Source organism: Emydura macquarii, unplaced genomic scaffold (genome assembly GCF_026122565.2).
Source record: "Emydura macquarii macquarii isolate MOO-44397 ecotype Brisbane River unplaced genomic scaffold, CSIRO-AGI_Emac_v2 contig_587, whole genome shotgun sequence".
Lineage (NCBI taxonomy): Eukaryota > Metazoa > Chordata > Testudines > Chelidae > Emydura > Emydura macquarii.
Window position 1 is genome coordinate 5,260,572 of NW_027130724.1, and position 109,011 is coordinate 5,369,582.

The 109,011-nt window shown below is 40.3% G+C and overlaps 1 protein-coding gene across 2 annotated transcripts; it reads right to left on the reverse strand.

Moving 5' to 3' along the window:
- Positions 1-23,478: 23,478 nt before the first annotated feature.
- TOLLIP (toll interacting protein) lies at positions 23,479-84,148 on the reverse strand. Of its 2 annotated transcripts, XM_067540565.1 has the most exons (7): positions 83,994-84,148; positions 65,388-65,537; positions 53,610-53,792; positions 49,389-49,541; positions 47,541-47,631; positions 37,719-37,739; positions 23,479-27,307 (listed from the first exon to the last, which is right to left on the reverse strand). In XM_067540565.1, exons 1-7 carry the CDS (start codon positions 84,024-84,026, stop codon positions 27,093-27,095), a joined length of 846 nt encoding a protein of 281 aa, XP_067396666.1. In that variant the 5' UTR covers positions 84,027-84,148; the 3' UTR covers positions 23,479-27,092. The 2 variants fall into 2 exon arrangements, with proteins under 2 accessions (XP_067396666.1, XP_067396667.1); XM_067540566.1 differs by lacking the exon at positions 37,719-37,739.
- Positions 84,149-109,011: the final 24,863 nt, after the last annotated feature.

Here is a 109,011-nt window from a genome sequence, read left to right on the forward strand (position 1 = left end):
GACTTTGCTGTTTTCTCTTGCTGAAACCTAGCCCGACTGAGTGTCTGATCACTTTGGTGGCAATATGTCTAGCTGCACCACTCAGGAAGGTTCATGCCTCAGATGAGCACAAATCCCCTCCCTCGTTGCCCTGGGGGAAGGAAGCAAGTACTTTGCAAAAAGTACTTTTCAAGGGCAGCCTACTCCTTGCACATAGCCAGCCAGCTCTGCTGATTGGCATGTAGGATGGGCAGAGCTATAGTTCTGTTCACTCCCAGTCCACCAGTTCCTGAGGGGGAGCCTCAGCCCCTGTTTTCCATAGACCTGAAGCTGTGATAAAGAATGTGCTAATCCGGCCCTGCCGGGGTGGGGGAACCTAATTCCCTGCTACTCTCCTGCATTACCCTGTTAGACAACAGAACAATGTAGCTCCTGGGAATTAACTGCTGCTCCTTTTCATTGATACAATAATGACATCTTTACACGTACAAAGGATTTTTAAATATTTTTTCCTTGTTAAACAAAATGTTTATGAATGGTGAAGTGTGCAACATTGGTTTTTAAAGGTATACAAAATGTTAGTTAGGATCCCAAGTATATCGGTAACTTAAAATGTACAAACAGATCCATAGTTTACAACTAAATACTGCATTTGCAACTCATTTTCTTCCTTCACTTACCTGCCAAATCTTGACTTCCAAGGACTTGCACCAGGGAAGAATTTGGCTGCATTTCCCCCCAAGAGTTCTTAATATTTGTGCACACTGTTTTGGGTGTCTGTTGTATCAGCAGCTATTACAGCTTAAAGACAGAAGTCTGAATTGAGGATTTTGCAGGAAAATAAAGGAGGAACAGACTTTTTAAATAATCTTTTAGCGTATTCAGTTACAAATTTTAAACACATGCACAGAGGGCCAAATTTAGATTGTGAATAAGGTCAATAGCATTATACCTTTTGGCCCATATAGTATTAATGATATGGGCTCTTATGTTTGTTTTTTTCTTGAGGGGAGGAATGGAAACTCTTCAGTTTACTATCAAAATTTTATACTGACAAAAAGTTACTTGAGATAAATCAAGGTTACTTAACTGAAAAATTGTAAATACATAGGGACAGATAGCATCTCAAATGTGTCACTAAAGTTTAAACTCATAAGTGTGTGTCTGTAATGTAATCTGGAATAGTACTATAGCTCCATCTCTATAACTCCCCTCTCAAGATAGAGTGATATCTTGGCCCTACAATATTTAGCATTTAAAACCTGAAAGAAAACACAAAATCATCACTGATAAAGTTTGCAGATGACACAAAAATTGAGGAGTGGTAAATAACGAAGACGACAGGTCACTGATACACAGCAATCAGGAATGCTTGGTAAACTGGGTCCAAGAAAACATTATACCCTTTTATATGGCTAAATGTAAATGTAGACATCTAGAAACAGAGACCGATGGCCATACTTACAAGACAGGGGACTCTATCCTGGCAAGCAGAGACTCTGAAAAAGATTTGGGGATCATGGTTAATAATCTGCCAAACATGAGTTCCCAGTGCAACGCTGTGGCCAAAAGGGCTAATGCAATGCTTGGATGCATAAAGAAAGGACTCTTGAGTAGGAGTATAGAGGTTATTTTACCTCTGTATTTGGCAGTGGTGTGGCTGCTTCTGGAGTCCTGTGTCCAGTTCTGGTGCTCACAATTCAAGAAGGATATTGCTAAATTGGAGCGGGTTCAGAGAAGAGCCACAAAAATGATTAAAGGACTAAAAAACATGCCATATAATGATAGATTCAAGATGCTCTCTTTAGTTCAACAGAGCAGGTTGTGGGGTGACTTGAGCACAGTCTAAGTATTTGCATAGGAAACAACTGTTTAATAGTGGGCTCTTCAATCTAGCAGAGAAAAACACAGTCCAATAACTGGAAGTTGAAGTTTGACAAATTCAGACTGGAAGCAAGGCATACATTTGTAACACAGAGTAATTAAACTTTGGAACAATTTACTAGAGTGGATTCTCCATCACTGGCAATTTTTAAATCTAGATTGAATGTTTTTCTAAAGATATGCTCTAGCAATTATTTTGGGGAAGCTCTGTGGCCTGTGTTATACAGGAGGTTGACTAGAGGATTACAATGGATCCTTCTGGCCTCAGAATCTATGAATACATAAACCCCATTCTCCCACAAAGCATGAATTCTCACCTAATTTGCTGACCACTGTCACCCTTACTTCACCTTCAATATTACTGGTTCCTGGATTTCTTCTTTCAGTTGAATACGTATAGCTTTTCTATGTTTCTAATTTCCCTAGGTCCAGCTGTATGGTTTCTCTGACCTTAACAGTTACATACTGAGCTGCATAAACAACTCTGAAACAAATAATATTTATTACAAGGTGCCTTTACTATTTACAAGTTTGTTTAATAATAGAGAATTAAACAACAAATGAAATCCATTACATGAATTATCCACAGTACAATGCAACCATGATATAAACAAGGGACTTAATAATTAGGTTATCTAATAACTCCATAAGTGGTTCCAAACAATTACCCCACTGGTTGAATTTCCAGGTTATTTGTCTGGATCAGATAAGTACAGATTCATCCAAATTACCACGCCAGCCTCTATCACTACCCGTTCACCCCATCCATATATAAAATTAGGAAAATTTTGGATCCAAGGTTTCAATTCCACTTATCTTCACTTACAAGGATCCTTTGACCCAAACCAAGCCCCCTTAATGAGGTACCATAGATACTAGGCTCAAAACTCAGAAGTTGCTGTTCTACTAATTAATACTTTTAACAAACTCAAGTAACTTCCCCTATGCAAACCAACAAATAAGCTTTTACACTATCTCACTAATAACAGGATGAGTCTCCAGCCCAGAAGTGAAGTCAGTCCTCAAGGTAAGCTTAAAAATAGGGGTCCAAACAGAAGACACTACCTAACCAAAGATGTGTTTTAGCTCCCACACCAGAATAATCCTCTATTCCTTCCCCACAAGAAAATAAACAGTCATAAAAGATGCTAGCCTAAAGGGATCATCTATCTCATCCCATTTCTGTATCATTAATGTATGAAATAGGGTTAACCTGCATCTATCTCAATTAGGATTGATCTGCTATATCATACCCACGGGGTTGGTAGTATAAGTGGCTGCTTCTCCACAAAGGCTAAAAGAACATTACAAAGATCCATTCTCCTAAACTACAGAGATTATGGTAGAAATAAAGCAAAATGTATGAACAGATCTAGCAGTAGCTTGATTTTTTGTGGTGCTGAGTAATCTCAGCTCCCTTTGAAATCAATGGAATCTGCAGGGCCTCATCACCTTAAAAATCAGGCCATAAATTGGGTATTTTTGTGAGACTATTTGGTCCCCTAAATTCTGATTTTTTACTCGTGCTCACCAGTTACAAAGCCTGTCTAACAGGTTATCTGGTTTGTTGGCTTCACTGAGGTCAATTATTTTAGCCACTTCCCTAAAATATCCTGTTTAGCACTTTCACTTCAAAAGTTGCTTAGCTGCCCTCTAGTGGTGATTAGGTGTTTCAATCGACAGACCATCCAATACAAATTTTAGTACAGGTCAGACTATTATTTACTCACTAATCTCAGGATAGGATTTAAATCCTACAGTACATAAAATACAAAATTTAAATAGAGAAAGGGAGACTGGATGGCTGAAGAGATTGATAAGGAAATATAGATCTTTTCACCTTTGTCACTATTTGACAGTATAATCTATTATTTTACAGGCTCCAAAGTGTGGTGGGTGCTTATCCAATCTGGGTTAGTAATGACCAAAGCTAATTACTGTCAGTTGGCTGCTCAGTGGCATGAGAAATTAATTTGATTGCCTCAGTGAAGTCCCCAGTGGACATGTTCCCACATCATAAAAAACACAATTGGCAATGCCGTAGTGCCAGCTGTGGTGGGTTTTGTGTTGTAGACACCTGAACACTGGGGAATACATAGAGATCATCACATTTTACTGATTTAAATAGTAAATGGCAATATTTGTATGGCAAGTCCTCTATCTAATAATCTTGCTGGCAGCTTCAGCCAGGAGACCAAAGAGCACATGGACCAAATTAACTTCTTGAGTTATGGACCTTGGCTTCATACTTGTCTGTGAAGTGCCTAGTACATTTTTATATAATAACTTAAAAAAAAAAAAAGAAGAAGAACTGATGGAAAGATGGACACAGGCTCCTTTTCCCCAAAAATCTAACAAGTGTAAAAAAACTGTCCCTGAATTTCTTAATCAAGAAGTTTCCACACTCTTCCCTGGGTAAACTGAAAGTCCAGGATAGAGGGGAAAGCTGCTAGAGCTGGTCAGGAAATATTGATTCATCAAACCCAAAGTGTTTCACAGAAAGGTATCTTGTTTGAAAAACTTCCAAAGAACCACAGCAGGTTTCCATTGAAAAGTTGCCTGATTGGCTGCTGGGACCCCAGGGATTCCAGAGTCTGACGCTCCAGGGCAGCCCTGCCATGTGGACTTTCCAATGGCCAGGGAGCGCAAGGTTGCCAGACTTTCAGACCCACTGGCTCCCCAGGCTGCCTGACTCCCGCAGCCCCTAAAACAGCTGTCCAAAGAGCCTAGGTGTATGGAAGCTGTGGGATGCCTGGCCCTGGGACAATCTATATGTCAGGCCTGCCCTGAAGCCACAGAACTTGGAAGCTCTGGAGTCTCTGGCCACAGGACAGACCACATGGTGGGGTCTCCCCAGAGCTGTGGACCCTAGAAGCCATGTCAGTGTCAGTTGATGGATAGTATGAGATTGACAAGAATGTCAATTACAGTCAGGAGCTGCTGGGGTCATGGAGAACAAATTTTGTTTGGGAAACACAAGGCTTCCGAAATTTCACAGAATTTCCAGCTGGTGGGAAATGTAGAAATTTCCAACAAACTGGAAAATCTGAGATTACGGCAACTCTAAAAACAACAGTTTCTTAGAAAAAATTGCTACAGAACAATCACTACAAAAGATCAATAGCTAGGAATCGCTAAGAAAGAGTGAGAATCCGAGGCACAGATTTATCAACATCGGCATAAAAATAACATGAAGATGTAAATTTGTGGTTGACAAAGTGACCGTTGTTTTTGCTAAAACAACATATATATTCAGCTACTATGTCTCCTTTTAAAGTAGTTAAACAGAACAGGAAACATAGCGCTTGAAGTACAATTAAACAAATATGTATTTCTCAGTCTTGCAGCAAAATTCTTAAAAATGTTAATCATGTATTCATGCCAATAAATCAGTATAGTTACATATTAGTGAGGATATTGCATTTGAAAAATCAATAGTAGCATGTCAGATAAAATCAGCACCGGACAACTTTGCTAATAATTGTTACAATATACTAGGTTAGTTTAGAAACTGTGCAGTTTGACCTTCCAAAAAGATGAGCAGATGTCCTGATGTTTCATTAAAAACTGTCAATGAGTGGCAGAGAATGGGGTATCAGGATGTTTATTCAATCAAATTGCTAAATTCAGGTTCTTTTGGGTACTGTTATTAGGAATGGCCATGTAGTAAAATATGCACATATATGCTTCTATTACCCAGTTGGGTACAGTTAATTGGTCTCTCTGCACAAGGTTTGTTTTGCCTATTCCTTTACGTAAACAAATCTGTAAGCTGTTTCTTAATATAGTCTAAATTGTTTGTCTAAAACAGCTGCCCACTAGCGAATAGTTTACAGTTTTTATGAGTTCCTTATCAAAACAATTCATTGAAAATTTCAAGGTTAATTTTTCCCCCTTTGTGAAACTGTTTATTTGGTGAATTTTAGTGCTTATGAATGTGAGAGAAGCTGATACTATATAACAAGGCACTGTGTGGGGGATGTTTGCACAGTGTTTTGCCACAGCTCATCTCAACCTTGATGTGCTGCATTTTTCATTGTGCCTCAGCATCTCCTGAATAGGAGCTGCCAATCATACCATGCTGGTGGTTTGGGAAGTAATAGACTAACCAAGTAAGTTTCATTTTGAACAGGAGATTAAACCAATCCCGCAAAACACTGACAAAATATGGATTTGAATTTTGCAGGTTGGGCTCTCTCTCTTTTTTTAATTAATGTAATCTAGAAGTATTAGATGCCAAGGAAAATATATTGTCATCCTCCCCACCCTCCCACTCTTGCTCCCCTTTTTCTCTCTTTCCCCTTTACCATTCATTCTCATTTCCCTCGTGAGTTCGCCTATCAATACATTCAGGGTGTTGCTATCCTGCTCCTTTGGGATACTGAATTGTTACTACTTGAGACAGTTCCTTCTATCAGAAACCCGCTGTGACCCTGGTCACTGAATTCCACTCAGTACCACTTTCTTCACTGAGATGTGATGGCTGTTTCCCACGGTAAGAATTTTTTGCCCATATCTTTGAATGAAATACCATGATGACTAAGAATTCTACTTGATTCATCTGTTCACATCTTCTACCCTCCCCATCACTTCCTGTGCACAGACGGGTGGCATTTTTGTGATTTTTCATGGTGGAATTTCAATCTGATGACAGAGTTATATGGACAATTAAGGCCATGTTATGACACTAAGGGAGTTCACCTAGACCAGTAAAGGGTTCTGTCACCACTTACTCTGTAAGCCTGGATGCTTCTGTGCTGTGCAGCTTTAGCTCAGAGCCCTGATATCAGCAGCCTGCTCACTGCACAATGACTTCACCCTGGCTTACACTAGCCTGATTGCTCCTTTCGGGATGATACCAACAGCCTCTCCAGTCCCGTATCTCCCCAAAACCATCCCCCCTGCAGTGTCCAGTCATTCTCGCTGGATACTCACACAGAAGTTAAGTTCACTGTCTCCAAAGACAGAATACACCACCAGCCTGCTACTTTAGCTGAGGACTTCACCCTTTGGTTTAATACACAGCACTGAGTTGGTTTTGTAATAAAGCAAGAGTACGTTTATTAAGGAAGAATAGAGAGTCAAGTGATTTCAAAAAAGAATGAAAGATATGAAAGGGTTACAAACAAAACAAACATGCTTTCTAGTGTCTAAAATTTAATTCTAGAAAGATAGAACTTTGCCTAAACATAGTTTCTTACTCACATCAAGTTATCATTCTCCAGCATAACTGGCTTTTCTAGTCAGAATCCAACCAGCACAGAATCAAAGTTCTTTATTCCCTCAGGTGATGGATATCAAAATGGCTTTTTGCTTCTGCTTATATTTCCAAAAGCTCATTGTTTTGTTCCCCAGAGTCAGGATGACCTCTTGTTGTTCTTCCCTTCTTGTTGACTTTCCATCCCCCTGCTGATTCATATGTAAATGAGGCTTCTGTTGTTTTGATTCCATAATGCTTAATTTACACTGGAGTCAAGTAAATAGCTACCTTCCCTCTGTCTGGGAGAAAACCTGTTTCTCCCTTTGTTTGGTCACAGATTTTTAAGCATAATATCAATGAGCATCCATAATTCATCATATACGGTTAATACATACATTTCACAACGATATCAATAACTGGTATGTCACTGGCTTTAATAAAAGACCATACTCAATCCACTTTTAAAGTAGACTAGCATTGTATACAATCAACTATTCAATTGTTTATTCTTTGGGCTTTGGACATCCTGTTCCCTCCCAGAGATGTCTGGACCCTGATCATTGCACATATCTACTCAGGGGAAATTTATAAAAATAATTCCCACTGGTGTTAGCCCTGATGTAGGAGCCCTAATGTAGATGAGGCACTGGCAGATTTCAACATTTTTATCACTCAGTCAATTAAACCAGAGGGAAAGGAAGTTTGACGCTGTGGTAAAAATATATCTGGCCACAGATGCTTTGTCTTCAATAGAGCGCCTATCGGTATTAACCCCAGAGAACTGATGTTAGCAGTGGTGGGAATCTCTTTACAAATTTCAACTGCCCTGACAAAGCTTAAGTTTCAAATGAGAGACCAGCTTGAACCAAAATTTCAAATCTAAAAGTTGGTCAGGAAAGATTAGATTTACAGCTCCATTTAAAAACAAAATGAAACTCAGAACACATATATGGATTCAGAGTAATTTTTCTGCTTTTAGTATTTAGTTATCCTTTTTTTTAAAAGAACATTTTCTATTTTTCTAAGAGATTTTAAAAGGAGAAAACAAGACTGATAATCCAAACCAACTCATAATATATCTTCTTCTAACTGATTTCTATTCTTTTTCAATCAGATTGGCTACATAAAGCAGGGCATTGGCCTTTCATGTCTGGAAGATACTAATGGCAACTTTATTCTCACAGCTGTATTTTAGATTATTTTAAAACTTTTTAAAATATTATTTTGTGCCAGAGAGCAGGCTACACTCCCTTGTGAAAAGCCCCCTTGCCATTCTGCAAGGGAATTCCATCCTGAAGGCCCCAGAATGGACAATCCTTCAACTTTTCTGCAGTTCCATGTGAGACATTTCTCGCTAGTGAGAAATGTCACTGAGTCCCGGCCCCCGAGGCCCCAGTCAGCAAGATTAGTATTGGGGAGACACAAGCGTACCTCAGAAGCAAGTGGTGCACTGAGAAAAACAGGGGTGTTGGGGGAATAGAGGATGAGTGTACTGAAAGAGGCAGCAGCTCCTGGGAGAAAGTTGCTATGGAAGAGAGTCTAGAAGAGGGGCTGTTGGTGCCTGGAGGAATGAGAAGAGAATCAGACAAATCCTGGAATGGCGGAGGGGTGACGGGAGGGAGCCTGGGGCAGCCTGGGTAAAGATGTGGGGGGAGAGAGATAGGAGCCTGTGAGGGCTGTTTGGAGTAGAAGGGAACCTGGGCAGTAAAAGCAGCAAGGGGGCAAGAGGACAGAAGGGAACCTGGGCAAGAGGGGCAAATAGCTTTACTCAGATCACTACAGCATATCAGCATAATCACATGAGATAAAAGTAAAGCAGGGAATGGCCATCATGAGCAAAAAAATTACTGGTTTATGTTAGTACATTAGACCCTTAGTGTTATTTTCAGGTATTGTTTTAAAAATCAGTGGATAATTAATAGCTGGAAGTGGTCCCTTTCTGTGTGCATGACACACACAGTCAGATTTTTAACAGGATGGGCAATTCCATTAAGATACCTGAAGATTCCCCCTTTTAGGCACTTGGCCCAGCCTGTTAAATCAAACAAAAACAAAATATCTGTTTTGGGAGAAGGTGCAAAGGGATGCACAATCCCAAATTAACCAATCCATCAGTTTTTCATCCATTGACAAATACAATAATATAATTTGGAAAGGGAAAAGCAAGAGTCTTTAGAAGAAAGAAAGAAAATAAAAACTTTGGGTGCTAAATTCATGCCTGTGAGCCCATTAACATCAGTGAAATTACTCACCTGGGCTTAATGCTTGCCCTTTATAATAGCCACAAGAAGAGAGACAATTGATCATAAACTTTTGAATCAGATTATTTAGTGAGAAAAGGCTTCTAGGAGACAAAGGGTGTTGAATTCAATATGCTTCATATGGCCAGTTTATCTTTTCATTGCTGTGTGGAAGGAACAATTCACAGTGATTCCTAGTTGCAGAGCTCTGGAGCTGTGGTCATGTAAAAAAAACCAGCATGTGAGGGGCTTATTGCAACATATGGGAAACCCTGGGTCCCAACAGGAGAGACTCATTAAACCAGTCCCCAAAGGGAGGCAAGCACAGGCAGCTCTAACATTTTACCACAGCTCTGCTCAACTGGAGGCTTCTACCTCCCAAATGTGCCCCAAACAGAAGCCCACAAGAGGTTTCCTCACAAACTCTCTCTACCTGCAGGAGAGTGCATGCAGGGCAAGGAGGGGTTCTCAAGTCCCTCTGTCATGGTTCATGCAAAATCACACTGCATCCCACTCACCTGGGCTGGATCTGGTTCCATGACCCTCCTTGCTTTCCTGCCACCTGGAGGAGCTGAATCACAGCAATAAGACCAGCTACCAGCAACACTGACTGCCACCAGCCACCTCAAAGCATCAGCTCCCCCTACTCAGTGTCCCCCTTCTCCAGCCCCAGGCAGGCATGATCCTCAGCAGCAATCAGGCAAACCTAAGCAGTGCTGTGATTCCATGCACCAGCCACACTGACTAAGTACCTGGTATTTTTATGCAAGAGGTAACATTAATTTGGGAATCAGGAATTTTTGGGTGTAAATGGAAGTGTCCCTAACATACCAGTCAGTCTGGTCTCCAGTGCTATATACAGAGACAAAATCACCTCACTACTCCACGGTGTACACCCAAGGACCAAATTCACACTTTCTGCCACAGCATCGCACTTGGAGCTCATCATGCGTGGGATGTACTCCCCTACATTTTGTGTTCCCTAAAAAACAGAGCACTACCTATTACATTACAGGTACTGTATGTCATGTTCTCAGAGTAGCATGAAATTCCTCCGTTGCAACTCTCTCCTTAAGTGCTCCTTTAATGCTACCCTTTACACAACATGGACTCAAAGTATAGGAATTGTTTTTAAGCGTAACGTACCTAAGTTCAGCTCTCTCACATATGCACAGAAACTTCCTTTTCCACCCATAGAGGACAGGATAGTCCTGCACATTACATGCACATTATCTTCTCACAAAGGGGACCTTTTTATTTTAGACTCTTCCTTAGATATGTGACATGTAAATAGAGTAGTACCCTTTTAAATACTTTGGGAACCTTCTAGTAGCTTCACTGTCTATATTACAGAACTCAGCAGTATATGTAGGTAGCAAGGCCTTGCATGTCATATATGGGTAATACCTGTGTTTGATGAGGCCTATGTGGTTTCTTCATATTACATATGGTGTGTAAAAAGTAAAAGAATACCCAACATTGTCAAATTAGGTTGAGTCCATTCAGATGAGCAGCGACACTGGGGTTCAGAGAAACATGTGTGGGGGGGTTCTAATCTGCAGCTCACCTTTACCATTTGCAAAAATATTGGATTTGATGTGGGGGAAGAAATCTTATAGGGGAATCCATGGAATCAGTAACAAACTGTACTCATTTTCTCTTTAGCAGAGATTGCACAATCACATACTTCTCTTGAGTGATTTCTTCTCCTTAAATGCAGAGATTAGAGTTGGTTAGAATTATTCAACTGTTTTATTTTATGGAAAAATATAGCTTTGGCAAAATCAAAATGGTTCACAACAATTTTGACTATGACAATTTTCAATTTTCATGAAAGATAATTCAAAAGGAAAATGCTTTTTCACTTAAAATATTTGATGAAAAATCCAACTTGTCCCCCAAATTTTTCAAACTAATGATTTTTTCGGAAAATTTTCAAAGAAATTGGATTTTTTTAAAACCAGTTTGAGGAGAGAAAAACCAGAACTAAATCCACAAATCCAGTATCCTAGAAAATTTAAGATTTATATCTCAAAATCCATCCCCAGGTTAGCTTAGATCTGAAAACAACACTCTTCCTCCTAAATCAAATACAGGGAACACCCAAACTGAATTTTATGTCCAGCGGGAAAGGATTCAGAGTTTGCCCGTTATAAGCTTCATTTTTCCCTCTCTACACTAAATTAATTAAGTTCCCCTGATTTTCCCACCTGCTGTGGCTATTTTGTCTGCTGGATCGAGGTGATAGAAGTGCATCTTCAGTTTGAAAGCATGCCACTGGTGCTCACACTGAGCCGAGTTGTTTCTGATGTGCACTGAATATAACAGAGGCAGGAAAGAGAAAAAATGTAGTTTTTGTTTTAATTTCTGCAGGAGCATATGCATGCAGCAACCAGGCTCCCTCCTGACCTTACAGGGTACCTATGTCATATGGGTAAGCCCCGAGATCTGCCAGGAAGTACTTAGCTTTTTTGCTTCCATGCTGTGTCTATATCAAAGCCCTGAAAAGCAACATAAATCATCCTTCCTTTTTCTCTAAAGTAAAATGCGCCCCGCAGAGCAGTTAGCAGGGGACATGTTTAGCTGACTTTCTACAGTATGAGCTGTTTCAAACAATGAAGTAAAAATGACAAGTATTTAAAACTAAATTTAAGTTACCCCCCATAGGGTTTCGTTGTCATAAAGAAGATTTATCACCATTATTTTGGCACTAGTGTAGCGAATGTCTGAGATATGCGCCCACAGTTCTATCATTTGGAGATTGTCGAGTTAGGATGAATAAGAATAGCATCTGCAGTTACAGCAGCAAGAATAAAAATTACAAGGGCTATCAATCCTCATTATTTCAGGGCATTGGCAGATTCCTAAATTCAGCTGTCAGAACATCCTTCACCAGCATGAGGAAAACCACACAGGAGCATTCTGGGTTTTTTTCACCCACGTCAAAACCATCAGCCATAGACCACTGGCAGATAACAGACAAGACAGGCCTTTGGTTTGTTCCTATATGACAATTCTTTTCTTTCTATGTTAGTAAGATTCAAACCTGATGTTAAAATGCCTAATTAAATCCAGTGCCTGGACACATCCAGGCAACTTGACCAATCTGATAGCCAAAAGATACAGCTTGAAGAAGATGAATGGTAAGGGATCTGAAATTTTTTAAGTAATATCCACTAAATTCATACCATCTATTGTGCTCACCACTTGAACTGCAACATCCAATATAAAGCCTGACCTAAAGCCCATTGAAATCAATATAAAGATTCCTATTGACTTTGATGAGCTTTGGATCGGGCCTATAGCCCCTTTATCTGTTTTCCCATTGTGCTTCATTCTTTATTAAAAAAAAAAAAATAGCTCTAAACAGATATTTAAAAAATGTACCGTGGGTGAATGAACTGCATAGACAGAGATAGCATGAAAACTCTTTTTAAAAAAATAAATAAAACCTGATGGCAAGGTATTAACCTGATGGATACCGGCCATGTGTTTAGTTGGAGTGGTGGAATCCCCACTTAAATTAATTTCAGGTCTCTTCATTTTATAAAATATTTGTTGATTTGAAAGGTGTTAGGTCTACACTACCTTACTGGTCTTCATCAAGCCATAGGTGCCTCAGCAGCAAAATACTTAAAGCCTAGTTTAGAGCATTGCATAACAATTAAAAAAGCAGGCTTTATTTGGAGGGTGTGGGAAGATAGGGTTTGTTTGCTTTTAATTTGAAATTAATCAAAGGGTTCCAATATAACAACAAGGAAAAGGGGTAACTGGCTACTAAAAAGCAGCAGTGTTACTTTGAGTCTGCCGCACTCTACAGAGATTGCTAACTCCAGTGGCAGCTACTTCTCTCTGATGTTATTGGAAGCAAACAACTTAACTATTAAGACTTATTAGAGACCATTTAAAATCAATGAGTTTTCCTCTGCTTCATTTTTGCCTTAAGAAAAACAGGAATATTAATACTTGCCTACCACATAGTCTTGTGAAGTTTAAAGTTTCCATTTAGCCCAAAACTTAAATTTTGCAAAAATCACTGCTTTTATAAAGCCTAACACCAATTGAAATATTCCTACTAATTAAAGTTGTTTTAGAAAAATGATAATTTTCATCTGTTTGAAACCCAGGATATGTACACCCTACAGCTTATGTCGGTATAAATTATGTCATTGAGGTGGTGTGAATAAGCCACTCTGACCTAAGTATCAGCATGGACAGCACCAGGTTGGCAGAAGAAGCTCTTCCACTGACATTGCTACTGCTGCTCGCAGGGGCTAGAGTAATTAAGTCTGTGTGAGAGCTCTCTCTCGTCAGCTTAGAGCACCTGCACTAGCAGCTCTACAGCAGCTGTTAAGCTCTGTATTGTAGCCATAGCCTCAGACATTACAGGCCTAAGGATCTGGAAGCAAAACAGACACTATACAAAAGTGAAATAGATTTTGTTAATTTCATTGTTCAAACTGAGAAGAAAGAGAAAAAAAAAGATCATGAACAGTGACAATTAAACTATTTTAAAAGTCTCACTTTGAATCACCTACCATGTTAAGAAAATAGAAAGAGAAGGTTACTCACCCTGTGAAGTAACTGAGCTTCTTCGAGATGTGCCCCCCTGTTGGTGCTCCACTTGGCGCATCCTCGCATCTGGATCGGAGATTTCCGCAAGCAATGCCCACTCAGATCTCACAGCGCGGTTGGCACCTAGAGTCGCACATGTGTGACCCAAGCCCCCTCAGTTCCTTCTCCACCATGGAGTCATAATGATAAACTCCAAAGTAGAGGGAAGGAGGGGGAGTAGTGGAGCACCCACAGGGACACACATCTTGAAGAACCTCAGTTACTGCACAGGGTGAGTAACCTTCTCTTCTTCATCGAGTGGTGTCCCTGTGTGTGCTCCACTCTAGGTGCCTATGGAGCAGTGCCCCTCAATTGGAGGGGGGTTACTTCGGAGTTAGCGTGTTCAACAGATGACAGAATTGTCATCCCCAAGGCAGCATCAGATCTAGTGGCTTGGTTGACAGCATAATGTTTAGTAAAAGTGTGGATAGAGGTCCAGTAGCTGCTTTACATATATCTTGTATTGGAACATTTTTGAGGAAACCTGTGGTTGTGGCCATTCCTCTGGTGGAATGAGTCCTAACTCCTTGTGGAAGTGTTAAGTTATGTAATTTGGAAACCAGCTGAATACAGTCCTTTATCCATTTAGACAGCCTTTGGCTGGATACGGGAGCTCCCGTGGATCGTTCAGTTATTAACACAAATAGTCTTGATGTCTTTTTAAAAGGTTTAGTCCTGTCTAAATAGAATGCTCATGCACATCTCACATCTACTATGTGAAGTAAGGCGCTCTGTGCATCACTATGAGGTTTAGGTGAAAGGAAGGTAAATAGATTAATCAACCAATGTGGAAGGGCAAGTTGATTTTTGGTATGAACTTAGGGTGTGGGCGCAACATTACTTTGTTCCTATGGAAAATTGTATATGGTGGGTTAGCCATGAATGCCCCAATTTCACCCACTCATCTGGTGGATGTTATGGCCACTACGAAAGCATAGACAAATGGATCAGAGAGCAAGCTGCCAGTGCTTCGAATGGTTGTCTGTTGATAGTACACAGAACGAAGTTCAGGTCCCATGGTATTGCGGGCGGGTGGATATCTGGGTATACACTCTGCATACCGCTGATAAAACCCTTAATGATTGGGTAAATATTGTTTTGTCACCCATTTTCAGGTGGAAGGCAGCAATTGCCTGAAGATGGACCTTAAGAGAACTGAGCGAAAGGCCCGTCTGCTTTAATTGGAGGATATAGTCCAGAATGATAGGAATTGGTGCGGATACGGGTGGTATGTGTTTGACTTTGCACCATTCGGTAAATCTGTTCCACTTCTGCAGTAAGTTTTATGGGTTATGGGTTTCCTGCTGTTTAAAAGTATGTCCTTAACTTGTTCCAAATAGTATAGTTCTTCGCTTTGGAACCATGCAGAAACCAAGCCTTGAGGTGAAGTTTGTCTATGTGCGGGTGAAGAGTTCGGCCATTGTCCTGATGTAATAGATCTTTGCATTGCGGGAGCAGTATTGGAGTGCACACTGACATCTGAAGCAGGTGCAGGTACCATATTTGTTTTGGCCCTGTGGGTGCTATGAGAATTACTGTTGCTCTGTCTAATTATATTTTGTGTATGACCCTGAGAATCACAGGTTGGGGCGAAGCAGATGTCCATTCCAATTCAAATTCAGGAGAAAAGCATTCCTCATAGACTTGCTCCCTAACCCTGCTCTGGAGCAGAAGAGAGGGCATTTTCGATTCCTTCGAGTTGCAGATAGGTCAATGATTGGATGACCCCATTGTTGAAAGATGTATTGTACTACATGGTTGTTCAATTCCCATTCGTGTTTTAGTGTAAAATGCCTGTCAAGAGTATCCACAGTTGTATTCTGACAGCCCCGTACGTATGAGGCTGAAATGTTGATCCCATGTTGGATGCACCATTTCCATAATTTCATTGCGTCTCTGCACAATGACTGAAAGCGGACTCCTCCTTGCCTGTTTATGTAGAACATACATGCTATGTTGTCTGTCATGACTTTTATTGTTCTGTTCTTTATGATGGAGAGGAAATGTATGCATGTGTTGCGTAGGGCGCGGAGTTCTAGCAGGTTTATATGCAGGTGTGCTTCCGATGGTGACCATCTGCCCTGAGCGGTATGATGTAATAGGTGCGCTCCCCATCCCATTAGGGATGCATCTGTAGTGATGAAAACAGAAGGGAGGGTCCTGAGAAAAAGAGATTCCAGTAGTTATGTTTTCTGGATGTATTCACCATAGCAGTGATTGTTTGATTGTGTTGGGCATTGTCAGTACTTCGAAGAGGCTGTGTCTGCATGGTTTGTACACCATCGCGAGCCATGCTTGTAGGCAGCGCATATGTAAGCGTGCATGCTGTACCACTGATGTGGTGGCTGCCATATGTCCTAGGAGCTGTTGACGTGTGAACTATCAGTGTAGGACTGTATCTTATGGATGAAATTAGATTCACGATGGTGGTGAATCTTTTTTCCAGTACCGATGCTCATGCAGATATTGAATCCAGGTGGGCACCTATGAACTCTTAATTGTTGTACCGGAATCATTGTGGATTTTTGCTGATTTATCATTAGCCCTAGTTTCTGGAATAGAGTTATCGCTTGTTGTGTAGTTTGTACTGCCTGATCTCGATTGTTTGCTCTTATCAAGCAGTCATCCAGATATGGGAATATTATTATTCCATGTCTGTGCAGGTAAGTCATTACCACAGCCAACATTTTTTAAAAGACTCTTGGTGCCGTTGAGAGACCGAAAGGTAGTACTCTGTATTGACAGTGATGGTCTCCCATGACAAACCTGAAGAATCATCTGTGTGCTGGATGTATGGTGATGTGAACATAGGTGTCTTGTAGGTCGAGGGCTGAAAACCAGTCCCCCCCATTCAAGTGCTGGTATAATAGTCGATAGTGTGACCAACTTGAATCTTTGGGCTCTTACGAATTTGTTTAGTCTCCTAAGATCTAGTATTGATCTCCATCCCCCACTTTTCTTCAGAGTTAAAAAATATCAGGAGTAAAAACCCTTCCCTCTGTATTGTCGTGGCTCAAGTTCTACTGCACCTAGGAGTACTACATGGTCTACTCCTTGTTGCAGTAGGTGCACGAGATGGGTCTCTGAAGAGGGACGGCATTGGGGAGGTTGTGTAGAAGGGGTGGAAGTAAAGGGGATGGAGTATCCTACTTGAATGATCTCTAGCACCCATTTGTCTGATGTTATGGACTCCCAGATGTTTAGGAAGGGGTGAAGATGATGGCCAAATATGTTTGTGGTTGTTGGTAGCATTGGGTGGGGGAGGTTATTTAGACCCTCAACCAACGTTTCAAAATTGCCGCTTCATCATGATACGGTCAGGGACTTAGCAGAGAAGCAGGAAAAATTGTCCATCCTTTGCAAAGAGTCGTTAAGCACCAGTGAGATGCTCTGCATCTCTACCCTGAGCGGTTTATTATGAAAACACAATAGAGCCTGCGAAGTAGGACAGAATGTTGCCATCTCCAGCTCTTAAAGCCTTGATTATGCACAAGAACACCATCTGCATTTGTAAGTAAAAGTAACAGGGCTATTTTTCTTCGGACCATTAACATCCAAAGTGGACCTGGTTACGTAGAATTTAAAACATGTATTAATTGATCACCTGTTTACATCAAACTCTTCATATAAATCACTTAAGTGAAAGTATAAGAAAGAGGCAAAGACTTGTCTTGAGCTTTGATTTAAGTGACATGACTTGAGGAAACACAGTCCTAGCACACAAAGAAAATAGGCTAGAGATACCAGGCAATACAAATGAAGTTATGTGGAGCAGCACGTGTGGCCTAGACTAGTAAGGAGATAAAAAGACTCCAAAGATAGCAGACATCTTCACAGCACTAAGATAAAATAAAATAAAGTAAATTCACTATGATGAATCACAAGCATGTTCCTCTGCTTAGTTTCATGCTGACCACTGAACTATGACCAATATTGAGACTGGTCGAATATGGGCATGTCAGGATACTCAGTAAACTGCAAACTGTGTAATTGTTGAGCAATTTGTGCTTCCATCACAAAGTAGTGTTATACAGTGGTCCAGATTGGAGATGGGTGGGGGTGGGTGGGGTATGATACAAGCATTATCCCCTAATAAATGGCTTGGATAAGTGATACAGCCACATTTGCTACCATGAGACTTAGGAGAGCAGTGTTTGTGTTCTTCAGCACCTCTGGCATCAAATTTTTATGAATGTTCCAGCCCTGGGAAATACTGTCAATCTTCTTCACTGCAGCAGCTGGTATGCAGCTACTACTTATTAGAGAGATCGGGAGTTTAGCTAGTGTTGCTCAATATCAACCACTCACAGTGGCCAAATAATTTCAAAGACTTCACCATTTTGGGAATAGTGACAATGCCTTTGATTTGAACTCAGGTCAAGTGAATAAAAGGGGAAGGTAGGTAGTGCTTTGAGGCTTTCAAACTGCAAACTTTAGTTCAGCCTATAACATATCTGGATTCCACAAACAACTTTGTTGTTTGAAACAAGAGCCATTGCACATTAATACTTGAATATAATGGGAAAGAACAAAGTTAAATGACTGAAGTTCATTAAAATATCTAAAATACACACACAGCCATTGAGTATATCTTTGATGGGGTGTCTTCATTCACACTCCTAGTGATGATTAGACAAGTTACTTTGCAATTGAAGTATGTACAAACCAGATAATAAATTAAACCAAACCAATTTAGAATGCTTGATATATACTCACAAAGTTCCCAGGGACAGTGTTCTTATGATTTAAACAGTTCAGACTGTTTAGTTGATCAAAAATAAGATTGAGAAGTGATTTTGTTACACTATATTGTGCTTTCATGAAAAGAAAATCTCAGGTACTAAAAGGATCTTTAATTAGGCAGAGAAAGGCATAAGAACCACCAAGGGCGAGAAACTGAAGCCAGACAAATTCAAATTAGAAATCAGGCACAATTTTAAATTTTTTTTAAATAGTGTTACAATAGTTAATCACTCTCAAACTACCAAGGCAAATGGTAGATCCCCAATGTCTTTATGCCTTCAAATAAAGACTGGATGACTCTTCTGAAAGATCTACTTTTGCCAACACAAGTTATACTTTAGTGAAACTAGTTATTGAATTTAATACAGGGAGTGCCCATTTCCTCTTGGTATGCTACAACCATGAAATCCCTCTCCTTAAGTTAGGTTCCTAAGCCAGGTTAGTCCTTTCTCACCAAAAAATAAAGAGGTTATGGCATCCCCATCTTACCTACCTCACCTCGCCAATACCCACTGGTTAGAACACACACCTGGGATATCAGAGACTCAGGATCAAATCTCCACTCTGCCTGATTTTGATCAGGGACTTCAACCCAGGTCTCCAAGTTTCCAGTTGAGTGCTCTAACATCTGGGCTATAGGTAAGGGGCGGTACCACCACGTGTTTCGTGTGGGGTGCAAACCAGTTGGCCTCCTCTGAAAACACCTACAGATGGTGCCCTGCAGGTGAGATAGGCAGGGAACATCTAGATTGAGTATTCCTATAGGACTTAGGTGATAAGCAACTTGGCAGTGTCAAGACTTGGTAGGCATTTGCATAGCCATCTAGCAGAAATGTAAGCACATAGGGGCACTTTCCCAGAAGAAGTTTAATCACCTTCAGAGTTAGGTGACAGCTGAGCAGAGGTTTTGAAGATCTAAATTTTGGATTCAGCTGCTTAAAGTGGCAGTTAGGCATCTAAATCCCTTTGTGACTAGCCCTGACTTATTAATTGCAAGAAGTCCTTTCCTTGGGCTATTGGATGTAGTCAAGCTAGTACATTTTTATAAGAATTTTGCAGTGTGGACTTAACAATACCCCAGCATGCAAGAGACTGGCTGTTTCTGGGGCTGGTCTCTGACACCAAGAAAGTCTGCATGCATTACAGACTGAACAAAATGCTTACCTCACACACCAACAGCAGGCTCCTTTAGACTAATTCAGTTCTTACTGTGGGAAGCTGCACAACAAAGTTTCAAATTTGAGGGCATATGTTAAGTAAGGAAATATACTGATTCTCACAGCTCTGAAACAGGAGTTTCCTGCTTGGGTTTGTGGGGTGAGACTGCAGAAAAATAGTAAGGAAACAAGGTGAAGGCTTCTTAAACAGGCATGGTCAAGTGGCCTGAGCACACAAGGTGGAGCATTGAACACCTCTGCACTAATACTGGCTCGGATAGCAGGTTTGGCTTTGGAAAAGTGAACTCTAACTTTCTGCCTCTAAAGAGGGTAACTTCACAAGTACCTACTTTACAAGGATGTGGAAGTTTTTAGTTTTTCTGTAAAGCATTAAGGTGGGGTGCTATTAAAAGCCAACAATGAAGAACAAAGTGTAAGACTGCAAACTGTAACAACAACAAAAACTGAAGAACCAAAAGCCTTGTTAAATTCACACCATATTAACTGTTTATTTTCTCTAAGGAGAGGATGAATTTCACCTTATCAAGGGACTCTAAGTTCTGCACACCTCCTGTGTAGTGTTGGCTTTCAGTGTACCCACTGTTCTGTATTTCTATCTGGAGTTTCATTGTAAAACAATTTGAAAACAAAAAAAGATTTGGCAGCAAATGTCCTTCACCTTAAGCAAATGATTTGTGCATGTATCCTGGAGAGGTGATGCACTTCAGTTCTGCCATGTAAATTCTGCTCCTGATTCCCAATCCATAAAGCTGTATCAGCACCAATGCTCTCAGAGAATGAGCAGACACTATTCCTAGTAACTCAATAATCCATTGTGCACTCCCAGTAACTAAATAAGAAATTAGTATTGTAAATCTGGTATTGCACATTTTATATCTAATCTGCCTTGTACTTCAAATGTTCATAACAAATTCATTTCCAAATATACATTCCATAATAAGGCTATGCATTTAGCCAGCGACAATACTTTTCACCTTCCTTTCCAACTCCATCACCACCAATATACAGAGGCAGTTAATGATTGACTTTGAAATAGGGAAAATCACTTTCCCATTTTATAGTAAAAGAAATTTATTACTTTCAGTTTTTAAATTACTGCAAACTTAATAGATGTGGAATGTAATTTTAGCCTAATGGCACTCTTATAAACCAGTAAAGAAAACACACTTTCAGGTTATACAAATGGCACTCTGAAAATAGGTATACGTGGATTCTGAGCAACTTGACTGAAGATCAAGGAGGCACAAATTAAACAACCTTCAGGAGGCTACTGATCCAATTTTCCAGCATAAAAATCTCTCAATACATTTTCCCTTACTCTGACTGAAAGGAAATGCATAGTGTATTTTCATTATTTCTCTCAGAGGAACAATTTTTATTAGTACATTTTAATGCTTTAACAGTTAAACAACTCTTCCTCACACCCCACACCACTGTTGCTTTATCAACATTGAAATGAAGATTCTAATACGTCCTAAAATTAAAATGCTAAATAGATGCTTCAGCAATCACTAGAATGCTACCACTTCCCTGAGTAAATTCATCTTCATATTTTCCTCTTATCTACTACAGCGCACTGAAAAAATACAAGGACCCCAATGAGAAGCTTTAGCACTTCAGTGGGGATGGAAACTAGCATTCAACAACTAAATAGAACTAGGTGAATAATGGATTTTTCAGTTTGTTGGCAGTTCCAAAACAAAATGGTTTTAAAGTTTTGCTTTGGGTCAAACTGAATGAAATTTGGCAAATCAAAAAAAGGTTGCAAGTTTTTTGGGTTGGATCGAACACAAAATATTTTAATTCTGGGCACTTAAGAAAAGTTAAAGGACTAGATTCACAAAATGGGGGAAGGTGGAGAGAAGGAATTGATGATATTGGTGTTGGTGATGCTCTAACACTTTTCAGCCCAGTGGTTAGGGCACTAACCTGGGATGAGAGAGCAATGGGACGATTTCCCCTTCTGCCTGATGTAGAAAAGGGACTTGAACTGGGCTAGGGGGCTTTCTCAATCTCTCCTGCTGAAGCTCTCCCACTTTTTATAGTTATTGGAGCAGATACTAGAACTTGGGCCTCCCACATCCTTAGTGAGTCCCCCAACATCATTCATAATGTGAACGAATAACCATTTGGCCTGGGAAAGTGTGTGAATGAGTCTATAGCCTGGGGGTTAGGTTACTCACCTAGTATATGGACGGTTTGAATCTCTGCTCTAGTAACTATTCATTTATAAAAAGTGGAACAGCTTCAACAGGAAAGATTGAGAAAGCCCCACATGAGACTATCCCACAACCCAGTGGGTAGAGCACGCTCTTGAAATGTGGGAGACAAATTGAAATCCCTTCTCCACATCAGGCAGCAGGGAAACTGAACCTGGGTCACCCATCTGAGAGCCCTAAGCACTGGCACTTAAAGTTATAAAGAGGACACACCCCGCCACACAGAGTTTTGTTAATATACTCCTTTGCTCTCGTTAAAAGTGCCCAAAATCTAAACCAAAAATTTTGAGTGGGGTCAAAATGAAACATTGTTTTAGCCTTTCCAAGAGGAAGATCAGAATGGACACAGAATTGCTACACAGGCCATGATATGGTAAGGAGGAACTGGAGGGATGTTGGTCCGCATCTCTCTTTATGCTCTTGATTCAGAGCATGAGAAGAGCAGCACAGACCAATAGCACTACTTGCTGCAAATCTCTGGTCTCAGATGCATGGAGGGCACACGTAACCCACATGTGGAATACATAGCGACCAGAATTCAAAGAACATTATTTTGATTTTTTGAGTCGAAATGGAACTGCATTTTTTTGCTGAATAAACTATTCACCAAAAAAATTTCACCCAGATCTACATATAAATAAGCCAGTTACTAGTTTACAGAACCTTTAAATAGAATTATTGATTTTAGTGACTGAAAACTGTCAGCTACATTGGGACACAATTCTTATTTATAGCTAAAAATAAGTTAATTAATACCCTTTTGTCCACTTATTCATTAGCAGGAGACCACCGTTCTGTAACCAGATTTCATTCCATTGAGACAATGGAGCCCATTCTTCTCCCTACATGAGTAATTCATTCACAGAAATAGCTGATTTTTGTTTCATATACCTTTCAATTATGCAGACTCTGCTCCCTCATGCTAAGCAAAATTTCCTTTGGTGTTACATTACTAGAAGATAACTATGAAGATAATATCCTTGGAATAGAATAGTATGTAAGTAGAACAAAAACACACCTATTAATAGATTTGCATTAATCCTTTTCGCCTTGCCTTGTACTGGAAGCTTGTGTTCAGCTGATTTTCCACCATGACTCCCAAACCTCTCTCAGAGTCATTGCTTCCCAGGATAAAGTGCTCCACCCTGTAAATCTGTCCTACTTTCTTTGTTTTAGATGTACACATTTATGTTTATGAATGGTACATGCAGCCACCTTAGGACATTTTTAAACACTTACTGTACTAACACAGCAGGTGGATTGCATCTCTACAAGAATTCAAGTGCAATCTGTAATCAAATAACTGTGGTATTAGAATACAAAATGACTCATCAAGGGGAAGAGTGATGTGCATAAAAACACAGCATTGTAATCAAATATTTTACAAATATCTGAAGTGAAACAGATTTCTTACAACATCCTAGGTTTGTCTTCATTTTTATTTTGACCGTTGATCACAGAAATTGAAAGCTGGATTATTTAGTCTGAATGCATACAGGGTAAGAGGTATAGCTTCTTCCATAAAGGACTGCTTCTTCTGTTTTGATATACATGATACATTTATTAAATTAGAATGAAAAAAGTCAAAATGTATTTTACAATAAAAGAAAAACATCTGGACACTGGACCTCAATACAGTGAGAAACAATGCCTCCAGAATTATTACAGCAAAAACATCCTCTGTACAATATTACATGTCAACCAACACAAGCAGTAATATTTGCAAAGGGAAAACATTTGGTACCTTCAGCACACAAGAACAGCGGTTGAGGAGAAAGTAGCAAGGATCTAGCTAGACAAACATGTTCCTATCTTTAGCCAGGGCAAGTCCTTGGCTGGATTGAAGCTAGTGCAAACAGCACTAACTTTAAGCAGATGCCAGTATCACACAGCCGGCTTTGGCTCCAGGTTGTTGTAAGCTGTTGAGTGTGACAGAAGTACGATCAGGACACATTGTTCTATTAAACGAAGCATATAAGTCACACACTGCAACAGAATGCGTGATGTATTTAATTTAATTTAATTTAAAACAAAACCCAACAAGGTACTGCCTTTCAGTTCTGCATTTCAGGACCCTCAACTGATACTTTTAACTATTCCTTGCTAGTTCAAAAATCCCTCAGACATGAAACTGAAGACGAGACACAGCATAACAATTGTGGGGAGGTGAGAGGAGGAGATATGTATAGAGAAAAACTGAGTAGGTTTGTGATTTTTGTCTTGTTAATTTTAAGGACAAAGAAAATACAATTAGTGCATCTTGGAGGCTTCTTTTCACATTCATAATGCTCAAGCCCCCATTGAATTGATATCCTCAGGTCAATATTTCTTAATATTGACACAGTATGATATTTTAATCCCATGGAGTCCAACGTATTTGCCATACTGCTCCTAAACTGTCCACCTTCTCACTACTATACTTCGTATAACACATGCATCTTACAAAAAAGGACTTCCAAGAGTAGGTCTAGAGGTCCCATGGAAAACTTAAGATTCTTCCAGAAATTCAGTCGTTAGTCTCACATTCTCACTTCCTCCTCCTGATTGTTAAAAGCACTCAGAGTTGACTGTTCTACGCTTACAATTTGGCCATAATAGGATTAGCAATACAATCTCAGGTGACAGCAAACTACTTCCCCAAACCACAGGTCAAACCAGGACCACTTGCTTTAGAAAAATCTGCTACTGTAGATTCCAAGTAATTTTATATAAATCTTTAATATTATGTACATTTTCCCTGAATTGTTCTACTCTAGCAATTCATACCATTTGTACAAGTGTTATAGCCAGGGACTCGTCCCTAAATTTTTACCAAGAAGTTGAGAGGTGATCATCTTTTTCTTGAAAAGTAGGCTAGCTATGCCACAGGAAATTTCTGTGCTATGAAGATAATGACTGGATGCGCAGTCTAGTGCTGAGTTCTGTGATAAAAACGAGAAACAAGGCTAGCTTTCTGATGAAAAGCTCTTTCTAGAGAAGCAAAAGGTAAAGATATAATGAGCTGTACAGGTAAAATGCACAGAGACTGTAGCCTTGAATTCTCAGGGAAAGGTAAAACCAGTGGGAGAACCTAAAGACAGAATTAAATATTTACAAGATGTAAGTCTGCCAACTCAGACAATGGGGAATATTTGTCATAACTAAAAATTGTTTGTCTGATGCATCATGAAAAGAAGCTTTAAAAAAAAAAATCAACCAATGAAAGAAAACCAGGACAATTTTGGTACTGTATTTAAAAATTCTTAACCCCCATACTTTTTAATCAGAAAAAAATATTTATGATCCATCCCTGGCTCAGCCAGGAAGCTTCCTGAAGATACTGGGGAAAGCAATTTATTTGTGAATGTAAAAGAATCTGATGCTTGGGGAAGAAAAAAAGAGAGGAAAGAGAGAAAGAATAAGGGTCCTTCTTTTCTTATTCCAAACCTGGTTTACTAAAATTCTCATGAACCATCCTTGAGACCCTGTATTTCAAGTGTACATTCAAACACTTGAAAAAAATACAAGCTATGGCTATTGTAGAAAGCATTGTAAAACAGTTTTAAAAACACTACTAAGAAGACAGAACAGTGACATTGCACATTATTGAAAATAAATTTCTGCATACTACTTCAAGTGCATTCATTACATTGCTGTTTTAAAAAAATTAAGAAGCTGCAGAAATTTATCAAAAAGGTATAAACTGTCCCCTCTCCAAAGGCTCTGTAGATTTAAGCTATAATGTTGCATGCACATTAAACACATGCTATGACTATATGCAATCTCCTTCCCCTTTTGGGAGGATCTGCCAATTTAGGATGTTAGATTCTCCATTATCTCACTGAAGAGAAATCTTCTATTTGTATGCATCAAATTCAACTGAATTAGTTAAGATCAATTGTAACTCAACAAATCACTAAAACAACTCTTTAAATACTTTTTATACCTATTAAATATTCTGCAGCAATCTTTGCTACTCCTTACCCCAGACTACCAAAAAATCTTGACTCATTAAAAAGTATTTTTTCCTCCAGGTAAAAAGACAGTTTTGCTGAAAAAATAGGAGTGAGTGAAGCATGTTTCTTCTTAAAACATAATGGCTATACTTTATATAAAAAAAAAAAAAAAAAAAAAATCAACCATGATCTCTTATTACAAGGCAGCTCCTTAAATAATTAAATGTTTATTTTATACATAATTTTCCAGATATAAAATCTTTTCTTCTGCATTCATCCTTTGGAATAATCACAGGAATGTAGAATGTGCAAGTAACTGCAGGAACACATTAGGGCCCAATCCTGTCCCGATACAGCAACACACATTGTGTATCTGGAAAAATCACCACCTGCAGATTTCACTAGTACAGCAATATCAAATGCTAGGATTGAGCTCTAAATGCCCACCAAACATATATATTGCTTTGGTGCCCAATCACAAGGATGGGTGGGTGGGCTAACTAGAAACACTAAAGGCTACAACAAGAACACCAGCTTGTTAATAGCTTTAAAACTATGTTAAGGATAGTTGGACTATACACAGCAATAACTGAATGCCACAGGAGAAACCAAACACCATTGTATAATCATTTTTTATATCTCTGGCAGAAACAGACAGCTTACTGAAACAAAAACGTTTTATTAAAAGTAATACGTAAAGAAAAAACCCAACTCCCCGAAAATATAACTCTTCCCATCCAACAGACAGAGCAGTAAATCCCAAACTGTGAAGTGTTACAGAGATCTTATGAACATGCTCTTGTTTTCAAACAGGGAGAGAAAAAAGCAGCACTCTCCCCTACCCAGACAGAAATAAAGCCACATATGATACGGCTGGTATTAACAAAAATGTCTCATGCTTCTGTAGAACAAATGTAAAACAAAGTGTCAAAGAGAAACTGAAAAATGTGCAAATATCCAAGGTGAAAAAGGGGTACAATCTCTTTCAGAGAGGATGCTCACAGGAATCTGTTAGGAAATTCTTCCTCTAGCTAAATCCCTGGCTTGGCAAGTCAAAATAAGGGTGGCATCAAGGACAGAGACAATGCACAGGTTGGGGTCTATAACTCTTCTGTAATCTGAAGTAATGAATTGATAGCTGCATCCTTATTCCCTCTCTGGGCTTCTAGCACTGAACGAATTACTTCCCTGTCCATGTTGGGGAACATGTCTTGGATAGATTTCAGATCCTCTTCATTACACAGATGCTGAGGGTTGACTGGAGGAGGTGGCACTGCCACTGGTACCATGCCTGGGTTACAGACTGCAGGCATTCCTGGAAACAAAGACATACAGAGGAAATTAAAGATGCCTTCTACATGAATAATAAAATGCTTATTCTTGCGTAAATGAAATAGGCACAAAAGGCCCTTTTCAGTATACATTTCAGAGAAAAGTGTCAACTTTATTTACAGGTGCAAAAAGAGTGAGATCTGGGAAATCTGACTGTTGCAAACAAGACTTTTCCTATAATTACATTTTGTTACTAGCCACACTATTACCCTCTGTGCAATCTGTAATGTTCCAGAAGTGCTCAGTAAATGTAGTGATGGGCTTGGCATAAAGACCTAAACAGACAGATAAGGCTAGCATAGACAAGCTTTACAGTTTTAGGAGAGGCACCGACATATCATTACAGGCTACACAAAAAATGTAATTAAAGAGAGATAATGATCGCACACCTTTATTAAGTCCTTATGGGTTTATATTGGGGCTTGTGGGATTTTTTTATTGCACATAAAGCCCAACACACTAACCAACTCAACGATGCAATAAGATGTCATTGTTGTGAACAAAATAAGCTAAGGGCAAAGTCTGATTTTATACCATATAGTGATGCCAGAAGTCATGTTTCTTAAAGGTAATAAAGAGAGCTCTAATAAAATTGGATTTCAGATAACACAGGCTCCATTACATCAAAACAGGAAAGCATTAAAGTAACTCATTATTCCCAGGTAGACTTAGAGCAAGTATAAATGAACACCATAAAAACCTGAATTTTGAGTTAATTTCTGTTCTTGTATAAACAGTATCCAATTGTTCAGTGTGAGACAATAGAGCAACACTGCATGATGAGAGACTAATTCAGTTTTTATTCGCACAAATGGGCATCTTGCTTGGCCTTTTTGCTTCTTCCAGTTTTTCAGGTAAAGGACAGAAACCATTTGAGAGATTTAATTTAATATTTTTGGATCTTTTGCATTATGTTATGTTAAGTCAAGTCACAGTACTGTAAAAGTCAGGAAAGAAAAACAATTACAATGTAAGATGGAGAGAGATTTTAAAATCAGAGTTTTCTGAAAAGTTCCTAAAGACATCATGCATGCTCCCTATAAAAAGTATGTTTTCACCATCATCTGATGATCTTATAAATAATTCAAAACATGCCCACAGTTCAGGAACACCACTAGAAGAATTGCAAAGCTACAGTTCATTTTTATAAAGCTGTTCTTGGTTGCTAAGGATGATGCACTAAATGCTTTTATAAAGAATATATAATTATTTCAAGTGAATTGGATTCTGAACTACGATATTGTTGTACAAGACATCATTTGACTAGAAAACTTTATGACTTGGGAGCACTAGAGATTACGTCTGTTTCCTGCTTACGCAGCTTATAAAATGAAAACCATTTTTGTACCAAATTTGATTTTAAGTTAGAGAAGTTCTTCTGGCCATATTTTATTTAAACTTGTATTTCATGGATCTGATTTTTATTTAAAGTTCCTCCCAAAATGTCACATGGTAGCTGTATTTGCAGCTGCATTGTCAGATCCAGAGAGTTTGGGCTGCTGAACAAAATTGTTATCAAGGAAAGCCAGCATGTGAAAATATGCAACAATTTCTTACTACCCGACACATCAGTGATAAAGCCCTTACACTAGTTGCATTGGAATTGTTATATTCTCTTGCACTGAGGACACCTCTCTGTAGGAGAGAATCCCAATTATTAGAAAGAGACAAGTAATAGTAACGGGGTATTCAATCATTTGAAATATATGTAGTTGGGTATGTGATGACATGAAGAACCACATGGTGAATTGTCTGCCAGGTTAGAAGACTGTGGATCTCTCGAGACATCTAGACAGACTTATGTCTAGTGCTGGGAGAAGCCGATGGTTGAGGTACACGAGGGGATCAATGACACAAGAAAAGGTAGGAGAGAGGTCCTCGAGTTCAAATTTAGGCTGATAGGTATGAGATTAAAGATCAGGACCTCCATGGTAAAATTCTCAGAAATGCATTCATTTTCACATGCAGGACTAATTAGATAGGCAGAACTGCAGGGTCTCAGTGCACGGATGAGATGATGGTGCAAGGAGGAGGGTTTTACGTTTATTAGGAACTGCGGAAACTTTTGGGAAAGTAGGAGCCTATAGAGGAAGGTTGGGTTCTACCTCAGCCAAAATGGAACCAGACTACTGGCATGTAAAATTAAAAAGGATGTAGTGGTGTTTTTAAACTAAGGACTGGGGAAAGCGGAGAGGTACAGAGGAGCACACAGTTCAGAAAGAGACATCATATGGGGATGATCTATTAACGTGGACTCTCTATAGCCTAGTAAAGAGGGGAAGATAGAAGTTGATAAAGTACAAGTAGGAACAGAAGAGAAACAAATCAAATGAAAAAAGGAGTCCAATTCAATTACATCACATGAAAGCAGACAAACTAAAAAGCGACAAATTTTATAAGTGCTTGTATACAAATGCTAGAAGTCTAAATATTAAGATGGCTGAACTTGAGTGCCTAGTATTAATGAGGATATCTATATAAATGGCATCACAGAAACTTGGTGGAATGATGACAATCAATGGGATACTAATACCAGCATACAAAATACATAGGAATGACAAAATAGTTCATGCTGGTTGGGGAGTGGCACTATATGAGAAAGTAGTATATAGTAAAAATCTTAGATGAATCAAACTCTTTGGCTAGAAATTCCATACTTGAATAGTAAGAGTATAGCAGTAGGAATAAACTACTGACCACCTGACCAGGATGATGATGATGATGATGGAGGATTGTGAAATGCTCAGGAAGATCAGAGAGGCTATAAAAACAAAAAACCAGTAATGGGGGATTTCACATCCCCATATTGACTTTGTATATGTCATCTCAGGACAGGATGCAGAAATAAAGTCTATAGACACCATCAATGATTGCTTCTTGGAGCAGCTTGTCCTGGAACCCACAAGAAAAGAGGCGATTCCTGATTTAGTGCTAAGCACAGTACAAGATCTAGTCCAAGCAATGAATATAGCTGAACTGCTCAGTAATAGCAACCATAATATAATTAAATTTAACATCCGTGGGTGAAGGAGAGGAGGGGGAGAGAATACCACAGAAGCCCACCACAGTAGCATTTAACTTCAGAAAACTACAGAACTACACAAAAATGAGGAAGGTAGTTAAACAGAAGTTAAAAGGAACAACCACAAAAGTGAAAGGCCTTCAAAATGCATGGAAACTTTCTAAAAACACCATAATAGAGGCTCAAATTAAATTTACATCCCACAAATTAAAAAGAATAGTAAGAGGACCAAAAAATGCCGCCATGGCTAAATGGAGTAAAAGAAGCGTAAGAGGCAAAAAAGCATTCTTTAAAAATTGGAAGTCAAATCCTATTGAGAAAAATAAAAAGGAGCATAAACTCTGGCAAGTCAAGTGTAAAATTATAATTAGGCAGTCCAATTTAGGTGACAAATAAAAGGAACTGGCTGAATCTGAGTTGTCAATAGAGGAGGTTTTTGAATAAATTGATAAATTAAACAGTAATAAGTCACCAGGAACAGACAATATTCACTCAGGAGTTCTGAAGGAACTCAAAGATGAAATTGCAAAACTCCCTACTTTGGTATGTAATCTATCACTTAAATCCAAATGACTTGAGGATAGCTATTATGACACACTCATTCATTTAAAGGCTCTAGAGGCAATACTGGCAATTACAGTCCAGTAAGCCTAACTTCAGTACCAGGCAAATTGGTTGAAAATATAGTAAAGAACAGAATTATCAGATGCATAGGTAAACACAATTTGTTGGGGAAGAATCAACACAGCTTTTTTAAGGGGAAATCATGCCTCACCAATCTATTAGAATCCGTTGAGTGGACCAACAAACTGTGGACAAGGGTGATCCAGTGGATATAGTGTACTTAGATTTTCAGAAAGCCTTTGACAAGGTCCCTAGACAAAGGTTCTTAAGCAAAGTAAGCAGTCATATGATAAGAGACAAGGTACTCTCATGGATTAGTAACTGGTTAAAAGACAGGAAACAAAGGGTAAGAATAAATGGTCAGTTTTCAGCAGGGAGAGAGGTACATAGCAGGATCCCCTAAGAATCTGTACTGTTCAACATATTCATAAATGATCTAGAAAAAGGGGGAAACAGTGAGGTGGCAAAGTTTACAGATGATACAAAATTACTCAAGACAGTTAAGTACAAAGCAGACTGAAGAGGCTCTCACAATACTAGGTGACTGGGGAACAAATGGCAGATGAAATTCAATGTTGATAAATGCAGAGTAATGCACATTGGAAAACATAATCTTAACTATACATACAAAACGAAGGGGTGTAAATCTAGCTGCTACCACTCAAGAAAGACCTTGGAGACTGAATATTTCTCTGAAAACATCTAGTCAATGTGCAGCAGCAATCAAAAAAAGCTAACACTGTTAGGAACCATTAAGAAGGGATAGATAGCAAAACTGAAAATACCCTAATGCCACTATATAAATCTATGGTATACCCACACCTGTAATATCACATACAGTTCTGATCACCCCATCTCAAAAGAGATATATTAGAAATAGAAAAAGTTCAGAGAAGGTCAACAAAAATGATTTAGGGTATGGAACAGCTTCCATATGAGGAAAGATTAGAAAGATTGAAAGTATTTAGCTTGGTAAAGATATGACTAAAGGGGGATGTGGTGGAGGTCTATAAACTCATTAATGATGTGGAGAAAAAGTGTTATTTACCCCTTAACATAACACAAGAACCAGGGGGCCACTCGATGAAATTAATAGGCAGCTAGTCTAAAACAAACAAAAAGGAATCTCTCTTCACACAATGCATAATCAACCTGTGGAACTTGTTCCCAGGGGATGTTGTGAAGACCAAAACTATAACTGGATTAAAAAAGAATTAGATAAGTTCCTGGAGGACAGGCCCATCAATATTAGCCAAGATAGTTGCATTCCTAACTATATGCTCTGGGTGTTCTTAGGCCTCTGACTGCCAGAGGGGATGGATCATTTGATGATTGCCCTATTCTGTTTATTCCCTTTGAAGTATCTGGCACTGGCCCATGTCAGAGGACAGGATACTGGGCTAGCTGGATATTGGTCTGACCAAGTATGGCAGTTCTTATGTTTGCAATGCTGACAAAAGCCAGTTTCAAAAAAAAAAAAAAAAAAAAAAAAAAAAAAAATTTCCTTCTTTAAAAGTCATCTTTGACCTTATTTAAGATAAGACCTGACATTTTACCATTAAGTATTTTGGTAGATCCAAAGACTAAAACATAATGAAAACAAATCAATGAGGCTTTCTTATTGGCACAGGCATTCAGATATGTTAGAGCAGTGGTTCTTAACCTTTCCAAACTACTGTACCCCTGAAGCCTGAGTCCCACCCCCATGGGGCTGAGGCATGTAACTTAGTTTCATGGCACCCCTGTGGCTCCAGGCAATTGCCTTTCTTGCCACCCCCAATACCAGCTCTGCACTTGCAACCCCTCTAAACCCCCAGGCTGAGAAACACTGTGTTAGAGACTTTACCAAAAATGAAAAAGGAACTCCACCAAAACTTGTGTCTATATCACAGGCCTGAAGCAAGCAGGCAGGAAGTCAGCCATTTGCACAAAAACTTTTCAAAAACATCTTTTAGTTAGCATTTTGCTTTCCACTTTTTTTTCCATAGAAGATTTGTAGAATAACTATTGTTTCATGAATATGGCCATGCCTTAATAAAATCTAAGTCCTCCTGCTTTCCACAAACAAACCCAAGAATCTTGTTCAGTTAGTGAAGTCACATTTTCTAATGCACCACAAAAAATTCCAATTCCAACCATTGCTGCTTTTTCAGTGATTTAAAAAGGTGCTTTGCTCCTTTGCCTTCCTTTTTCGAAGTAATTTCAACTTAAAACTTATCCATCTTAAGGAACGTATCACAAAACCCCTTGGTTTGGGTTTTTTAAATTATTTCATTTCCCAGGAATATCTGTTTACTACAAAATATTAAAAAAGGTGAAAAATTGGCGTAAAAACTTCAGTCTTCTGGATAAAAGTCTGGGTTAGTAATGGGGGATGGGAAGAAGAGAAAAAAGCAACAAATATAGATAAGTAACAGAACTGAAAGAAAGTTATTTAATGCTGCAATTTATTTCATGAACTATACATTAACAGTACATATACATATGCACATGCATCTGTGCATTTGTATTTTCCATTACATTCCACTTACTTCAATGGACAGCCTCACATTTACATTTAATTTATTGTTAACAAACCAACCTGCCTATCGTAAGGTACTGGAGTCTTAATGTGTATTTTCATCTGCTTGAGTTTCCCAAAATTCAGGTAAAAAAATAAAAAACAAAAACAAAAAAACAAACAGCTTCTGTCAAACCCAAGAACGTTTTGGTAAAACAAAACAAAACAAAAATCAGTAAAAACAAAAAACGAAGGGCCTTACCCATGAGGCACCTTGCCCCATCCTAAATAATCTTGACACAGAATTGACAGAAATATCACACACTAAGTATATACATCAAAAGCCTTCATCAGTGAAGGTGGCTTCCATGTAGCACAAGGAAGACCAAAACACAAATATGGGTAAAGCAAACCAACCAATAAATAATTTGTTTTCATACTATGAGACAAAAAAAATAGTTGGAGTGCAAAAGACCCCAAAATCTTTAAGTTGTTTTCAATCGCAGGTCATCTTTTAATAGAACACCAGTTTCTAGACAGATCTTGTAACACTGTTTTAAATGCTTGATTAAAAATACAATAAATACTTTTTTCAAATAGATTCATCAGTAAGTGAACAGCACAATTAGTAACCATCTTACTCAAAAAAGAAAAAGCAGTTAGTTTCTGTAGTGATTCAGAAACCTCTATGGTAGAAATGGACCAGTATACCTACAAATTTAAGGTTGTATATCTTGTCACAATCAAAATTATGAAGGCCAGAAAGTTTCCTTTCCTACTGGATCACCAGAATGTTAACTCTTGAATCACAGACATTTGCAAAACCACTACTGAGTAAGTATTCTCAACTTTAGAGTTTGATATAGTTTTCTTTCCTAACAATTCTAACATGCCATCTTCTCCCTCATTATAGCACAAATTGTAGATAAGTGGTTTTGAAAGTTTTATATCACTTTAAATTAATTTAGTGCTTGGACTATTGTGACCAACTACACTGAATACCATAAAAAATAAACAATATACAGTGGTATTGATTTTCATACCATGATGAAAGTTTACTTCATCATCTACTGTATATTCTCTATATGTTTTGTCAGAATTTAAAGTATATTGCTTTTAAATAAAAAAATCCAGTATCACTCCTGATTCACATGACAATCTGCCTGTTAAAAAATTATCACATTTTAAGATTGAATCTTTTATAAAGAAACTGCTTGACACAAAGTAGCTTCAATTTTATAAAATTAAGATTAGTACGATGCCACTTCATCTAACATATACTGTATAACAGCTCATTTTTCACTGACAAGCATAGACAGAAGATAAACAGTATTAAATGTTTTCAGTGGAGCTGGAATTGCACTCTGCCATTGTGCTCTTGCTTCAATATTGCATAGAAAGTATTATAAATTAAGAGCGGAGAGTCAATTCTCAATGTATCAGTGTAACTGCCGTGGCAACATGCTGGCATAAGCAATGACATGCCAATATATAAAATGAACATGTAAAATAGCAAGTCAGTTGATAGCATATTGTAGTCATTTATGAACAGCCGTGGAAGCAGCAAGGGGAAAAAAATGTATCCAAATTACACACAATGCATTACACAAATATTTTGCTTCTTAGTTTCTAGTTCAGTCAAGTGCCTTATGTTTATTTCTCTTCCTGAAAAGTTTTATCTAACAGAATGAAACATGACACTACATAAAATAATTCCTTACGGACGATACCATTTTAAGAGCTCAGAGGAAACTCCACTGGGGAGAGCTTTTTGAAGGCATCCTACTCATTTGTACCTTTAAAATTTCCCTAAATGTTTACTTTTCACAAAGACTCACATGTATCAGGATTTTTTATGCTAAAAACTATAGGCTATCATTTTATTTTTAGAACATCAAATTCTGTCTGATCAACAACATACCAAGTTATGGCATTAATTGCAAAATGGACATTGTGGAAAACACGAATATTCTCCAATCCCACAATAATTCTGGTGCTCTGGGCAGACTAACATGATAGAACCAATCCAATCAAGTTGTTTTATATTTTATTTACACCATTTTATCTGGAATTCAGGATGCTAGTAAATGGCATCTGATTTACTTAAGAAGAAATCTAGCCCTTCATGAAGACACTTGACTGGACTTTTTATACTATAATCAAATTGAGGATGTCACAATATCTATTTGAGAGTTAAAAATTAAAGGTTAGTTAGTGTGTATCGCTTTGACAAACTGTTCAGGGGAACGGGAGTTGTCTGTTAAACTAGTGAGTAAGGCCTAGGTTCTCAAAAATACTTAGGCACCTACACCCAGACTTAGGCACTTCAGTCTGAGTTTAGGTGCCTAAGTCCCAGTTTAGGCTTCACTCTGATTCACAAAACTCTTGCTGAACCCTGCAGGCTTCTAAACTCACTCAGTGTTTAATTTTTTTGCAGCAAAAAGTTTCCTGATGCCTATGTTTCTGCCCCTAGGCATGCACACTGCTGCCTCAGTCTAGGGGTTTGGAAGTCTCTCCCCCACATAAGCACCAGAACAATACATAAACCAGGGGAAGACTTCAGAGTTCAACAAACTCATTTGCAGGGCCTGATCTAGTAGGCATCTCAGTGACAGCCTACTGGACTGGGTCCCTCAGGCAAGTTCAAACAAAACAGCTACGGAAGAACTTCCCTCCTAACTTGTAGCACAGTGGTTAGCATTCCACTGTGGAGAAACAATCACTGGGAGTGGAGGGGGAGGGAGATGGGAGAAAGACAGAGCACGTGGATGGACAGACACACACAAGCATGAGAATGATTTTACAGCTTGGTGGTTAGAGGACTTACCCAGGATGTGGGAGACTCAGAATCCAATCTCTCTGCTCCAGAGACTAATTATTCATCCACAGTGGAATTGCATCAACAGAAACAACTGAAGGAGCCCCACATTACAGTATCTCATAGCTCACTGGTTAGAGCACTCACTTGAGAGGTGGCAGATCCCTGTTCAAATAAGTTTTCATTGGGGGGAGGGGAGGCTTGAACCAGGAATCTCCCACATCCCAGAGTACCACCCTGCCAACTGGGCTAAAAACTAAGAGAGATATCCTCCTCCACCCCCTACCTTTTTGGAAAAAAACACTGAGGTGCTTAACTTCAGAGTGTTCACAGCTGAAAATTGCTAGCAGAAATAGGTAGCTCCCTGCAGCCCAAACTGAGGAACCCATCTCAGTGAGAGGGGAGGGACTTAGCACACACCTCTCTTATTGGTATCTCCCATTGGCTAGCTTACATGGCTCCCTGCCTAGCATGCTGGCTTTTGTGAATAGCAATTTAAGGGACCAAATCTCTCCCCATACAATATATAAGGAGTCTAGATGCCTAACTTGGGTTTTGCGAATCATGTGTTCCTGTGATTTTCTAGGCTCCTAAAAGTTAGATGCTGCAAGGCTCAGCATCACAACAATGCTGAAGTACATTTGTGAATCTAGGCCCAACTGCCTTGAGTAGAGCTCTCCCAGAAACAGGCATTAGATGACTTGGTTAAGACTAAATCAAAATTAATATTGCTTCCAAAAGGCACATGGTGGTAAAAAAGCTTAAGCATGAGAATGCAAGATGTAAGGCTTCAGCCCAATAAGTTAATAGGGATAGGGAAGGCAAAGAAAGGCTAGGACATTGGAGAACCTTCTGGTGCATGAGCTTCCAAGAACTTACTGAAGTCTCCTCCACTCCCACCACAAAAAGAAATCCTACAGTGGCATGAATTGGGATATTCCCCCTCTCCATCTATAAAAAGGGAGAAGTGCAAAATTCTATCTGAACTAACTCACAGGGCTACTTGAATCAAACACTGACAATGACTTTGGAATTAATTTTACATCTTTACAGCACAGCTTGCCTTTGTGTATTGATTACTTTAAAAAGGCTATTAGTATATAGGAAAACTTTATTACTTTCATACTGTTTTAGTTTAAAAATCCTAAAACTAAATGTTTGTACTTGAAGACACTACTATAACTAATCCTGCTTATTTTGAAGTCTCTGGGGAGAAAAAATGAAATCTCTAAAGACTATTAGCACTTGCAACAGGGCAAAGATGCCTTTATAGCTTAAAACAGATGTATTAAAACTAGTATATTGTGACATCCAAGTGCAATGCCCTGTGGTACAATATGCTGTGTATAAACGCAAAGCAGTTTCAATGAGCTCATGCAAAGATTCTTGATCCAATAGGATGGAGTGAGATAAGAGCTCAGAAAACTTACCCAGAGCAAAGTACTCAAGCCCTGAGGATAGGTGGAAAATGGGGGGAAGGAATAAGACATGGAAAAGAAACATTAATCTACTTTTTACCAGGAAATGAACAGTTTACCCTTCAAGGATGAGAGACAGGCAAATTCAGATACAAGCAGTCAGACTATGGATCCCAGCCTTCATAATTTCAGTGTCTCTTAATTAGGTGTAACTTGTTGCAATTCTTTGATCAGATTTCCTGAAGATATATTTCAGAGGTTTGCAGAAGTGGTGATTAGAAAGAAGGCTTTCTATCTAGACTGCAATTCTCTTGTTGCAGTGAGGTTTATTTCCTCCATGAACGGCAACATACCCCTGTAGCACTACATACAAATACTTATTACTGACGTGGACTAAGCTAAGAAAGCAAGACAACTAATAGACGTTAACAGACTCATGCTATTATAATAGCCCTTGGCTTTCATATTATAATAGTCTATTGCAGATTTTTAATTTTTTTTTTTATTCCAACCAGAGAGCTTTTACTTAAAAATGGTCCCTGCAATCAGAGTTTACAATTTCAGAAGAATGAATCTCCATAGATGAAAGTATCTCTTGTTAAGATGAACAAGAAAGTGCAGCCACAATAAGATTAGATTAGATTTGCCTCCTTGGTAAGAGATACTCCATGCCCTTGATGGAGAATTAACGATCCACTTTTAATATCTTGTCTTGCAGGCATCCTTTTAGTCAAACAGGAGTGAACTTCCTTTACAGCCCGTTAACACTATTCCTTAGCTGGCTGTAGAGGTTCTATTTGATGAAGCAAGCTCCTGTTGCTTAGTCTACTGCCTCTGCTAGACTACTAGCTCATCAGTCCAACCATTTGGGAGTCAGGCACTTAAATATTTTTGGGCCCAAGTGACTGGGTCTGTGAAACTATATAGCACCTTGTAGATCACTGGCCTAGCTGACCTTGCAAGACAGAGTTTGGAGGGTTTTATTTGTTTTTTTAAAGCATAGTGCTTTAGCAGTTAGATTTTCAGCAAAACATTAGCGTAACCGCCAGCACATTCCCACTCTGCAAATCAAGGAGAGAAAGCTAGTCATTGGATGGCATAAAAGTGCTTTTTTTTACTAACAAAAAAATGCTCAAAAGTGAAGTTTAATATCGTGCACAAATATTCTATTGTTGTTTCTGCTCCAGACCTAGCATAGCGCATCTCCCCTTCACTGTGTAAAAATGACCCCGTTAACATTTTCTTCCTGGGTATATTTTGAGTCTCATCCCACTTACTGTCGTGACAAACCATTTTTTCTTTACTTTTCACTCCAGTTAGTACTACCAAAGCACGGTGGGAGTAAAAGAGATTCTTTTCTGGCTTGGACATCAAGATTAACAGTCCTGTTTGCACTAAGTTCGAAATGCAGAGTCTTTTACTGATGAATGACCCAGAAAGATCTTAGCTTTACTTTATGATAAAAGGTTGAGTCTGTTTAGAAAAAAGTTATTTCTCTTTTAAATTATGGAAATCAGACAATTTTACAGATTTTTAAAAAAAGAATAGCAATTTAACTTTTCTGAATAGGCATTTCAACCAAATCATGAGGAAATGTTTATTGCTCTATTTCAGACACACAAAAAACTATCAAAACTTTGACTTATGACTCTGTCTGCAAGATCATTGCTGGAACAGAATGACACCTAGTGGCTATTCACTTAATTGCAGATCTAGTTCAATGGGAGAAATTAAGGGTATGTGCACACTGCCATTAAAAACCTGCAGCTCAGCTATGCTAACTGGCTCAAGCTCATGGGGCTCAGGTCACAGGGCTGTTAAATTGCAGGGTAGATGTTTGGACGCAGACTGGAGCGCAGGCTCTAGGATCCTGCGAGGTGGAAGGGTCCCAGAGCTCAGGCTGCAGCTTAAGTCCCTTATACCACAATTAAACAGCCCCTTAGCCCAAGTCAGCTGGCATGGGCACGCACAGGTGTTTAATTGCAGTGTAGACATACCCAATGAGGTTTATTTTGAAGTGTTTAAGATTTTCTCTATGATTCCAATTAAGGGGAATGAGACTAACATAGCTAACTGCCTTGTGGCCTTTTGAAAATCTGGGGTAAAAGGATGTGGGGTAGACTGTTTTGAGATAAACAAATATTACTTTCCCTACTAACTGTGTTTCTGAGATGATGGCCCGCATGGATTCACTTTGCAAGAAAAAAACTCTTTTCAAGAAGTGTCCATGGGGGCATTTTACACCTGTGTCTTTCCAGTCTCACTCAAGTAAATAGAGGGTGTAACTCCAATTGATGTTTGTCAGATTCTGAAACAGTGAGGAAGAAGATAAAGCAGCATAGATCCACTAGTATAACTAACTTCTTCAAACACATTCGACATAAACCCCCCTTGCAGGCAATTGACAAGAAGTCCCCAGACACAAAGGAGGTGAATCTGAAGCGTCTTATTTGACTAATGATTGCAAGACTGTTTGACTCAGAGTATCTGATCCACAGGCCAAATTCTAGGAGTAACACTGCGTGAAAATATGGATGGAACTTCAGATAGTATCTCTGCATCCCTGAACAATGAAGAGACTTTTCTGAGGCATGCATTTGAGGCCTGGTGAAATGTACCTTAACACAGGGGTTCTCACAAAAAAAATTTTGGTGGCCTCAGGGTGCAGCTACCAACTCTTGCAGATGGTCGCTCTGACACTTTTTCCTAAAATACTTAAATCAACTTTAGGAAAAACAAATATATGTTTGAACAACAGGCAACACAATGACATAATTACGTCCAGTTCATGTAGGATTACAGAATACAGTGGAATCTTGCACCAATGAAGTTATAAACCAGGTGCACTCATTAAACTAAGAGAAAGATTACATTCCTTGGCGTAAATCAAGTCATTCATAATAAAAGTGGAACAGCACAATAATAAAATTCAGATCCTTTAATCTTGCCCAGATAGAGAACCAGATCCATTTCACAGAACCAGATCCATTTCACAGAATGTGGATTTTTAGATAGAATATTTCCTCCTTTCAAGTAAAATTTTCTTGTCTTTTCAAATTCAGTCTAAACTGGCCAACCAGCCAACCACTACGCATAGAGCTCAAATCAGAATGTAGAAACTTCTGGGTCAGGAGATCTGCCAAACTGAGCAGAAAAAGAGGGAGACTGGAATTCCTAGCAGGCCAGAGTACAAAACCCCATGAACCCAGACTGGGTGATGTTCCCATCATCTCTAACATGCTGTGGAATTAGAGAAATATCTGGCTCCAGTCAATGATCTTCTGTTGGGATATTTTAATATTGTCTATTCCTGGGAGATTGAGAACTATAGGGGTGCTGTAATGGGCACACTAATCCAAAAATTCATGGCCTTCCACCATAAGTATGGAGATGATACTGTCATGGTAAAATTATGCATAATTCACAGCAGTGTTACGGTAAAAAAAAAATAGATAATTTAATGCTATGGTCACGGAGATTTTGTGGGATGTGCTGCAGTGCATTAACAGTTCATTAGTTCACTGTGAGCTAGTCCCATTTGAAAGAGGGCTAGGTCAAAACAAACTAAAATAGTTAATGCACAGCAGCTGATCAAAGTGAACTAAAACTGTTAATGTGCAGCAGCAAGGTGCCTGTAATTGGGAAAACTCACAGGTTCTGTGACAAGGGTGACCACCGTGACTTAACCATATGCTTAAGAATAAGCACTAAGCTGGCTCCGCTCTGATAGTTATACATGGTAGTAGTATCTCTTAAAATTGGAGATAACACCTTCAGTAAAAGTGGATTGGAATGGGACACTATAAACAAGTTATGGTTTAAACTAGTATAGTATCCAAGACCCACTTGTCTGAGGTAATGCCATTCTAGCAACTCTTTCCTTGTTCCTATACTGCTGATGAGGCTGAGCCATCACCACCCAGAAGGACAAGGTGGTAGTGGTCAATAAGGGTATGTTGACTGACGACCTGAAGAGTCCAAAAAGCTGAGGGATTACAAGGAGTAACCATTAGTACGTCTACAGAAACATCTAGAGTTGAGACAAGTAGATAGCACCTGAGCGGAAAGGACCACAGGAGGAGCTTTAATTGTATCCTAGATAACAGATATTGACCTCTGGAGACCCTGGGCCACAGAACTTTCCTCTCCAGTGTGTGGTACAGTTAACCCATGAAAGCGAGTTGTAGGAAGTTTCCTACTTGGACCTATGGAAATAGAGAAGAAAGCCAGAAGAAAGAGCAGCATGGACAGACAGACCTGGCAGTGACGGAACTCTACCCATTGTCAGAAGGAAAAGCAGGTGACGTCAGACAGTCAGCACTATGAACTGACCCTCCAGTGTCCGGGCATTCCACAGAAGGTTCCAGAAGCTGGTACCTGGATGACAGCTCCTCCAGATGATCAATACCAGAAGACAATGCGCCCAAGCCACCTCAGAGGGGATCCAGTGCAGGCAATGCTTGAAGTTTTCCTTTCCTAGATCATTTTTCTGTTTATCTATCCCCACAGCGCTTGATTTAGGGATTTTTTAAAAAAAACTAAAATCATTTCTGATGATGAACTGGCCAGACGCATTATCACTATCATTTCCACAGATAATCCTCTGGTTAGAATGGATTTCCCAGGAACAGCTTTAAACACTCAAAAATCCTAAAAATACTACCACTAAGTAACTGAAGAGGCTAGACTTCATATTAAGTGTTTACTGTCACTTTTATTTTTAAAGTGATCAAGTGGAATATCAATTACTCTTTACATTCAGTATCTCTCTACTACTGTTCTGACTCACTTTGAGATTCTGTCCAAGATTCTAGAGATTATCAAATGCAATATGTGGAAAGTGGGGAATTTACCAAATTATTCTTGACAGCTAAAATGTAGAATGACTTATAAACTATTCAGTGCAACTATTAAAAGTGTGATTGCACCAAATGTATTTTCTGGGGCAAGTATCACATTTGATACATGCACACCTTTTGAAAGACGTGTGGCACTAAATTAGGGCTAGTCTGCACTTAAAACTTACAGTGGCATAGCCACATTATGTCAACAGCAGAGAGCTATCCTGACAACATAATAAAATCACATAAATGAACGGCAGTATCTAGACAGCACTGTCGACACAAGCACTTATGCTGGCACAATTTATATCGCTTGACGGGGGCAGAAGGAGGAAGATTCACACCTCTGAGTGACAGAAGTTTTGCCAGCATAAGTTTAGTGTAGATAAGGCCTTACATCTCAAAAAGGGTGGGTGGTAAGGTGAAATGAGCTCACCAAATCCCCAAATCATCTCAGGATCTGTTTAACTAGACAGGCAAGACAGCTGCACTGAAAAGTAAGGGAACAGACATTCCTTGGGGACAGAGAGTGAGGTACTGTCATTGCCCTTCCTCCAGGGATTCCACCCGGGGAGCTCAGCTTAAAAAATTTCAGCCATGGCTCCATAGGAGGCTCACTCGCATAGGTTTCCCCAAGAGATGTGCAGAATCAAGTGAGCAGTGAATGTAGATGGCTTCCTTGCGGTGCTGAAAGCACCCTTCTGCAGCATGGTTGGTGGAATCCAAAAGGTCTAGCCCATGATATGAAAGACTGCTGTGACAATGCATCCTGGAAGAACTAGCTTTCAATTAATTCTACTCTTCAGGACTGCTGCTCTACCCTGAAATAGAAATATTTGCTTCTGAGCCATACAGCAAAAAGACCCTTAAAGTATGAAATAGGGTATGTTCTGAAACCAGATCTCTTGAAAAAAAAAATAATAAAAAGCTAGCTTTTCCAGTTTTTTCCAGCCAATATGTATGGAAACTTGGATTAGGTAACATTCAGCGAGATCTTCAAAGCTTGCAATGCACAAAGTGTAAAATGAGCTGAAGAAAAAATTAGATTTGGAATTCAACTCCCACAAAAAGTCAGAAGCATTCAGTAAAATTCATTAGAAGAAAAACATTAGGGTTTTTTTCTGTTTTTTTAAATAAAGGAAAAATCTGACATTTGTTAAAATAAATGAAGCAACTCATGATGGTCTGAAAAATAAGGAATTGTTTAAGTAGAGAGGCAGGATTTCCTAATACTTTCATTCACAGTAATAATAGAGGCAACAAAAAATTATGCAGGAGTACAGTACTACATACAAGTATGCCATGGCTGTGGAATAAGTGTGCTACTTCATACATACCAATATAGGTATCTTACCAGAAAGAACACTAATTCCCTAACTCCTATTTCTATAGTACAGATGTTTAATACAGCAAATAAATACTGCCATATGCACAAAACCTCAGATTTCTGCGCTTTTCTGCTTAGAGGAGTTTTATCAATAAAAGTTCTTGAAAATACTTTTTGAAGATATTTGCAAATTAAATTGGAAAGGTGATGTGGAAAGGGGCACCTGACACTAAGTAGCGTGCACACCACATTACAGAAAAGCACTCATCTTTCACTCTGAAGAAAGTTTAGTTCACATGTGAAAATGAATCTCAGGTCATGTCTACACTACAGACTTTTGCTAGCACAGCTATGTTGGTCAGGGACCACGTCTTCACACCTTTGTGCTTTTAAAGGTATAACTTGTTTTGTTGGTAGAGGCTAGTTTTATGACAGCAGTGCAAAGTGCAGCTTTGCCAGCTTAGCTGCATCCACATCTGGAGTACTTTCCTAGTATTAGTATATCAGTACTCCGACACCGAAAAGCACTCCTAGTATAGGGGTGGTCTTTATGAAGCTGAGGCCATGTCTGCACCTTTAGGTTTCTGATACCACAAAATTACTACAACATGCAATAGGACTAGGTCAGACAGGCTAGCATTGCAATTTTTGATTCAGCTGTTTGAGAAATTCTGTACAGCATTCAGTTGTAATATCCCAGGACTAATTCTTATCCCCTTGTTTGCGGAGCATTGAAATTATCACAAATATTGTATATGAAGTATTTTTATTACATTAATGATTTTGAAGCTACACGTATTAAATTCTAATCGAAACAAGCAAGAGCTGCATATGGATTTGGTTCATATCATAATGGAATTGCACTTCAGAGTATATGAATTATAGTCAAAACTAGTTAGTTGGCTGGTGAAGTGAGGTCTAACACTCAAAAAAATGACATTTCTCTATAACAATAACTGTTGAATACTGAAACTAATGAATTCCAAGATTTCAGGGACCGTTCTCTCAGTGGGCAGAATCCTACTGATCTGGTGAAAAAAATTGAAGCCAAAAGGAGGAAGTGGGGGGACACCTGGAGCTCCAGCATCTGGTTAGCAGAGCCAGCAGCTTCAACCACATCTGTAAGTTGTATAGATCAAAGTAGCAGTTGCTGGCAGCCATTCCAACATAATACCATTCCCCTCCCCATTTTAGCTCCTGATACAGTTTAAAATGTTGATGCCCTGAAAGATTTTTTTCCCCACGAGAGAAAGAAAATGAGAGTGGTGAGAAGGGAGTGCACAAAAAGAGACCCTGGCTGGGGGGACCCAGAGCCATCAGCATGAGGGAGGGGTTTGGGTTGCAGGGAGTCCCTGAAGAGGGGGATGTGGAAGTATGCCAGGAGTACCTACTGTGTGCAATGCACTAGGACTTCAGAAGCAATGAAGTGTGCAAACCTCTAATATATTCACTGTTTAATGTTGCAATCTTTCTATGTGCAGTTATTTCAAACGTCTTGTATAAATTACTACTGTGGAGCAAGTTTGCTTCCACATGCCAGGTAACAAAGAGGAATTTAAGCTTTATATTAACTCTAATACACAAGTTCTGCATCTGATTTGGGTTCAGCCCTTAGTGCTATGATCATGCCTTACCCATTCTGTCACTTATCCACATGGACTTGTATGCATTTATTAAAGTTAGTCCAAAAATCCACAATTAATTCAATCTTTCCCTTGGATGTACAGATATTGACACATTATATTAGTCAGTTACTACACCTGAATCCATTTCCATATTATACCAGAATGAAGCTTTTAAACACCATTTGTCCTATCAGAAATAAAATACCACAAAAAGCCTATTAAATAATTTAGTGCTGCTTCCAAAGTTTGAAAGGCAATTTCACACCCTAAAGTTGATTTTTACTACTTTTAAAAAATAATAAAAAGGCCTCTGTTTCAGAATGTAGGTTCTCTCCTTGCCCCACTTGTGTACAATTATGCAGTGAATTTCAGCAAAGGAAGTCCCACGCTAAACCCTCTGAAGAAGTTGACCTTCAGCTAGTATCAGAGGTTCTCAAACTGGGGTTATGACCCCTCAGAGGGTCATGAGGTTATGGGGGGGTGGGGGGGAATCACAAGCAGTCAGCCCCCTGCGCATGCCAGTAAGGGTGGCATGGTATGGCAGGGCAGGGCAGGGCAGGGCAGGGCAGGGCAGGGCAGGGCAGGGGGGAGAAGAATCACAGCCTGAAATACTTTCAAAGGAAGCCCCAGCAAAAAAAGTTTGAGAACCCCTGAGCTACTTTTATATTCTGGGCTTCCTTTTTAAACAACTCATAGGTAGAGTCTGTCTCTCTGTGAGCACAGAAGACCCTACCAACAGAGTAGAAGTGGTGCAGTTCTGCTACACAAGGGACAGGATTTGGGGAGTCTACAGGAGCCAGCACTCCCTGTGTAATAGATCCCTTGCTCAGTGGAAGCTTCCTGCGCACCACTGTGCAGAAGGAAGTTGGGAACCACTTGATCTGCTGCCATACAGATCCACTGACAAATCCTTTTGGGAAGATGGGCACAGATACAAAGGAGATTACTTGAGTCTGGAGGCAATATTCCCAAATTGCAGAACAGCTCTGATGCTCCTCTATGGTCTATGAGAAAGATTCCTTCTGCCCTCCCCAACCCTGTGCCTGGGGAATTCCCCACTGCATCTCCCTACTTCCATGGGCCATACACTAGAATGAGCAATTGGGATTTGGAACAAAGAGCACTCCCCTCTTCCTCAACCTCCAACGCAAGTGACCACCATAATGCTCCCAATCTCTGGTGGGTTAGAGAAAAGCATCTACTTGGGCTGGTAGCAGCCAGCATAATATTTTAGTATTTCTCTAGCAGCTTCTGAACTTCTTCAGAATTTAAACTTATTTAAAAAAAGAGCGACTAAGTATTATAGATGAAACTGAATTGATGCAAGCGTTACCTGCATGAGTATGCACAGAGAAACAAGACCAATGAGAGAGGTGTGAACTGCCCCAATTCATTTCAAAGCCATTAAATCTGAGTCCTTAATAGATGACTTCAACAACAGCATTAACTATTTCACTCCAGGAACATCCTTTTACTCTGGAACTGGCTGGAGCACCACTTTTAAGTCTCTCATTCTGAATCCTGCATATGGTACGGAAAGCCAAACATTACATGCGAAGACGGGATCTTCCACTGTGCCAGCCTAAGGCCTTGTCCATACAACAAAGTAGTATTGTTTACACATAATATGTGAACAATTGTATTTCTGTTAAACAGATTCCTAACTTATTTAGGGCTTGTCTATGCATGGAGTTATTCTGGAATAGCTATTTTGCTTTAAATTCACACCCTTCCTTGTTCCAGAATAATTCTTGCGTAAATTAGCCTTGGTTTAAACCTGAATAAACCTTTTGCACTGGTTTAACTAACTCAGTTTATAAAACACAATGTAAATCACACAGATCAAAAGCTGACTGACTCCACTGGGGTTTGGTTGCTCCCCTGCCTTCCCTCCGCCAACAACATTACACAGTTGAGAAAGACCATAGAACAGATACTGTCAACCTCCCCTGACACAGAACACAAGAGAAATTCAGTAATTATTCCTTCAGACTTCCAAAATGATTTTTTCAAAACCCTTAAGGAAGGATGAAGAACATACCTGCAATAGGTACATATCCAACTCCTTGTTGGTATACTGTGGGCATCAGGACCACTGGCTGGGGCTGCATCATCATGGCAGTTGGTAAGGACTTGATACCAAAAGGATGACAGAAAGAACAGTTAAATATAACTAAAGTGATAATGCATTTGAGCAAAACCTTCAAGTCCTACTAGTCAATGTACACTGACTAATGCCTAGTACAGCAAACAATTAGTTGGCAATAATAGATATGAAGTATCACTTTTCAGGAAGTCGGCTCTGAGTACCCAAAATAAATTGCCATTTGAAAGAATTAATCTAAAACCCATGAAGCCACATCAAATTAAGCTAGCTTTTTATAACAAATCCCACATGAAGCAACTGAATAGCTCATTTATTAGTAAGAAGTAGGAAATAATCTGAATTTCCAAAATTATTTCTGCACATCTGCTCGTGAATTCTGCTTCATTTCACAAACTGTAAAGTTTCCACAATAGAGTAAATTCTATACAAAAAGCTTTAATTACATTACTATTTAAATGAGATGCAATTTCTCAAAATCAAGTGAGAGCCCAGCTGGATTTATTTAGAAGAGCTGAAGAACATGAATATTTGATTTAAACTGGTCTCAATTTAGACACACTACGACTTTCCTTACTAATATTCTCACTGATCAAAGTTAACTAAAGATCATGTTATCCATGTCCACAAGGGGATGTACTGAATCCTGCACAGTGTTTAAAGGTTAATAACGGTCCAAGGCTCCTTGAGCCCTTGGATCTTGTTCAATTATTTGTACTTTTCTAATTGGCAATTTTTGCAGGCAGTGCTTAAATCATTCAACAATATCTACCTAAGGTGATCTAAATTCTGTGTAAAAATGGTCAAATATTTGTCATAACCAATAAAAATAATTTGGATCCCAGGGTTTTGAGCAAGTCAAACTGAGGATCCAGTTGGTCCTTAGTTTGCAGAGTCCTTCTTGGTTAGGTTCTGCCATCCTTACTCCCCAAGTAATAGTATTTAAGAGTAGTTCCACCATTCACTGTAAGTACAGGTGGTAAGCGTCTCCATCTGAAGAATACCATCTGGACCAAAAGCCATCTTATTTTTACAAACGCAAAGATTTCCCTGCATCTTCTCCTTGCAAAAGTTTTTTTTAACCTATTCTTATCCCTGTACAACTTATGATGTTATGAAATATATAAGTCTCCAGTTGAGTATTAATCTCATCTGGAACGCCTGTCTTTACTCTTGTGTCTGTAATATAAAACCTACAGTCTTCCATGTGAAAGTAAAAGTTCATTGTGAATTTTGAGCTCTCTCTGCCTTCAACCTAAAAGATTAAAACTTGTCATTTTAGGAGCACGTTCAGGGCAGGGTAGTGATCAAAGTAGAAAATGATCAGCTAAGCCTATTCAAGCAATCAGGAATACTACTATTCACATTATTTGAAAGCTAGTAGGGATGAAAGATTATATTGTTTTATAAGCAGCAACAGTTTCAGAGAGTTAGAAAAACTAAACTTCAGCTGTAGATAGAACAGCCTGGAGGACTTGTCTGTTTTGAAAATCAGGAAATATGAAGGGCCTCTGAAAGAACTGGTATAAGATTTTTCACTGTGTGCACAATCTTTTAGGATTACATTTTCAGTGTTTATTGATGGGATAGTTAAAATATTAAGTTCACTTACATTTAGCATAGGTACCTGTTTATTTCAGGGATACTAGTACATCAATAGGCTTCAACAAAATAAAATCTACATGCCAAAACATAACAGAACAATTCAATAAAACCATTTCCTCTGCTCTGATCCCCAAGAAAGCCACCCTCCACATCTTGAGGGCAACAATGCATTTGGCTTACCGTATAAGACATGACCAAGTTAATCATTCCTTCTTTGTCATCACCCTGCTTTCCACTCAGACTATACCATTCATCCTCCACCTTTCCTTGTTTCAGAGACTCCGGAATAGTAATGTGAGTCCAAGCGATGCGGTCATCCATTGAAAATGCTCGCTAAAGGGCATTAGAAAAAATATTTCTGATCAAATTCACAGCCTTCTCAAAAATAATTCCTCAACATAACTCCCGATTAATGATGTTCTTTGAACTCAAGTCTCAGTGTCACATTTTCTCCATTTCAGTTTTAAGCCATCCTTTGTAACACAACTTTGGCAGCAGAAACGAACACCGGGCTGTTCAGCCAATAGTCTCTGAAAAGATTTTTCCCTACTGAAGATTTTATTTCAGCAAGGATAAGGCTAAGTACACCTTTCAAAAAGAGGGTGTATGGATTTTCTACATGGGGAGTTCGGACAGGGCAGCGAGAGCTTATTACTTTCATATCCACAGACTGAATGTGCTATAAAACAGCAACATTAACATCATTATGGACTGTACATGACAGCAACTGCAAAGTGATACACATTGTAGGTTCTCAAATGCTGACACATCAGAATGCCTCTAGTTGCACTGTTGCAATGTTGAACTATTAGCCACTCATTTATCCTCACTATTGTAGCTCACTACAGGATCCAAACTATATAAAGCTGGAAATCAACTTGAGGAAAATAATTGAATTTGCACTTTACACAGAAAGGATGGCCTGGCATTTACCAGAGATGTTTTTTTACTGGCCAGGAAAAACTAGTTAGTCTCAGTTTAAGGCATTTTAAAAATTGTTTTGTTAATGCACACCACATTACACTTAATTTTAGTAACATTCTAACTGTGGTTACATAACACAGTAGATTCATAGATTAATTTAATTTAGGGCTGTGTAAATAAAAAGGAAACTGCAGTGTGCATAATACTAATGTGTGTCAACACTAAACATTAGAATGTATGTATATATTTTGGTTTGGTATTTTCTCAAGGAAGTTAAACAAGTCTGACTTATTTTCAGTTTTCAATATTATACAAACAAAAGTCAAAAACATTCCATTTTATTGAAAATGGCAAGGCAGAGTTGCAGGCTTGAAGCATTAAGCAATCAGAAGCATGCAGAGTTACAGATTACCGGTCCAGGTCCATTTGGCCATGTAGCATTCTGCAACAGAAGACCAACTTTGATGTATTGATAGACTGAGCCTATTCCTCAGTTTTGAATAGATTTATCTAGTTTGAAAAGATTTGTTCTATGGTTGCTGAACTTGCTGGACACTGATGCAGTTATTTTCCCCCAATTTCCAGATTTAAACAGATATTTACCTGCACCCTGTCCTCAACTAGTTTCTCCTGGGAAATTGCTAACTCTGTTGCATAGAAAATTGTTTCCTAGTTAGAATCTTGAAATGGAGTCTCCAAACCCACCCTCAGCGAAACCTGTTTTACTTTTGAATGCCTTGATTGTTCACATCAATTTTCTTTGGAGAGATGCCCATGTGTCAAAATTAACCTTCCAAACAGGAAGCATTGAAAGCCCAATTGCTTGACACATTTAAATCAAAACTAGACAAAAGCATTAAAGAACATACTGAAAGGAGCAATCACACAATGCAGCAAGATAGATGAGGAGGTAACTTGTTATGTAGTCTGATTTTTATGATTCTCTAAGCCAACACAGACTTGTTAAAACAGCACTAGATACATTTACTAGAGTAGAATTTTTCCTCACCACTGTCTAGTACTTATAAAGCTACAGGAAGATGTTTGTGTGAGGGTAGAGCATGTATAATTAAAACAAAAAGTTGAGAGCCTACCAACACTGCCTCCTTTTTGAGGAAGCATATGCTTTGATTCATTTGCAACCATCTCTATCCATTCACCATACATCCACATATCTTTTAAGATTCCTAATACCACAGAATGTAAGCACCTACCAAGTATCTAAAGATAGAAAATACATGTTCTTCATCCCTAGAAAATAAAAGATAAACCTTGAATAGTTTGTAGGGATTCTCTTCTGAGTGCACACGCATGGGCTCGTGTGGAGAAACTGAGGGTAAGCTAGGCAGAAATGAGATTTATGTGTAGCTGTCAAATTATTTGTGAGCTTGGTGGTCATTTCTCTTGTGGGAGTGAGTTCCACAGGTCCAGCTCCTGTGAAAGTTCTGTCTCCTGCAATCATAAGCTTCCACATATCTGTCACAGAGTCATTGTTCCACAGGAATACCTCTCATGAAAATTTAATTTTTTTTTATTCAAGAGGCTATCAGCTCAGACAGTGAAGTATTCAAAGTGAACTGTTTTGTTAAGTAGATAGGCTATTGCATTTTTTTTTTTAAACCAGCTGAAGCTTTTTAAGGGAAAGTGGTTTCATTTCTACATTTAACAAATTTCAGTAACCAAGGGAGGAAGTCACAAATGCACAAGTAACCACAGTCAGGTCCGAGTCCTAGAGGGTCACCATCCTCTGCCCAATCAGTTATTTTTCTGTGGTTATCTAGGTATCCAAGAGCAGCGAGGAATCCAAAAGGACCCAACAGCTGCAAACCAACTTATTCTAAAGGAAAAACACCCTAATAGTGGGGAATGCTATAAAAGGAAGCAAGTTCTTCAAGATGCTTTTCACCAGCACCATCTTAGTCTTGTCTGGGTTCCAGATTAAGACAACTGCTTTGTAGTGAGCCAATTTCACTTATGTATTGAGAAATGGACCTATTTACATTTGGTATAAATGAGAGCTCTCCTAATTTCATACAGATGTTGAACAACATCAGGGGACAGAATTAAACTTTGTTGGATTTTACAGATGAAAGCCCTAGAGATGATGAAATGCCCACCAATAATCTTCTGGATTCAGTCGGAGGCAGGATCTAAACCATTTCAATGCTTCCATTTGGTTCTGCAGTTTCTTGAGATCAGGACAAGAGTATTTGGCCATCAGTAATATCAAGTGTCACAGAGATCCAGTGAGTATAGATATACGTCCTTGTCTGTGAGTAGGTGACCATTCACAAGAAAAAGCGTTATTTAACTACCATATCATGTCTTGAACCCTAACAGAGGAATCCAGGATACCAACAGAACAAAAAGGTTTTGGAGATTGTTAGCTTCTTGATCGCTTGTTCAGAAAAGGGAAAACAGTGTGTGAGGTCTCTTGGGTAAAGAGATTGTTTCTCCATTGCTGATCAGATTATTTATGGGCAGATTCCCCTCGAAGAAGAGCTTGATGGCATCTATTCATTGAGAAACCTGGTGTTCTCTGCCTTGACCATTTGAATAGTTTAGGATTCCCAAGTACACTATATCCAGCACATGCTGGCCAGAAGATCGTCCACCTTGACATAAGACAATTACACTGAAAGAAAAAGCTTGAAAGCTATGAAAATAAATGTGATTTCTCACCTGAAAGGCACAAGGTTCTAACAGGTTACATTATAGAGAGCTTTCTAATGTTGCTGCCTCTCCCACACATGCACCAGGAGCAGCAGGGAAAATTTTAGGCGCCAACGATAGTAAGTACAAGCAGCAGAGAGGAGCTGGAAGGAAGAGATATTCAACGAATGAAGTGGGAGGCAGCAATGGAAAAGCCAGGAAGAAATTGTAGCTGCTAGGAGAGAATGCCTGATGTGAACCTGGAATTTTGGCTCCTAATTTGTAAAATGAATTTCAGTTACTAGAACCGCTTAATGGAACCATTTCTGACTAATTCAATTTTGTCTACAAAGATTATTCTACACTTAACTGATTTACTGTCACCAAAACTCATATCTTGGATTAAAGCTATAATTTGATCTGAGAAGTCTTGCAACATTATCTCCCAAAGAACTGTACAAGCAGCCTATTTTTAGTATAGATAAAGTGCAGAATATAAGAATGCTCCTAAAATACTGCACTGTAGTATTGACAGAGTATTCAGAAACCACTTCTTCATTTTCAAGCTAATACAATCTGGTGACAACCCCAATGTCATCCCTCCAGAACTCATACAATTACATCAGAATCTCAGCTACCTTTAAAAAGGCAGTGTCTCTCTCTAACTGTTGTGGTTGAAAAGAGATGTGAAAGTGTGATCCACCCACACAAAAAGAAACACTCCAGGTGCTGGTGTAAGCCATTGGGTTGTGTCATCTCAGTCCAACTCTGTAAACCACAGTCCAACTTCAATCCAGCCAATCAGAAATAAAAACAAATTCTAACCTCATCAAATATCTCAAGATAGAAAGAGTCCACACCCGGGGGAACAGTACACTGAATAACTTTGTTCCAGCGTGGGTTCTTGGCTCCATTGTGCGCTGTAGGAGTTTCATACACAGCATAGCCAAGTCGTATCCGACAGTATGGATCCATGCGGGTCATACCATAGTTCTTTGCCAGTTTTGCCTGGGGAAAAAACCAAAAAGGAAAAAATAATTTTATTGTTTATTTTCTTCATTAATTCTTATGAGTGAAATCTATATTAGTTTATAAAGAAGTCTGTTATAATAGAACGAGAATACTAACTGGGTCCAAATAAATAAATATGGTTAGCAAAAAGAAGCACCAAATTTAGAGTAAAGGTTATTTAGTTGCAAACCAACGTTTTAATGGTTGCCAACCAATGAGAATCAAGCTCTCTTTAGGAAAAGAACTAGAAAATATAAATGAAACACAATTAAAGTCAGCAATTTAAATGTTTTCTTGCTTGCTGATTTAAATCAATCCACTTTAGTAACATCTAAGAATTTATGTAACACACAGTCTGCCACAAAGCATTGTAACACTTGTATCTGTAGTAAGTAAAATCCCTCACTGCTTTAAAATAAATTCACCTTGTGCACTGTCTTAGAATTGTATTGTGTTTATGTAGGTAGGGACGATCTCAAGCTAACCAGCAGCACTCAAACAAAATGGAAGCCCAAAATTAATTTGTGGATTATAGTCTTTGTTCCTCTGGCCTCTCATAGGTAGTTTGGAATTCCTTGCCACCACATAAAACTGTCATATCTCATGTAGTGCTTGAACCACATCTGCATTGCAACAAGCTGACCAGGTATGAGTCTTTAGTGTACACAAGGCTCCTACATCTTCAGGCAGCATCGCTGGTACAACTGAATCTACACCATGGACTTCTGGCAGAGCTATGCTAGTCAAGGACATGAAGAGGCATGATCCCCGACTGACAGTCATTTTACTATACCAGTACAAACCACAGCTTTGCCAGTAGACCTATTTCCACATTAGGAACACTTTGTTAGTATAGTATTCCTACACCAGTAAAGCATCCCATTGTAGACATGGCCACAGTCATTTCTACCACCATTTTAGGTAACATGGCTGTAAAGTAGGTTTTACCTACATTTAAAAAAAATGTATGGTAAAAATAGGTCTGCTCCTGGAAAGATTCTTTACATCAAAGGCTCCTACTAGTTCAGCTGTAGGAGTGTTAGATTAATAGGTTTAAAAAAAAATAAAACAGTTCTCCAGTGCAAACAGGGCTTGAGAGGTTAAGGTAGGAAAGTTAACCCTGTAAATTAAGCTCCTAACACACTTTAAAGTTCTTAGGTTAACACCTCACTGGGATGTTTAATCAAGGGGAAAAGAGGGTTCACACTTTTGCAGGACTTGCATTTTAAGACAGCACAGTGTGCAACAGTTTAGTGAAGGATTAACTGGGAAAATATTTGTAAAGTAAAAATTATGCTTACACAGCATATAGTAAAAAACCACAGTGAAATCCCAAAATGTTGATATACACAAGGACCTGTGCATCATAAACAGCTAACACTACTTGGTTTTCAAGTGTATTGATTAAATCTGCTTTAAAGGTATATCTACACTACAGGGACCGTGTCTGCATAGCTATGTTATCATAATCTCACAGAATAGACAAACCTATGCTGATGGATGGAAGGGTTGCCCCTCCACCCCATTGGATCAGGAACACTACCGCCCTGAACAATGATAGCTAGTTCAACAGAAGCATTTTTCCCCATCAACATAGCTGCATCTACAGTAGGGTTTACGTTGGTATAATTATGTCAGCCTGGAATGTGAATTTTTCACACTCCTGTTCAATGTAGCTATGTCCATTTTAAATGTACACCACTGTCAATAACTGAGTTGTGGGTGATGCGGGCTAGGGGTTGAAGCAAGAATCTTGATTACCAGTTAGATATGAATCCGGACACAGCGGGTCCAAGGCAAAGTCAAAGTCGTAGCCTGGCATCGAAAACCAAAAAGCCTAAGCCAAAGGGTTAACCAGAGTTTGAGTCAGGAGGAGGCATTGAGGGTCTGAGCCAGGAATCCGGAAGAAGTTGAGAGTTAGAGCAGGCACAGTCTAGGGCTGGAATATGGCTAGGCACAGTAGAGGCAGGGCCAAGATGAAGTGCAGCTATGGGCCAGGAATGCACTGAGCAGGACTAGATAGTTAAGCTTAGTAGCAGTAGCAATCAGCCTGCAGATGCCTTCAACCAACCAACCAGATAACACAGGGCCAGCTGTGCTCAGTAGGTAGCCAGAAGACTAGCTCTGCTGCAAGCCAGGCCCCTGACAACCTGGCCTTAAAATAGCAGTTGAATTATTCTCAGTGTTTTACTGAGTGTTCTAAATCTTTAGGAAAAGATCTGTATAAGTCTGGGGACAATTTTGGGACAAGAGTCTGTAGCCTTGTCCATCTCATTTCTACACTTGCATACCCTTACCACCTACCCATCCCAGTTTTAGAGAAAAATAACTGTAGCAGTTATGCTCAAAATCTAAACAACAGAGAAGATTAACATGTTTGCTTTGCTAGATTAAGAGCCAGTCGACAAACAAGATGCATTGTAGTATTTATTAGTACTTGCCCATTGAGTACATTTCATGCAACAGAGGCCTACACTGGAAATTTATATAGGCATAGCTATGTCTCTTGGCGGTTTGAAAAATCCACACCTGAGAAACGTAACTACGTTGATCTAACTTCCGCTGTACACAATGCTAGGTTGACAGAAGAATTATTTTGTCAACATTGCTACAAACCCTGGGGAAGGTGGATTTACTACAGCAATGGGAGAACCCCTTCTATTGCTGTAGTAAGTGTCTACATCTAAAAATGCTACAGAAACACAGCTGCAGCTTTGCTGCTGTAGCATTTTGAGTGTAGACATACCCAGAGACTCAAATCACTGGGTATTTTAGGATGTTGCAGAGAACTGATAAGACAGAGCATGGGTCTTTCTACAGTTTTGCTATTAGAGTCTTGAAGAATCATACCAGGGGACATCAATTAACTTCATTCTTCCTTCTGGTCTACAAGGTGCTTGCTCACATGTTCATAAAACCAGGATTTGGATTAATACCAATGATGACACTGAAGTGCAATGTTACTGTGTTTAAAGATGTTAGTTACATCATTTAGACATGCTGCCTTAAGACAAGGCAATAACAATTTCTCTCTCCAACACTCATTACAGGTTTAATATTCAAGTTTGTGTGAGAAGCATTGTTGAGTACAAAATTTGTTGAGTACAAAATAATGATTAAACACAATCACTGCACTACCAGTCTACAAACTCATCAATATGGAAGAGCACTTTGACATCTTGAGTATGAAAGGAACTTTATAGAACCAAATTATATTCTCTCTGCCATGGTTACTCTCATTTTATCCCAGGCAAGAACTCCTGATTTTCCACACATTTCTTCATTCTGAATCATCCTTTTCCTCTTCAATAGTCCTCTTTCACATCTTCCAGTGGCAGGATACAGTTATGCAAGGGGAGATAAAACAGCCTCCATCTTTCTAGACAATAATGCCAATCCACAGTCAAGACTACCACGAAGGGTACGCTCAATAGCAATAGCAGGGAGACTGGCTAGACAACTTGAAAGATCCATCTCACTTCTGTAATTTGAGTCAACTAATTCTCTTTTCTTCCCTCCTCATCGCCTTGTAAACACCAGGGTCCTCTCAGTTTAACATTTCCAACCCTAGTCAACCGATGTATCCCAAACAGCAGTCTCTCTGCTGGCCAAGTGATTAATTTGTAACTTGCTGTAATCACTACTTATCTTCATCATTATAAAATACATCAAGAGAATCCCTTTTGAAGTGCCTAACAAGTGGATTTACTGTAGATGAAGCTACTTCTAAAATAAATGACAAAATTAAAATGTGTAATTAAAAATATACAACTTCACTTATGTTTGCCTCTACATTTCCTTGGCCACAGCTTCAACAAAAAACATACTGGATCAAGTCACATTTTAGAATTTATTCTATTAAAAAGGGAAGTTCAGGACTTTTCACCTTCAACTCTCCTCCTGGATTTGAGCAAATAAATATTAATACTGCTAGGCTTTTGAAAAATGGAAATGAGAATTTCACGCAGAAGCATACAGTCTATTAAACATTATTTAAGATGTCGCAGAGAGAAGATCTGTGTGAAAAGAAGAAGCATCTCACTTTCTACTGTCACGTGCATTTGAATTTTAGATTTTAGACATTTTATTTTGGAGCAAACTCTTACAAAATAATGTGTAACTGGTCTTAAGCAAGGAAAGTCCTTGCCCCACCCTCAACCTAGAACATTAGGAAATGCCCCCAAACTTTAATCATGAGTTAAAGTTGCGCATTCATGCCCATCTAGAATGTGGCTAAACTTAAACCCCTAAGGTTAAGGTACACCACACAACACGACCTTAATTCTGCCCCCTGGAGTTGGTAATACGTCAGCTGGTAGGGGAGAAGGAGGAGTCATATGTACATCTGAGGAAGTTCTAAGAGAATGTGCCATTATTTGTGTTGTGCTCCACAGATTTGAATTCCAGGATTTATCTGCAAGCACTTAAACTGCCTTCACTGTGTTAGATGTAGCTGTACTGAACAGTGGAGGGGTTAGCTGAAGCAGCTTGGCAGAGTTGTGACGAGAGGTGAATATGTATAATTAAAGAATCAGGTATGCCTCCTTTCAGCTCTAAGTTTTGCAGGCTGTGTCCACAGAGGTGTACAAGCATGCATTTCTGTCACGGAAATAATCAACACTCTGATGGCAAACACGATACTTGTCTCCAGTGCTTAGTGAGGCGTAAGTGAAGACAGTGACTCCTCAGGGCAAGAATGAAGGAATGAAGACATTCAGCAAGCCCAGGATGGTTTGTTTGGTTAGTAGTAGGGGTTCTCCTCATCAGCCCTCCTCTCTGTGGAGAGGCAAGCATCAGCCCTACAGGCTGAGGATCAGAGTAGAGATGCAGGAACAGTGCAGTAATGTGGGTGTTTGAGGAAACAGGTGAAGACTCCTGCCCTCACCATGCCCCATTGCCCAGTTCTGATCCCCTCCTTTTCATACCATTCTTTAAGGCAGTGGTCCAACACACTCATGCTGTCCCTCACTGCTTGACCCTCCCACATTCCCACCAAACTTGTGCAGCAGAAAAAGTCATTTTAAACTGTTGGACTCTAAATACTTTTATTTTTATAATTTTAAAAATATTTAGTCCAGAGACACAAGGACTAGTAAACCAGTTCCTACTAGCTGTTTTTAGTGCCAACTCAAAGATGTGGCTTCTATTACTTTAGTCACAGGGATTCTTTTACACACCTTAGGGGACAACATGATCAAGCGAAAGAATCACAGTTAACAATTGTGTCTATTTTATTAAAAAATGGACACATTAAACAATACACAATTGACCAAACATATAAAATGGTTATTTCTGTTACAATCTCTTCTTTTCTCTTGGTAAAAGAAGGCCAAAGTATATTTCACAAAATTTAAATCATTATCTAGAAATGGTTAGATAAAGAATGTTTATAGATGGACAAAAATTATGTTTTACGGCAGGTGGACCTGTTTATTCTTAATAACCACCTGTTTAAATTGGGCATAGTAAATAATCTTATAAACCGCTGAGTTAGAAATGATCTGCAAACTTGACACATTCAAACTGGGTTTAAACAGAGATTTGGAATGGCTCTCTCATTACAAGAGGTAAATTGCTTTGCTCACCCCTTCTCACTTCCTACTCAATGACTGTCATTAGACCTCGAGTACCCGGCTTTCATCCACCTCCCCCATTGTTCTCTATGCACTTGTATATGTATATGATGATCCTATGTTTCTCATTTCTACCTCTGCATCTGATGAAGTGAGGGGAGCCTCACGAAAGCTTACGCCTGCTAAAATTAAATTTGTTAGTCTTTAAAGTGCCACAGAACTCTCATTGTTTTTTCTATATACTATGCAATCAAAGAAAACATTTAAACCGGTTACTTAAAGAAAAGATATTTAAGGAGCTGTCCTGACAGGCCAATTGTGAATATTAAGAATCTTAAATCTAATTAAATCCCACGCTCTCTCTGTTTACCAAGATTTAGCACCTCTTCTCCCCAAGAATACATGCTTTAGTCATCAGGCATATTTCACACAGCCCACACCAGAGAACAGTGTAAATATTGTGGCTTGGGCCCTGAAGCCTAAGGGTGGGGGGTGATTTTCAGAGATTGAGCTCCAACCTGAGCCACAAGTTCAAAGCACGTTCTACACAGCTATTTTTATTGTGATAGCATGAGCTCAAGTCTCTCAACTTGGGCTGGGAGGCTCACTGTTGTGGACTGTGTAGACATATCTTTGGTGATTAATAGGAGAATTTTTTAGAATTTAAAGTTACAACAGCAATATCATACCCCATTAAAATCATTACATGAGTTTTAAAATCTAATCTCTGAGCAGTGTCTTAAGTCAACTTTCTCTCATTAACCCATACTGAAGTCTTGGGGAGATCTTCCTTGGGTTCGTTTTTTCTCAAATCTTCTGTTTTCCTTAGCTGTTTGTGGCAGCTTGCTTGGAGAGACTGACAGGATGAGTTGTGGAACGCTCGCTGTCTAAGCAGAGTAGGGGAGTATGAGTGTTGCTCACTGAAGTTTTATACCCTTCTATTTCTATAAATAGATAAAAAACCTCTTTCAGGCTTATTTAGCGTCAAAGTTGGTTGCTCTCACTCTTTCACTGGTCTAGTATCTTCATGGGTAATCTTTAGGGGCCTCTATTTTTATGAATATGTAGCTAATGTATACATGCATTAGGGCTGCATTCTTTCTTGACCGTTCTATTTCTGTTGTCTTTGTGGTGGAAGAACCTAAACATCTTTAAATTTAGGGTTTTACACCTTTCATTCAGTTAATTTTCTGAGATATCTTAATGAGTCTAAACATTCCTATTCTATAAAAGATGTCTCAAGAGTTCATTAAATTCTTAGAGTGTCATTAAGCTCAAAGAAGGTATGATCTTTTCTTTGGAGAGATTATTTTCATCTTCAAGAGATGGCAAGGGGTTACACTTAAGCAATACCAGAGAACTGATTTCCAATGTTTCTCTATTCAAATGGCTTCTTATATTAGTAACCAGTTATAGTATCAGTTGTTGTATTTGTATATAAAATATCTTAATTACAGAACAATATATGGCAGTTATTACATGAAGATTTGCATTTAAATATAAAATATTTGCAAATATATATTTCAAAAAAGCTTGTGGCATCTTAAGCATTTGTGAAACCAAAAGTTTTCATCTTTAAGTAGAAACATGAGTTGGAAGTAACCAACGTCTTCTGTAAAACACTTCCCACCATAAATGTCCTCTAAGTTTAAAGAATGAGGACTTCAGAGTGTTTATAAAAGAAATCAATTTCAATAAGGCTATTTCTCAAATGCTGTGTGGGGGTTTAAACTCTGGTTTTTCTTTGAAAATAAAAAGGCATGGTTGATAAAGGTCGACTTTACCTCTAAATTTATTGCTCTGAAAATATATCCCACTACATTCCTTTTCCTAAAACATGAATGTTGTACATAATTTGTTATTTCTTGACCCAGAGTCCTTAGAGTTACAATTGTTTTATAGTAATTAAATGTCTATTAAATAACTCTTACAAAGAACAAATTCCAATAACCAATACATCTTTTAAATATAGCACTAGTATAAAGTTAAAGCAAGGTAAAGTTTAAAACAAAGCTGTCTGATTCTGTATAACACTTTTAGGGGTCATAAACATGGACAATGGGAAAGGAGATTATCTTCTTGATGTTTACTTGTCCTTACACCACTAGAAATAAGTTTCCCATTATAACTCCATCTTTTAAAGTAATTTTGGGACAAGTTCAGCATTTGATATATGCATGCAAATTCCAAAATCTTCAATGGAAGTTGCATGAATATCCAATGAAAAAACTGGCCCTTAGTTACTTACAATATTTGGTAAACGAAATTCAAGTTATCAAGTGATCACACATCTCAAGGACTCCTTTTTTGCACAGACTTAACGCACCTCACTTAAAAAGGTCTTGTGATGTGCATTTACAAAAGAATGCTTTATTAACTTCTGTAAGATTGGAATCTAGAGAATGTGTTTCCAGCATCACATGATAAATTTCAAGAATATATCTAATCTAATATTTAGCCCTTTTGATAGTATTTCTTCAAGTGTATAAAATATAGCTACAGGCACCCATCCCATAGGTCAATACACAAGAGGCAAAAGGAATGCCCATAACTGAGTAGCTACCTCAATGCTCAATCCCCACTCTGACAGCAGCAAGTTATAGCTTTGCACGGCTGCCTTACTGAAATGGATATCATCTAAATATCTCATGCTAAACAGACATTCTGAATTTCTACTTAAGTCTTCTCCATGTTTGATATCTTTTTGTTCTCAAAACTTTGCAATACTGAAGTTCTTGATCCAAGCTTTTCCATTTAATTAATGTAAAAGTCAAACAATGTTACCACATCATTTTAGAAATCCTTCCCCAGATTATGCATGCTGTTTTACAGGAATTGTATCCATGATCTGTGTAAATCAGGTGCATATAGTGCTCTACTGACAACATGACAGATTTCAGCCTTGAGAATATTACAACAGATTAAGCACAAGATCAAGGGAAGAAAATAAAGGAAAGCAATACTGAACAACGTTACTGAAAGATTATGAGTAAAAGTTTACTGTTAAGTCATTTCTCTTTGGAATTTTAATAATTATAAATGTATATACAACATGTCCAATTTCTAGAATGAAAGCAATGAAATGCTGAGTAGAAGCAGCAAGTCTTGGGATTTACAGTATTCTTACACATTAACAGCACTAGTCTCAGACAGTAATTCCTCTTTAGTTCTGTGTCAATATCAATATGACTTTTTACATGCTTTTTTTTAAACCCACAAGCAATGAGGGAACTGATTAGCAAAATATATCACATTACTTCTAAACTGAAGGATGTGCACTGAAGATGATTTCCCTGTGAAGCCGCAAAATATTTTAAGATTCCAACAATGTCAATGTTTTGTCTGGTAATAGTCTACCATAGTTGTTGTACCTCCACTACTATGTCCAAAACTAAATAGGTCAGTGCCACTTGTGCATACTCTTAAGTTTAGTCAAAAGCTTACAAGAACAAAGTCAAAAGAAGCTATGAGGCTTATGTGGCCTTGGTCATGAACACTTATGTGATTGAGTGCAAGATTAGAAATTTTAGTAGCTCCCAAGATCAAGACCATTCACAGCAGCAACCTCTCAGACTTTTGTTGTTATTGGGTATTAAAAGTAACCTGGACAGTATCTAAAGCAGAACTATATCACTCATGCATATTACTCCATGCAGTCTGCATAATGCTTTAAGCTATGTAACTGTGCCACTAACCCCAAGAAGTAACTGGAGTGAACAGATGCACCACATCTTAGCCTAAAATAGAGGTTCCCCACATTGCCACCCCACACTCATGTAGTAGTATCTTAAGTAAGACACCTTAAAGTCAGGATGAATGGGACTATAAACTACAAGAACTGGCTGATCTGGAGTCACTGGAAAAACCCTTGTTCAGCCCTGATCTTCTCTTGCTTTAAGTATTATAACCATGATTTGAGGACTTCACTATCTCAGCCGCAGGTTAGGGGTCTATTTCAGAAGTAGATGAGGTTCTGTGGCCAGCAACGTGCAGGAGGTCAGACTAGATGATCACGATGACTGATGGACTTGAAGGTTAGAATGAATCTATAACTTCATCTCTGGCCTCCTGGGTGCTTCCTCCCTCACTTCAGTCTGTCCAAAAGGCTATACCAAAAATCATTTACCTTGTCTATCAGTTACAACAGTGTTTCTCAACCTTTTAAGTAGCAAGTACCCCTTAACTTCTGAAAATTTTAATAAGTCCCCCAACACTCAATTTTCCACTCTGAGAAATACAATCTCTTTCCCCTTTACCACTGGACAACTGTATTTCTCGTAAAGCAGGAGAGTTCGGAGCTCTACAATGCTGTGTGGCTGTGGCATATCACAAAACCCTCTGCTCTTTCTCCCATCCTTCCTCCTCCCCTTCCTCCATATAGGAGCAAAGGTCAACGCCAGCCAATCACTATGGCCTGATGGCAGGGTCACATGATGTTCTCCTCACACAGGTGGGAATTTGTGAGGTATAAGCAGGCACTAGCAGCCTACAGGAATGGATAACAGTGCTCCCCATGGCCATCCCCAACAGAGGTGCAGACCTGTGACAAATCTCACTGTGTTGGCCCCTTTTAAGATTTTTGTATGGTAAAATCTGGTGCTGTCAGTTGTCAATTTCACTGCTCAGCTAGAGCAGTGAAATTGACAAATAAGCCTGCCCTTAGAGATCAGCTCAAGGACTGAACAAGTCGCTGGGCTCTCTGCCTGGTTTCCTGGGCACCAGGCTTTGAGTCAGGGAGGGGAGCTGCCACCCGGTGTCCCGGGGGCGGCTGCCTGCCGCCCGGCATCCCAGCTAGGAGGTGGGACTGGGCAGGAAGCCGGTGGCTGCTGCCTGGCTTCTCCAGAAGTCAGCAGCTACCACCCGCCTCCCTTCACCGGGTTTTTTGCTAAGTACCCCCTGCCTATGTCTTGCATACCACTGGTTGAGAAACTAGGACTTACAATGTACCCAGACTCTTCTGAAATTCTTTTAACTGCTCCCTCTAGTCTTCTGTATCAAATGTAAGGACTCTCCCCTCACTCTCAAAGCCATGCACAACTTAGCTCAGGTCTACTTCTCTAATATCACTTTTTGTCATTCCTTAGCCAGAAGCCAACTATTATTTCATAAGTCAAGTTATACTACGAGCTAGCTTTCCAAATATCTCGACCCCAAATGGGAAGAGTTTACTTAAGTAGCACTAGACGGCAAGATAACTGTTGAATGAAGAGAATGCAAATGCTTCAATTTGTAGGAAAAGTTTAGTAGTAGAGCCCTGCACGGATACGAAATTTGTATCCACAGATATAAAGTGGATATCTGCAAATTTGCAGGGCTTTATTTAGAAAGCTACAGAAGGCTATTTAGAAGGATACAGTAGTTATCCAGGTAAAGTTCCAGAAACACCAAAACTTCTCACTTTGAATATTAAAATAAGAATGGAAGAGGTATTGTATTGATAGATAATCATAGAACCAGACATGTAGGGTGGAAGGGATCTCAATAGATCATCTAGTTCAGCAGCCCCCTACAAGCACTAAGGCAGGACCAATAACAAACTGCAGCTATAGTAATGCGGTATCTTATTTTCCAGCCACATAACTGATCTTATTCCCTGATGAAAAAAGCTTCTGCCCAAAAGTTATTACGGCAAAAGATGTTATGGAAGCTACTGCTCCTGACAGTTTAATAAGCCAATGATTGAAGCACATGTCCACTCAAATATTGTAGGTGGCCAAAATAGTAAATACTGCTGATAAATTTTAAATAGGAAAACTGTAGTACTGTGCATTACCGTTAAATGCAATGCAATTTAGTATGTAAATGCTCTTAGGTACTGTGTGTGCAGGCCCTACTTCATAATAAGAGACCAAAACACAGAGCCACTTAGCTGGAAACTAAGGATGCTGCTTTAAGATTGTTCTCATTACCCACATCCAATTAGCATAGCAACTTTCATTTCAGCACCACATCTCAGGTGGCCACTGATGGAAGATGTAATAGAGTAACAAATGTATTAGAAGAAAGCTACAAATCATACCTGTACGACAGTGATGCTGAGTCTGCCTACTGTGCCCATCGGTCCACCATACTGTAACTGTTGAGCTGCCTGTGCATCCAATTGGATCTGCTGCTGCTGCTGTGTTGGGGTGATGCGTAGGAAATCCTGAGGAAGCTCACCAATGTACACCTGTGGAACAAACGAATCAGATTCTAATTCATAGATCATTTCCATTAGTAAAAGATTCTGTAACAAGAAAAAGAGGAAGGAGAACTTAAAGAAATGATCACCAAGTCACTTCAGCATGATTTTATTCTGATTTTGGTAGCATGAAGAAAGTAATAAGTTTGCATGAAGTATGCTTAGGAAAAACCTATAATGGCATTATGTATATATGTCTTCGGACATCAGTGCTGAGTTACAAAGGGTGTGTGTAATATTTGTATTTAAATCCCATTACATGCCACATTTTAAAAGTTTGCTTTTATATTAAACCTCCAGGATAGATGCTACAGTAATACAAATAAACTATGTCCCCAAAGAGCTCTAGTCGTGGACCGGGACCCCATTATACTTTTCTGAGCTGTTCTGTTATATTTGTTCTAAGCTGCTGCACAAACTCAGAACAAAAAGACAGTGTCTGCCCCAATGAGCTTACAATCTACATAAGATATGAGACAACCAATGGACACAGACAAATGGGGGAAATACAAAGAAACAAGACAATATTGGTCAGCATGATAGGCAGTGGTGTCTGCACACCATCAGCCTACTCATTGTCAAGTTGTAGGCATCTCGGCAAAGGAGATGTTTGAGATAGATTTAAAGGTGTATAATGAGGTAGTTTTGTGGGTATTTACAAAGAACATCTACCAAGAATGTGGAACAGCACGAGAGAAAGCACAGACTGTTTATTTGAAAATTTAACAAGTGGGCAAAGGAGGCTTGAACAATGGATAGATCGGATGCTAGTGTCTACAGCAAAACAGCAAATGAGAGATGATCAGTAGGGCGGCATAGCCCGGGAACGACCTTGAAAGCAAAGATAAGTAGCTTGCCTGATGTGATAGAGAAGGGGGAAGTCAGTGAAGGGATTTCAAGAGAGATGTGACAGTCAAAGAAAGACTAGGAAAGTGTTTGCAGTAACGTGGTCAACGGATATGAGTGGGACAAGATTGCTTTTTGGCAAGGCCAGAAAAAAAATACTGCAGTAATCAAGACGCAAAGTGACAAGGGTTTAAGCTGCATGGATGGATAAGGACAACCATACCTCAGATATGTTATGTAGAAAGAATTGGCAAGATTTAGATACTGTCCAGATGTGAGGACCTAGAGAGAGATCAGAGTGAAAGAAAATGTTCAGTTTATGGGCCATAGTGACAAGCAGGATGGTGTTTAGTGATCAAGAAAGGAGATAGCAGGAGCGGTTTTGGATTTTTTTGAGGGTGTGAGCGGGGAGAATTAAGAGCTCTGTTTTAGCCATGTTAACTTGAGCTCATAGCTAGACATCCATAAGATGTTAGAGAGAGAAGCTAAGATTTTTGTTTAGATAGGACATGGCTGGAGTAGAAAGGTATCTGAGAGTCATAAATAGAGTTATTAATTGAACTTATGTTTATGGATTGGGAGAAGCAGGCGAGAGTTTTAGGAGGGAAAGGAAGAAGGTTCCATTGTATTTTATCAATATCATGGCTCTGATCCTGCAATCTGATGTGCACAGACTCCCTGATATTTGTGCAGCAGCAAACATGGCAAGAATCCTGATAATGACTAAAATCTCTCAGTACATAACCCAACCAGGATTGTGTCTCATCATGCGAGGTACTATACAAACTACAAATATAAAGCCAGATTCTGAAATCTGATCCATGCTGACAGAGAAGTTTGGTAAAAAACTGCATGGAAAACTATTTGATAGTAACTCATCGTTATACCTACCAACAGACTCATTTTGTGGTGTAGAAATGGGGATAATTTTCATTTTTAATCCAGTCCTCGCTCAGAGAACGTTGTGCCAAAATTATAAATACTAAGAATATAAGGATCAAGTGAAACATTAATAGACTCTTGACTAAAGTGACACAAGGGGGGTACTGTAACAATTAGCCCACTAAGCAAGTGGAGAAACTTAAAAAGTTAATAGTAATGGGTAAAACAACCTCTATTAGTCTACAAAAGCAAAATATTTGTATATTTAGAGTATGAACTGTGCACTAAAAGACCCTGCACCAATTTTACATTCTACACACGTTGGTGGTGGTTCTGTAGAAAACGGAGCAATGGTGACATTTGGAAGTATCCCACACAAATGAACAACCTCGTCATTCTTTCAAATGCACATCTACAACATCTTACTTTAGAAAATTAGAACACCTTCAGGCTACAGTTTGAGAATTACAAGCTTTCTTAAGATAATATCTACAAGGTGTAGCAGCTGTATGAAAAGCAATTTGGCAACAGCAGCAGCTCCTAAATAAGAGTGTCAGGATCTCAGCAATGGTAGGTGCGACAGGCCAGGACTAAAGTGCATTGATAAAGGTAGGGATAGGAGGACTATCTGAACATCCATCCCTGTGCTACCAATTTAAGTTAAGAATTGGAGAACGCACACATGGTATCTATAATCTCCTGTAAAGACACTCAATTGCCAGTATTCACTGATAAAATGTGATCATGTTCAATGTTGATTTCAAATCAGTATACCTAATATAATCAATGTTGTTTCATGCAAGGCCCAAACTCAAAAACCAATCAAAAACACTGCCCTGTGTCATAGACACTTTGAATATTCAGTTTCTGTGGCTTTGTTCAGATTTTTTAGGGCCCAGAAGTGATAGCTGAATCTGTCCTGAAATATGCAGAGAATAAAGGCGTACTTCAAATACTTGTTTAATCAGCATCAATGTAAAAGTAGATAATCCATTTTAAACATTCATACAATTGCTATTTGACCCTTCACACAATATGAAAGTTCACATTCCAGTTCTAGAGTCAGTTTTTCTAACAACAAGAGTCTATGTCAAGATGTAGAATTTGTAAAGAACCATGAACTATAACAGCCCCTGTGAGTGTGCATGGGGAAAGAAGGTACTAACCTTTAAGGAACAGGCTGGAGCCTACAGCTGCAGCTTGGCGATAGCCAGCAAGGCTCTGCCCTGCCAGATGAGTTATATAACCAGAAATGGGAAAGCTGAACAAGAGAGAGAAGTAGCAAGTGGCAGTTGCTCCCTGAGGCATCTGGATACAAGCCTAACCTGACTCAGAAACTTGGGTGTGGACTGTCAGTTTGGAAGCCTGAACCTGGGGCCAGTTAAAATGATTGTTGTAATGATTCCTGCACTGACGTCTTATTAAAAAGGTACATCGTATTTGGTTAATGGGAGTCAGCTTCTCCTTGCCCTGGGCTGTTCAGTTGGAATCTACTGCTGCGCCACTTGGGAAAGTTACAGGTGGGGCATACCTGTAGTGCCACACCAGGCCAAAAGGGATTGCTCAGGTCCTGACTGCGCCTTTACATAGCCCTATATATAAATGTTTTTATTTAAATGAGATAAAAAGGGTTCAGGCAGAAGAGTTACATTCTGAGGTATCTGTGCCACAGACACTGTTTTTAAAGATGATTTGCAAAGAAACAACTTCACTATTGCATTCATTGACCCTGTACAGGCTAAGGAGGCATTTCACCATTAAGTTTATCAAACTGATGCCCCTAAGGATACATCTAAACTGATTTGCAACTCAGGTAGACATACCCACACTAGCCTTAATCTAGCTAGTGTACTAAAAAACAGTGGTGGAGACACAGCAGGGTGGACTTCTGCATGGCTGGCAATGTACATCCAGGGTCTCCAGGCAGGTTTGTGAAACGCACGCTAAAGCTTGTGATACCTGCAGTGTAGACATACCCTTAATGGTCTCCAAGCGACGAGAAGAGCTTCTTACCTGCTCTGTACCTGGAGCTATTATTTTGGGTTCTCATATGGAAGCAGTAGTCCAAATGCTTTCCTGAAGGGTTAGAGTCCTTATGTTTCTAAGAGCAGGCCCCAAGTAAAGGCAACAAACTATTATCTTTGAGATTATTTCCCTCTCCAATGCCAAAAAAAAAAATCACAAATCTTTTAGCGGTCTGAAAACAAACAAGTGCAGTGAAAGCCCTCCTAGAAAGGTGAAACAGAAAATTGTTCAAAAAGAAAAAAAAAACACATTCAGCCTTTAAAAAACAAACTAATATCAACTCAGTCCTTTCCATCTGAAAGGGTAGTTGCAAAAAACACTCGCCCTCAAAACCAGCCAATTTATAGCTCATATAGGATTATTCATCTCCTGATATTGAGAAGGATTAATTCAATCCCACTACAAAACAAAATAGCAAGTTTACAGTCTCTGAGAAAGATGTTTGTTGGTGTGGAATGAAATTTTCCCCACTGTCCAGGCCCTCCCTTAGCAGTCCCCCATCAGTCAATTTTCTTCTCCTTAAGTATATTCCAGGGCCTCCAATAAACTCCAGCTGTACTAGACCTGCCCATTAACCCTTGGCTGCCCACTGTCAAGATCCAGAGGGTGGGTTTTTTGGAGTGGTTTTCTTTTTGTTTTTTTTAGCTTGTCACCCACCAGCCCCACTGCCATTCTCCCTACAAGGAGACCCAAAGGGGTGGTACGCCAGTCACAAACTTCAGCTATGCAAACTCAAATACATATGCAGTAATTTTATTCCTGTGAATAGTCCTATAGAATTATGCATAGGCCTAAATGTTTGCAGGATCAGGGATCTATTTTAAACTCCTTTTATTGATTATAAAGTACAGGCTCATAATAGAGCACTGACTCATTGCTCAGTATGACATCCCAGAGCTGAATCTTGCAAGTCATGTCCCACCTTTCATGTCTATAGAGTAAGTGGGCAGTGAAAGGGAAAGTTTTTTTAAAAAATAAAACTGTTACAAAGATGTTTTGACTGCTATTTCAAGCATAGACAAGTTGCTGTGCTGTTGAGTATGCCATCTATGAGCTAACAAATCCATTATTTAGCTTATTAGTTTCACAAAAATTTCATATTCACAATTATAGCGCAGAGGCAAAACACAGAGTTCACAATACTGAGTAATACTGTCTTAAAGGCTGTAACTAGTTAAGATAGCCACTCGCAGAAAACTCATACTGTTAACAATATTGCCAGCTCTGCTAGGCTCCTCCCTCACTTCTAGCCATGATGACAAACTGTCACACAATGAAAATCCTTTCCTTTCTTGACTCCCACATGCCTCCATCCATTTGACAACTGCTGAAGGAGAAAAAAGATACTTCTCCCTTAGTAAAAATGCATCAAACACTACCTTTAAAGGTATGTCTACAGAACAATGTAAGTCCAGGCCCAAGCCTAACCCCCATTGCACACACCAATTATATTAACCTGGGGCTCAAACTTAAGGAGCCAGGACCTGCAGGGTCCAAGCCCATGATAAGCTGGGACCTAGGGTCTGAGCCCTATTGCTTTCCTGTGTGCATGTGACCCCGGCTTGACTTGGGTCCTGTAAGTCCTCTGGATGTATCCCAGAGTTCCTTGGAGCAACTTCCTTAGTCCTCTCTGTGTCAACAATCTGTGTAGTCTATTGCATTCTGTTGCTAATGGAAGCCACACCTCCTTTTGCAAATGGCAGCAGCTCAGATCATTTTCAACTCATTGTCTGCTGAAAACTGGTCTGCAAGCACATTATCAGAAAGCCTTTCAATGGAGGCTGATAAGAAGCTTTTTGCAAAGAGAGCTGTTTCCTGGTCACATGAGCACAGACAAATTTTAGTGCATGCTGCCCAGTCATCCCTGCACATGCAGCCCCAGGGAGGGCACAGAGAGGGAGCAAGGGCCAGAGAATGGGGCAGGGACCAAGCAGCTGCCCTGAAGGGAGGGGGAGTGGCAAAGCTCCCAACTCACCATGAGTAGGAAAGGATGACCTCCAACACCCTGGCTGCTCTCCCTCCCTGCAGGGCAGCCACTTGGTCCCTACTCTGCTCACTTGCACCTTTGAAATGCAAAACAGCCCCCCCCCCCCCCCCCCCCCGCAACAACACAAGTCCACTGCAACCTCATTCGCACATCTCCTGACTCTTGCAGGACTCAAACCCTCTCTCACACATGCACATTGCGCTTGAGTGTTGGTGGGCAGACAGTTGCTGTACTTTCAACAGTTTTGATCTGTTATTGTTTAAACTGTGGAAGTGGAAACAATACAGCATCTTTAACTGGACACAAACTTTTAACGTTAGATATTCCAGCGTATTGTGATGATAATGCAAGTCTTCAAACCCAAGTACAAAAACCTGGCAGTTTATATCATTTTTCTGGAAACTGGAAAATCCACAAAAAAAACCAATGAGGCAAGTCAAACCCCAGCCATGTGGTAACCCTTCTTGGGGCTGCATGCAGCATGAGGGCAGTGAGCAGGTATCAACTTAAAACTTCTCCATAGCTCCTTGCGGATCCCTTATTCCTGCTTCGGAGGTGCAGCAGGAGCTGGGATAACAGATTTACAGGGGTGCTGGAGCGCACTGCACCCCAAGCCTTTGGGATGCACTTCACCACTTTGTAGTCAGTAGCAGCCAGGCTGAGGGTGGGGAGGGGGGGGGGTGTTCCTCTGAAACCTACAATTAATGTCAAACTTCAAAACAAAAACAAACAAACCAACGAAACTAAACACCTTCAATGAACATCTGATTTTACAAACTAAGAATGGCAAGGTTTCATTTTAATAACTTGACAGCCCTGGAGACTGATGTGCTAATTATCCTCAGAGCAGGTGCACATGCACATTTTCCTGCCAATGTGACTCAGCCTAGAGTGGAGGAGCTTATTTCTCAGATTAGATGGTAGTTAAGTACAAAGCCTTCTCAAATAGAAGTCATTCTACTGAGACAGCCACCAAAAGAACTAATTATGCAGTTTATGTACTCATATACTTGTTACGGGCACTTGAGTTCCATCAATTGCACCGTCACAAGAACTAAACAGGGTGGGCAGTAGAGTTTTCCCACAGTGGAACACAGTCACAGGACTAGAAGGTACATGCTGGTGGGAGGGGGGTGAGAGGCACTAGGCACTCTGGGATAGGGTTACTTTGACTCAGGTGTGAGCACTGCAGCGTGGATGCCAGAACCCTAGGTTTGAGCACAGATCAGAAAATCCTTAACCTAGGATTAAAATGCACTGCAGACACTTAAACTCAGAGTTCCCTGACATGGGTCAGCTGACTCAAGTCCCACTAACCCTAGGCTTAGGATATGTCTACACAGCAACATAAGTGGGAACTGAATCTATACAATTCGGCCCTATGCACTCCTGACTCTTCTCCACAATACTACACTAGGGCCAAATGGCTTGCCAGTTATCTTTCCTGACCAGCAACCCCTAACAAAGGCTCCAGCTGGCCTTACTGAAATATACAGGGCTGTCACAGTAAAGCTACTAGTACAGAACTACTATGATTAAAGTTCTTTAAGAGACTTGCCCCAAGTTGTCATATACAAGTCTAATTTTATGAGCATTAGCCTGATTTTAAAAGCAAGACAAACGCTGCAGGTAAAGTGAGCAATAATCCATCATATTTACTATTCAAACATGATAAACAAATATACTCAGTGCTCAAACACCCATATAAAATCTGTTCCCATTACTCACCTCTCAGTCCAGCTTTCAATATAAAAAAAGACCTCCACGTCTGAAAATATCCAGCTGTACAATCCAAAAAACTTTCCCCCATCACTATGCAACAGGGAAAGCTTGAATTTATTATAAAAATCACTAGATCAATCAAGCTATCTTTTCGGTTTTAAAGGCAGTTAGTATCAACAGATTCCACTAAAAAGGAGGCAGTGCTAGAGGGTGTGATTGAAAAATCTTTCACCACAACTTAGACTCTAATAATCTATGTAACATGATAGTTGCCCTTAGCGCCAGCCCATCAAGCCAGAATTTTTAAAATATTTCCCAGCAACTAGAACAAGCTACCAAAAACTGAAAACTTATAGCCTTAGAATATTCTGGCTGCTGTAGAAAAACTGTTATAAGTGCTGGGTTTTACCTATTCTCTCTTTGTACCAAGGACTATCTACAGAAAAGTCAGGAGCATGTGTGATTTTTTGTAATGTAGACTCAGTTTAAGAGTGCTTTTGTCCGTAGAGCTCATTTCACTAGCCAAATATGGATAAGCTATACCAGCAAACACACCTACCTGCCGGTATAAACTGCATCTATACTAGGAGGGTTTTGCCAGAATACTATATTGGACCAATATATGTATATTGGAAAAATATTTAAACTATAGAACTAGGCCTCAGGATGTATTTGTACAGTGCCTAGCATAGTAAATTCCCCAATCCTAAGTGATGGCTCTGGGTGCTAGTGATACAAGCAATTCATAAGAGAGAGCAGATGGTACAGTCGTTTGAAAGGACTAACATTAATTTTTAGACAAAAAACTATATTAAAATAGATTTATAGTTGAGAGTAAACATCAGTAAAACTATACATTATAGAAATATTGAAATTATCACCAGGCCAGGTATTATAAACCTAGAAAATTCAGAGTTCAGATTTGTTTCAAAATTTTACCTTACCATCTTAAGGTATGGAAATGCAGAGTTAGCGCACCAAACGTCCTTAAGTATGCCTTGTAGTAACATCATGCAATACCATGATTAGGTTTAAGTCATTTTAATGTTTGTGGTCCCGAATTAAACAGATTTTTAAAAATTTAGTATTTTCTTGCCAGCCCCCCCCCCCCCCCCCCCCCCCCCCCCCCACCCCAACAGTGTCACTACAAAGCATAGTTAAGCCTACCCACACTATTCTTTTAAAGCACATAGGAAACTTTGAAAGCATCAAGAAATACATCCTTCTCCTCTCCTACCACATGCAAATCCGGGACCAAGACCAGGCCCTGAAACAAAAACTTTCCCTCCTACTGCTGCCCTTCTAATCTGGACAAGAAATCCTTGCTGCCCTCTTCCTTTTTTTTAGCCCTGATATTTTAATGGAAATACTGCACTACAGTCAAGTTTACAACATTTGTATAGAAATCATCACATGGATAGGCAGCCAAGGATCACATTAAATTGTTTTTTTGTATTCTGTAAAGTAAAAAGAAATCTTTACTATTGAACACAGGCTGAGATCAGAGATCAGAGCTCAGAAGAGGCCAGGAAGTCCCTGCGGTCTCTCCCCCCACCTGTGGCTCCTGAGACAGAGGAGGGGGAAGCGTGACACAGGTATCCCTGTAAATCCACATCTGTGAAGTTACAGAAACAGCAGACCCTATAATAAGTTCAATTTTTAAATTTTACTCCTTCCACTTGTAAAAAAAATAAAAATAAAAAAATAATCAAGATGTTTGGATTTCATCTTCTAAACTAAACTATTTAAGAGATGCTCTTACATCCAGCAGACTCCATGTTTCATCAGCAAGCTGCTGACTACAAAATCTTCTTGGTTGTCATCTTAAAAGAGCTGTGGTGTTTTTGGCTTATGTATTTTCTATATCCATCCCAATTTGTTGGGGTTTTTACAGAGCTTGTATTTGAGCCAACAATCATTTGCAAGATGTTTGTTTCCCACAATGAAAACACAAAGTCAGAGTGTTGTCCATGTTGTGCTTTGAAACCAGTTCCCAAAACAAGATGCACACTATGAAGTACAAGCCAGAGAATGGTAACAGAATTTGAGAGGAACTGGAAAAAACTTTCAAAAAACAGTAAAAAACCTACAGTTTTCATTTTTAAATTAAAAAAATACTGAGCAAAGAAAATTTATCTATATAGAGATTAATTTAAGAAGCAGTACATTTTACTAACTTTAGTTTATTCTTATAAAATTGAGATGATCAGAAGAGTGTATTTGGCTGTCTGCAAAATGGTATTGATAAAGAACAGTCACTAATTGATTTGGATTGTCTTGCACTTCAAAATGTATTTTAATGTATCAACCAAATTCCTGAACATTTACATTCTAACAACTAAATATACTTTCATACTTCAATTGGATATTATTTTCTTCATTAAGAACGTGCAGTATTGCTGGCTGAAATGGATGGCATATTTCATTTTGGAGTTCGCTACAGACAAAGAATGGTAGGTGAAGCAACTATTTATTATGTACTAGAAGTCAATTCTAAAACTTGGATACCTTCAACGCCCATTTGGGTGTTTGCAGTTTCTCTGAGTAGCAAAATTGGGGATTTGGGCACTCAACCTTGAAACTGGACCCACAACCTGCAATATACTTTCGGAGTTTCCATTTATGTAGCATAGGCATCAGATACGAAAGAATCATTATACCTTTGAAAGGTCACCACAATTGGAAAATACAACCTTCTAATTATTCACATAACCTTAACCCCAGGGCTCCAAATGCCCTTTTGCCCACTGATAAGAACTGAGATTATATATTAGAACTGGAAGCGCCCACAACCCCTCCCCCCCTTTCTAAAACTGTGTTATTGCATTTTGATGGCTATAAAACTAGGTGGAAAGTCTAGATAACTAACTCATGAACAGCAGTGGGCTATCTAAAAGCCACAGGACCCAAAATGGCTGTGACTTTTTCTTAAAAAGAATCAAGCCTCATGAACCCACTCAAAACTGTGTACATCCAGCAATCTGCTTAGACCCATTTCACCTAATTCAATAATTTGAATAATGTAATATTTGAATAATAAAATAAATGTTTATTCATCATGCAGGATCTTCTTTTAAAGGACAGACATATTCTAATCATAGCTATTTCAACCCTATGCTTAAGATTTAACCACACAATTTAAAAAAGGAAAATGTACTTAACTTGAGTTCAGAATATACTTGCGTCTGTAGAGACCCCCTGACCCTCCCTCTTCTTTTTTTGTTAAGTCTTTAAAAATAGACTTCAAAAAGCTTCTGTTAAGTGTGATACAGTTAATACGCTGCAAAATGATTGTTGCTGCAACCATTTAGGAAAAATCAAGTTATTCTAATATCTAAAGTCATAACTCAATTCAGTAGCACATTTATACCTACAAGACTAAAGCATTTAATCGTGTCGGGGCAGTGACTTTTGTAAATAAGTCTCCCAACATGGTACAGATAGGACCACCAACTGTTCATATCAGTATTTTAGTAACAGGAAAAAAAACAAAGTTCCAAGGCAAAAAGTGGCACAGCATGATCAATACATATCTTAAAGAAGGTGGAGGAAGATAAATGCTTGTCCTGCAGCCGCTCTCAAGTTCAACAGTTGAATGCTTCACAAAAGTCTGCTTTGTCTTTGAGATTTGTTTTTTGGAAAAAAAGGTAGCATGTTTAACATAAAAATAAATATTTGTCAAGCATGGGAAAACCAAGTGTTTGAATGTTCTCCTCTATAAATATTTGTATTCTGTAAAAATGAAATTTCAAACCAGAAAGGTTCTAACCTACAACAAGTTTCAAAGCTGCAGCGACTGGTATCAGAAAGAACCAGTGTCATGAAGATAATATAGTCTGAGAGTTACTGGCAGTGATTGATTCAGACCTGAATTTTTTTGTGCAAGCTTTATACCTTAGTTTCTCAACAATATGATAGTATATTTTACTTGTTCCTGCTGTACCTTGAGAAGGATGTTGGAAGTCTTAATTCATGTTTGTAAAGAGTTTGAAATATCAAATGAAACAGGCTAGAGAAGTGTAAAGTATTATAGCTGTAGGGCAATATATAACTGGCCTCAACCTTAACCATAGCAGAGCTAACTGTTTAGAGTTCTTGGAACAGTCGAACTTTAAAATTGGTACAATTTATCTGATTGCCTTGAAATTTGGTGTTCCTTATGGGAGCATGAGGTATGGTCAGCAATCCAAATTTGGGACCATTTGACCAACAGGTTCCAGAGACACAGTCCCTGGAATAAAACTATGTCAACTTTAAGAAAAACTTTCTGGCAATTTTTTTCCTCTCGGGCTCACAGTTAAAGATAAAACCAGGGCTCAAATAATCGCAGAATTTCAGATGCTTCAGTGTTACTCTAATGAAGTGCATGGCATCCACCAGCCCTTTGGGGGAAATCAAGTAAAAATGTTACTTCAAAAAAAAGTGTTTGCAGCTCCAATTTGGCATGTGCAAAACAGTTCTAAAGCTCACATACCTTTTCACATGTATATTGGACTACATGGAGCATGCACCTATAGAGGAGTTAACATGATTTTTAGCCTTCAGAGTTTCACACCGTCTGAATAGCTCAAGGAATAAGAAATAGTCCTTTGAACCAGACCCACCCAGCCATTTCAGCTGGAGCCCCATCTTGGACAGAGATCTGGAAAAAGTTAGCAGGCATATTCCTAAAGTCTGTCAAGGAGGGGGTGTTATTTTGGAAGAATAGGATCAAATTACTTTTTTTTTTTTTTTTTTAAATTAGACGTGAAAATTTGCTAGCCCGAGGGGCACATTTTAGGTCTGTAGGCAGCTGGGGGGGTGGAGGGGGGAGAGATAGGGGTCTGGTGCTGCATCAAGGAAAGGGGGATAAGTGGTAAGGGAGGGACACTGGAGGTCAGTGGAAGGAGGACTGGGAGAACTGGGGCCAGGACACTTGTCAGCCCCACATTCTACCCTTGTGTGTGTGTACCAGGATCTGGGGGCAGTCTGAGCTTTATTAGAATCAGTTCCCTGTCCCCTGGGGATGTCTAAGCCGTGCCAGCTTGAATATGTACTAGGTTCTGGGATGCATGTCGGACTGCAGGGGCCTGAGCCCCACTCCCTATCTCCTCCCTCCCCCCCAATGTGAGGTGGGATCTGCAGAAGCCCTGCTCTTCCTCCTGGTAGGGAGCTTAGTGCAGGCACGCTCAGAGCATACACCAAGAACATACTGTTGACATGGGTGAGGAGTTGAAAATAGATATGCTTGACATATCAGAAACTTTCTTGTGCGGGTGGATGGGAACACTCACTGACAATGTAGCAGTTCACGCATCTCAACTATAGTTTCAGGCTGTATTATCTCCTTGAGATGTTTTCATTCCGGTAAGACCAGCACATTGAGATGAAAGGGCCATTTCACACCTCTCTGAGCCACCTAAGATATAGATGGAGGAACAGAGCTGTGTGCTGCACCTAAGGGAGAAGCTGAGGCAAGAAGTTTGTGGTGCTGAGTCACAAACAAATGGGAGCAATCAGCATGGAGATGGACTGGATTACACAATCTTGTCTTTGATAATACAAGAAAGAAGTGCTATTTAGGATATTGTGCTTCCCTTAGAAAAAGATACCCAGCAGAAGTGCTATTTCAAGACTTGTAGGCTATAAAATAGGTTTGTTTTTAAAAATAATTATTCAGTGCTCCCTCTGTGCTTCCCTATTCCTTTAACCTAAAAGAACAAGCAAGATCTTCTTAAAGAAAATTCCTTGCTCCTTTCCTAGCAGCAATGTATTGGTTTGCCAGTTCCTTAACATGGTGCCTGCCGTCCTTTAAAACTTCTGATATCGCCTACCAATAAAGAAACAGTTTTATATCTCATTGGATTGTGCCATGTCTCACCTTGGAGAAACAGAATTTACTGTACTAGTCTTCACAAGCTGCTTTTATCTTGGTGAATTTAAATCTGTATTCATGTGGTTTTTGGTCAATAAAAGCAACTTACTTTCTCCCCTCTGTTTGTTCTGAAATGAACACTGATTTTCATTTCTGACATATTAACCTATATTTAAAAACAGCTAGTAACACCTACCATAAGATAGTTATAATAAAAAACAAGTTTGATTTTATGAATAGTTAACATTTATGTCTTTGAATTTGTAGTCATATCATTTCATTGGCATGGACCTGTTATTTTGATGTCTTATTTGAAAAGCCAACTCCAAGTATAACTTACAGACGACATGGCTAGTAAGTGGAATGTTTTGTTTTGGCAGCATTGGATGGAGAACGTTGAAACACTTTCCAAAAATGTGATTCAGATTATAAATACAGAAAAGAATATTCTTGTGATAGTCAAGGTTTCCTCTCTCATCTGTGGTTCAGTGTCATTTGTGGGTCTAGCGAGCAGGCACTGAATACCCTTATGGGAAGCTATGAAAATGCAAAGTTTTGGATTTGATTTGTAAGTGCCACCCTTTAAGAGGTTGATATTGCTTTAAAAACGTTAGTTGATTGGCCACCTACTGTCCCATGAGATCAATATTATCCCCTTTTTCCATAAGAGGAAGCTGAGGCACAGAGGTTCAATATCTTGTCCATGTCCATAGTCACACAGTAAATCTACAGCATAGATTAACAATAGAACATGAATGTCCTGATGCCCACTGCTTAAACCACTAAAATATACATCTTCTATGGATCATGATAATGGAACAGTAGTTTTGATCTTGATCAAAAGGTCAGTATGTTTCTTTACTCTATCCAAAAGCTGCAGTTGTTCTCCAGACTGGTTTCATAAGTATAATGGCCCTGATCTGGATGTTGTCTGACTCATTCATCTGTTTCTAAATACCTGAAGAAACCAATTTGATAGAGAATCTGCCTGCAGATATCTGGTTGATCAAATCAGTCTTTTCCTTATTTGTAAATAAAAAAACCACACAATCTAGTTGGTCTCTGATCTCGCTGTCCATATAATTAAGTAAAAATAAAGGCAGTAAGTTTTAACTAATGCCCCTACAGAATGTTTTATGAAAACAACTCCAGGACTTGTATTTATGCTAAGAGCTTGACCTTTCCTGTGACCCAAAGTTGGCAAAGCTGAAAATTCTAGGAGCCAGAGCTGCAAAACGCTGTTTTTTCTCATAGAAACAGTTAAACTGAGGTTTCTGGGGGCATTTACCCTTTCCCCTGACAATACAAGGCACTTCCAGTGATTATTATTTTGCATAGGCTGCTTGTAGAGCAGCATTAGGTAAACTGTTTCGTTAGTATTGTATGACATGACTTTTCACATCAAGAATGAAATAGCCACCAAAAACAACAAACCAAAAACAAAATTTTGTTAATACAGATTTAAGGTTTTCCACTGACAGCTGGCACCCTTCCAGAGCACTGAAGTCAGCAAAACTCAAGCTTCAGAAAAACAGGAAATACAAATTTTGCTGAAATCAACACTGCGGAAGGGCCCAAATAAACTAACTTTATGTTAAGAAGTTTTTTGTTTTGGCCACTTAATTTCCTAATGGCTTCTTTAGCCAGGGGGGGGGGGGGGGGGGGGGGGGGGGGGGGTGTGTGTGTGTGTGTGTGTGTGTGTGTGTGTGTGTGTGTCGACGACGACTACGGACTTGTTGGCAGGAGTAAAAAGGTCATTATGGCAGTTGCAGTTAGCATGTAGGCCAAGTGGATTATTTTCCTTCCTAGACTTACACAGTTTGCCCTCCCTGTTGTTCCACCCTATCCCTTCCAGTCTGGCCAGCCCCTGCCCCATTATTTTGTCCAGGCTTCCCCTCACCTCAGGCAGGGGTATGTGCATGTCTCTGATGCATCTATGTGGCACTGTCAAGGTTTCCAACTGGACCTGGTCTTCAAATCAGACTTCCTACCAGGAAATACAAGAGTACCAAAGGCTCTTTTAAGAGCCACAACAATTTTCTCTTATCTTCCATTACACGCTTAGGTCTCCACTCATCTATAAAATGAGAATACTTACTTAGCTCGGGGGGTGGGGGGGTAGCAAGATCAACTTGTTAGTGTTTTAAGCTTCTCTGATGAAAATGCTACCAAAATCGCAAGTATTGAAGGGTAGCTTTCTGAAAGCATTTTTCTTCAGTAAATGAGAACTCAGTAGCATTATCTACAGCACTTTGCACATTTTCTGTGACAGAGACCACCAAAATATCACAACTGTAAGTTAAAGGCATGTAACACTTACAGCTTCAATCACATTTTTATTAAGAGATATTTAAATGCATGGAGTAAGTTTTCACTCATTTCTACTTAGAAATTGACATCTGAATTTACTGCAGAACTCAAAGCTTTATCCTTGACCAAGCAGCAGCAGGATATCTAGATGACTTTTGCCATCACTGTGCATTGGCATTTCAGGTCCAAATACATCCCTCCGCAGTACAGTTAAATTAAGGATTCTTCATACATTCCAGTAAGAACATGACAAGAGGACAGCAAGTAAAATGATAATTTTTATAACCAGAAAGAGCAGCACCTCTTTAGTAAGAAAGCTCTGAATGATAAAATAGCCTGGAGACTTAGTATCTCATCACCAAATTGTGCTGTCAATAAAAACAAAATTGATTGCAAAAAAAATAAGCAAAGGAATAGTGAACTTCAGATTTTCATCTCACAGATTTAGCTTGATATTCAGGCAATAGATTTTTTTTAGTAGCACCTTTCACAAAGTACATGTTCAAGATGCTAATCATAAAATAATAGTGAAAAATATACATCTGTCATTAAAATGAGTCTTAGCTCATATATTAGAATCTATTTTGCTGTGAAAGGAAGAATATTGATCAAGACACTAGAGTATGAAAAGAGCCAGGTATCTTTATATTCCACCTGAACATTTGCCACTAATGGCCAGAAGGAACTTTAATTTTTAAATCCTCTGATAAGTTACAATCCCTGTCATTTAGTATATCAAATATGTACAAATAGGGAAGCATGGACTAGCGTCCATTAAGACTAGTGTCATCAGACAGCACACATTCAATTCTGTTGGAACTCTTCCTGCTTTGGTAAACTACCACCACCACAGAGGTCAGATTCTCCACATGATAGGGTAGGATGGAACCTTATGTTTAGTGCTTTAGCACCCTTTAGTGGTTATTTAGTTGTAGTACAGGTCTTGGGAGAAGCTGATTGCCCTCCAAGCTACAGTGAGAAAAATATAGAAATTGCATCTTTTGCTATGGAGAAAGGATCAAGAAATGGGAAGTATGTATTACACAGAGACAGGGCAGCCTTAGGAATCAACTAAGAACATCTAAGTTTATATTGCAGCCACTGCTTTAAAGAGATGAGGATCAAAGGACTAAACGTCTAGGTATGTGCTCATACTGGGGATCTCCAATTTACAATTAAAAAGTCATTGCTAAACAAAGTTTTACATAAAGCAGACAAATCACAACACTATGTTAAAGACATGTACAGAAGATCCTAAATCAATACACAGCACTGAATTACTGATAATTTACTGGGGCATTATCAGTATAGTTACTCCTTAAAATCATCTGAAATCCAAAAGACAAATGCTATGTTATACATTTAGCACATAATGAAACATTAAACATCAAGAACATAGGTAGTTATGAAGTACTTTCTATAGAGATTGACAGATGAAACCCAGATATCAGCAAGTAACAAAACGGACTATACATGTTTTATATTTTTAAACCAGCTCCTGAATTTCATCCAGTTACTAACCAGAGATTAATACCATTTTATTTTAAGATCACATAAGCTTTGTGCAAAATATTAAGCAGTTGTTTTTGGCGTCACAACTACAAAATCTTTCCTAAAGAACTATCACACAATGTCATCTACTATTTTGAATGTGACACTGCAATTTCACCTCTTCATGCACCAACAACTTTAAAAGATCACTCTATTTAAAAATCACTTAGTGATACCAACAAATGACAGCAGAAAGCTTAATTTATCCATCTATCCCCAGCTTCAAACTCCTACCCCAAAAAACCTAGTCTGTAAGAGCTCCAGAGAGAAGACATTCAAAATATCAGATTGAGATACATTTAGCTAGTAAGAGAACATCTGTAACTCAAGGAGATAAAATTGCATTTCATAATAAGGGGTGGTGTGTAGATCATTAACCAAAAGAATCAAGACTTTAAAAAAAAAAAAAAAGAAGAAGACACCACTTAAAGATTTTAGTTCTCACCAAAAAAACCCCAGAATTACTAAAACCCACTGTACAAAGAAGGCCACGCTGAAAGTGTTAATAGAAACAGAGCATTTCAAGTAAAAGCTAGGAAGATGCCCAAAGGGTATCACCATCATCAGATAATGAGAAAGGCAGCTATAGCTCTTGAAGAACAGCAATTTAATGGTATGACTCAGTCTTCTTGCCTCTCAGCATTACTTACACAGATTCATTGTACTGCTTTGTCTCTGCATATTTTGGTTCTTAAGTAATATAAAATCCTTACCTAAAAATAAAATTTCAAAAATGAGTCTTTCCCCAGGCTAGCCTGTGCTGCCACTGGACAGAGGCAAGGTGCAGGAACGGGGTACAGAAGCAAGACCGGCATTATGTCGGAGGTGTGGTAGAGCATCTAGAGGCGACGAGGAGCGCCCACTGGCCCGTTTCAACGCGTCACCCGCGCAGACACCTAGGAAGTGCTTGTTTCAAACCAAACCCGGCATGACCCGTATGCGCTGCTGTAAACTGTCTCATCATCACAACTTTTGGTGGCAGTCTCACCCACCCCGGACGCTGGGGAAGGGATGGGGAGGAGCCACCCTGCCCGAGGCCCACTGGCAGGGTGGGCTAAGGCAAGAGGGCAGGCGCCCGGCCCCTGGGGCCCACGTCCATGGGGACAGGGAGCGGACCGAGAGTGGGGCAGGCCCCCTACTCACCGAGCCTGGGAAGGGGAACGGGGGTGCGGGAGAGACACGCTGCCCCTGCGGCCCAGAGCGTGGGGAGAAACACCGCCCTCCCCCACGGCCCGCAGAGGGTTAACCCCGGGTAGCAGTTTCTTACCGAGCCCCGCTGGGTGCTGACCGTGGTCGCCATGGGGGAGACCCTCCCGCCGTCCGAGCAGGCCGCTGCCGCTGCTAACCGTAACCGTAACCGACCCTTAGCCTAAAGCTCCGGCGTCGTCAGCTGAGCACAAGCCCCGCCCCCTCACTCGGCACTGCGCGTGCGTGAAACAACGGATTTTTCTTCCCCCCCCTCCCCGTCCCCTTTAAACCCCGCCCCTTTGGCCGCTTCTAAAGGCCAATCCGCTATGCACGTAATACGCATGCGCCATCCGGTGGCTTGTCGCTGACCCGACCCCCTTTGGTCTCCCACTTTGCGCATGCTTCAGTCTCCCCTAGCCTGTTGGGTAATACGCATGCGCAACTGAGCTCTCTATTCCCCTCCCCCCACCTTTTGGGTTCTAGGGGTTGGGGAGGGGGCGGCCGCGGCCACTTGGTTAGCGCAGGCGCATTCCACAGGGCTGGGACAATGAGCTCGTGTGAAATGTATCTCAAGCGGCTATAGTGCGCCTGTGCAATGGGAAATGCTCCTCCCCGCCTCTTGCGGGTGGGCGCGCTGGGGCAGCCGGCGCGGAGGGGACGCTGCTCCAGCAGGTGGCGCTGTGCCGTTAGCCAGGCGCCGCCGAGGGGAAACGGACACGCGGATCTGGGCTTATTTCAGAAGCCAGCCGCCTCTTCCCCGCCCCGTGGCGCGTGTTTTCCCCCGATCGTTTGGGCTTCCCGCGGCGCTGGCCGCTTCGTGTAGAGCGGCTCCCTTCTTCCGGTGTGAGTGGCAACCGGAAGCGGAAGTGCTCGTTGCTAGGTTACTCTAGTGCTGTGTGTATGCTGTGATCCTGCCCGGTCCAGATCGGCGCCTCCCACAGCAACCGAACTTTTTTTTTTAAACTACGTCAGGGAGGGCATCTGGTCGGCAGCTGATCGTCGCTGCGAGATAGGAGTGGGTCAGGGGCAGCCTGACAAGCTCAGGGTCTTTAACTGTGGCGGAGGGAAGAAGGAACGGGCCGGGGGCGAGGAGAGGCAGAGGCGGGTCAGGAGCCGTGCGGGGGGACGGGGGAAGAGCCTCTCTCGAGCCGGGGTCCGGGGTCCCTAACCCCCGTGGCGAGGCCAGGTGAGGTGGGCCTGGGTCCCCGCCCCCGTCCCAACTCTGACCCTGCCTGCCCGGCCGTTCCCAGTGCTCCGCCTACGTGCTGCGCTGCTCCCTGTCCCTGTGCCCCAGCCTGGCCAGCCAGTGCCCAGCTGAGCTCACCCGCGCAGCTGCTCTGGCCCCCGGGCGGCGGGAGGGAGGGGAGCCGCCGAGCCCACTCGAGCCGCTGTGCTGGGCGTGGGGGGAGGGGAGACTGGAGGAGACGGACGGAGCTGGCAGGGTAGGCGGCGGAGTGCGAGCAGCGGGCCGGCGCCCATGGCTAGGTGAGGTGGGCCCCTTCGCCCTCTTCCAGTGTGGCCCCTGCTGTGCCCACACAGCTGGATGGATGGGGGGGGGGAGGACGGAGAAGCTGAGCAGGGCTTCTTCATTCACAATCAATTCCACAGCTGCCCGGTGCTCCCCCATTAGCAGATAGGCACACAGAGCCAGGCCTGAGTCAGAAACTGGGACCAAAAATCCAGAAGTGACCACTGATTGCTTGTGCCTAACATAGCTTCCAAGACAATTACTGGCAAGTCTCAGATACTGTGTCACAATGTATTCCTAGATTTCCTTGCACAAGGTGAAGCACATTGTCAGCTCTTCAACAAGACAAACTCAGCACTGTTTTCTTTTATGGACCTGACAGATGTTGGCTTCACTGTGTCAAGACCTTCAGCTGCAACCTCAATGCATTCAGAGCTAAGTCTGGCCTGCTACATTGCCTGCCACAATTAGTTCCGTGGATCACCTGCGAGAAGTCTCCAGATTAGATTTCAACAGAGATGTAAATCTGCATCTGACAAAATGCACAGCACTAATAAACAATGTTATTGCTCCCTGCATGTTCTCCGACCTCATCAAAGACATTGGTGAGTCCCAGTATTCATCAGTAATAGATGAGAGTACAACGTCAGTACAGTGAAGCAGCTTTTCATTGTCATGCGCTACTTCAACACCTCACAGAACAAAATAGTATCAACATTTTTGGGACTTGTGAGTTTGCAAGGTGAAACAGCAAAAGTCATTGCGACAGCACTGATTGACTTTCTTGGCAGTGCTGGTCTTGAGTTCAAAGGGTGTATGGGCATTGGGACTGATGGTTGCAGCGTTATGATCGGTAGCAAAAAACACATCTCAAAGAGAGTGAGTTTCTCATTTCTATCAAATGAGTGTGTCACTCAATCCAGTTGTGTGCCAGTAAAGCAACAGAAACGCTGCCACGCAGTCTGGAGTTTTTAGTATCACATTCCTACAGCTGGTTTTCTCACAGCTCCCTGAGACAGCGTGAATATGCCAAGATATTCCAAGTCATCAATCACGGGAACACACCACTTGTCCAGCTATCAACAATGAAATGGCTCTCCATCCATGAATGCTGTGTGCGCATACTGGATCAGTGGGAAGAGTTAAAGTTGCATTTCCAAATAAGCAAAGACAAGCAATAATGCTATGACGCAGGGGTCCTCTATCAGATGTATTGTGACTCTGTGAATAAATTATATTTACAATTCCTGACACCGATTCTACAGGAATTTTCAAGAATCAACAAACTGTTCCAACTGAAATCTGGAGGTAATGCCTTCAAAATGCTGAACTGCCTCCAGTCATTCTTTTGTCAAGACTTTTGCTTCCAGGCAAGATCCCAGCATCTGACGCTAAGCTGCTGGAAGTGAATTTGAGTGACTCAAGCAACCACTTGCCTCTGTCTGCTGTCAATTTTGGCGCAGTGTTTGCTTTGGCTGTATGAGATGCAAAGCTTGATAAAGCTATTGAAGAAAGTTTAAAGACTGTATGTCAAGACTTCCTTCTTGAAGCTGCAAAGCAAGTGCAGTTGAGACTTCCTGCAAATATCAATTTGTGGAACTCAATGTCAACATTCTTTCCCAGGGTCAGGCAAAACTGCAACTCTCTACTATCTCCATGTTGAAAATGTACAGAGGTGACCTGGGGACTTTACATACACAGTATCAGGCCATCAACGTCCAAAAATGGACGACAAAAAGGCAGAGCAATTCTGGATTGAAGTATACAGTTTTGAAGACTGCAGTGAACGGTGCTTTAAAGAGCTAGCTCTGTTTGCACTTTACCTAATTGCCATGTGTCTGAGTAATGCGGATATGGAACGAGTGTTCTCCAACATGAATAATGGCAAATCCAAGCTTTGTAACAGGATGGGTCAACAGACTCTGACTAGCATATTGCATATCCGCTGTGAATTAAGACGGCAGGGGATTTATTGTAACCAGTTTGTCCCAAACCAGGAGATGCTTACAGAGTTCAACATGGGAATGTACCAAATAGAGGCAACAAAGACTACCTTGGGCACAGAGACAGAGGAAGCAGAAACTGAGGATGACCTATTTTGTTTGTAGTTCAAGTTGTTTGTTATATATGCTTTTCTCTCTGTATGATGACTGTGACTGAGCAAGCTGGCTGGCACAGCAGGAGCAGCACTGAAGACCAGCAGAGCAGCAGGTTGGGCGGAGCTGAGCGGCGGGTGGCGGTGGTGGGCCGAATGGATCAGAGAACAGGAGCAGCTGAGCGGAGCAGAGGGCGGACCAGCAGAGTGGACAGGAGTGGAGCAGACAGGACCGGAGCGTTGAAGGAGGAGCAGTGCGGCGGGCGAGTATAGGCAGGCCAGCGGGCAGAGCAGCATGGCGGAGGTGTAGCAGTGAGGCAGAGCAGCGAAGCGGAGCAATGTAGGGGACGGGCAGCAGAGCAGTCACAGACTGGCAGGACACACCAACATATAAGTGTCCTTGGTTACACACCCCCTAGGGCACGGGTTGGGCTTGTTTTGGGCTGATTGTGCTTTTTTTGAAAGTCAGGCTTGCTTCTTTCTCTTGTGACACTTGGGATTGTTTAGGTCGCTAAACTGCAACTTTTATTGAAAGCTGGTGACTTCCTAATTAATTAAAAGATACTGTGACACGTGTGGTGTGGCCTAGACATGTGCACTGTGATGGATGTGCATGTGTTGATGTGTATGTGTGTACTGTGAAACGATTATGTACACGGGCGTGGGTGGACGTGTGTACTGTGACGTATGTGCATGCGCATGTCTACTGTGAGGAATGCTGTGTGTCCTGTGACATGGGCAGGTGTATGTACTGTGAGGAACGTTTGTGTGTGTACTGTGACATGTGCACACACGTGCTGTGATGTATACTCGTGTACTGCGAGGAACATTTTGGTGTGTGCTATGACATGAGCACGCACATGTGTACTGTGACGTGTGCTCATGTTCTGTGAGGACCATTTGCATGTGTTCTGTGACATGAGCGTGCACATGTGTACTGTGACATGCTTTTATGTGTACTTTAAGGGATGTTTGTGTGTGTTCTGTGATGTGGGCACATGTACGTACTGAGATGTGCATGTGAGTGTGGTTTTCACAGTCTTTTTTGCTGGAGTAAATCTGGTCTTTCTTACTTTTTCCAGGACATAATTGACGGAATTATTAAAACACCTGAAGAGAAGTTTGCCAGCTGATGATTTTAATACATTTTTTAAAGCAAAGGACCAAGTATTTTCTTACATAGTCCGACTCCTTCCCAAAACAACACACTCCTTTTTTAATACCTGGGGAATTTTTCACGGTTGTGTTTAATATACTGAGGGTATGTCTATACTAGAAACGTAAGTCAACCTATATTAGGTCAACTTTCAGCCACTGCGATGGTTCATCTCCATACTACCTTCCTTGGGCTGGTGGTGCACATCTTCACCAGGAGCACTTCCAGCAACCTAAGAGGGGAAGTGTGGGGAGCAGAGAGCCCGGTCTCTCAATCCTGCTGGCAGCTCCCTGCTGGAAGCCCGGCTGCCCCACAGGCTCCTGGGCTCCCGGTGGGCTCCCTCCTCCCCATTTTCCATTCCAGGATCTGGGGGAAGCTGCCTGGGGCTTTTTGCCCCAAAGGAGTAAGGTCCAGCTGCCGCAGCTTCTTGGCCTCCTCACAAGCCCACTCACCACTGGGAGCCAGGCAGCATTGTCAATTTCACAGCTCACCAAGCTGTGAAATAGACAAGCCAGGGAGCAGGCAGGGGTGGGACAGCTGCCCGGGCTTCTTGCTCCTGTCTGGAGCAGGGTCTAGCCACCCAGTTCTCCAGGGGAGCCAGGGTGAGGGACTTTCTTGTCAATTTCACAGCTTCTGCCATGAAATTGACAAGTGAGTCATCAGCTGTACACTGCACCACCCTAAGTACACCAACATAAGCCTTGTGCCTCTCATGGAGGTGGAGTTATGATGTCTGTGTAGTAGGGAACTTACATTGCAGGGAGGAAGGCCACTGTAGTGTAGACACTGAGATAATTAGATCAGTAAAAGCTGTCTTATGTTGACCTAACTGTTTAGACCGACCCTGAGCCTTAACTCATGGTTTGTTAAGTATAAGGATTATGGAGTATTATTGGCATGAAAGGTTTTGTTGACAGCTGTCTAATGAAGGTTGTATTTCTTTGCTGAGTACCTTATTGTACCTAGTCTGTTTGTATGAATTGTACTTAATTATATTCTGTGTTTTTTTGCCTTGTTAGAAGATAATGTTAATTTGCTGTTCTCCACCTTGAATAGGACAATAAAGATAAAATAGACATTTTTTTCTGTACAATGGAAATTTCTTTAATTAGATACTGATATGCAAGAAATAATAGTAGTACAACTGTGTGTTAACAGAAATATTATTTGACTTTTTTGGAAGTTTTTTCTAAAAAAGAAACTACTTAAGATATAACTATATTACAGTTTTATCTTCAAAATAAACAAAAAAACAAACAAACAAAAAAACAGACCAAACAAAAAAAAAGGGGGAGGTGGGGGGACATACTTTTCCAAAAGTTCTACTTCTCACAGTGATACACAATACATTCATCCTACAAACTTCAAAAACAAGATTTTTAATTATGTAACATTTTCCCCATAATCTATTCATTTGGAACATATCACATGGAAAGACCTGAATTAAAAAGCCCTCCCCACTTTGAATTGAAAAATATATTCTCATCATACATCTGTTGTTAAACATTTACTATATTTAATACTCATGTTCTTTAAAAATCACATGAAAGCCATCAGTACTTTAGTTCAGCCACAGTCATTTGGAAAATATGTGTTTAGACAACTGTAACAATTCTAGAGCCCATAATATTCTTGACTATAGTGCAAGCTTTGAACAAAACATAGCATCTTTGTACCACGTGACAACGACCCATCAGTGACCAAAAGAAAACAATCACCTAGTTTTCCCCACACTGATTATACAAGGTGCCTAGAGTTTAGCAATTTTGGTGACATCTAGCAACATTTCAAGGGCCATCTGGCAATTTTCACTGATTGACAATTAGCAACACTGACCAGCCATGACACCTCATAGGTTCCTCACTGCCCCACCCGAAGACACCACTGTACCCAGATATCACCACACTGCACCACCCAATGCCAAAAAAGCCACTATCCCCACACTCACCGAAACAACCTCCATGCACCAGTACCCTTCACCAAAATGGCCTCTGTGCAAGTGTGCTATTGCACTGAGACTCCACCATCCCCTGCTAAAATGCCATTGCGCTGAGGTACCATTGCAATGGAAGCTTCCACCATCCCAAGACAGACCTACCCAGAGACATCATTGTCCTGAAATGCCCTTTTTTGAGATTCCACCTTTCTGTGCCAAAATGGCCATTGCCTTGCCCCACGCACCATGCTGCACAGAGACATTCCCACTCCTTGATAAACCACCACTGGCACTGCCTCACACTGAGATAGCCTTGCCCACCAACATTCACCATACCAAAACAGCCTCCATACTGAAACACCGCCACTCTGTGTGTGATGTCTCTACTCCAAACTACCTCTGCTCTGCCACACACTAAAATGTCCATTTTGCTACACAGGGACACTCCCACTGAATTCCAAGACACCACTGCCCAGCCCTGACATGCCTCTCCCCCTTACTGAGACACCACTGTTATACCCCAAGATGCCTCAATTTGAGACAACTCCCCTCCTGCTCCAAGACAGCCGTCCCAAATACCCTCCCTCCCCACACACACAGAGGCACCAGTGAGCTACACTAAGGCACCACTTTATTGAGAAGCATCTGCCCTGCACTGAAACACCACCATCCTGCTCCAAGGTAGCATTGGGCCAGAACACTGTTGTGGTACATCATGATGATATGGTGCTTGAACTCACTAGGATGCATCATGGCAATGCGTAGGTGAAACATTGCCGCCATCAACTTGTACTGAAATAGCATGAAATGTGAGGAGGTAATGACATGGCACTGAAACATCATCACTGTCACTTTGCATAACAATTTGACAATGAAACATCACCATCACAGTTCACTGAAATGCCATTATGAAATGGCATGTCAATGTAGCAACTAAACATCGTTGCCACTCAACAAAATAGAATTGTGAGGTCGTAGAACAATGCGGCAGTGGAACGTCATTATGACCTTGCACAGAAGAATCATTGTGATACAGTGTAACAACATAGTACGTCATCACGTTGTGCTGAAACAGCGTGATACAGCTTGACACTGAGCGTGAAGGGATCACCATTATCGTCATGTGCCAAATGCTCTCTGTGATGCAGTGCTACAAAGTGGAGGTGAACCATCATCATTATTGCAGTACATTGAAACCCCCTCAGTTTGTCGCATGGTGAAGTGAGGGTAAAACATCGCCATCGCCTTTTTTTGAAACATCATCACAACATGGTTCAATGATGGGATAACGAAACATCATCTTGGCATTGCACTGAAACATGATTGTGATGTGATGCAGTGGCATGGCAATAAAACACTGCACTGAAATACAATTGTTATACAGCAGGACAATGAGAAGGCTGGCCGCATTACCTTCACCTTGCACTAAATGATCATGGTGATGCACCACCGTGATAAGGCAATGAGTCATTTTTATTATGCTGCGTTGATACAGTACTGTGATGCTGCAGTGCAGCAATGGGATGAGGAAACATCACCGTCACATTGTGCTGAAACTTTGTGATACATCACAGAAACAGGGCATTAAGATGTCTCCAGCACGTTATAATGTGGCATGTCATGGCAGTGAAATTACTCTGAAATAGCATTGTAATGCAGCAAGTATATGTAGTGGGAAAACATCATCACTGTCCACTTGTGATGAAATACCTCCACTGTGTTGAAACAGCAACGTAATACTATGTGGCAACATAGCAGTGGAACATCCCTATCATACTGCAATAAAACAGTGCCACACAGAAATATGGCAATGAAACATCATCAGCGCCCAAGTTATGCTGTTAGCATTTCCACAGAGCCTCTCTCTGCAAGAGAAGGTCCTTTTAGGAAGTGTTCTATGGGAGCAGATGGTGGTGGAAGTTCTGTCATCATGGCCTAATTGAAGCTGTGCTAACAGAGGAGTGGATCAGAGCTACAGGATAATGACGTAGTGCGGAAGCACAGGATCGCCTGACAGACACCACCAATGTGGAGATCTCAAGGGGTCCACATGTTCCAGAATCCAAACTCCCTGTCCATTGAGAAAATTTCCACTCAATGACTGAAGCATCTGTTGGAAACTCTGCATGGGGAATCTGACAGAATACTCCTACCTGATTTTCTGCAGGTGGAGGTGATCTAGTTCTTGATTAGGAAACCACCTGGGCCCTCATCCCAGTTGTGCTACCACTGTATGAGAGCTAGCCCAGTTTTAGTGATCTTTTTAATGTTCAGTGTTTGACCTCTTCCAACCTATTGTGCAATTCCAGTCTTTTCAGAAGTACAAAGGCAGCTTCAGAATTCCTCTGAGTGCTGTTCTGGGAGATAAAATCTGATCATTTCAAAGCCTATTTAAATAACATAGCTGTTTCCTGCTGTTAGGATCTGCTGCATGAATTTAGTCATTAATTAAAATTCTAGTGCAGATTCCAACAGCTGGAAATAGAACAGTGCAATTAAGAGCATTCCAAATATATAACAGATTTCTTTTTTCAGCACACCACTTGTATGGAGGAGGAGAGGCCTCATCTTCTTGCTTTTGTCTTGCTAGCTCGGAAAATGGACATGATAGGACATAACTGAAATGGGAAGGGGGGTTTGAGAAGATAATACAGTTGACACCAGATTCAAGCAAAGTAGCTAGCTGATGACAGAGGCTGGTATGCTCTCTGGTATGTTTACAAACTGCTCCTTTGCTAGAACTAGAATTCATTTCAGGCTATAGGACCATAAATGAAGCAAAGCAGTCCTTTCCCTGTGAATGAACCATCAAAAGAGAGCATCTATTATCAACAAACAATAGCACTGAGCATTCACATGGATTAAAAATAAAAGGCTTTGTCTAACTTCCTGTCTTTATAGGGGTGGGGGGATGAGCTAGAAAAAGCATGATTTACATTTAAACAAATAAGGCCAAATTCACTCTGATTTAACTCATCTGACTTACACCAAAGATGCATTTGGCCCAAGAACACTATCCAGCCAAGAGACAGTTTCTTGGGTCTGGTCTTCATGTGCCTTGATGCAACTCTTGTGGGGTCTATACAAAAGTAATTTTGCTATCCCCTGTACCTGTGATCAATAGCACTAAGCCACTCCCCTGGCATTCCGCCAGCTGCCCAAACCCCAAAGGGCTGATCCTGGAGCCAGGGATTGTTGGGGCATAAGCACATAAGGCAATACCTCCTTGTCTTTGACTACATCCACTGTGTAGGACTGTGAGAGGGGCCACCCATGAATTCCCCAACATAGGGGGTATCCTCCAGTGCCCAATTCAGCAAGGTTTATGATTGTTTTGCATGAGCAAAGCAACACAAAATAGTGGGTCTGAAGGTCTGGCCCAAAGTAGATTCCCTGGCTATTGGTCCTAGCAAGCTCCCCCTGATCATTAGTCTCTGGAGGGAGCTCACCTGAATTTAGTCTCCAAGGGAGTCTCCCTTGAAGCCCTAATGACTGTCAATTTTACATGGTTTCAGCAGATGATCATGAACCAGAGTCCATGTTTATCTCTGTGGCCAGCAGTTTTATTGTGGAGTTCAGACAGGGAAAGCCTGCTTCAGGTTCCTCCACTTAAAGATTCTTCCCTGGCTGCCTGGCATTCAGTCAGTTAAGGAAGAACGGAGCCCTCATGGTAGAGTGTGTGTTCAGCAAGTCCACTGGCCTCATTCCCAGGAGGTTGACTTCTGTAGTTACAACATGGGAAGGGATCTGTAACTACCACTGGGATGAGGACAGTCCTTAGTAGTCGCTGAGGTATTATTCTTTAGCCACTGCCCAGGGAGAAGCACTACATCAGGATAAGGAGCAGCCTTGGCAATTCCTAGAGTCAGCAACTGAGGAGGTAATTTTGAACTGAATAAGAGTAGATAAGGGTTTTTCGCCTTCCTCTGCAGCATGGGGCAGAGGTCACTTGCTGGTGGATTCTCTGTACCTTGAAGTCTTTAAACCATGATTTGAGGACTTCAATAACTCAGTCATAAATTAGGGGTCTATCACAGGAGTGGGTGGGTGAGGTTCTGTGGCCTGCATTGTGCATGAGGTCAGACTAGATGATCAGAATGGTCCCATCTGACCTTAAAGTCTATGAGTCTGAGTCTAGATCCTTATGTTTTAATCTACCTTATGCTCTCTCATGCACATGCAGGCTTACTCTCTCATTCTCGGTCCTTGTCAGGATGGACAAACCCACAGTTATTTTTTTTTTTCCCACAGGGACAGATTCTAATTTCTGTAAATCAGGAGTTGCTCCACTGTAGTCAACAGAGGGATTTCCAATTTAACTGAGATCAGAAACTGGCCCTATACTATGATATGTTTGTTGGTATTTTATACAAGCGCTCCCAGTACACATAATTCTTCATGTCTTTGTGATTATTTCAGGGGTGCACTTGCCATGATATGAATATTCTGATAGATATTACAAAGTGTGTTTGTGTGTCTGTTAAGTTACTAAGCCTTTGACAAAGAAAGTTTTGTAAGAAAATTGTAAATCAATTAAAAATATTTAAATGTGAGCTGGATTTTATTTATTTCATTTCTGGAGTTAATTCATGTCCTAATAACATTTAATGTAATTTCCAACCCTTCAGGTCAATGTTATTCATTTATTTACTGTGTTTTTTCTGCTGAAGAGGTAAAAAAAGATTAAATCTGAGTGTGCTTATAACTCATTTGACGCATTTGAATCAAAATAATGCAAAATTTCAGCTCATTTAAAATGGTAACAATAAAAAATACAGGCATTTCACCTGGCAGGGGATGTGAGGCTTTAAAACATAAAAAAGTGAGCTGTAAAGTTTTTCCCATTGCAAGAAAATCCCATCATAATTACAAGCTACTGGAGAAGGATTCCAAGGGGAAAGCAAACATTTTAATATTTTGTGAATTTGTCAGTGAAAATGGGAGATTACCATATGATCAGTACTGTTAAGAATTACATAATCAATAGATTCTGGACTGCAGTCAAGCTGAGCCAGCATAGCCCAGTTTATGGGCCAAGATGGCTGTGCATCTGGAGATGGCTGAGGGCCATAAGCTAAAGCAGCTTCAGAAACTGCTCTAACTTACACTGCCTGCAACATACTGGAGCTGTTCAGCAGCCCCAAATAGCCAGAGTACAGTGCATTCTAGCCACGACACTTCCAGAATGCCCCTGTCCACCTCTAGCCACACCCACAGCATACCACTACATCAGAGGCTGCAAAGAAGGTGCAATGCAGAGTTGTTTTACCAGCCCTGTGTCACGAGGAAAATCCTCCTTAGACAAGGGATATTCCCTATTTGGATAATCTACCTTTGCAACCACTGTATGACCACAGAGCCAGCATATAGGGACTGTAGCGGAACCCAGAATTGTGGCTATAAAATAGGAATGCAGATCTGCTTTCATATTGCAGAATTAATCAATTAAGTCTTTCTTGTCTCACAGAGCACAGTAGTAATGCAAAAATTAAGGATCAAATCCAACCTCCTTCCTTTATTATCAGTATTACTGTAGAACCTAGGAGCTATAATCATGAACCAGAAACCTATTGTGCTAGGTGCTGTACAAACCAAGACAATTCCCAGCCCCAAAGAGCTTACAATCTAAGTATAAGAGAAGAGACAACAGATGTAGTTAGATTTAAAAAATCATAACACACTCTTTCTGGAAGGTTGCAACATAACACTCCTTTATTTCTTAAAATCCGGAACCTTAACACACAAGAACCAAAGCCACAAAGGGAGAAAGAAGGTTACTCCTGAAAATAGATACAACTAGAGGCGCATCAGAGGCACATTTGGGGGCCAGTCAGAAACCTCTGAAGGCTGAGGAAGGGGTGAGTATCTCTAGCTCACATTGCAGTCTAGAGGATTCTGACATATTTCTTCCCATTTTAACTTGCTTGGAGGTGGGGGAAAGGCCTTTCCACTGGGAGTAGCAGTGGAACAGGCAGTGTTCTCGTTTACAGAAGGGCACGCTGCCATGTAGGGGGGATGGGAGGGCTGGATTCATGTCCCAGATGTGCCACAGAGCTCTGCTTCACAAGGGTTCCATTGTGTCAGCTCTAAGTGGGGAGTATTGGTGATGGTGATTTTCAGAGGCATAGCTAGTGGATCAACTGCTATATGAATCCATCTTCTAGTCCCCTCCTTCCCATGAGCTGAGGAGAAGATTCCATCTCTTGAACCCCACAAAGTACCCTGTGGAGGGATATTATGTACCCTGCCCCCAGCAAGGGGAGGAAAGGATTAAGCAAATTCCTGCAAAGGGAGTGAAAACCTTGCCACACTACAGAGGCAAGGCAAAGGTGAAATCTATCAGTCATAGATGGAGGAGCATGCTGCTGGACCATGTTATGAGAAGCTGTGAAAGAAGGAAAGTGGTCTACAGAGATGTTTTTTGGTCTTAGTGGGAGTCCGACTCATAGCCTGGCCCATGACTGGAAAGGTATAGCCTTCAGGGACCAGCATGCTGTAGCAAAAGGCAGTAGGTAGACTCATGGAGGTCAAGTAGCCTGATGGGAAGGCAGACTCCTTTTAAGAAAGGCTGGTTGCTGGAAACCTAAACTAGCAGACCCTAAACACCCCAGTGGATCTTCACACACACTTGTAAACAAAATCTGTTGACTCAGACTTTATGTGGGGATAGCCTCATCTGGGAAGGTGCTGATTGCCCTCTCCCTGATGGGCCTGATTCTGCATTGCCATGCCCCTTGAGTAGACATTTGCACAGGTGTAAAGCACTACAATCAGGGACAAGACAATAGAGAATGGAACTCAGTGATTCTAATGGTTAAGAGCTTTTAGCATCAGGCCTGAAGGAAGGGAGGATTTACTTCTAAAGGCCAGTCTACACCAAGTTTTTGTGTTGATTTAACTTTATCAGGTTATAAAAGGTGCTTATACCAATATTTCTTTTAATCTATACTGATATGAGCACCTATACTGGGATAACTGTGTCCACACTATAGTTGCTTTAACTATATCAGTTTCTAAACCAATATAGTTAAATCAGTACAAAAACTGGGTGTAGAGTCGCCCCAAGAGAAGGAAAATCAACACTTATCCTGTAGGACTTTAAAGACTAACACATTTAAATTTGTTAGTCTTTAAAGTCCTACAGGACTCTCGTTGTTTTTGCTGTATACAGACTAACACGGCTACCCCTCTGGAACACTTATCCTGTTACTTAAGAACTTACAGAATATTTAATGTTGTGGAGGTTGGTGGGTGAAGGGGAATTAAAAGACCATATAACTATTCATATTTCTGTACCATGCAAGCAAGGGAAATAATAATTCATTATAAGCACTGCTGGCTTAACTACCTCATCCTCTGAGACATCAGGATGTTGTAATTAAAGAGACATGGGTTTATCACAGGAATCTCAAACAGATTAGATTTGAGACTGTTATTGGCCTTTACAAAATTTGTCACAACAGAAAAAAAGAAAACAAACGAAAATCCAGTGATGTTATTAATTTATAGTTTCCTGTGACTTGTTGGTCCCTTACATGTATAGATTTGCAGTACCAAGGTTAACATTGTAGCTTCCTGGTTTCCCCAGCCAATTTCATTGCAATCAAATTTCTTCTTTTGCTGGGCAGAAAATTTCCTTTTTATTCACAGGGGATAAACTTTCTCTACCAAAATTCTATTCATTTAAATTTTTTTATCATTTTAACGTGTGCTGAAAAATGCTTTAAAATAAATAAACTACCCAAATTTACACATATCTATTATCTGACAGATCCCTGAAACTACTGTGAAAAATCTCAGCTTTGCCATCTTGTGAACATCCTAGAGAACTGCAAGTAGCCTTCAATTAGAAGAGGCAGGTGTTACTGTTTCCCCAAGTGGAGTATCACTACAACCATGAAGCATTGGTGCAAAAACATTATGCAAGGCATCTGATGAATGCATTGTGAATATGGTAATTAAAGTAGAAATGGAAGCCAAGGGAAAGGTGAGAGAACAAAAGTCATAAAACCCAGTTACTGGCAACATATGGGCATAATTTAAAAAAGGCTGAAAAGTAATTAAAGAAGCTAAAATGACAATAAATTAAATTTATTTTGTAATAAAAGTTTAAATGCCAAGTTTTCCCCATCTCACTTTCATTCTAACTACCATTTCCTTCCCCCTGCCCTTTATCTTCTCCCTCCTGTGATCTCTCCCTTTATCTTCTTCCATCATCTGTGCCTCATTTTCTCTCTTTGTCCTCTATCTAGTCTCTTGTGTCTTCCTTTATCTTTCTTCTCTCTTTCTTGTTTCTCTTCTCTCCCCCATTCTGTCTTTTGCTTTGACTTTGTTTGTTCCCTCTCACACTTTCCTTTGCCTCTATTATCATTATTTTATAATGTCCAAAAGTGTATAGGCTATTTCACAGAAGACATACAAAGACACGGCCCCTGGCCCAAAGAGCTTGTAATCTAAAAATCACAGACATGACAACGCACAAGTCATGGAGTGAGGAAAGCGAGGATCAGAGTGATACAACCACACAGTGATTACTCAGCTTAGGTATGTACACATCTTGGTGTTTGCCTCGTTTGATACTCACATACATAAAGAGTTTGAAAAGTATCCCTCACACCCAGTAATGAAGGTCTACTAGTTAGACTGTAAGCTTTTTTTTTGGGATAGGGTAGGGTCCATCTTTTTGTTACGTGTTCATATACTGCCTATCAAAATGGGGTCCTGGTCCATATCCAGGGCCCCTAACATTACTTCTACTTTTTGTTTTGTTTTAAACATCTTTCCCACGCCAATGTTGGTGCAGAAAGTAGAAATCAGTCTTTTCTATTCTTATCTGTCATTTTTCCCAGAATGGTAGCCTGATTTTGTTTCTATAACCAGTGTGGTGTTTTTATGAGACTAGGTGGTTAGCCTTGCACTTAATCTTCGCCAGTTTATCTGGGCTTGGGAGCAGCAGCCACATCAAGGCAGTTATTATCTATGTTTATTTTAAAGTGTTTTTGTATATTTTTATCTTTTAAATTTTCACAGTTGTGAGAAATTACTGGTGCTCAGACACTTTAATGACTGCACACTGAGATTTAAAAAGTTAAAATTTATAAATTGTTAAAACACTAATTGTCAATATCATATGTCAAAATATACAAAATAAATACTATATCCTCAGGGCAACAAATCATACCTACTTTTCATTCGCTAGTCCATTTGTAACAAGCCTAATTCATAAGTTTAAAGCACTGGATTTTCACTCTAATAAGTTCACAAGCAACATTTTTCTTACTTTGTCTATCTGTAAATTTCAATTATCATCACTGGAAATATTTTTCATTGGGTTGTGCATGTACAGTGAAATCCATGTTTATTGATAAAATTCTAATTCTTCCAAACCTAAATATAAATAATAATCAAGGTAAAAAATGTATTTACCAGCATGTCCTCTAAGGCCACATCTGCTTCAAAGTCACAACCCATGCAATTTAAATTTATATTTTTGGCTGTATACTTTGTACCGTGTTTGTGGCAGATCCTCAGCATTCGTGCTCTGGCTCTTTATTTTCACAGCAGCAAAGGTGCTCTGATACCTTGGTGTTGGGTGTGGCATAAAAACCGGATCAGAATAGAAAGCTGTAGGAATCTGGTGGATTCAGCTACTTGGAGATTCCTCTGCTAAGGAAACGCTCATGTGGCAGACAGCCAGAGTATCTACCTTTATGCTACCCCTACTTGCAGCACTTGGCTTGGGGAGTGTGTTGATTTCTCCTCTGATCACAGGATATCATGCTCACATGATGTGGAGCTGCCAACACATAGCACTACTTTCCATTGTAGAATACTTATAGCAGAATTCCTGCCAATTCAGTCTAGGCCTGCACACAAGAATAAAGCAGAGAGACCAAAGGGATGGAGATTGGGCAATGCTACTTGAAGAGAGCTCTTTGGGGCAGTGACCATAAGTTTGTACAGCACCTAGAACAATGGGGTCCTAGTCCATGACTGGGGCTCTTTGGTGCTATTGCAATACAATAATAAATAATAATAATAATAATTATTATTATTATTATTATAACAACTGCACATAAGCACCCTTGCTCCAGTGCCCCTTTAATAAAGTCAGGCCTGGAGTCAGACAGATTGAAGTGTTCCACTTTTTTTAAATCTACTGCAAACAATTTGTTAGCTAACACTCTGAACATGAAACTTTCATGAATGGAATGCAGGTTGGAGTCTGGTACCATCTTTTCCACCGATAATGAGTTCCAGTCAGGTACTTGGGAGTCTCTGTGGTCCACACACCTTAAACCCAGTGCTGTACCATGGGGTTAGAAAGAAAATGAAGGCATAGAAGTGCCTTTTTAAAGCACCTCTGAGTTGACCTAGTGCTGCAGTGCAGAGGCAGAACAATGAAGCCAGGATGTGTTGTTTAGTTTATAAAGGCAGCTCATGTAGGCAATATTGAGATAAAATGCACAGCAGACCAGCGGAACAAGTATCAGGCTGAGCTTCAAATCATTAACATGACACAAGGAAAATTACAGGACGGGCTCAAAACCTTATTTACATCACTCTGTGCTCAGGTCTCAGGCTAGTCCAGAGGGCATTGGTTGCAGCACAATTGGTACAATTCTGCTGTTCAGGAAGGAGGAGCACCCTTTGTTCACTGCAGAGCCAAACTCCACAGGGGTTTCTTGTATGGCCCCATGCAGCTGACTTTGGAGTAGTGGAAGGGGTGGGCAGTAAAGAAGCAGGATCTGCTGCTCTGTGGATCCAGCCCACCCCATGAGTGGAAATGGGGGAGAAGCAGAGGAATACTACAACTCAAGGCTGCAGTAGTGTCAATGGAGCCATACTGCAACAAGCCTGGCTCTTCAGGAATAGGATTTAGCCCTATGTGAGTGATGGAGATACCAGCCAATAAATAATAGCAAAGTGCACACCTCTCACTCGTGGTACTGGCTCAAGCCTGGTGATGCACAAGAGCACTGAAATAACAACATGGAAAGCCAAGAGAGCACGCAGGCTGGCCTTAATGAACAATAATTTCCACTTCAGTGGGATGTAAGGATCTCACAGTGCACTGCAATGATTCATTAAGCCTTCCAACATGGTTGGATGCAAAGGAACCACTTCACCCACCACTGAAATGAAGACACCTCTGGGCCGAAGCATGGCAAGTGTATTAGTGCACAGCTATGCTACGCAGCAGTTTACATCAGGATAAACACCCAACAGAAACTGCTGAGATAAAATATGACCAAACCACCAAAATGAACATCCCTCCTCTTACACAAATCACTATGCAAACACAAGTCTTCTGGACCTCATTTTTAGATCTCATTCAAAAGATAGCATCTCTAAGGGCATGGTGCCCTTCTAGCCCCATGTTAGCTGATTAGTTCAGTAGTGATTCAGAAAGTAAAATTCAGCCCTGGTCTGAAGAATTTGGCCCAAAAGGAAGAGTGATACTTCCTGAATTGTCAGCACAAAATAGGTGTTCCTTGGAAGTCTCAAATCCGGGTACTGATCTAACCCAGCTTGTAAGATGTGATGTGCCATGATCAAAGTGAAACACTCCAGCTGAATGTCTGTGATCATGTCTCCCTACAGTGATGGTCTCCAAAGAGGATAAACCTGCTACTATTCGCAGTTAATTAAGCCAATTCTGTAACTCAAATGGTGGTAGCTTTTCTTTTTGAAGCTGAAGATCCTTGGTTCTGTGTCCAATGTGTGATACATATCAACTATATATCTCTGGCCATGTGCTTATTACAAACTCAAGGTCATGTGGCCTTACTGCATACCACTGCTTTGCATAGGAAAAGAGGGAATGAAAGCTGGCTGCACATGTGCCTGCTATACTGTGCAGAACTACCTCTGGATGCAGCTCTGTAAGGCAAGAAATAATTAAATATAAACCAATGCTAAAAATCAGTGCTGCCTCCCTCACACAACTATCTCAGACACGGTGTGATGAAACAGAGATGTTAGAATAAATAGCAGGAGACCCCTACCCACCACATAATTTCATATCACACTGAACTAGACTAGTATTGACAAATGTGTTGTTCTAGCAATTGCTGGGGATTCTAGCAGCAAAGCCCAGAGCACTGTGGAGCTGTTAATAAATGGCTGTTCTTTGGTCATGCTGAACTCAGAATAGCTTTCCAATGGGGGAAAAGCAAATTCTATTGGCTTCCACACCTGGTTGAACAACTTAAATGGGACCAAATTGAAAGTTAGAACTGAATCATTATTTACTTTAAGGCTACATCTTCATCACACAGTCCACTCCAAATTGAGAGTTATTTCATTTTGAATCTGGAACACACCAGCTTCGTGTAGGCTCTTTAAAAACAATTTCAGATGGCAGTTGTTTCAAACCAAACAGATTAGTGGCACAATCTGTAATCATGGGGAAGGGATTTTTTCCCCTTCTCCCACCCCACTTTGTCTCTCCTAGATTTTTGGTTTGTAACATGCTGCATATTTGTAACATGCTGCATAAATGGGCTCAGTGGAAGGATTGCATTTGGCACTGTTGGAAGGATATGCCAATTTCTAAGCTTGGCTAGAGCCCAATTCACCAAAAGCAATGGTTCCCATTGTTGGGAGAGTAAAGCAAGGAAGGCTGAGGCACAACAGGATGTCCGGAACATTCAAGCATAGAAATGGAATCTGTTTCCGTTTTTAGATGTGGCTTAGTAGAGGCTGGTCTGAGCTGCTAAAGTCAGATCTCGATCTTGAATTTGAATGCTCCAGGGGCTGCAGGTATTTGGATTCAGAGATCTGATTCAGTTTGTTATAGAAACAGGGTCAGCATAGAGATGATGATGATAGGTGCCTTAGGGGAAAAAAACATAGATTATGATCCTTTGGATACATTTTGATCTGGATCAGTTTAAGTGTGTTCTGAACTAGGATTTTGGTTTGACCCATTATAGAGATGAGTCCAATTGTGCAGTTTTGATCCACATCTCAGTTAAAATTCAGGTCCCTCCCATTCCCCAAAGTTCAGGGATGTCTGGAATTGGGTCCATCTCTAGTTTTGTTGATAGCCGCATCTGGAGCACCATCGCTGAAATTGTTACAGGGGTCTCGGGTCAGTAATTATTGGAAAGTAGTCTTCGCTACAATAAAAATAACAGCATTTTCTGCTGGGCTTGGCTGAGTGGCACTGTGGCATCACTGCTAAGGCTTCCACCTCAGGAGACCGAAGCTCAGAGTTATCCAGGTTCACAAGTATTTTGATTATTTGGATAGCACCATTCACACATATGGTGATTCGCAGACATTTAAGAGACCACACTGATTCTCCCCTGGCCTGCCTCTTGTGTAGTCGCTTATAGCTGTGTAAAGTGGTCCCACAGTCTTCTAAATCAGAATGGGTGGCCCAGAACCTGAGCTGTGGCCATGTTGGGCTTTAGGTCACCTTTGCACCATTGCCAGTTTACTGGTCCAGTCCCTACAAACTCCTACACAGTTCAGTATAAACAGCCAGTTCAGCGTGGGAGAGAATAAGGCCAAGAATAGCATGATCACTGCAAGAGAAGACTGAATGCATTGGGAGATCTGTGTCAAGACATGATTACTGCCCATGCTATGGGCCTGAACCAAAGCCCACTGTCATCAGTGGGAGTGTTTCCATTAATTGCTACTGACTATGGGATCTAACCTTAAGTCTAACAGTACCAAATGTTTCTGTCTCTCTTATCAAATTCCCCTGCCTCCATTGTCCCCCAGATGAAAAATTAATAAGGATACAAAATGTTGCTAAATTAATGATGGCATGCCTGGTACTGAGGTTGGGTAAGGGCTAGGGTCATGATTCACCATTGTCTTACTGTGCCATATCAATGGTCTAGAATTGGAGTAACTCAGTGGTAAATCAGCCCCTAAGTGGTTATTAGTCTTGGCGATTGCAGCTTCTCTCACCAAAGGTTGAGTTGCATAGTCTTGGCAATGGGGTGAAGCACATTTGGAGCAGCTGCATTGTCATCTGACAGGAAGGATAATAAAAGGCTTTAACAATTCCATTTGAACTGTTACTTGTATTTGTGTGATATACCAGCTCTTGAACCCTAGCCTGGGAGCCCCAGACAGCTACTGCATCCTAGTCTCCACACAATATCTCTGAAACATGATGGGCTGAGAAGCTAGCAGGACTACAGCCTCATCCAAGGCACCACCCACAGGAGCCCTGATTGGAGGATTGCCCAGCTCCACCGATTGGTCCAATTATGCTATTTAAGTCAGAAGGAGGCACAGGACGTTGTCTGAGTGACAAGGTGATTTCTTGTTGTGGATGCATTGGATCCTGCTTGGGCCTGCTTCCTGCATCCAACCCTGTTCCTGCTCTGCTCCTGTCTCATCCCAGTCTTTGCTCTGGTTCTCACTGTATTCCTACTCTGTGCTTCTCCAGTTCCCACCTGGCTGACTCTGGCTTGACCCTTGGCTCTGGCATTTGGTATTTGACCGTGGCTCTGACCCTCAGATTCGATTCCTGACTCTGGCTTGACCCCTGGCTCTGATAATTGGCATGTGACTCTGGTGCTGACCTTAGACTTTGTTCCCCAACCTGGATGCCTGCTCTACCCACTGGACCTGACTCCAGCTCTGACCACATTCTGGTCCATAATAATGTTAGCCTTAATTATGGAATAGGTTTAGAACTGTGTGTGCATTAGGATATTTCTGATTGGCTGATAATATCATGCCCATTTCTTGAATACCCAGTAATTGCAAAGGTGACAATATAATTAGACGCATCAACTAATTGTTTCCTTTATAGGGTTCACTTAACAGCTAAGAAAGAAAAGGTGTAAAGCTAGTCTCTCTTGTAACCTCTTATTTTAACACAAACACAATTTCAAATGTTCCATGCAAATGTAGCAGCTGCCATTTTGGTTATGATTAGGGATTGACTCAACCACCTTCAAAGCTAAAAGTGAGCACATCTAAAGCTTGAGCTAAAGGATTAATGCCTGTATTTGGAATACAGAGCCAGGACTAGTAACTGAGGGTTGGAGGTGAGGCAGAAGTGGGGGAACTAGAGGAGAGGCAAGAATCCAGCACAGAGCAGGATTACATTGTTCTAGACATTGTACAAACACAAAAGAAAAAGATGAACCCTGATCCACAGTTCCTCAAAGTGTAGGGGATTTGGATTTGGTGCTCTGGTTCAGGCCCATCTCTCATTTAAATTCTATCTTTGCTAAGAACAGGAAATGAATATATCTTCCACGGAAGGGAACTGATACATGCCCTATGGCCTCATGTGCTGGCTACCCTGGCACAAAGGGGCTGTTTGACAGGCATAAACTCCATCCAACCAGAGGAACAATCCCAGTGAAAGAGGTACTCGCACTGGTGGTGTTCTGTTGTGGCAGATAGGGAGGAGGATATGCTAGAAGGAGGAGTGGCCAGGGCATTCTTATGCCACAGCAATTCTGCACTCCTGCAATATTTCATAGGGGCCATTGCAGCAGGGGCACCATTGAAGGCAACCCTCAGGGTGTTCTAAATTATGCTGGGGTGATTTTGCTCTCTGACAGCCCCAGAATTGCAGGAAAGGGAATAAAAGTGTCTTAGAATTATCATCTCCTCTCCCTTTGTCATCTATGCCTGATGTAAATGTGGCCCAGTGCTCCAGAGGAGAGCATACAATTTATTAATGTTTAGGGCATTAAAATATTTTCAGTACTATTTTCTATCCCAGTCATTATTATATTTACCAGCCGTTACTGTACTTTAATAAGCAAATGTTTTGACAAAGGGTAAAGTGGCATATGATCCCTGTGTGTAGTTACTGGATGCCTGTATTCCTATCTTTCACCACACAAATAGATGCTTCTTTCCATACTATAAGCTCCAGGACTTTAATTGCCTGCACAGGGCCTAACACAATGGGGTCATAGACACGACCATAATAGAAACAATAAAAAATAATTTAAAATATTCAGTAAACGAATAGTTGAGGATATCAGCATTACTGGGCAACAGACTTCCTTATTTTAAGATACATGATCATTTCCCTACTAGCAAAGAGACACAGTGTCTCTCTCAGTTGTGCATTTCTAGAAGTTTACTACTATATTCTGCAACCTCAGATCTCTTCTTGAAGCCTCCTACAGATGTTCCACAATTTACAACCTGTTGTGTCTAACTGGCAGAAATATCAGACCCTGGAAATCATGAATAAATCAGCCCAAGTCTGTAAAAAATTAAAAAATAAAACTTGCTCCCCTCTCTACGAAGGACATTGGTGAGTGAAATCTTCACGTTTTTAATTAAAATAGATTATCCTTTATCTAGATTCTTAGTTGAATAGAAGAATTCCCAGGTGCCCTGATTAGAAAAAGATAGAATTCCAATAAACTTATTTTACACCTAAACATGACCTTCATTAAAGATTGAAAATAAAGACTGAAAAAAGGTCAACATTTTGACATTCTAGTCTTCTTTGTATCTGGAGAGGGGCATGTTATCTTTTTGGGTCTCAAAGCCATGTCTCCACCGGTTGTCAGAAGTCATAGCCACCTTCAATTAAATGTTATTTCACAGATGTCACATTCAAGTCTTGCATGGTTTCCTATTCATTTGGATTTCTTTTTTCTCATGTAAAATGACTCACCAAGTCAAGATGGAGGAGAGACAGAAAAATGCCAAAATCCCCAAATAAAATATAAAGAAAAATAAAGGCCTTTTCTTCCCACAGAAAAAAAGGAAGGAATAAATGAGGAAAGAATTATGGAAATGATGCAAGAAAAAACAAAATGAAACAAAAAGCTTTCTTTAGAAATCCCAAATAAATTAATCTAGAATAACACAAACAAGCCAACAATTTCTCAGGATTCCTTTGATTATTTCAGGGCAGGATAGTTCTTCTATGCAGAGTTTTCTTCAAATTCTTCCTATTCAATTTCTTCAGCAATCTCCCAATTCTTCTAATGTTCTCTTTATAGAAGAGTTTTTGGTTGAGTTTTAACTCCAGTGTAATTGACTGCCACTTAACTCATGTTAACTAATACGATTGTAAATAAGAGTCTAGACATTCCACAGAGATTTGTTCCAGGACATAAATGTTAGTACCTGGTCATGGTACAACCTGTGGCCATACTACCTTCTGCATAGATTTCCCACCTGCTTTTTGCAAGGACAATGGTCTTATCCCCAGGTTGCTCCCTCTTTTCCTCACTCTGCCTCTCTTTCTATACTAATTCCAGACCCTGTTGAGAGCCCTCTACAAAGTCCTTGGAAGGGCGAGATGGTGCTTTGGGCTTTTTCTAGATTAAGGGTTTGTATACATATGAAAATTAATTCAGATTAAAACTGGATGTGAATTTAAAGTGCAATAGCTGTTCTGGAATAACTCCGTGTGTGGACACTCTTTCAAAGTGGATTAAGATAAACGGGAACTAGGCATTCTTATTCTGGAATAAGAGTGTCCACATGTGGAGTTATTTTGGAATAGTTATTTCAGAATAGCTAACCCCATGTGTAGACAAACCCTTAGATTAAAGTGTGACATTAGCAAATGTAAACACACGTTAAATAGTCTCATATAGATAAGGCACGCTGCCTTTATCACATGCCATACTAGTTGCGTTAAAGCCCAGTGAGGAATGTAGGCTTTAACTTGACCACGGTAGCACAAGTCAAAGTCAGTATGCCTTGTCTACACTAGATTTGTAGAATGGTTAGCTAGCACGTTAGTTAACGTGTTAACATACATCACACTTTTAAATCCCAGTATAGGCAAGGCCTTCACTGATAGTCTCTTCCATGTGGGCGAGGGACAGCTGAACATGCAGGCTGCTCTCTGCATGAGTGTGGGGGAATGTATGGAGCCCAAAAATAACCTTGAGTGGGCTCTTGTTAACTTAGTAACAGCTGTATCATGGGTTTATATACTCTGAGGTCTTTGGACTCTGAGTTTATTTCCTATAAATACTATGGCCCCAGCATCAGAGTTTGTGACCTCATATATTGGAATCACCCTTATGGTAAGACCTAACTACGGGAATAATAAATTTATCTTAGCCAAAAGGCTGAGAAGTTCAGGAAGCACCTTCACATGAGGGATTCAAAGCTGGATGAAGCACCCAGGAATATACAATCCTGCACAGTCCTTGGACTTTGTCTGCACTAGGGAAATGTTTGGCAATTTCTCCACCATTGCTAACCCAGCTGGGGTGGGTGATATTGGGAGCCTTAGTGTAGACAGGGATCTGGCTGCTGACACTGTTTAATGCACTTTGTTCATTAGATTTGTTCTGAGCAGGGTTGGATGACAAGGTATTGAAACCACTGTTGGTAATGGCACAGTTTGTATACCATGAGCCTGAGTCTCATTTACATTAAAGCCCCTTTACACCACCTTTAATGCCCATTTTCACTGCCAGAGCAGCATAAAGGGATCTTAGTGCAAATGAGATTCAGACCCTAA

Bases quoted from the DNA above. Each gene is read 5' to 3' on its own strand.
- TOLLIP (XM_067540565.1), bottom strand. From the start codon at position 84,026: ATGGCGACCACGGTCAGCACCCAGCGGGGCTCG. The intron at 49,542-53,609 runs GTTAGAATTTGT...AATGCCCTTTAG, and splicing joins ATCTTGAGATATTTGATGAG to CGAGCATTTTCAATGGATGA. The intron at 37,740-47,540 runs GTATGTTCTTCA...ACCTATCCTCAG, and splicing joins TGGATATGTACCTATTGCAG to GGCTTGAGTACTTTGCTCTG.